At 37.2% G+C, this 144,179-nt stretch overlaps 3 protein-coding genes, 1 non-coding gene and 1 pseudogene across 5 annotated transcripts; 3 read left to right on the top strand and 2 right to left on the bottom strand.

Moving 5' to 3' along the window:
- Window positions 1-25,619: 25,619 nt before the first annotated feature.
- LOC145103556 (feruloyl CoA ortho-hydroxylase F6H1-3-like) lies at window positions 25,620-27,435 on the bottom strand. Of its 2 annotated transcripts, none has more exons than XM_079040897.1 (3): window positions 27,411-27,435; window positions 26,520-27,023; window positions 25,620-26,407 (listed from the first exon to the last, which is right to left on the bottom strand). In XM_079040897.1, the coding sequence occupies exons 2-3, from the start codon at window positions 27,011-27,013 to the stop codon at window positions 25,834-25,836; spliced, it is 1,068 nt and encodes a 355-aa protein (XP_078897023.1). In that variant the 5' UTR covers window positions 27,014-27,023; window positions 27,411-27,435; the 3' UTR covers window positions 25,620-25,833. The 2 variants fall into 2 exon arrangements, with proteins under 2 accessions (XP_078897023.1, XP_078897022.1); XM_079040896.1 differs by lacking the exon at window positions 27,411-27,435 and adding an exon at window positions 27,197-27,344.
- A 55,625-nt stretch (window positions 27,436-83,060) lies between these two features.
- Window positions 83,061-83,134, top strand: TRNAI-UAU (transfer RNA isoleucine (anticodon UAU)). Its single transcript has one exon. It is a non-coding gene; the product is annotated as a tRNA-Ile (tRNA).
- A 1,840-nt stretch (window positions 83,135-84,974) lies between these two features.
- On the bottom strand, window positions 84,975-94,201 carry TSK (tetratricopeptide repeat (TPR)-containing protein). The gene is made up of 19 exons (XM_079040895.1): window positions 93,812-94,201; window positions 92,784-93,581; window positions 92,482-92,658; window positions 92,119-92,210; window positions 91,713-91,811; window positions 91,035-91,474; window positions 90,403-90,449; window positions 90,081-90,326; window positions 89,402-89,537; window positions 89,190-89,309; window positions 88,898-88,998; window positions 88,667-88,790; window positions 87,610-87,722; window positions 87,265-87,376; window positions 86,489-86,593; window positions 86,333-86,399; window positions 86,143-86,263; window positions 85,869-86,042; window positions 84,975-85,773 (listed from the first exon to the last, which is right to left on the bottom strand). The coding sequence occupies exons 1-19, from the start codon at window positions 94,082-94,084 to the stop codon at window positions 85,126-85,128; spliced, it is 3,993 nt and encodes a 1,330-aa protein (XP_078897021.1). The 5' UTR covers window positions 94,085-94,201; the 3' UTR covers window positions 84,975-85,125.
- Window positions 94,202-113,540: 19,339 nt separating this feature from the next.
- Window positions 113,541-114,974, top strand: LOC145072421 (phospholipase A1-II 1-like). Its single transcript, XM_079018842.1, has 2 exons — window positions 113,541-114,141; window positions 114,247-114,974. Exons 1-2 carry the CDS (start codon window positions 113,563-113,565, stop codon window positions 114,865-114,867), a joined length of 1,200 nt encoding a protein of 399 aa, XP_078874968.1. The 5' UTR covers window positions 113,541-113,562; the 3' UTR covers window positions 114,868-114,974.
- A 10,072-nt stretch (window positions 114,975-125,046) lies between these two features.
- LOC145065702 (ACT domain-containing protein ACR10-like) lies at window positions 125,047-127,754 on the top strand (annotated as a pseudogene).
- The last annotated feature ends 16,425 nt before the right edge of the window (window positions 127,755-144,179 follow it).

Here is a 144,179-nt window from a genome sequence, read left to right as displayed (position 1 = left end):
GGGAGCGGAATTTAATTTAATAATTAACTAGTTCTAATTAAACTAAGAAACAACTATGATTTAGGGTTTTTACTGATTTTTCAAGATCATAATAAAGTAATATCACCTAATAAGCAAGCTATCAATGAAAACAAAGTAACTTCAAGAATTAAAAGAATACTTCTACCTAGATCCAATTTGACTTTCTCCTATGGTTTATTTCTATTAGATAGATTATATTGAATAACAATTATCTAGATATTATGATCAAATATCTACGCCTACCAATTTGTTAATGACAAAGCAATGATAATGCACAATTTAATCACCAAATTGATAATAGCACAATTGGACTATGAATTATATGGGTTACTCTCCTTTGACCAATTCAAGCAACCAAGCACAAATTAATATTAATTATGTTCTCTAACACAGTTAAAGTTACTAGCTTTAATTACTTAAACTAAGATGTGATTAATCCTAGATCTAATTATCTAATGATCACAAACAATTAGGAGATAGATTCATGCAATCAATAAGATCAATTAACACATAAAATTTGATTTATAAGCAATATAAACTATAACTAAAACATGCTAGGGTTTATAAATATGAAACACAAGTAAAATCAATAATAATCATCCAATAATTAAAATCAGCACATATAGATCAAGTTCATCTTCTACAAAACAGAAGTAAAATGTATTTAACCTCTCATTGTAGCAGAAAAACACAATAGATCTATGTAAAAAAAGTTAGGCATAAGTTTAATAAGCAAGACAACTAGATCAGTGATGAATATCTTCTAAATCTTCTTAAATCCTTGAGCTCCACTTGAATTTCAACTTTCTTTTGGGTTTCTAAAGGTTATTAATAACAATTAACCTCCAAGAACCGAATACATGCCCCTGATTTCGATCTAATGTCCAGGATTTTATAATTGTGGAAATCTAACCACCACGCTGCGGTTGACCACCACCACGACGTGGTCCTTGTGTTAATCATGTGTCTTCCAAGTCAGCATATGGGTCGCAAATATTCCAATCACCACATCGCGGTTATATCATCACAATGTGGTCTTCAGTCTTCTTCTTTTCTCCTTTTATTTTAGCTCCCGTTTCCTGCTTCCAGCTCCTCGTATGCTCTATTTTTGTCATGACAAGTCTTTGCCGCAACAAAAAGTAATTTAAACATCTTAAGTATCTTTTGTTTCATATTAAGCATAATTGTAGCTAAAAGTATTAGTAATATGCATTAAATGTGTAGTTAATTATGCACACATCACCGCAATAAGCAGCACAAAGTCTAGTCCAGACTGTAATGACCCATCAGTATTCAAACGCCTGTATCAAAAGCATGGATCAACAAGAAAGGTTGAGGGAAGCTTTACTCTCATGTGGTGACGAACAGATGCAATCCTACATCCTTTACGGTAGTAAGTGAATTACATTATTTATAATCAAAGGCAAACAAATTTAATAGAAAATGAATACGAATTAGATACATAAATTTTGAATTATGATTGTGAACCAGATAAGCCGCCAACTAAACTACATCATCAAAAATCCAAAATAAATTTAGTTTAGCTGCCGATTCCCCATTCCCATTTTTGACTCCCTCAATTGCAGGCTCCGCCACCATTTCCAATATCTTTTTTATTCCATATATCCTTGATTCTATGAATCTCTATGCAAGCTTTCCTAATCAATTAACCATTGTCCATCATCCTATCCTTCTTAATAAATGAATGTTTTTTTTGCCACTTGTCATACTTTTATTTAATTTACTAAATGTCATTTTGTAGTTATTTTGAATTAATTTTTTTCCACATTTCATTTTATAAGTTTTTCTATTTTTTTTAAATTTCATATAATATTTTAATGTAATAATTGCAATAGATATAGTAATAAATGTGTATCAATGTCATTAATAAATTAGCTATTTATTTCAAAATTCTCAAAATTAAAGTTCATTAGTTTTTTTTTGTTTATTTATTAAATTTATTTATTTAAATTTAAAAGATAAAAAATATTTTCATTACAATAATTCATTATTTTTCTTATTTTTTTATAATTTCAAAGTTTTCAAATATTTAGACCTTTATATTTAATTTTTTTAAAATTAACCAATATAATATATGAGTCTTGCAACTAGTTTTCAACATGCTTATGATTGTGAACCAAAGATTACACCAAATTTGCATTTGGATAAATATCTGGTAACATTTATTTTGTATTATAGACTTATCTACATAACTTAAAATTATCATTTTCTGATTATTGCTTATGCAGACATAGATTTATATGAACATACATTGGTGGATCTTTGTAGAAAATAACAATGTACTTTAATGTAAAAGTACGGGCAATTTAAATATATTTAAATCTCTTTATTATTGTCACTTGTAGCCCCTCCTCATCAATAAAATTATTAGTTTCTGATTAAAACCTACTGAGAACATAGGTCACGCCCCCAGTTAAGAACGAAAGAACATAATTTTATTTACTTATTGTGTATGTGATTCTATAACTCAACGACAACAAGATTTCTATCTTTTTACGAAAATGTAATATCTAAATTCTAAAAGCATATCCTACCCAAAATATCAAACTATGGGATGGATAAAATTTATCGTCCACCCATTGTCACACCATTCTTGATTCCAAAAGATAACAACATGAACCACACACGTAATTATTAATTCATTTTTAAATTATATAAAATAAAAGATAAATACATAATTGCTTTTTACAATTATTATATTACAAATGCTGTCCAATAATTTCAGCCTTCAATAGATATCTTTGAATATTTTTAAATTATATATAATTAAAAAATATAAATACGATATTACTGGTATCGATTTTGGATATCGAATAATATCCATCTACAGTGGCAGAGCCAGATGACGCGTTAGGGGTACTACAACACCCAGCAAAAAAATTGTTTTATGTATATAAAAAAAATTATTTATAAACATGTTCTATGTTATTATACCCCCAGCTAAAGAAATTATAGCATGTTTTTTAATGCCTCAAATATCATAACTACATAGAATATTTATTGATAATTTATGTACTCCATATAAAAATTTCTAGCTCCGTCATTACCCATCTCGATATCAATATTAGAAAATACTGAAAGTAAATAACTAAGTAACTAACAAAGAAATACCTAATTTTACACAAATTATCTCAAACTACCCTATTTCCATAAAAAAAAAATTTGAACCAGCAGCGTGTATATATATATGGAAAAGTTCAATAGAGAAACATAATTATTGGTTCTCTAATGAACCAATTTTTTTTCAAGTTCTAGAGCTTATTCTTTATCGAAAAAAAACTAAAAATATCGAAATTCATAACATAACATTGTTAATGTTAAATATATTTTTCGAATTTATCGAGTGAATTTAGATTCATATTGTCAATTTTACGAAATTTTTTTTTCCGAATTTGATATCATTGGAAAAATAATAAAAAGTTATGAATTTTTGTATTTTTAGTTTTTTATTGAAAAAAAATAAGTTCTAAAAGTTGAAAAAAAGATTTATTCTTTGGTTCATTGGTTAATTGTGCTTCTTTATTGAACCTCACCATATATATATATATATATATATATATATATATATATATATATATATATATATATATATATATATATATATATATATATATATATATATATATATGTTTCGGTTATTGTGAATATTTTCTTTTCAGTTGGTACGGACATTTTAAAAAATTTAAATAAAATTAAAAAGTACATAAATCATAAATTCCAACAAAGTCCTCACTAAAAAAAGTCCACACATAATCGTGTTTATATATATATATATATATATATATATATATATATATATATATATATATATATATATATATATATATATATATATATATATATATATATATATATATTTCTTTTCAGATTTTGTATTTTATTTTGCATTTTAAAATTATTTTTGGATTGCGTCTCATAGTCTCATCAATATATATATATATATATATATATATATATATATATATATATATATATATATATATATATATATATATATATATATGTATTGGTTCAAATGAGAACTAAAAAAGATTAAGAAACTAAGAACAAATTAATTAAGACAAAATTACAAAAATGATCCCTGTGGTTTGCTAAAAGTCACAAAGTCAGTCCCTGCTAATTTTTTTTTGATGCAAATGGTCCTTGTGGTTTGCAAAATTGGCCATTTTTACTAACAACGTTAATAAAACGCCGTTAGAGACTAAATCTGTAAGGGTATTTTCGTCTTTTCAAATATAAATGGACTGAATTCGTGATATTTGATAAACAACAGGGACCGTTTTTGAAATTTTTTTGAAAAAGACAATTAAATCGTTAGGGGGAGGGCTCGAACTTATGCCCGGGCTCGAACTTATGCCCTCCACCCTTTTGTTAAGCACAATGCCTTAACCACTTGAGATAAAGGTCCATTTGTTTTTTACCTTCTAAAACTCATTTATATAATAATAATTCGATAAAACATAAACAATAAATAAATTACAAAAAAACATTGTTTTTACATAATTTTTTTTAATAAACAAAATGTATTTTAGCTTATTATAAAAAAATACTTTAGAAAAAGTATTAATTTTTACATATTTATTTTACATAAAATGTTTTTTTAATAAAAAAAAAAATTTAAAAATATCTTTTACTTTTGTTTATGATTGAATGAAACCTTGATTATTGGATTAATTGCTATATTGAATTGTTTGTTTATGTTTAATTTATCTTGTCAAGCTTGTTAAAAGATCCTCATGTGTTAATAATAATTATTTGCTGTTAATTGTCAAGTAAATTAAGTTGTATGAACATCTACTTGATTACTTGTATCTTATTACTTTGATGACCATCAAGATTATAAGTCTAGAAATAGCGAATGCGAAACTAGGATTAACTCGGAAATAAGTAAGTTAATGTGTGAGCCTTGTTTGATGATCATCAACAAGAGGTTAATTGAACGGCCAATTTGATTAACTATTATTACAAGTCTTGCTTGATACGAACTGAACACTAGGAAGCAAGTTAGTTTAATCAACTGATCACTGTTTAAATTAACTTGTTTGCTAAATGATTAGTTATAGTGAATGTGAATCTAAACATTTTAGGAATCGGTGAACATAAATAAATGAATATGTTTATGCAATTGTCTATGCTTTTAAGGTGTAATCTGTCTAACCCAAAGTACTTGAAGAGATTTGCTTTCCTGTTAGTTTATCGAGAATTGTTAATTAATTGTTAGTTTGAGATTCAATAACCATTTATTTATTTCTTTCGTGTGTCTTACAACCTATAATCAAATACTTTAAATTAATTCACCACCGTTCCCTGTGATCGACACCCGACTTACCTAAGCTATATTGTAATCTGACTAGGTATAATTCCTATAAGTGCATAGTTAGTCTAAGTTTGTTAGGTTATAAATATTAAAATTAGTGGGTACTTCCAAATTAGTGGGTACTTCCGTGCACATCAAGTTTTTGGCGCCGTTGCCGGGGAACGGCTTGTAATTAATTTAGTTTATTTGATTATTCTTTAATTGTTTTTTTAGTTAGTTTTTTTTAGTTTTATTTTCGTTGATATCATTTCGCTTGTCGGGAAGGTTCTTGTTGTTATTTGCAGGAATTTGGGATCGTACACATTGTTTAACTTTACCTTTTTCATGGGTTTCGAGAATGCAAGCGATTAGGGAATTCTTGACCTGCTTAGCCTACTACTTTGTTGATTTGTCCAACTCAATCCATGAGGCATAGTATAGCAAGGCGTATTGTGGTGGTTAAGTGGAAGACCGATCTCTTGTTGTTCTTGACTAGTTAGGTCACTTCTTGTTCTACTTTTAGTTAAAGGTGCGAAGAAAATAAAGGAAATATTCTAACGGGTCCCGAAAGTGGTTGTTTTCACAAACCAATTCGTGCGTGCAAGGGTTTTAATCAACCATTTTTTTTTTATCTCGACAAGGACAAGTGATCATGATGTCTCATTTTTTTTAAAAATGTCACTCATCGGAAAGTCATGGCTGTTGTTGAAGCGATTAAAAGAAAAAAAAATTAATTAATAATAATTATAAGTCCCCAAATTAATTAGTTGGGAAAAGGAATTTCAAATAAGGAAAAGGAAATATTTCAGCTAAAATTACGCCCAGCGTAATTTTAATTTACGCCAAGCGTAATGAACCATTGATCGCGGATGACTTTTTCTCGGAGTTGGGGTTACGCCCAGCGTAACTTTGCTTTACGCCCAGCATAAATCAACGACAGGTTTTATCATTTAACCCTTTGACTTTTTCGTTGTTCTTTCAAATTCTCTTCCTTCGCACACACGCACTGAGACGGACAAGTTCTCCCAAAAATCTCCGATTGCTCTTCTTTTCTTGTAAAATTCGACACAAAGGTATGTTATTCGGTTACTCTATGTCTTTTATTTGTGTTTAAACTAGTGAAATTAGCTGTATATTGCCTTTGTTCGAAATCTAGGGTTCATATATTTCTTGAATTGGGGACGATTTCATAAATGTATGTTTGATTATGGCTTAAATAGACCAATTTCGATCAATAGACTAAACCCTAGGACCTAATTTGGTCTTAATCCCGTCTAATGACCATCGATTTGAGTTTGAGGATGGACGCCTAGCGTACGCCCTGTAGACTCCTCGATTTTGACTGGCCCTACGAACTCTTCCTGTTTATAATTGTTAAATTTTTGATAATCACGGATAGACAAAGAACGATCAGGAAACAGGTTCGAATTCTTGGACATGTGCTTAAGGGTGGTCCCGTTTTTTTTACTGCCTTGGACCACATATTTGAATGTCTTGTAAGATACTCCTGCGAACAGGTTTTACCTGTGTATTGTATGGCCTTTGAGCAAAAAAAAGACAGATATGTAAATCTGGACGTAAGCCCAGCGTATGCTGGATGTACGCCCAACGTACAGTCATGCCCAAGGACCATTATTTCATTTTAAATATGTTAATGCTGTGATAATTTGTTTGGTTTTGTGTTGGTGTTTATTTGTGCAGATTATGGCCCGAAGAACTCAAAGGACCAACCCACCCGAGGATGTGATTGATCACCGTTTCTTACAATTTCCGCAAACTTTAAACGATGCAACCCGGGCACGATATGTCAACAATTTGAGTTTGTTGCTCACTAAGGAGATCGACATAGCACCATCATTCGACTGGGAATTGGCGACCCAGACTGGACTTGCTACGCTGATCCAGGATTTTTTGCAATACATGCACTCGGACGCGAGTGGAGTGCATTTGTTCGTATGTCAGGGATGGGCAAGACTGTTTAGGATCTAGGAGCCTGTATATCGGGAATTTTTGCTAGAGTTTTATGCTACAGTTTCCTATGACCCTAGGAAGACACCCAATGATAGGACAACCTTTTCCTTCAGACTGGGTGGTGTGAGCCGGGAGTGCAGTGTCATAGAGCTTGCCACTCGAGTTGGTATATACACAGCAGATGAGACGAGGAGTGTCCACTTCCCGGCGTTCCTTGCTGATTGTCTCACAGGCCGGCCAGATGACTATAATGAAAACACTTTTTGGGCCAAGATTACTGGGGGAGTATGCACGCCATCTACTGCACTGGGGAGGATGATTCGGTCTACCACATATAGACTGCTGCACCGTTTGATTTCCATGTCTCTCACGCACCATAAGAACAGTGAGAGAGTGCCTTCGACAGACTTGTATTTTTTATGGGCACTTGTTACTCCAGGGAGGAACCTGAACCTTCCAGTTGCTTTAGCCGCGTATTTGGGTAGGAGGGCCAGGGGACTTCGGGAGGATAGCCCGATTTGCGGGGGCATTTTATCACGCGATTAGCTCGATCATATCAGTTGTTGATGCGTGAGATTACGAGATCGATGGTGTTGCATGATATGAGGCCGATGAGCCTTCAGTTATTAGAGTCGATGCGTGTACTGGCGCGGGGCGAGGATGGTGTCTTGCGGGTACGCCCAGATGACGTGGCGGACGAGGAGGGTGCAGTCGAGCCACAGCCGAGACGAGTCCAGCGACGTAGACCTGCTCCTCGGGGAGCGCAGCAGGGACCTGAGCCGAAGATTGATATGCGTTACCTAGCTCAGCGCATTGACCGTATTGACGAGGGGGTTCAGAACCTTGGTGAGTACGTTGCACATGTGGAGAGGCAAGAGCAGTGGTATGGGGATGCGTTGACAGCATTCTTTGCCCACCAGGGGTTTCAGTACTCGGTTCTTTTTCCACCACCATTCCAGCCACAACATGATGGGACCGGTACTTCTGGGACACGGCAGCATGATGATGAGGATGACGAGTGATTTAGTTATCCTTTTTATTTTATTTTTATTTTTATTTTTGTGTTATTTTTAGTTTATTTTTATGTTGCTTAGTATTAGTATTTTTATTTGGTATGTAATTAAGTTTAATTTAAGATGTTTTACTTTTGTTTTCCATGTTGATGCTCTTTGGTTATTTAGATCTTTGCAGAATTTTCGCCCTTAGAAAGTTGGCAGTAAGTTCAGCAGCTAGGTTCGACTGTTGCTAGAGAGAGCCGTGTGAGAGATCAAAGATTATAGTCAAGACCCACAATTTGTCATAAGTGTGGGGTGCATATTGATTTCGTGAGCGATTGTGTAGAAGAGTGACATTTTATTTTTAACTCTTATGGTATGGATGAGCTGTTTCCACACCCTAGAGTTTTATTTCGACGTGAGGAAGAAGTATCATCCCGGCTGCCACGACATGGTTGACACTTTCCTATGTTGTGGGGGAGTTTTCATCGCGAGAAGAGGCTTTCATTTTTGACGAGACGATGTGGTCGACACTTTCCCACGTCATGGTTACTATACATTGCATTAGTTTGCAATCTTTTGCACCACATTTTAGAAGTCGACGTTCTTGATTCTATTTACCGGCACATTCAGAAGTAGCAGTTCCATTTTCCAATCTTCCATGGAGCAACTTGTAGCAGCCCCATTCGATCTCGCCACAACTACCCAGGGGAGTCTGTTCCTTTTTCTCCCTTTTTATGTTCTTAATTCGTTTTAGCATACAATGAGGGCATTGTATGAAATAAGTGTGGGGTAGGGGGTCGGTAAAAGTAAATTAAAATTAAAACAAAAGGAAATAATAGTTTAAAAATTGCTAGATTAGGAAATTTAAAAATTTTAAAAACTTGAAATAATAGTTTAATTTAGAAAAATCTAGTGATAATTGACAATTTTGCTAATATTGTATGAGATGATCCGATGAGAACTCAAATGTTTAGTTGAGCTATATACGTTCTAGTGCATTTGTGGCCTCCTTATTCTAGTGAAATCATGAGACAAAAACACAACCTCGCTCAGCCTGAGGGATGCAATATGTTTAGCATCGTGTACCAGAAATGTATCCAGGAAAATTATGATCATTAACCAATAAAGGTTGAAGTTGAGCGCCCCTGCTTAAGCATGTAGGGTTTTGAGTGAAAAAAGTGAGTTAAATGTAAAAAAAAAAAAAAAAAAAAAAAAAAAAAAAAAAAAAAGAGAGAGAGAGAGAGAGAGAGAGAGAGAGAGAATTGCAAGAAAAGTTTGAAGAATTTTGGAGCAATCAGAGTGAAGATCAAAAGATCAAAATTCAAAGAAATTCAAAAAGTTGAAGATACCAGAAATCAAATCAAACAAGGTGGTGAATTCAAAGAAATCAAAGATCAAATTATCAAGAAAATGAAGAATTCCAAAGAGCTCCAATGTGGTATCATAAATTGTAATTCTAGATTATGTATGCTTGGGTTGCTCAACCAAAAATACCTTGAGGTTAAGAGGTTTTCTGAGTATGGATTCGGAGGGATGCATAAAATGAACATAGTTCGGGGTGAGTGGGCGAATGTTTATGAGGATTGTGAGTATTTAGAGTATGGGGGTTCTTTAGGAAAATTTTAGACAAAAATGCATGCGTTGCGGTCTTGACATAATGGTTGAGTTTTAAATGGATTGTTTAGTACGATATTGGTAAAGTAAAAGTACTTTTGCTTGGGGGCAAGCAAAGGCTAAGTGTGGGGTATTTTGATATGTGTATTTTTATATATATTTTTATACATTATATCTTAATATTTTAGCCTTTATTATTCTCTTTTAGAACTAAAAAGTACTTATAATGCTTTGAATTATGATTTACAGCTATTCGTTGACGATAGATCACAAAAGAGAAGACTGGAGCGGAATTAGGACTTAGAAGCTAAAAGAAAGAAAAAATGTTGGAAGAGTTAATTACGCCCTGCGTAATTAATAAGTACGCTAAGCGTAATAGCAAAAACGAATTACGATCAGCGTAATATATGGTTACGCCCAGCGTACTTGCTTGCATCCGAATAACCTCATCGTGCATTGATCTTCAGTACGCCCAGCATAATCCGACTTACGCCCAGCGTACGTAAGTCGGTTACAAGGGCTATAAAAAGGGATATTCAGCTAACCAGAAGGGGGATTCGACTTCTAACCTAATTTAGTCGATAATTAACTTCTGTTAAGCCGTTTTGAGGGTCTAGAAGGCGGCCGGAAGGCCGTTAAGCTAACGGGAGCGGAGATCGGAAGGATTAGAGAGCGGATACATGTCGGTAATCATATGGGTTGTTAACGTGACCATGTTTAGCATTCCATTGTGATACTATTATGTGTTTATTTTCTGATTTAGGTGTAAAAACCTTTTACTTTTGTTTATGATTGAATGAAACCTTGATTATTGGATTAATTGCTATATTGAATTGTTTGTTTATGTTTAATTTATCTTGCCAAGCTTGTTAAAAGATCCTCATGTGTTAATGATAATTATTTGTTGTTAATTGTCATGTAAATTAAGTTGTATGAACATCTGATTGATTACTTGTATCTTATTACTTTGATGACCATCAAGATTATAAGTCTAGAAATAGCGAATGCGAAACTAGGATTAACTCGGAAATAAGTAAGTTAATGTGTGAGCCTTGTTTGATGACCATCAACAAGAGGTTAATTGAACGACCAATTTGATTAACTATTATTACAAGTCTTGCTTGATACGAACTGAACACTAGGAAGCATGTTAGTTTAATCAACTAATCACTGTTTAAATTAACTTGTTTGCTAAAGGATTAGTTATAGTGAATGCGAATCTACTCATTTTAGGAATCGGTGAACATAAATAAATGAATATGTTTATGCAATTGTCTATGCTTTTAAGTTGTAATCTATCTAAACCAAAGTACCTGAAGAGATTTGCTTTCCTGTTAGTTTATCGAGAAATGTTAATTAATTGTTAGTTTGAGATTTAATATCCATTTCTTTATTTCTTTCGTGTGTCTTACAACCTATAATCAAATATTTTAAATTAATTCACCACCGTTCCCTGTGATCGACACCCGACTTACCTAAGCTATACTGTAATCTAACTAGATACACTGCCTATAAGTGCATAGTTAGTCTAAGTTTGTTAGGTTATAAATATTAAAATTAGTGGGTACTTCCAAATTAGTGGGTACTTCCGTGCACATCAGTGTACCCTTTAGCAACCAGCCCAGCTTCATAGCGTTCTACCTCACTAGTTGGTTTATATTTTACTTTATAGACCCACTTCGAGCCAATGACTCGTTTACCTGGAGGGAGCTCCTCCAATGTCCAGGTGCCATTATCTTCTAGAGCTTTAACTTCCTTTTCCATAGCTGCTATCCATTTTGGATCTTTGGCTGCCTGCTTGAAGTGTTTCGGTTCAATGTGTGAACTGATAGAAGACAAGAAAGCTTTATGGTTGTCGGAAAATCCCTCATAGGAAATGTAATTCACTAATGAGTGCTCAGTGGATGGGTGTTGGTCAGGGTGAGGAAGATCATGGCGTGGCGAGGGAGGTAAATTAACCTCAAAGCTATCATACCTTTTCGGTAGGGCCCTGGATCGAGAATGTTTGGATGACTGCACTTCACTTTGTTGGCTTTCATTAGGCTCGAGATTCTCGATTTCTGTAGAATGAGTATCTGATTCAAGGTGGTCGATATTTTCAACTTCGGTTGAAGGTGGTACTGGTCGCAGCTGTGTAATTGGAGCACTAGACTGTACGTCATCATATGAGGCAATAGCGAGCTCAAAAGGATCTGTTTCATCTCCTATATTTTCTTCAACTTCAGCGTATTGGTATATATCTTCAAGGAATTTTGTGTCCCTAGAGACAACAATCTTTTTAGACTCCAAGTCATAGACACGGTATCCTTTTTGCCCATGAGGATAGCCTAAGAAAATACCAGGTCTCCCCCTCACTTCAAACTTGTCTCCTCTTGTCTCAGTGTTTCGAGTGTACACTAAGCATCCAAATGTTTTCATGTGGTCGTAGTCTGGCTTATGTTGGTGTAAGATTTCAAAAGGTGTTTTGTGATCGATAACTTTGGATGGCAGTCAATTTATAATGTAAGCTGCTGTGAGCACACATTCCCCCCAAAACTTGATTGGTAGCTTTGCTTCAAACCGTAAGCATCGAGCTACCACAAGGAGGTGTCGGTGTTTTCGTTCAACAACACCTTTCTGCTGGGGTGTTTTGATGCAAGATGTTTCAAGGATAATTCCTCGGGGAGCGTAGAAGTCACGCATGTCATTGGAAACAAATTGCCCACCATTGTCACTTCTGATTTTCTTCACCTTCTTTTCGAATTGTGTTTCTACCATATGACAAAATTCTATAAGACATTTACTTGCTTCATGCTTGTTTTTTAGTAGAAAAACCCAGACCGACCTACTGTGATCATCTACGATAGTAAGAAAATAGCTTGCCCCAGTAAAAGAAGGCTTTCGATATCCACCCCAAATATCACAGTGCACTAACTCAAAACAATTTAAGGTTTTACTATATGAACTTGGAAATGGCAAACGTGTGAATTTTGCCTTAATACATGAATCACAGTTCTTATTGTTCAAACTAAAACTAGAATTTTGCAAAAAATCAACTCTATACAATTTTGATTCTGATGCGTGTCCAAGCCTCTTGTGCCAAATTGCAGTGTTCTGTGCAGTTGACATTACCTTTGTTTTCTTTGCTTCAGAATCCATACGATAGAGACCACCATCACGTTTACCCACACCAATCAAGCCTTTCGTGTCCAGGTCCTGGGCAACACAAAAACCACGAAAGAATGTCACAGAACAGTTTAGATCGTCAGTTAACTTCCCTACCGACAATAGATTGCAATTAAAATTCGGTACATATAAAACTTTTCTCAAGTTTAATCCATTTGGTAGCTTACAGTTCCCTTTCCCTTCAACCGGTACTAGAGCACCATTAGGGATGGTAACCGGTGCCTCATAATCAGAAGTGACAGTGTTTTCAAGTAAATGATTGTCACCGGTCATATGTTCTGATGCCCCTGTATCAACAATCGAAGAATTATCCGTGAGTGACTTACCAGACCTGTGAGCACTTGTATGTTCAAGACCATCCATCTTTCTATCAATCGAGAGGTGTTTGACCACCATTTGGTATTGTTCCTTTGTTAGCCCAACTACTGGACTTGTTTCCACAGCAACCCAAGAGGCCTTTGGGTTTTCTTTCTCCTTCTTTCCCTTACCCGGCCACCAGTCTGGATATCCTATCACCTTGAAACACCCATTTTTATTGTGACTGTTCTTCCCACACACAGTGCAATGCTCTAGGTCTTGATTCCCACATTTAACTTCTTTGGACGGTGGTTTGTTTCGTTGATTATTTGGGTCAAACGAGCTTTCTATTTTGTTTAGGCTTAGGCTTTGAAAGGCCGCAGCTTCTTGTGTCACACTTCTTGTGGCTGAGATCGCTCGTTTTTGTTCATCCTCTGCAACGAGATGGTACGCTTCTCCCAGTGTTGGTGTAGGTTTTGTGGTAAGAATTTGTGTTCTTACCATCGAGAAGGTGTCATCCAACCCTAAGAGAAATTCATACAATCTCTCTTTCTCCTTTGACTCGGTTAACTTTTTACCAACATCACATGTACAGCGACCACATGTACATCGAGGCAAACGACACACCGATTGGATCTCATCCCACACACCGTTCATTTTCATGTAATAGGCTGAAACAGACGTACCTTCTTGGTGTGTGATGGTCAAGGTTCTCTTGAGTTCATATGCACGGGGTGCACTCTCCTTTTCAAATCTTTCTTTGAGGTCTTTCCACATCTCGGCTGAGGTATTGGCGTATTTCACACTGGATCTGATGGTTTTCTCCATGGCTGTGGTGAGCCATCCCTTGATCATGGCATCACACCGCATCCATATCATGTAGTTGTCTGCTTGTTCGTCTGGTTTTTCAATGGTTCCGTTTACGAAGACCATCTTGTTCTTTGCAAACAGAGAATTAGTCATCTCTTGAGACCAATCGTTGTAATTGCTATCGGTGAGAACATCATTTACTTGCATTTGTCGTGGATTATCTGACACATGCAAATAGTAAGGTGAGCTTGAATCGATGTTGGCTGACCCGTCTTTTTCATCGCCTTTCTTGCCGCCGAATGATTCTTCTGTGGTGACACCCATGATGGATTTTTCTTAGGTTGGATTGATTGGCTCTGATACCATAAAGAAACAGATTGATCGAAAGTTATTTCATTCATGTGACCTCAATAGGTTTTAAATACAAAGATTCAGATCCTAGTTTAAAGGAAAGATAAGATCACACAATAGTTTAAAACAAGATAACTAGATAAGTAGATAATGATAGGATTCAAATAACATATTCGAATCCTTTTACTCATGTTTCTAGAATAAACTCCTATTATAGTAGAATACAATTTCTTTCTCCATGTTCTAAACAACTTTGTTATATTTTGAGTAAGTGGGTAATGAAACAAAATATGAACCTATACATAAAAAATTAGATGCGAATTAATTCTTAAAAAATATTTTTGTTAATATTAATGACGCATTTTATTAGTTTCCATAAAATATGAATTATAATTATGGATATCGTTTATTATATATATAATTATGGAAATCATTTAGTATCTATGTTTATTTGATTAAAAAATAATTTAATTTTATTAAATTTTTATCGGTGCATTCTAGCAAACAATAATTGTGAGAAAGATTGAACCTAACTCTCTCTCTCTCTCTCTCTCTCTCTCTCTCTCTCTCTCTCTCTTTAGGAGTGTTTACGGGGCGGTTCGGTTCGGATAGTAATAAAATTGTGAACAGTGACCACGGGGCGGATACCTCATGTGCACTAACCAAAACTGAACCGTATTGATAAAAAAACTTAACCGAACCGAACCGTATGAAAGCGGGTAACCATGGTTCGGTTCACGGGTACCCGGTAAAATATAAAAAATTTAATTCAATTGAAACTACAAACTCCATTTTAATTATCTCTTTCTTAAAATTAGTAAGTCAAAAAGTTTAAAAAAACATAATGAAGTTTAAAAAACGTAATGAAGTTCAAATATCATATATTATAATTTGTATAATAAATACAATAATAAAAATAACAAGAAAATCAAATGAATTTAGAATTACAAAATCGGAGTTGTCGATATGGGTTTTTGTTTGGGTTATTGAACTCGGAGATCAATCAAAACAATACTAATGAAATAATATTTTTTTACTAATATATATATATATATATATATATATATATATATATATATATATATATATATATATATATATATATATAATCAAACGGTTCAATTTGGGTATCCGTGGATACCTAAATATGAAAACCAAAAACCGACCCGTTGATATCCGATTTTTTTTTGTTTCGGTTTTTTTCGGTTATGATTTTTTTCGCTTTCGGTTTTGGATTAGCCGGTTCGGCTCGGTTTTGTTGTTTTTTTGCACACCCCTATCTCTCCTTATATATATATATATATATATATATATATATATATATATATATATATATATATATATATATATATATATATATATATATATATATATATATATAGGATGAGGTTCAATAGAGAACCATAATTAACCAAGGAACCAATCGTGAGCATCGGAAACCATAACGATCAACGGCCAATAAAATAGATGTACATTTTTACATTGGACGCACACACCGGATTATACCAAAAAATCCACCCTTTACAAAAAACCATCACTTTTTTTCGTTTAAAATTTTTTTAGGCCATGTTTTTTATCAAAAAAAAAAAAAAAAAAAAAAAAAAAAAAAAAAAAAAAAAACTAATATACTGTTGTTCACGATTTTTTGTCCTCTTTCCATAGAGATCCATGATGATATATAAAAAACAAACTTTTTTTTTCAAAAAAAACTCCATTTTCTTTAATGAAAAAAGTTAAGGTCTATTTTTTATAGAAAAAAAATAAAAATATATATCTAAATTCATATTTTTTGTACTTTTTAAACATAGATTCATATTCATATTAAAAAAAACGATATTTCAGTTCAGATTCACATTGTGAACTTGTTCAAATTCATATTGTAAAGCTGTTCAGATTCACATTGTGAACCTCCTCAGATTCACATTGTGAACCTCCTCAGATTCACAGTTTGTATAATAATAAATCAGATTCACAGTTTGTATAATAATAAATCAGATTCACAGTTTGTATAATAATAAATCAGATTCACAGTGTGAATCTGAACTGATCGGAGCTTTTTCAGATTGTGAATGCTAAAATTTGAAATATTTACAATTTAGATTCACATTGTGAACCTCCTCAGATTCACAGTGTGTATAATAAATCAGATTCACAGTGTGAATTTGAACTGATCGGAGCTTTTTCACATTGTGAATGCTAAAATTTGAAATATTTACAGTTTAGATTCACAATGTGAATCTACACTGATCGAGGTTTTTTTTTTTTTTTGGAATCTAAACTGTTTGAGATTTTTCATATTGTGAATGTTAAAAATTGAAATATTTACAGTTTAGATTCACAGTGTGAATCTACACTGTTTGAAGTTTTTTTTTTAATCGGTGTTGATGTTTATTCATAGAGTACAAAAAATTAATATTTTTGGTATAATTAGTTTTTTTTTATAAAAAAAAGCTTAAATATTGAAAAAAAATAAGAAAATTAAGTGGGTTTTTTTCGAAAAAAAAAGCTCGTTTTTTATATAGATCATGGATCTCTATGGAAAGAGGACGAAAAATCGTGAACAACGGTATATTCAAATTTTTTTTTCCGATAAAAAACTTGGCCTAAAAAAATTTTAAATGAAAAAAAAAGGAAGTGAGTTTTATTATAATCCGGTATATGTGCGTTCATTATAAAATTTACAACCCTTCATTTTGTCGTTGATCGCTTTAAATTGCGACGCTTTGGATTGGTTCCTTGGTTTCTTGAATAATAATGGTTCTCTATTGAACTTTTCTATATATATATATATATATATATATATATATATATATATATATATATATATATATATATATATATATATATATATATATATATATATATATATATATACATACATCCAAAATCGGGAGGTTTTTGTGAATCTTTAAAGGGATATAGACAGGTTGTAAATAAAATAAAGTAGAATCTCATATAATACTAAATTTGAATTTTTTTTCAAAATTCGTTATCCCATTTCTTAGTAGACACTACAAGGAAAAAGGCCATTACCGGCGAGAAAAGTCGCCGGTAAAAGTCCCAAAAGTCGCCGGTAATACTAATAGCGACGACGCGTCGCTGGTACTGAGTCGCCGCTACTGCTTCGTCGCTATTGATCAGTTTGTCGCCGCTAATGATAAAAGTCGCCGCTATTGACTCTGTCGCCGCTAATAAGCTAGTCGCCGGTAATGACTTCTGTCGCCGGTAAAAGTGTCGCCGGTAATATTTTTTTCAATTTTTAATTTTTTTTTTAATTAATGATTTTGGTTGCCGGTGATAATATCGCCGATAAAAGTGTCGCCGGTAATAACAATATTTGATTAAATATCAAAACCAGTAGTGTCGACGCTAATTACAAAACAAACATCCTATTAAATATCAAACATAATAGTGTAAATGCAAATTACAAACAAACATCCAAATACAATTAAATATCAAAAGTCATAATATCCGAGTAGCAAAACAACAAAATTTTTACAATCTACCGAGTAGCAAAACGTGACAACATATGCAAATAAAACTCATCCTTACATACCATCATCGTCGTTCCCATCGTTTCCTTGATTATTTTGGGATTGAAAAAATGAATAAAGCTCATCCCTACATGCCGGGTCGGCGAGCATTGCACGAAGATTTTCCTACTACATAATTAATAACAATATATATAAACTTATAAGTTAGATCGTCAAACATAAACAAAAACTATCAAAATACATTGCTATTTTTAAACTAAGATAGAAAACCAAAATACATTGCTATTTCTTGCACTTGGGACAAAAACCAAATTACCAAACTTTTTAGCAAATAATCACCACAAAACCAAAACTACCAATTCAACATGCATTTTACGATGCTAAAGTAGATTACTATTTTTAAACAAAAATAGAAAACCAAAGTACAATGTTATTTCTTGCACTTGGGACAAAAACTCAATTACCAAACTTTTTAGCAAATAATCACCACAAAACCAAAACTACCAATTCAACATGCATTTTACGATGCTAAAGTAGATTGCTATTTTTAAACAAAGATAGAAAACCAAAGTACAATACTATTTCTTGCACTTGGGACAAAAACTCAATTACCAAACTTTTTAGCAAATAATCACCATAAAACCAAAACTACCAATTCAACATGCATTTTACAATGCTAAAGTAGATTGCTATTTTACCTGTGATGGTTGTGATGGTTGCGAAGGCTGTGGAATCGTCGGGAGACCAGAAGGTTTGCGGCCAATGCCTCTAATGTGGCCACGTCGCTCTCTTAATACTTTCTCGAACGTAGCTCTTTCTTGAGCGGGTGTTAACTCACTTTCACCTTGAGTTTGTTCTAACAGCTCTTCAACTAACCGATTCTGTAACTCCCAAAAGTGAGTAACAATTAAGTATAAATAAACATTTAAATATATGATAAAATTATAATTAAATACTTACATATTGTTGTTCCGATTCAGCAGTAACAAATACACCATTCTTATCGGTATGAGCTTTGCGAAATGTTTCCACTCTCTGAAGATTCTGTTTAACTTTAAAAATTAGATTATATTTTAAATAAATAATTACATGTATCGTACGGTACCTTCTTATAGCAAGTACTACTATACGAGCTCGAACCCCCACGGTTCACATTTGTTTGCTTTTCACGGATTTTTTTGTTCCTTTCTGAAGCAATTATGTGTTCGTCAGTTTGAAAATACTCAACTGCCTTTGCCAAGTTATCAACAAGCATACCATCCGGAGGATTGGCCAATGCTCTCAGGATATCTTCATACCCTCCGACCATCTTGAAATATTCTTTTGCGTCGGCTTTACGCTCTCGATAATCTTTTAACAAGGCTACTTGAAAACTCTCTGTCAATAAATTAGCTTGTGCATCCTGGTACATTTGATTGAGATCAAACTTTGTCTACAAAAAAAGTTAACCAAGTAAAAAACAATTATAGTTAACCCTATAAAATATATTTAAATAAATATTTACCGCTAAATGTTGTAATATAGTGTCACTTCAGGGGAAACTCTTTTCCAACTCCATTTGTCAAAAGGGACCATCTGCCACATTGTTTTTCCAACTTCTCGGGAAAACATGTCTCCCGGCTCTCCTACGGGATTAAATGTGATATCCCTATCATATTGCATGCCAATTGGTTTCCCCTGGTTCTGTAAGATTGCTTTTTCAAGCTTTATATTTTTAGCTTTTCCTCGAACTTTCTTTCGGGCACATTCCTCAACTACAAATGCAATTAAAAATTATTAGAAACGATATTTAATTTATGATAATTGAACAAAAATAGTAAATAAAAATTCATGATAAGACTTACCGTCCTGCTCGTGCTGGCCAGGACCTCTACCACCTGAGAAAGGTGGGTCCTCAGCTCCGTCTCCCCCATGTCCACGACCCACGACAACAACCATGGTAAACATAAACAAAAGCCACACTCTCATCATTTCCTGAAAAATTATAAGATATACAAATACAATTTTTATTACAGATACACATTACATAGAAATAAACATTTAGATAGGAATAAACATTTCTATTTAAACTAGAAATCCAAATAAAGTTCATATTACAAATACATATTACAAATACACGTTACATAAGAACTATTCAAATCAGAATCTTTCTCATATCCTTTAGTGTCTTCTTCGGTATCATAATCAGAATCGGTGTCATCGTAATCAGTCTCGCAATCAGAAACATCATTGACTCTACCAGTTGGCGGAGGAACTTCAAATGCACTTTCTACATCAACAATGATTCTAGGAATGTTTTGAAAGTACATGCTGAAATCGATAAAAAGTGGAGCATCGGATGAAGAGATATTTTGAAGTACATCGACATCGTCTACATTTTCGTGTAAGACATTGTCAATATTTTGAACAAGGTCATCGTTCGATGGTAGATCCCAAATACTTCGATGATTAACATGCTCGACAACACACTGATGGTTATTTTTTGGCTCTCTGATGTAGAACACTTGTTTGGCTTGTGAAGCATATATGAGTTGATCATCTTTGTATGTTTCGCGTCGTGTGTCGATACTGGTGAAACTATCACTAGAAATAACTCCTGTTCAAGTATCAAACCACTTGCAACGAAATAGTACAGTTGAATAATCATGTGTATACCTCAACTTTATAATCTCTTCTAACTGGCCATAATATTTCTCGCCTTTCTCACCCACCACTAAAACCCCAGAGTTTTGTGTTGTACGTTGTGTGTCACGACTAAGTACCATAAACCTAACACCATTGACTATGCATGCGGTGTAAGAATTGGCATTCATTTGCGGGCCCATTGCAAGAGCCGACAACTCTTTATGGAATTCTAGAGATTTTTCTATTTTCATCTCATGAACCTAACAATTATAAATTAATATGTATTATGTATTCGTTAGATCAATGAAACAAATTTGTTTATTAATTTATATTACCTTTTCACGAAACCAATTACGAAATTCTCTCTTTTCATCATTTTGGGGATGCTCAGATTTGAATTTCCTATGTTGATGACCAAAAGATATAGATTTAAAAAAATAAAATAAAAAATTAAGAATGAAAGTTAGAGATAAGATTAATTACTTGATATACTGTCTGACTTCTTCACAGCTATTCAATACAAACCATTCCATGTTATGCATTTCCGTTAAATTAAGATTTTTGATTTGAGTTGTGCTGGTCGGTCGACATTTAGACTCAAACATCCAAAACTTTGTTTTTTCAATGACAACATCTACATTTCTTTCCGGACGATTCTTTACATCTTGAAGGTACATCGAACAAAATGATAAAGCTTTTTCAGCAACATAACCCTCAGTTATAGAACCTTCTGGCTTCGCCTTGTTTCTGACATAGTTTTTTAGTTTTTTCATATACCTCTCGAAGGGACACATCCATCTCATACAAATCGGGCCTCCAGCAATTGCTTCATCAGGTAAATGCAAAAGTAAATGAACCATAATGTCAAAAAACGTTGGAGGATAAATCAATTCTAACTTGCACAAGATTGCAATAATGTCTACTTTTGCTTTCCTCATATCCTCCACCTTCAATGTTCTGGAACAAAGTTGCTTGAAAAATGTACAAAGGTCTACAATAGGTGTATAAGTATCTTTGTCTAACAACCCTCTTACTCCAATCGGTATCAAACGTTGCATAAGAATGTGGTGGTCATGCGATTTCAACCCAATAATGTTAGTATTGGTATCGTTCACTTTCTTACTGATGTTAGAACCAAACCCATCCGGCAGTTTAACCTCTTTTATAAATTGACAAAAGAGTTGTCGACTAGATTTCGTGAAAGAGTATCTTGCCTGGGGTCTATGAAACTTGTCACCATTTTTTTCAACCATTCATTTCTCCGAATGTTTAGAATTCTCAAGTCCTCTCGTGCATTTGATGTGTCTTTGCTTTTATCGTTCATTAGGAGAGTACCTAACAAACTTTCGTCCACATTTTTCTGGACATGCATGAGATCTATGTTGTGTTTCAACTGTAGGGAAGACCAATACTTGAGTTCAAAGAAAATGCTTCGTTTCGACCAGTTCAACTCGTAATCTTGCCGCTTTGGCTCCCCGCCTCCATTCTCAGGATGTTTACCCGGTTTACGAGTTAGTAGACAACCTAGTTGCTCTTGTATGTCATCATTACTAAAGTGTCTCGGAGCGGGTATTGTCTCTTCCATCCCGTTAAAGTCCAACCTCTTTATTAACGGATCATTAGCATCTAGGAAACGACGAGGACCGATATATACGACTTTGTTTGTTGCACGGTAAGAAGGAGTGTCTTCATTGCAAGTAGCACATGCTCTATACCCTTGCCCACTCCAAACTGATAGACTACTACGAGATGGCAAATCGTTTATTGTCCACAAAAACATAGCTCTCATCGTGAAGAATGTGTTTGTTGCCGCATCTTTAATACGTACGCCTGAGTTCCACAAATGTTTAAGCTCTTCCACCAACGGTCTAAGGAAAACATCCATATCCTTACCTGGAGCTTTCGGGTCTAGAATCAACAAAGTCAACATGAATGATGACTCTTTCATACAAAGCCAGGGTGGCAGATTGTATGTGGTGAGTATGACCGGCCATGTTCTATGTGGATTACACATGTTTCCAAATGGATTGAAATTGTCAGCTGAAAGACCTAGGCGTACGTTACGGGGTTCACTCGAGAAGTCAAGGTATTTTTTTATCAAAATCTTGCCAATGTTCCCCATCAACAGGATGAATCATCACACCATCTTCTGAACGTCTGGTACTATGCCAAATCATATTTTTGGCAGTATGCCTCGAACAATATAAACGTCGTAGTCTAGGGGTCACAGGAAAGTACCGTAACACCTTATGAGGTACTTTCTTACCCTTGGTGTTTTTATCGATCCATCGGCTCTCTTTACAAACGGGGCTAAATTGCAATGAAAGTGTTCTTTCCAAAAGAGACAACAATCGTTTTTGCACACATGTATCGACTCATACCCCAGGCAAATAGACTTTAGTTTCTTTTTGGCTAGATAATGTGAAAGGGGAACCTTGTTGCCTTTGGGAAATGCTAATTGCAAGAGCTCAAGGAGTTGATCAAATGAACTATCAGTCCATTTGTTGTTCACATTGATATGCATTAACTTTGCTAGAAACTCAAGGGAAGAAAAAATGCAACCAGCATACAATTGAGTTTCCATTTCTTCCAACAACTGTGCAAAATCATCATCCACACTGCTACCCCTTGTATTCGAGGTTCCTTCATCGAGGTTAGTATCATTTACTCTCGACTCCCACATCACATTGTCGATTAAATCGGCCATTTCGTTACTTGGCAAGACGACTGGAGGAATAAAAGATTCACCATGATAGATCCAAATTTTGTACGCCTTGCTAAAACCATTTATAAATATATGGCGTTCAACTGCAGTCGGGTACTTGAAGTAACGGTTATCACATTTTTCACACGCACATCTGATTTTATCATTACTATCAAGGTGTGACTTGGACTTCTCGATAAAAGCTTTGAGTCATGCTTGGAACTCGGGATGGTTTCGATATGGATTAGTAGTCCAGCTTTTATCAATAGACATGATGTTGCTGAAACATAATTTTGGGTTTAGAGTTTAGTATACAGAATTAGCATTGTTTTTCTTTTTCAATCCACATTTTTTTTACATCTAAAATAATACAAAAATTAAATAATAAAAAAATATAAAATATAAATAAAAAAAATTTATTTATGCATTTTTTAATTAATTTTAATTAAAATTACTTGTAAGTTTTTAAACAATTTTATAATAGACATTATGTTGTTGTGTTATTCTTTTTTACCGTCAAGATTAAAAAATATATAAGTTTTTAAACAATTTTATAATTTTTTTTTTGTGTTTTTTTCCAATTATAACAATAATTTTTTTTTTCAATTATAACATCCTTTAACCTATTTTTATGGTAACCGATTATTATTGGTTATAGAAATATAACCTTATAAATTCATTTGAAGATTATAAGTTAACTATATAACTTATTGGTTAATTAATTTGGAGTTAGCTTGGGTAAAAACTAGAAACTTTCTAGTTTTTGTATATAAGTTTTTAAACAATTTTATAATTTTTTTTTTTTGTTTTTTTTTTTCCAAATTATAACAATAATTTTTTTTTTCAATTATAGCATCCCACTTATACCAAAACCACATACTTTTACATAATACATAAGAGGATGAAATTAACATACTTTTACATACATATACCACATATACACCAAATACAAATACATACACATACACACAAAATAACATCCTACTTAAACCAAATACACATAATTTCACATATAGATAATAACATCCTATTTATACCAAATACAAAAGTTTCACAATCATTTACCACATTTACATCAAACATACATACATTCATATACACACAATAACATCTTACTTATAACAAATACATATCATTTTTACCAAATACGCATATACCACATATACATCAAATACACATACATTGGCATATATACAACAAATTCACATATATTCAAATTAAAAGTGAAATTAGCAAATGAACTTGCCTTTCTTCAAGAAATGGAGTTAGAAATTGGTCCCAAAAGCTTTAACCACACCTAGAGAAATTTGCTTGGAACAATGTGGGGAGAAATTTGCTTCTAATCCAAAACAACACCACCAAAAACAAATATATGAACAATTTATTACCATTCAATCACTAGATGAAGCTAAAAATCGAAATTAACATACAAATTGAAAAGGAAATTACAAAATCAACTTACCTTTGTTGAAGAAATTGAGTTAGAAATTGGTCCCAAAAGCTTTAACCACACCTAGATTCTTCATAGGACACAATGTGGGAAGAAATTTGCTTGGAACAAGCAAATAGAAGTGAAAATCAGAAGAAGCTGGAAATGGCGAAGGAAAGAAGCGCAGCAAACAGAAAGCAAATGGAGAAATGAGGGTTTCTCGTGCGTTTTTTTTCTTTCTGCGAGAGGCAATAGCAGCGACACCTTTAGCGGCGACAGGTAGAGCTTTACCGGCGACTTTTAGCAATAGCGGCGACAAACTGTAGGGAAGGATACCGCGTGTTTTTTCGTTGACTATTAGCGGCGACTTTTTTAACTCTTTAGCGGCGACAAATATGTCGCCAGTATTAGGTTAGATATGATAAGACACCCCACCCGTTGGATTAGATATCTCATCGAACGGTTCAGATGTAACAGAGGGGGAAAGCGCGGATCCGGGTGCCAACCCTTTACCGGCGACACTATTACCGGCGACAAAGGGCTTTAGCGGCGACAATATCTAGAGTCGCCGCTAAAGCCCTTTGTCGCCGGTAATAATGTCGCCGGTAAAGGGTATATTTCTTGTAGTGAGATGCTTTTATTTCTCATGGTTTCACATGTAGTTTTCAAGAGCTTTATACAACAACAGCCTAATCTCATATAAATGTATACGATGCCATATTGTGGGAAAATTCTTTCATAGAAGGCACCTACCATGCATAAGATGGGAAAGCTGCTTCGGTTGAAGACATGGCAAAAACAAAATATATAATAATAATAATAATAACTTAATAAGTATATATATTAAATAATAGAAAATTTGTAATCATGCCCACCCTCAGTGTTCATGCATAAAGATTCATGCAAACCTTGTTGATTTCCTAAACAAGTACTACTAGGGATACATAAATTAGAATTATATCTCAGCAAAAGTCTTTATGATCTTTATGATACTCCTAAACAAGTCCTATTACGAATACATTAAGTAGAATCAGATGTTACTTCTTAGCAAAATCAATAGTATCCTTCCCGTTTGTTGATTTCCTAAAAAAATGCTTCACATAATCCGAGTATAGAACATGCTTGTATAAAATGTTGTCCACACTGTTGATCACTTCCGGCAATGGGCCAATGACATCACTCGGCCTAGGGTTCACAAAGATCGGCACTGAAATCCGGTTATCATGCCCATTAGCAACCACTTTATGCTCTACACTCTTATATCGACCATTGCTCATGATTTGAAGAGCATCACCAATGTTTATGGTCAACGAATCCTTAACAGGAGTGACATGGACCCACTTATCGCTATCAAGCTTTTTTACATAAAGTCCCCCGATCTGATCTTGAAGAAGCACTGTTAACGTTGAAGCATCTGAATGACCACTTGCACCAATTGAGAGCTCAGGGTTGGGACATACGGGATAGTAGTTTAGGTTTATTCGCTTTGAACCCATAAGAAATCGTTGGTTAGTTTCATCAAGTTCTGGTATGCCCAATCCCTTAATTAGCACTTCTAATACTTTCTTGATAACCGATTCACTAGATTTTAGGTATTCAAGAACTTGATACCTACACAAGAACAATTAAAGATACTTAGTGGAAGGATACTTCAACGGAAAACAACAATGTGTTTCTTGTTTAATAAATTGTAAGATGGATTTGAAAACATGATACGACTTACTTACAAATAGTGGGCCAATATTGCAAGGCTTCTTCATCGGAAACATAGAAACAACTTAGGTGATCTTTCCACTCATAAGCTTTGTCCACGTCGGGATTGAAACTCGTAAGGAATCTTACATTTTTGGAAGGAGTATTTTGGGACAAGTATTTCTTTTTCTCTTTCGTTGACAACTCGAAAAACTTATGTGTTGCATCTTTGATAGCGTCGATTATATCTAGAGGTAAACCATGGTTAACAATTTGAAAGAATCCCCACTTCTCAGCAGCATAGCATATTGATTTCATTACTTCTGGATCTTCATAATTTGACAAGTCGATGACGGGGATCAACTCATTTGGCAACACTTTACTCACATCAAGTCGTCTCTCAACAGGTTGAATGAACAATTCAGGTAAAGTTTTGAGCTTTAGCTCTGATACACCTTTCACTCCATGGCCTTCATCGACCACAAATTGTTTAAGTTCTCCTGTAGCGCTAAGTGATAGCTCCATTTAAGGAAACCTGGTTTAATTCCACAGAGTTAAAAATTGTTAGATATAATTCTCGGAAAAAGACTTCCCGTCATTATACATGTACATCAAATAATTAAACAATAAAAATGTCCAAATATATATATATCGTGTTTCATATGTTGAGTTGATAAGACATAACATGGATCGAAGATTTGAAATTACCTTTTTGGTTTGCAAAAAAAATGCTAGCAATAGCAAATGAGATGAATGGTTAATGTGAAAGTAGGGTTATATTTATAGCATTTATAAACACTAAATTTAAAAACATATAAAAATCAAAGAGAGGTTAAATAGCCTCCTAGCTACTAAATGTTTCTATTTATAGCAATTTAATTTCCCATAAAAATAATTTGAACATAGGAAACCGGTGGCCTACATTCCATCTATGCGTGAGCATGGAAGTGCTTATCCAAATTGTTTGGAAGCGGAACCATGATTCATAAATTGTTGGAATCTGAACCACATACATTGATTCTTAAATCTTGTAACGCTCCCGAAACATGTTCGGATAGTTTCTGTTGTCGGATACTGGAGTTTTTCTGAAGTTTTTTCTTACAAGTATTGTTATTGAAACACTATAAGAGTTTATGAAAATAAAATATTTCTATCATTCAATCACTATGATCATAATGCAAGCTTTCGAAAGCATACTGTGAAAATCAATAATCCAACGAGGTCTCAATTTCGTCCTCTCATTTGTGGATTAATATAATCGTATACATGTGTATACCAAATGTTGTTTGTAAGTGAATCAAAAAGTTTTTTGTCGCTGGAAGGTTCTGTCGACATACAAGAAAGAGAAATTGGACAAGTAAAATAAAAAACTTGCTTTAATTAATAATGGAAACAGTTCTCAAAAAAGTAATTACGGAATTGATTTCTCCATGGCAACATTTTCTTCATCCACTTAATTTTTATGTAAATTGTCTACTTTGCCCGTTGATTTAAATTTTTTGATATCGAATTTCATGAACTACTTTTCTATTAACCACGCGTTTAAACATCTAGACTACTTTATTTAATTTATTTTCATTTTCATTCTTTGCGCCACTATTAATTTATTGTTAAGTTTTTTAATACTGAATTTCTTTTATGAACTAAAAGATGCATTTTTATTTTAAACTGGCGGAAAAACCCGGGTTTCGTCTCGAACCGTTTTTTGTGTTTTTTATGAAAAAATGTAAAAGTTTTAACTGTAAAGACCGAAAGTGCCAAAATGGCTAAAGAATTAAATTGGTTGGAATTAGCAAGTTCTTAGAAAAGGGACGAAAGTTGTCAATTCCTTAAAGTTTTGTGGCCAAACTTTAAATATTAAAAGGTTCCTAAATAATATAAAAAATTTTATTGTAATTACCAAAAGTGTTAAAATATAAAAGTTTTGACTGTAACGACCAAAAGTATCAAAATAGCTAAAGAATTAAAGGGGTTGTAATTAGCAAGTTTTTAGAAAATGGACTTTGTGGTCAAACTTTTTAATATTAAAATGTTCCTAAAAAATAAAAAAATATTGAATGTAATGACCTAAAGTGTCAAAATGACTAAAGTTGAGCGGCAAAGTTGACAAAAAAACATGCAAATTTACTATTAATGTGGTCAATACAAAGAAACAAAAATAAGTCGTCAAAAGTCTAAAAAATGAAAATTTTGATGGTGAAAATCTAAAAAATCAAAAGTATACTATTCTTAAAGCAACTCTTTTTTAATATAATATATAATAGTTAAACTTTTTTTGCTTTTTTATGGTTCTTTATACTATCATCTTTATTTTTATTTTTTAGGAAAGGTTATAAGTATATTTTTTTTTAACACGGCAATATAGCAAAAACTAGAAGAAGAAAACAACATTAAGTAATTACATAAGTTCGATTTTTCACAGAACAAACCCACTTAAAGATATATATTAATTATATAATTTTTTACATGATCAACCATTTAATAAAAAATTAAAACTTTAAACTAATACATTTCAATTTACAAAAGAATACAATTTCAATTTACTATCCAACGGTGTCAAATTAGTTGTTCGAATATTTGATTGGGAATGAGCATTTAAAGGAACCGGTATCAAACTGTTACCGACCCACGAATTCTAAATAGAAAAACTAAAGAAAAGAATATTACTGAGTGTCAAGCCGAACTAACATTAACGATATCGATTCTTAAATCCATGACTTTCAACCGACGGGAAAGCCTCCTAGCGACAAAACAGTGTTGACAACCTTAGTGGTGCACGCACCCCTACCAACATCCTCCCTGAACCAATCGCAGCCCAGGGCATTGAATAGAGGGAATCCCCTCCAATGAGTGTTACTGTCTTGTATCAAGACTAATGCTCATGCCCTCCAAAAGTGGAGTCACCACCCTGGCCTTACGATATAAGGTCAGTAACCATGCTCTCAATGGCAAGTTCTCATTTTGGCCCACACTTTCATCACCTTACTCCAAATGAATACCAACTTGATCACCGAAGCATCCTCCCAGGATCTCCTCCCGAAGTATGGTTGACAAGCTTTCTTCTTGTGTTTCAATTTGGAAAAAGAAAACATCACGACTAAAGCTTTGTGGGGAATGGATAAATAATTTAAGCTTAGGAATTACAGAACATGTTACTTTATGAACCACATTTGTACGCCAATGTTCAGTGAAATCTAAATCTTACTCTTGCATGAAGTTCACAGATCAAGATACTCCGTTCATCCAGTCTCTGACAAAATGTATCTAGATTTGAAATAGTTGTATTGGTGGCTAGGGATGAAAGTGGGTCCAAACCCGGACCGGATGGACCCAGAACCAATTAACAGGATCTTGTAGAACCAAAAACCGGACCAGTATATAGGAACCCGTTCCGGTTCAGTTTCGGGTACGGTACCGGGTAAAGTGGGTCTAGAACCGGAAAACCCAGAAACATCAAAGTGGATAGAATGGAACCGGATAAAGTGGGTTTAGAACCGGAAAACCCAAAAAACCTGGATTTGTTTGGTAATTACTTACTACTTAGTGGGTTGAACTTTAAACATTTTCATATTGACATCCCGACTTCGAGGGACTACAAGTCATTGAATATGAAACCAAAATTGACAAACTTATAGTCCAAAATAATGTACAAACTCTAAACTACACTCTGGAAAAAACCACATGTCAATCCGACTTTAAACGAATGAGATATGTGTTGGAATAAAAACTTCTTATAGATCGTTAGATTCAAGCAGAACAATAAAGATAAAGAATGGATGAACACAAGAATGATTTAACTGATGTCGAATGATTAACTTGAACACCTCAGAAGAGCTCGATTAAGAACTTCTATTGTAGATGTGTTTAGGGTTACAATGCAACAGGGATAATAAATGGCTATCGTATTTTAGGCATACATGCATGCACTTTATATATATAACGTAACCCTAATCTATAATCACGGTTAGACAGGCCCAAACCAAATATACAAAAGAATGGCCCATGACACAACACATAATACCCAAAAATATCCCCCTTTTGCGTCAATGGAGCCAAGAGCTCAGTTCGGTTGAGCTACAGCAGACTTCTTTATAGTCTTGAACACGCTCGTTATGATGGCCAAAAGAGTATGCCTGAATGTGATGTACCACCGAAGCATGTCTGTGAAGTTCTTCTTATCTGAAGCAGAATTCTCCTTACACCGATGAACAAGATTGATAATGTATTCCAAGCAATCGATGGAGAACAGGTGCTTGTCAACAAGAGCAAGTAGAAACTTTTCACCTTTGGCTCTTGTGAACATAACAGTGAAGTGAGCAGAATCAATCTGACCAAGATGCAATTTGTTGACATCTCATGGCTTTGCAGTAGGCTTCACTGTCGGTTTCTTCCTTAAAATAGAAGTTATATCCTGATCCATCTTGGCAACTTCACGGATGTAGGAAGCCAACATCCTCTTCAGATGATTCAGGATCGGCTCATACTCTTTCGCATTAGAGAGCAAGATATTAAACAGCAGGATCCAATCATGAGGATTTAAATTGGGAAGATCTGCCAGGGAAATCAAAGAAACCGAGTTGTCTGAACCTCGGGATATTTTGAATTGAACATTAACGAACTTCCGTACAGGTAAAGGCTTCAGCACCTTAACCGTTGTAATTTTCTGTGCGCTCCAGGTCAGGTATTGAGGCTGACCAAACTGGAGATAAAAATCAATAAGTTCTCGGTCGATTTGAGGATGAGATAAAGGGACTTCAACAGTCGAATCAAAACAATGAAAAATGAATGCCTTTCGTGTTATAGGCATATCAAATTGTGAATCCCTCGTATTATCACAATCAAACGAAGTCCCAGGTTCCAGCCAGTAAGTGCTTGGGAACTCTATAGCTTCTTTGATCAGTATTTCCCTAGTCCAAGGGGGGAACAACATCTTTTTGAAACTAAGAGCATCATCCTCTTCTTTCTTCTTCTTCCTTTGCAACTCGAAGATTTTCATCTATCTCCTGATCCCTTTTCTTTCGCTTCAGGATCTCAGATATAGTTTCTTGATCTTCTTCACTATCATTATCTTCCCCAATGACATGTTTCTTCTTTTCTTTATTACCAGAACCTGAAGCTAAATTATCCTTCGGTTTAGTTTTTACAGTCACCTTCGGTTTAACAAGAGGAGGGATCATCACAGTACCTTCTCCCCCTTGTTGCGGAGTGGCCATCCTCTCCGAAACACCCTTCATTTCTCATAAGAGTTCAATTGCTGGAAGGAGTTTGGAGGTTAGATGATTTCGAATGGTAAGCGTAAGAATCGGGTCATGAGCTTGAATCACATTGTGCAGCTGAGTAAGAACATCCCCAGCACAGCTTCGAAAAACCGCACGCTCAGTTTTTAACAACAAAATCTCTTTTTCTGCTCTGACAATTTTAACCTTCTGCACTTCACTAATAGCGATTTGTTGAGCAAGATCATCTCGTAGTTTCCTTTCCACCTGGAAATCAGCATTTAGTTTGTCTAACCGAGAGTCAACAGACGCCAAAAAGGTCTTTTTATTAGTAAAAACATCAGAACAAAGAGTCTCAAATTTGGCTTGTTCTCCTTGAAGAGACTGGGATAGGGAAGCAACCAATGCATTCACCTTAGCAGCGTTTGTCTCAGCATGACCCTTGAGAGAATCAAGGAAAACCTTGGAATCATGAATAAGGTTTTTGACGTCAGCTGTAGCGTTCTTGCACAAAGAAGTAGAATCATCCAAAGCGGCAGTGCATTTGTCGATGGACTCATGATACTAGTGCAAAGTTGTATCCAGAAAGGCTTTCATTACAACGTCGTTGCACTTCTTAGACAACTCAATTAGTGCATCAAGCTTTTCATTAACACTGTCTATCTGTTGCTTGGTCGCTGGAGCATATTCATCCTCTTCACTTGGGATTATGTATGGACTGTAGTAAGTAGAATCAAACTCAAATTCGGCTCTTCCAAGAACTGGATTAGAATCACTGGAAGGAGGTGGGGAAATTGGTTTGGTTGTGACTTTAGGAGGATCTTCAGTCTTCGCCCTACATTAGATGTGTTGACTTTTACTGAAGAATCGTTGGTAGAGGTGATGATAGGTGTAGTGGTGAAAGTTGCTTGGGAAAAAATAGGAGGTGGTACTAGAGCAGAAGTGATAGGAGTAGAGCTGACAGGCGGTGGTGGAGCAATTGTATAGGAAGGTTGTGATGTAGGTGGAGGTGGAGGTGGAGATGGAGGCGAATCCTGAACAGTAGACTTGGGTGGAAATGGAGGAGTAGGAATAGAATCATTAACAACATCCTCTGGAGTTGGAGACCGAAGAAGTGTATTCCCCCTTGGAGAACCTTCATGTTTCTCTTCCTCTTCCTTATCACCAGACGGCTCATCATTCTTTTCTGAACGGGAAGTTGAAGGAGTTTGTTTTCTTCATGCTATTCTCTTCACTTTCTTTGGAGCAGAAGAGTCACCTGTTTCACCTTTTCTTTTCTTGGACTTGGCCGGTTTAGAGGAGGGACCTTCTGTTATGTCTTTCTTGGGATTGGCTTTCTTCCCTCTTTTAGTTGGCTTCTCAACCTCATCCAGAGCAGCTTGCATCTTTGGAGTCAATATGCATGGCTTTTTGGGAGGAAGCAGTTTGTATTCTAAAATTACTTTACTCTTTTGAGAGACACACCGGTACATAGTTTACGGAATAGAACCGTTGTGAGAGAACCTATTTGGAATAGCTACTATTATCTTCTTAGTGTGAAAGGCTGAGACAGATGAGAGCAAAGCATCCTTCATGACCAGAATCTCAAGAGAGTTTATAGCTCTTCGAGCAACAAGAGTCCAAAAACGACCACACGAGATTTCAGAATGCTTCGTTGAGGAGTTCAAGCTCTGCACCAGTTGGGTCCAGATCAATGAACCATAGTCCAGGTTGAGTCCATTGTAAAGACCATACATAATCATCATAAAACACTTGTTCGAACCATCAGACCCACCAACACGCTCAGTTAACCCCTTGTGACGAAGAGTGAGTAACCCATTCCATTGAGGAGGTAAGCATGATTTCTTAAATTTGGTGAAGGTAGTAAGCACCTCAGTGTAGCCCATCTCATAAAACATCGAAAACAGTTGATTCGTAGTGATGAAATCCGGAGAGATGACTGAAGCATCTACAACAAGCCCTAGCAGTGAGCAAAATCGCCCTTTTGAGATGGAAGCCTTGTGAGTAAAAATCTGAAAGTAGATTCTCTCCTTGGTTTTGACGTAAGTCGCTGTAGAATACACCTGGGACAGCAACGACATTGGAACAGATTCCACTTGTGTAAGAGCGATTACCAGAGGAGAATACTTGAGATATTCCACAACTTGAAGCATGTACGAATCATACAAGAATGAAGTTATCTGAATGATCATGTTCTGATCAGGCTTGATCGTAAGCAATGACGACGATGCAGTTTGATCTTAAAGTGATGAAGATTTCGCCATTGTTGAACTCGTGAAGAAGATGAATGGTTTAATATCGCTGGTGTATTTGAGAGAATTTGAGAATGGTAAGAAGGTACAGTGGTGCGAGAATTCCTTTATATATGGTTGCTAGGAGAGAGAAATAATATGCCATAATGATGAGAAGATCTCTAAAAAGGCGCCTGGAAATGCGGGATTTGACAGCATGGTTTTCCCAGATAGACGTCATACGGCGAAGGTTTAGGAACCATTTCAAATTCACATGCCCATTCTTGAACTTATCCAAAATCCCGTTTCAACTTCTTATCCATTCAATCGACCCGGTCCGTTGTTCATTCACGGTACAGAATACCACTTTCGCTTCCATAAATCTGTTTAATGGTTAGAGCCGAAAGTAAAAACAACTCATAATTGTCACGTACCAGAATTTTGGAAAATCATGAAGATTTGTGTGCATTAGTGTGCCAAAGAATAAGAAATAAAGCAATAAGTGTATGGGATGTGAGTGAAGTCGAATACGACATAGAGTAGAGGATCCCAGGCACGAATCTCTTCCTTCAAACTCAAGAGAGACGTAAAATGCTTGTGTGGTTTCCCGTGAGAATACGATCAAATGTTTGTTAAGAAACATTGAAAGGCTTCTTTTTAAACATAGGCTCCAGTGGGTGGCTAATCTTTAACCGAACTTCGATACTTATCATAAGACCGAACGTTGGATGAAGTACTTGTGAGACCGATGTGGTATGTTGAACAAGTAGGTTGGATATTTTTGAAGTAACAGGATTTATAATAGAAATGCCTTGGTGTTAGACAGTTTCATAAAGATCGCGCAAGAAAATAAAAGAGACTTCATTAGGTAACAAGTGAGTACTTGAATATAAATATTCACCGTCAATTCAGCATTGGTGTTGGATTTTGGGTCTCACTTAGCACGTGGTGTACGCATCTAAGATCATTAACTCAGAGTTTGTGTAACCATATACCTCAGTGGTAATCTCTGAGAGTCTCAAGGGTTACGTTGATGAACCGAAAGTAGATGGAGAATATAGATCAGGTGATTAAAGAATGGAAAGTACCCCTGCTTTAAAAGAATGACAGCAGAAAACTCTTGACTCACTTGAGAAGAGTAGGGTAGCTCATGACTTGAGTGAATGCAGCGGCCTGATTGGGAAGAAACGATAGGTACTGATCGAATCATTAAAGCCTTACTCAAAGTTTTAGAGGCTTTGGCCTACATGCAGCAGCATGCTTCTAGGGACACCTAGCTAGTTCATATTGAAATTGACATACCTGCCTCATCTCGAGTTCATATAGCAACTATGTACTAGATACCTATTAAAAAAGAATAGACAAACAAACCACACACAAGAAAAACAGTAAATGAAACAATAAAAAAGATAACAAGAGATAACTAAAACATAAAAGCTTTTTGGAATTTCAAATTTTCTGTAAAAAAATAATAAAAAATTAAAAAATAAATAAAAAAAATATTTTTGGATTTTTGCAATTTCTGAAAAATAATAAAAACAAAAATAAGCAAAAATAATTTTAAACATGTTAGAAATAAAGAAAAACGAAAAAAATAAAGCAAGTAAAGAATCGAAAAGAAAGTATACAAAAAGGTACAGCCGAACTTAAACCTTAAATAATTGAAGCTAAATAAACCGAGAGATCAGTTCATTTTAGTCCCCCAAAATTGAGGAGCCGAAATAAGCAGAGCGCTCGGTTCATTTCGGGTCCCTAAAATTCCGAAGCCGAAATAGACCGAGTGATCGGTTCATTTCGGTTCCCAAAAATTAAGGAGCCGAAATAAGCAGAGCGTTCGGTTCATTTTGATTTCCTAAAATTCCGGAACCGAAATAGACCGAGCGTTCACTCTATTTCTCTTGCCTAATTTTTCAGAGAGAGATTTGAGGATTCGGTACCGACTCTGCTTCCATAATTCCCAAACCTTGCAAAATTTTATTGAAGCTTGCTTCTGGTAAGGCTTTAGTGAAGATGTCAGCAAGTTGGTATGAGGACCTAACAAAATGGACTTCCACGTTTCCATCTTCAACATGGTCCTTAATGAAATGGTACCTTAGTGCAATATGCTTTATCTTTGAGTGCTGCACTGGATTGTGACAAATTCTTATCGCGCTTTCAGAGTCACAATAAAGAGGAATCTTCTTTATACTCAGTCCATAGTCTCTAAGTTGACTTTGTACCCAGATTACTTGTGAGGTACATGAGGCAGCAGCTATGTACTCAGTTTCGGCTGTTGAAAGAGACACATAGGTTTGCTTCTTGGACTGCCAGCTGACAAGTTTACCATCAAGGAACTGGCATCCTCCAGTTGTGCTCTTTCTATCTAGACTACATCCACCAAGATCAGCATCAGAAAAGGCTTGAACAAAGAACTCGGACTTTGCTGGATACCAGAGGCCGAGCGACGAGGTTCGCTTCAAATAGCGAAAATTATTCTTCACTGACACCATGTGAGGTTCTCTAGGATTAGCTTGAAACCTGGCATAATAACAGACGAAAAACATAATGTCTGGTCTACTAGTTGTTAGATACATGAGAGATCCTATCATTTGATGATAGAGAGTCACGTCAACAACAGGCTTTTCCAGAGATGGTGTTAACTTGGTGCCAAAATGCCATGGGAACCTTCACCTTCGAGTCTCCCGTCATCCCAAACTTTGCCAATAGATTCTTCGTGTAGGCCTCCTGGTTAATAAAAATGTCTATTGGTCCCTGTCTTATATTAACCCCAAGAAAAAAGTTAATTGGACCCATTGTGCTCATTTCAAATTTAGTCTCCATCAGCTTCCTGAATTCAGCTGTTAAGCTAGGATTCGTAGAGCCAAAGATGATATCATCGACATAAATCTGAACTATTATTAGATGTTCGCCATCGTTCTTCTGAAAGAAGGTTGGGTCAACCGAACCTTGCTTGAATTTAGACATTTTTAGAAAGCGAGTTAATGTTTCATACCAGGCCCTTGGTGCTTGCTTCAGTCCATACATAGCTTTATCCAACACATAGTAATGATCAGGGTATTTCTCATTCACCAACCCGGGTGGTTGCTCAACATACACCGTTTCTTCTAGTTCTCCATTTAGGAAGGCACATTTCACATCCATTTGGAAAACTTCGAAGTTTTTATGAGCAACATATGCTAGAAAGATTCGAACCGATTCCAATCTGGCTACAGGAGCGAAGGTCTCCTCATAGTCTATTTCTTCTTCTTGACAATATCTCTTTACCACCAGCCGAGCCTTATTGCGAATGACATTGCCCTCTTTATCCATCTTGTTCTTGAAGATCCATTTCAAACTGACCACATAAGCATCTTTTGGTGTAGGAATTAGTCTCCAAACTCGATTATGTTCAAACTCATGGAGTTCGTCTTGCATTGTCTGTACCCAATCGGCATGATCAAGTGCAGTATTGACCGTCTTTGGTTCGACTTTAGAGACAAACGAATTAAATATGCAGAATTCAACGTGAGAGAATAATGTAGTTTTCTTCGCTTTCAATTGAGAGCGTGTGAGAACCTACTCAGATGATTCACCAACTGGCTATGTTTTGGGATGATCCTTAGTCCATTTTGTCAGAGGAGGGTAGTTCGGGTCATAAACAGGATCCAACTCTGCATTAATCTCTTCTTCAAATTCCGATTGATCGTCTTCGTCATTTGTATTTGCATTCTCCCCCTTAAATGGCGAAGCGTATCCCATGTCAAGTTCAGGAGTCTCTCCCTCGGTTGGAGTGGGATAATCTCTTGCAGTTGGAGTTGGGTTCTCTCCCTCGACTGTACCATCATGAGTTGGAGTTGGATGCTCCCCCTCGATTGGCAGTTCGGCTGTGTTGGTGACAGTTGGGCCCTCCCCCTCAAATATTGAGCTGTTGTTTGGAGGATCTGCTCAGGGTTGACTTTCAGCTGGTTTAGGAGGATCTTTTTCCAAATCTTTTGCAGCTTCATCGATGATCTTCTTCAGATGGTCGATTTTGTTTTCTACTGCTTTCGCCTGTGAGATTATGGCCTTTTCTGGTTCGTCGAACAGCCTTATATACTCTTCAAACAAGTTGGAAATTGGAACTGAGACTTGACCTGATTCTGGAAATATTTCCCCCATGATACTCTCGTTTGTTTGAACTTTCTTCATGTAGTTGTCATCAAACGTTACGTAGTAGGTTTCTTCAATCTGTTTGGATTGTTTATTCAAAACCCTATAAGCCTTTGAAGTTAGTGAATAGCCAAGAAAGGTTCCTTCGTCAGCCTTGACATCGAATTTGTTTCGGTTCTCTTTGCAGTTAAAAATAAAGCATCTGGAACCGCACACATGGAAAAACTTAACATTGGGCTTCCTGTTGTTCAGAATTTCATATGGAGTCATGGTGAATCGCTTGTTAAGTAAGGATCGGTTCTGAGTATAGCATGCAGTAGCAACAGCATCAGCCCAGAAGTATAATGGGAGTGAAGGGAAGCTCAGCATGGTTCGGGCTGCCTCACACGAGGAACGGTTTCGTCTTTCAACAATTCCATTCTGTTGTGGTGTATAGGGAGTTGAGAAGTTGTTAGAAAGTCCTTTTTCGGCCAGAAAGTCTTCGAACTCTTTATTCTTGAATTCAATCCCATTATCGCTTCGAATGTTCCTCACCACCTTTCGCAGTTGAAGTTCAACTTGCTTGATGAAAGTTTTCAACTTGGGAGTCGCCTCTGACTTCTGTTTAAGAAAGAATACCCAGGTGAAGCGTGAAAAATCATCTACTATAACAAGAATGAAATTATTGCCACCGATGCTTTCAATAGCTGAAGGTCCACATAAGTCAATATGAAGAAGTTTGAGAGCTTCAACGATCTTGGTATTGATACGTGTAGAATAGCTCTTTCGGCTTTGTTTACCCATCTCGCATGCTGCACACAGGGGTTCCTTATCAAACTTGAGAACTAGAAGACCTCGAATATGATCACCAAGCACCAACTTATTAATATCTTTAAAGTTTAGGTGCGATAGGCGTCGATGCCATCACCACCATTCATCAGAATTCGCCTTGGACAGCAGACAAATAGGTGCGATAGGCGTCGATGCCATCACCATACTTCACACATCCACCATTCTTAAGGGACCAAAACTCCATTAGCTCTTCCTTCCTCCTTGTCATGTGACGTGAGAAGCCACTGTCTATGTACCATTCATCATCGAACTGCTCGTCACTTATAACCTGCAAATTTAAGCAGATTTAGGAACCCAAAGTCTCTTGGACCCTGGTGAGTTATTCACAAAAAAAGGAAGAACAACAAAAATATCAACAAGATAAGTTCTTTTTATTAGTGTGGTTTCGTCTTTTCTTTTGATGGTGTACACTTTTATTTTATTTTTATCTTGTTTAAATTGAAATGTACCAGATGGTGTTTTGTCAGTTGGAATATTCTTTTGATCCCTAGGGTTAGCTACCTTGTTCTCATTATTGATATCTGCATCGGACTCAAGCTTTCCTTTCCCTTTAACATCCTTTGTTGAGTAAGGGTTTTGTTAGGAAGAACCGAAACTTGACCTTCGGTTCTCAGCCTTGGTGTTGGGACTGAAGCATGATGTTCGGTTCTGAACTCTATTGTTGAAACCGAGATTGGATGTTCGGTTCTATCCTTTGGAGTCGGAACAGAAACTGGATGTTCGGTTTTGAGCTTTGGAATAGTAAGAGTTGGGACTGAAATTTTTCTTTCTTTTGATCTCTCGTTTGTCATTTTCTTTAACATTTGCTTCTTTCTTCTAGGGAACATGGTTAGGGTTTTGTGATTGCCAAACCCTTTTTCACTCATTCAGATTCTTCATGTATCTCTGATTTCTTTGGCATTTCTATTCAGCCAACTGCTTTTGAGATTTATGAATGTTGAAGCTTGATTTTGGCTTCTCCTTTTGAGCTTTGGTTGTATTGGAAGATACATCGGGTGTGTTCTTCGGCTCTTCTGGTATCTCATTTGTCCCACTTGAGCTTTTTTTGTCAAAGCTTAAGGGTTTGTTGATGGGTTCGGCAACATATCTACCTTTTCCCCTCCATGAGGCTCGCTCTGATAAGCCTATGGTCTCGTATGCATTATCGATAGGGGTGAACCAGAAATAATCATCACACCCTTCAGCATTGTCTTTGTCAACCAGGATTTTCAGTTCTGCAGTTTGTTTTTCAGTGACCCCTGTAACAGCATAAACCTGATTTGGCACGGTTTGAACTTTCTGGTAAACCATTGCCTTCTCTTTGAGTTTCTTTGACTTGTCCTTTGACAAGCGAGCATATTCAACCGAGTTCTCAGATATAAGGGGTTTCTCGGTTTCGCTCTTCAAAAACTCGGAGCAATCAACTACATCTTCCACTGAAATTTCACTCATCTCACTCTCCTCATCAAATTCAGACATACTTTCTACATTAGTTTTATGTTCAGTCATTAATTTGGCGTTTGAGGAGTCAAATGATTGTATGGTCTCTGTATTAATTTTCAGCATATCATTTTCATCTAAGAGCTTTTTAAGCATGCATTTGTGTTCCTTAGAGTCAATGAAATTCTCAATTTTGTCTAGACCGATTTTTATAAGTGATGGATGTCTCTTCTAAGGACATTATGGATTCACATTCAGCAATGACCTCATCCTCCTTAAACTCAAGGAAGGGTAATATCATCTTATGAATCTTTTTCCCTATTTCACAATCTAAATTCAATTGAGTAATATTAGTATATAAATGTTTAGCAACCAAGCAAAAAAAATTTCTTTGTTTTAAAAACTTTAATTTGTCTCGCTGTAAATAAATTTTCTCATCCCTAGCCCTAGTTAACTCCGTCTCCTTCAGCTCAATCCACATGTGTCTCTCCTCACTCTTTGATGACTCCCTGTTGAGTTGGTTAGTTAGGTTAGAGTTCGTTAAGCGAGTTTATATGAGACTACTACTTAGATTAGTAAATTTAAATTTAAGTTCATTTAAATCTTCTTCATAATTTGTGACGGGAACTTTAAGAGATTCAATGATGGATTGTACCTTTTTGATCAACAGATCACGGTCGTTGATCCTTTCACTCACGGGCTTTGCTGCAAAACACTTGTCCTCCTTCAAGTTCAGCTCCTTACACTCGTCTTCTTTTGGTACTCCTGCAGTCAACATCAAGCACTTCCCAGCCAAACTGTTAACTCCCTCTCTTGCCACATATGCTCTGCCATGCGTGGGCTTCCTCACTTCTTCATCCTCAGAGTCAATTGACCACACTTCAATGCCACCAAACTCATCATCGACCACATTCTCCTGCATAATCAAGGCATTCATTGAACTGTTAGCTGCCTTCATTTTCTTTAGCTCTTCCATCTTTCGCGTATGATAAGCCTCATCATCTTCACTATCCCTTTTCTTAGCCATCTTTCGTAACATGCAATCTTTGGCAAAGTGGTTCTTGCCGTGACAATAACTGCAATTGTATCCAGAATCTCATACTAACTTGCTTTCTTTCTTATCATCATCCTTTGAGAGGCGTTCTTCGATTCTTCTTTCAACTTCTCGGAGTTGTAACTCTCTTTCCAGTTTCGGTTCTTATTGGCAGGGAATTTCCTTCTTGCAAACTTCTTAGGGTTGGAGACCATCATTGCATACTCTTCACCTGTAAGGTCACACTCAGATATATATGAGCCCTCTTCTTCTTCCGCCACATTCTTCCCTTTTGAGACAAGGGATAAAGAGCCCATACCAGACACAACCTTCGCTTCTTTTGTTACTGTGCTTTCATGGGATTTTAAGATGCCCATCAGTTTTGCCAACGAGTAAGATTTGAATTGTTCATGAGCCTTTACAATTGAGACGACTGCCATCCACTCAGGTCTCAGGCCATTCATAAACGTGACTTTCTGTTCAATCTCCTTCCTTTCAATATTGTGCTTCATCATCTTGCTGAGCAGATGATTGTAGCGATCAAACGTTTGAAGAAGAGTCTCCTCAGGTTTTTTAGAAAAAGCATCGAACTCAAAGAGTAAAAAGGTTTGTATTGAATGCTCTAGATCTTCGTTGGTTGAATACAATTCTTTCAGTCTGTCCCATATCTCTTTCGCAGTCGTGCATGAACTAACCAGACAGAAGGTATTGGCTTGTAGGGTAAATCTGATCATCCTCAAGGCTTTGAGATTGCACAACAACTTTTCTTTTTCATCTTGTGGAATCTTCTCTACGTCCATCAAAAGTTGATTGTACTCCTTTTGAGTCTTCACTGTCCTGTTTGTTCCAGAATGAATGACCAGACCGATTGTGATAGCCTCCCAGATGAGATAACCATTATATTCAGATCCAACCACGTAATCTTCAACGTGATGCGCCCACACTTCATAGTCTTGAGTGTAAAGAATGGGAACTCTTGTGGTTGATCCAATGCTATTTGAGATGTTGATGGGATTGCTTTGAGAGTCTTCGTGTGACATGATGAGCTTGTTCTCTGGATCTGCTAGAATCAGACTTGTAAACTTGAGATTAGGGTTTTATCAAACACTAGAGTTACCATCGACAGGAAGAGAAGATGGCCTATATATATTTGATAAAAGCGGAAACCCTAATGAGTTCTTCACACAGAAGGAATGCGTATGAGTAACACAGTCTCCTGCTCTGATACCAATTGTTGGAATAAAAACTTCTTATAGATCGTTAGATTCAAGAAGAACAATAAAGATATAGAATTGATGAACACAAGAATGATTTAACTGATGTCGAATGATTAACTTGAACACCTCAGAAGAGCTCGATTAAGAACTTCTACTGTAGAGGTGTTTAGGGTTACAATGCAATAGGGATAATAAATGACTATCGTATTTTAGGCTTACATGCATGCACTATATATATATATATATATATATATATATATATATATAATGTAACCCTAATCTATAATCACGGTTGGACAGGCCCAAATCAGATATACAAAAGAATGGCCCATGACGCAACACATAATACCCAAAAATATGCATGTGTTAAAAATTTCACCGAATTGAAAGTACAAAAATAAATAGTTGAAAAGTTGAAAATTTTCAGCTTTCATATCCCGAGTTTGGGGGGCTATAATTCATTGAATATTAGACCAAAAATGATAAAATTATATTCTAAAATCATGTACAAACTCTAAACTACAAGTTGGAAAAAACCGCATGTCAATCCGACTTTAAAGGAATTAGATATGCATGTGTTAAAAACTTTCACAGAATATAAAAAAGCTGAAAAACTAAAAACTTCCAACTTTGATATCTTGACATTGGTGGACTAAAAATCAATGAATATAAAACTAAAAATGACAAAACTTATAGTCTAAAATCATGTAAAAACTCTAAAACACACGTTGGAAAAAAAATCGTATGTTAGTTCGACTTGAAACGAATAAGATATGCATGTTTTAAATGTTTCGCAAAAACCGGTTCCGGCCCCTAAAAGTGGTTCCGGTTCCTAACACTGGTTCCGGTTCTTAGACCAGGTTTGCCCGGACCCGATGCACCCAAACCCGGATTGCTCGGAACCCGGATAAAGCCAATTTTTAAACCCAGAACCGGAACCGGCTCTATAGATTCTGGTTATAACAGTTCCTGTTCCGGTCCGGTTTTCCGGTTTTAAATCTCATCCCTATTGGTGGCCAAACATGAATGCTAAAATTGCTAATTATGTAGGAAAATGCATGGTCGGTTCTAAAGTCAAGGCAAAATATCAAAAGCCCTTGGGTCTATTACAACAACTAGACCTGACAATTTAAGACACGAATACGCGTATTTGTGAGTGACACGACACGACTTCGAATAAATCTTGAAAATTGAGAAAAAAAAACTTAGTTCTCATCATGTATTTGTATCGTGTCAAATTCGTGGCTGACACGTTTTCATGACACGAATACATGATTTACCATGTCTAATAACAACTAGGGATACCCGGGTGGAAGTGCAACAAATCTCAATGGATTTCATCATGAAAAAATGCCTAATGGTTACGACACTATTTGGTTATCACTCAATAGTTTAACTAAGTCTGCCTACTTTCTGTCAATCAAAGAAAGAGACAAAATGAAAAAGATGACCAGAACCTATCTCAAGGAAATCTTTAAATTGCATGGGTTCCGATTTCTATCATCTCTGATAGATATAGTAGTTCATCTCACGATTTTGGCAACCATTTCAAAAATCCCTGGGAACCCGCCTGGATATGAGGATAGCTCACCTTCCTCAAACAGATTGTCAGAGTGAACGAACTATTCAAACCTTAGAAGATATGATCCGAGCCTACGTGATAGACTTTAAATCTGTTTCGGATACCCATTTACCATTAATTGAGTTTTCCTACAACAACAGTTATTACACCAGCATCAAATTGCAGCATTTTAGGCTCTTTATGGATGAAAATATCATTCCCCAATATGTTTGACAGAGGTTAGAGATATACAACTGGCTAGAAAACAGACAGGTGATAAATCACTGTGTATTAGGCCATAAATAATTCACGAGACCGTCGAAAATATTGTGCAAATCAAGGTCCGAATAATGGCTATACATGATCATCAAAAGAGTTATTTTGACATGAGACGTAAGCATCCGTAGTTCTAGGTTGGAGACAAAGTAATGTTGAAAGAAGTTAATCTTACTATGTGTACTGGCTAATCTTAACGGTCCATTATTATAAACTAATTCCAACAGATATTCACATCACCTGGTGATTAGGGGTGTTCGTTTTGATGGATCGGTTTAATTGAATCTAATCAAATGAACCCAAATTGATTCCAGTTTTCAAAACGTGGATCCCAATAGCCCAAATTAAATTCAAATCTAATTTGATCCAACCAGATTACAATTCGGTTAAATCGTTTTTTTTATAATCCGGTTTTAAAAAAATCGTGAACATTTTAAATCCACATATAATTAGAATATTAGTCAAGTTTATAGAAGAAACAAAAACATTATTTTATTGAGGCATAAAATATATAAACAACTAATATTATATTTTAATATTTTATAGATAAAAAAATTTGAGATAAAATGTGTATTAAGGTTTTTAAATGGTTGAAATTTTTTGTATCTATTCGAAAATAATAATAATAAATTAATAAACAATTAGAGATTTATATTAAAATTAAAATTAATAATAATTTGTTATTCCGTTTTATGGACTATTTAGTTCTTATTTTATATACCCAAACAATCCAAGATCCAAAATAATAATTCTGTTTTGTTTAAATCAATTCAAAAATTCAAATATTTGAACCAAATAGTTAAATCCAAATTGTCCAATTTGACAATTCAGTTTAATCCCATAATGAACCGACCTACTAGGGATGTATTCATTATCTATCTTGAAAAATAAGATCTGTATTTATCATATTATTTGTGATCAAATGATATGTGAAATCCGATCCAACTAGATACATGGTAATGCATTTCTCATTTATGTATCCAAAACTATGATTCCACAATTAAAAGTATTAATATTTTTAATGTTTAATTTTGAGAGTCTTTTTTTTAAATTCATCTATTGCATCTTTATTTCCTAAATTATTTTTCATTCAATTTGATGTGAATATATATATATATATATATATATATATATATATATATATATATATATATATATATATATATATATATGAATAGTTATTAGAACTTGCTTCATTTTTCTCATTTCATTTGAATAGTTGTGATTCCATATTTTTTAATGTTTTATTTGTTTTGTTGTTTTTGTTTCTAAATTTGTAAAACTTTTTAGTAATGGTTTTTCTTTAAAAACTTTGTTCTTCTATTCTTACCAATTATTCTCCAATAGTTGTTAAAACTTCATTTGATAAATAATATTTTGAAAACATTTTTTCAGTACTTTGATGATTTGGAACTTTTATAAGAGGAGTCGCTATAAAATTACTAACAGTAATAATTCTTTGTTTAAGTGGATAACTTGAAATAGTATCGTTATCAGAGAAAATATGTATGTATGTTTGTATATATATATATATATATATATATATATATATATATATATATATATATATATATATATAGAGAGAGAGAGAGAGAGAGAGAGAGAGATAGGTTCAAATGTTTTTGACAAATATTGTGTGCCTAAATGCTCGAATCAGAATTTAGGAAAAAATAAATCATTAATTAAATAAAAAAGGGTAACTTAGTCATTTTACCTTTATAAACCAAAAATAAATGTTGTATATTTGGAAAATCATTAAATGAATATCACAGATCCTTTTTAAATCGTTGTTCATCTCACTAACCCTAATCCCTGCTCTTTTCTTTTTTCGATCGGCATGCATATGAGAGACCCAATTTCTTCTTCCTCCCTCTTCATTAGATCGCAAGGAAGTGGAGCCATAATCCCTCTGAAGCCAGTAAATTTATTAAATTCTTGGAGCAAGCACAGCCTGTAGTGTGGGTGAATGTGTGTGTGTGTGTGTGTTTTAGATCAGAAGCAATCCTGGGAAAGCATGGAGAGTTGGTGTTGGATGGAATTTTCGATTGCTTCCATGAAATCGTGATGGTGCTTGCTTTCGGTAGGATGACGAACTCTGCTTACCGGGTCGATACCACGTCCCGTCTCGCTCAATGACATATCAATGATTTTGGATCTTCTTACCAAAAATCTGATCCTTTCAAGATCGACAACTGGAACTGGTAAGTTTCATTATTTACCCAAATAATACTGCCTTCTTTATTTGTTTGTTCTTTTGTTATGAATAAGCGGTCTTTAATTAGCAAACAAAACAGAGTACTGAAAATTAAAGAATGCATTCTTTCTAAGAAGTATCAACTAATTCCGTTTATTGTTGGCTTCAGATGGAGTGATAGAAGGTTTGAGCTCTCCTGTGCTTGAATTTGAAAAAGACATTGAGTAACCAATTATTTATTTAGTGCCTACCAACTGTTTGTTAAAAATACTAAGAGACAAGATTTTGGTTTTCATGTTTTTCACAGGTTTCAAGATTGGCCAAGGGATAAGCTGTCATTATTGAGAATTTAAAGAAAGTTTCATGCTGCATACCAACTGCTCGATAAAATGCTTAAATCAGGTTTCTAGATTTTCTATCCAATCTTTTTTATATAAGTTCAACTATTTTTTTGGCAAATATAAATGGTTTCTTCATTAAGGTTTTTGTTGTAAGTAAGGTGTTTAACAAAACTCTTGAATCAACTTTATTTCAATTGTATTATAAATTGTTTTGCAGGACCATGGAAGTATCAAATCCGTTAATTTTTTTTTATTCATTTGATTGTTAATAAATTGAGAGGATAAAAATTTGTTAACTTTTTTTTATTCATGTCTTCCAATTTTGGTTTTGGTTAGTTATTTATATGTTGATAATAAATTCTGTTAGAATCTTGTTGTTTTATTTTGATAAAATTTTAATATTTTATATGTTGATAATGTATTCTAACAGAATTTTACTGTTGCATTCTAACAGAATTTTACTATTGCATTCTAACAGAATTTGTGATTAAAATGGCTTGAAGAACTAATGGGAAAAGTTTAAAGAATGAATTAAAGAACGATCACAGTCAATGTTTAAGAATGTTGTTATTTTTTAAGAATTACACTTGTTATTCTTTCAGAATATTGTTATTATTCAAAGAATCACAATTAATTGTTTGGTATATTATTAGTTCAAGAATCTATTTTGTGTATTCTTTTCAGAATGTATTTAGTAGTTTATGATTGACATTATGTTATTCTGACAGAATATGTTAGAATGTAGTTATTTTTCAGAATATGTTAGAATGTAGTTATTATTCAATAATATTCCAATAGAATAAAATTCTGAAAGATCATCATTCTAACTAAAAAAATATTCTGACAGAATAAATCGATTATTTTTACAAATTCTGTTAGAATTAAAATTGAATTAATTAAAAAAAATCATATTATTAAAATTAGCAGAATTAATTATCCATAAATATCCGAAAATTTCCTTTTATAATTGTAGTTAATTGTCCAAACTACCATTTTGCTAAAATTTGTGTGATTATATGGTACATGATATCCCGTTGTAATATCATACACTCTCAAATCATGTTCATTGATAAATTCCATCCGTTGGTCCAGATTTGTGCATTCTGGCACACAATAGTTAGTAAAAACAAAATAACCTAACCATATATATATATATATATATATATATATATATATATATATATATATATATATATTATCGAAAACATGAGTCATTGATCATTTCTGAATGAATAATTAATATTATGTTGAAGAGCATATAATAAATTCAACCATTGAAAAAAATAAAGAATATATTTTGTTTGATAAAGCATAATCTTCCAAAAGTCCTACATGCAAAAGTTTTAGATAATATGAAAAGTTTTCTTTATGTCAAGCTACTTTTTAGCATTATATTTTTTGTAGAATTCAATGTCTTTAAATAATTTAACATCTTATAAATACTAAGTAAAAAATTATATTTTTAAATAAACCAAAACCATCAATCATACATTTAAAACCATCAAAGTGTGACAATGTAGAAAGTAGTTATCAAAGTACAATCAAAATCTAAAATTGTAGAATACTGGTGGATGTTGTGCGATCATGTTGGGCCCTTCTCCTTCGAACAAGAAGTACCTGAAAAACATTTTAAACGTAAACGGTAAGCATAAAGCTTAGTGAGTTCCCCAAAATAACACATATCGTACATAAATATTGGCACAGGGCTATAGCGGGTCTATTTCATCCCCAAGTCCCTTTCGATTCAATCGATTTCTTTCAACCAAACGCCTCTACTTCTCCTCCGGGTCTATTTCACCCTAGAGTCCCTTCCGACTCAATTAGTGTTTTTCAACCAAATGGATCTATTTCACTCCTAAGTCTATTTCACTCTACACAGGACTCATCCTCACTTCTCGAAAACCCAAACTCTTTGACTTTCTCATTGAAACAAAGTTTCCATCTGTGAGACGCTTGTTTCAATCCATATATGGATTTCTCAAGCTTACACACTCTATTAGGATACTTTGCTTCGACAAAACCCTATGGCTAACACATGTAAACATCTTCAGCCAACATCCCATTAAAGAAATAGGTTTTGACATCCATCTGCCATATTTCATAATTGCGAAACGCAGCTATGGCAAGCATAACCCTTATAGACTTAATCTTTGCTACTAGTGAGAAGGCCTCATCATAGTCAACTCCGGTGGTTTGAGTAAAGCCTTTTGCAACCAATCGCGCTTTATTCGTGTGTACTTTCCCATCCATGTCTTCTTGAAGATCCATTTGCACCCAACCATTTTACGACCTGACACATTGTCAACCAAGTTCCAAACTTGATTGCCATACATGGACTGAATATCGTTGTCCATTGCCTCTTTCCACTTTGCAGACTCTGGGCCTGCCATGGCTTCCTTGTAGTTGTTAGGTTCATCCAAATTCATTACTGTACTATCACTAATAAACGTATCACCCTCCGTAGTAATATCAAAACCATAAAACACGGGTGGAACACTAACTCTACCGGAACGTCTAAGAGGTAAGGACTCCTCAATCGGTTCAACAAGAGTTTCCTCCTCGGGTTAAGCGCTAGCATTAGAGGTTCCTTCATCACTTGATTCTTGAAGCTCTTCAAGATCAATTTGCCTCCCATTGTCCTCTTAGCATATGAGTTCCCACTCTCAGAAAACCTATCTCCTCGCAACGAAGACAACATTGTCACTCGGTCTATAGAAGAGATATCCAAAGGACTTTTGTGGATAGCCGATGAAAATACACCGCTTACTACGAGGCTTGAGCTTGCCGTGAGTCTCTCGTCTTACAAAAGCCTCGCAACCCCAAACCTTGATATGTGCTAACGAGGGAGCTTTCCGTGTCCACATCTCATGAGGTGTTTTGGCAACCTTCTTAGTTGGGACTAGATTAAGGATATGGGCAGAAGTCTCTAAGGCATACCCCCAAAATGAGATAGGTAACGAAGCTCGACTCATCATGGAATGAACTATGTCCAGCAAGGTTCGATTGCGCATATCAACCACACTATTCAACTGCGGTGTCCTAGGCGACATCAATTACGAAACAATTCTTCATTCCTTAAGGTAGTCGAGGAACTCGATATTAAGATACTCACCACCTCGATCGGTTTGAAGAATCTTTATCTTCCTGCCCAACTGATTCTCCACTTCTTAGTTAAACTCTTTGAACTTTTCAAAGGTTTTTGACTCATGCTTGATTAAGTAGATATACCCATATCAACTATAATCATCGGTAAAAGTCACATAGAAGCGGTTTGCATCCCTTGTGGTGGATTTAAAGGGCCCACACACATTGGTTTGTATGAGATCCAATAAAATCTCACCCCTTTCACAAGTACCATGTAACACTCGGTTCCTGGTACATATTTTAATTAAAATTAATCTCATGTTTTCATCTGGGATTCGGCGAGTTAAAGGCCCAACTCGTTGAGTAGACTCGACTTTGGATCGGCAGGATAAGTGACCTACTCGACGATTCGGAAGACCAACTCGACAAATAGGATTGTCTAGAGGAAACCCTAATATTTGGCGTTTTCACCCTATTTAAACAACTTATAACGCCCCAACCCAGCCTCCATTGTTCCTCCCAACCCAGAGAAATCCCTAACTCGAATCTTAAGCCTCGTTTGAGTATTCTTGAGCTTGTTGGTGGCTTTTGTGAGCATTTGAAGTTGGAAGAGAAGAAGGAAGCTTGGGAGTTCAAGTGGATGCTAGTGGATCCAGAGGTTTTGCTTCATTCTCAGTTCATTCAAGGTAAAAATATTGAACCTTGACTATCTATCTCTTAGATCTTGTTTCGGGGGTATTTTCTACTCCTTTTATGAGTTTGTGAAGTTATAATTGGATTTTTTGAGTGTGCTTGGAGTTACACTTCATATTTGGAACCCTTGAGGGTTCCCATGACATAAAGGTGCCAACTTTATGGCCATGGGAGACCCATGCATCATATATACCCCTTTTTATGGCTTTTTTACCCAAAAACCCCATGCATGGACGTCAAGATTGGAACTTTACATATAAAATGAACCTTAGGAGGTTAGATATGTGGTTTTGATGCATTAAGACCCATTATAACCAATTGTATAGTTTTGGACAAAGATGGACTCGGTGAGTCGTTCATGGGACTCGGCGAGTCGGGATGTATTTTCCATCAAATCCTTTTTGTTGATGGACCAAATGCTAAGATTGAATGTCCCTTGGTTGTTTGGGCGCATTAGGGACCTGGAAGTCATAGAACGCGGCGAGTGTATGATCCAACTCGGCGAGTTCAAGGCATGTTTAAATCTCGATTATGCCCTTCAAGTTTGTAACTGGGATACCGAGGATCACAAACAAGGTGTGAATACATGCAAACTTACTTGGTACATTTGATGTCATTTACCACCTAATTGATGTGCCAGTTAACCACACACGCTCCACCGATCTATGAAAAAGATCAAGCTACCCTTTGCCACCCTTGCTAGTCCAAGTTAATGTGTCGTTTAACCATACACTCTCCATTAACGACTTGGCAAGGTGCAAAGTGCAATTTCATGGATTAGCAGCAATTTCACATTTTCTTAGGAAGTAACTATGATTGGGAATTTAATAAAACATTTAGTTACTTTATAATTATCATTATACTTTTACTGAGATATAGTGTCCTATCCTACCCGTTCGGCTAACGACTCTCCACCAATCAACAAAGCGGTAGGTAAGAGTGGACACCCATTAAACTACCATTTTATAGGCAGTAACCTTATACCCCCCCCCCCCCTTATAAACCGGCTTCGTGAATGAGGCCTACTGACGGTATGACTGACTTGTCTTATATATATATATATATATATATATATATATATATATATATATATATATATATATATATATATATATATATATATTATTAAACTTATAATATTATAATAGTATAAGGGTTGAATTTTAAACTTTTAAAATTCTAGGGTTTGGAATTAAAGTATTGAAAAGGTGACTTTACAAATTCCAAAACTTGAGGGCAAGTTTTGAAACTATTCAAAACCTTTCATTTCCATAACTTATGAGCTTAATGACTTTTTAAAGAAAAGACTTTTGGTTTTCCATAACTTGAGGAAAAGTTATGGAGTCCATTAAAAAGCATTTAGATCAACAATTAAACTAACAAGAAGTGCCAAATAATATCTATGATCTAGATAAGCTCATAAGCAAAGATAATTCACATCAACAATTTTCAAGAAATTAGCTAATCATATAAACTAATACAAATCATGAAACTTTGACAATTATCTTTTAATTGGAATAGCATGATCATTGCCTTATGAAAAAACATATTTCATGGTTCAAAAAACAGTTTGGGGTAATGATCCTAATCGAATTTCTGGCCAAAACTCAAAATTTTGCACACTGGAGCACCAACTCGCCGAGTACATGAACAGGACTCGTCGAGTTGTTCTTTTTCTGAGTGGACTTGGCGAGTCACCCAGTGCACTCGGCGAGTTCACTGGTCAGAAGGCAGAAACTCATTTTTTTATCAACTTTGAAACCAATAAAGATCAAGTATAATAGAAAACAATCCTAGGCTCTGATACCACTGATGGGTTTTGAGTACTCTAACAACCTTAAGGTTCACATACAACCCTAAATGCTTTGGATCTATGTTTTCTCTAATTATACATGCAATTTGATTTTCCAAAGCATTTTCCTAACTAGCATACAAAACTATGGGAACTTTCATAAAAAAATTAGTTGAATGACATACCTTTTCTTGTAGCTTGTTAACTTGGACCTTTAAGCCTATCACCCTAAATGTGATGCCTCAAATGCTTCACAAAACACCACCAACAATGGAGAACTTTTGAGAGAGAATACTAGCACTCAAAAATCGGTTATGGCTCTTACAAGAACACTCTAGTGCCGATTTCATGAGCTAAAGGGTTCCTTTTATAGTGTGGCATGGATTAGGGTTACATCCATGTAAACCCTATTGTGCATGACTTTTCATCTTAATTTGGATCCATGGGTTAAACCTCCATGGACTACCATATTGGCTTAGCCCATCCTAAATAACCATAAGCCCACACTATAAGAATAATTGATTTACCAAATCAATCCCTTTACATTTAATTAGTCTCTTTTGATCACTAAATTAATTCCAAATTAATTATTGATCAATACTAATTAAATAATATGATTTCATATTAATATATTAGAACTTAATAAGATATTAATAAATCATATATAACCACTTCTCAAAAGTCCATCCTTACAAATTGTTCCGGTGAAATGCAACCCAAGTGGACCATGCTACTTTCGGGTTAAGTACATACCAAATATAGTTATAGACTTAAACACCTTATCCAACATATTATGGCGGCGGAATTTTTAGATTCTACTCGACGAATCGGAGGACCCCGACTCGACGAGTAGGACCTGAGTGAGAAAACCCTAATTTTCTAGGTTTGTGTCCTATTTAAAGGACCTTAAGCACTCATTTCTGCCACCCTTGTCACCTAATAGCTCTGTGAGAAATCCTAAACCAGTTCCACTCGTTGTGAAAGAGAGAGAGAGAGAGAGAGAGAGAGAGAGAGAGACTAAATTGAGTGTTCTTGTGCCTTTTTCGAAGGGGATTTGGAGAGCAACGCAGATTTTATCGAGAAGGGACTGTGGGATCCAGTGTTCTTCATTGAATAGCTTCTGTTGGAGGTAAAAAGCTACCATCTTGATGATTTCATTTGTTAGATCTTATTTTAGGGAATTTTTAGGTTTTTCTTCCATCCATATTTTGTTATTGAGTCACTTGAGCATGTCATGAGATTGAAACCTCAGATCTAGACTATGAGACCAAAGATCCAAGCTTTATTAAGCTAGAGACAAGGTTTTATGCATCTAACCCTTTATGGAGTTTGTTTTGGCATTTTGAGCCCTAGATGTCATGCATGAATGTAAAGCTTGCAGCTTTACGTGATAATTGAGCCTTAGAATGCTAGATCCAGAGTATGAGACATCATTTCTACCTGAGAGCGTCTGAATGAGAAAATGGTCAGAAGGGACTCGACGAGTCGGTGAGCTGAATCGACGAATCGAATAGGGTTTTCCCCCAACGAGTCTGGAGATGAATAACTCGACGAGTTGATGAGACAAATCGATGAGTTAAGTTGGATTTCCACGAAATTTCTGAGGAAACGAGGGAACTCGACGAGCCACATACATGCACTCGACGAGTTGGGTCAACATGGACTGTTAACTAAAGTGTTGACTTTTGTTGACTTTTAGGGTTTTGTCGAGAGATGGGTTGGAGACCATGGAGGGGTAAAATGGTCTTTTACCCTTCCCAAGGGTTAGAGAAAGATGTTAGCTTAACTTACTTCAGTTGAGGTGATAAGTGTTAATTAGAGATGATTATGACGTGTAGGCGAGGATTAGACCGTTCGAGGGCTACGAGGATTACTTGCTTACTTACAAGGTGAGTATTCTCACTATACTTACCATGAGTGGTAATTGTGTGTGACTAGAGGGTCTTGTATGCTTATATTGAGTATTGTGATATCATGCATTATGTCTTTGTGATTTATGATGTGTATTATGCTAAGCTTTATTGAGTTAGGAGCGGAGGGTCGAACCCGAGTTGTGGGACCGGAGGGTCTCCACTGAGACACATTGACCGGAGGGTCTTCATTGAGATATAGCCATGAGAGGCTAATCAGATGTGTGTGGTATTTTGGGGAACTCACTAAGCTTTGTGCTTACCAAGTTATGTGATATGTGTTTTTGGTACTTCTCAGGATCACTGGAAGGCGCTGGCTTGATGGTACACACGAGATGGAGTTTATGTTTTGGGGATCCTGGATTTTATTAAACAAATTTATGACTTTGTGTTTTTGACAATTTGATATTGTGGTCTTGAGTTGTGATATTAAGAATTATGTGGTTTTGAAAATGAAAATTTTGTTTGAAAATTTATGGTGTTACAAGTTGGTATCAGAGCCTTGGTTTGAGGGATTCGAATGTACCTTCGGGTATGTCTGAACTCAAACTGAGGATTTGAGAAAATTTCAAAGAGAAATGATTTTTCTAAAATGATTAAGCGTTTTTAAGAGAAAAAAGAGATGGAGCAGTGTGTACAATCATCCAGAACCCGAACGGTGATTTCCCAAAATACCCGTAATTGTTTATATTATGAGATATTTATAAGATATTAGGGACATATGCTATAGGATACGCTAGGTATTTCATATTCTAGAGCTAGAGTTGCCTGATTTTTGATGCCTTAGCCTAGGAGATGTTGCTATCTGTTATTTTCCCTGAGTATATGCTGAGTAGGAGTGTCTATCAGGAATCTCTTAGAAAGAGTTTGAGAGAAGGGATAATCTAGGAGAGATACCTAGATGAGCATATGAGGAGCCTACTAAGATAGTAGTCTGATATTGGTAAGAGATAGAGTACTTGTGAATTAGGATCTTGGGAGGAGGACTTGGGGTGACTAAGGGTTGGTGTGGAAGGTAGTATTGGGCCCCGTACTACTGAAAGCACTGAATCTGTATGCGACCCAAGTAAGAATCCTTAGGGTACTAAGAAGCATGTAGGGAAGGGAAATCGAGTGTGAGTATGCTCAAACGAGTCTCTGATAATTTTTTGTGTTGTGTTTCAAAGACATCATGGTGGGTACACGCCACACCCCCAGAGCAGTAGTGTCAGTGACGAGGAGATCAACAAGATCATTCAAGAGGAGGTGGCCGTAGCTATCCGTGAGGACATACTAGAGATGTTTGGGTCTATTAAGACCATGATGATTGAGACATTCGATGAGCGATACGATGCTGTTATGGAGGCTGCTACTGCTGCAGCCACCGCAGCCGTAGCTGTTGCTAGGCCACAGGGAGGTGACTCGTTGTTGTTCTGGGAGTTCAGCAACACGAAGTCACCAGAGTTTTATGGGACGCAGGATCCGATTGCTGCTATGAGATGGATCTCCGACATTAAGGGATGTTTCTATGCATGTTCGTGCCCTGGTCACTTGAGAGTTCGGTTTGCATTGAACCAGCTTCGCTTGGGAGCAAAGGACTGGTGAAAGTTCATGACTACTAGTTTTACTCCTGCAGACCATGCTACAGTGACATGGGAGTGGTTTACACAGTTGTTCCAAGATGAGTATTTTCCCCTGGTAGAAAGGGAACGGTTGGTCTAGGAGTTTCTGTCTCTCAAGCAGAAGACAGAAACTGTAACCGAGATCACGAGGATGTTCCATGAGAGGCGCTGTTTTGCCCTGAGCACGTGTCTACTGAGCAGGCACGTCTGAGCTGATATCTAAGCATATTGAGGAGGGATATACGAGAGTTCATGGAAAAATCGTCATACTAGACATTTGTTGAGCTTCAAACCAATGCTAGTAGGAGGCCGATTGAGCTAGAGTTGCAGACCAAATAGGAGGAGGAGTCTTGGGGTAGAGACGGGAGACCATTACAGTCGTAGCTGGCGACAAATCAGGCAAAGCCCACTGATACGAGAGTTGGGGGGCAGAAGGTTCGCACTTGTGTCAAGTGCGGCAAGAGTCATGAGGGGTCATTCCGGGCAGGGATTTGCTACAAGTGTCGCAAATAGGGACACATGGCGAAGGACTGTCCTAATGGATTTGCACTTTGCTTTCACTGCAACCAGACCGGCCATCGAAAGGCCGAGTGCCCTCAGCTCACTCAGGGATCAACCCAGACTTCTACTCATGTTGCCTTGCGCGCTACTGATGGTCGGCCGATGAAGGCCGAGGCTCCGAGGGCTCGTGGGAGAGCTTTCCAGTTGATAGCGGAGGAGGTCCGCGCAGCACCTGATGTCATGGTTGGTATGTATTTCCTTATTTATGTTATTTTGAGATTTGCTTATGCTTATATTGTGTTGTGTGTAGGTACTTTTGTTGTGAGTTATGTGCATGCGTTGGTATTATTTAACTCGAGTGCGAGTCGATCTCTTGTGTCCTTATCCTTCAGTTGTCACATTAGTGTCAGACGCGAGGCGTTGAGTCGACCAATGAGGGTTTCTATAGTCGACGAACATGCGGTTTTTTCCACTGAGGTATTCTGAGGATGTGTATTGGAGATTTTTGGTGTTGAGTTCCCGATAGATCTGGTACCGGTAGCGATGGATGATGTCTGTCTCATAGCAGGTATGGACTGGTTGAGCCGGTTTGTAGCTTTGGTTGACTGTGAGCATCATATGGTGACCATACGAAACCCTAATGGGGGAGTGCTTACTGTGTACGACGAGGGGACCAGATTTGGATCAGATTTTTGTTCTGCCACCAGGGCGAAACAGAGTTTACAGCAGGGATGTATGGGATATTTAGAATATGTGACGGATATGAGAGTTGTCACTAAGAGGCCGAATTCTATCTCCGATGTTCCGATTGTGCGTGAGTTCCCGGATGTTTTCCCCAAGGATTTATCAGGTGTGCCTCCCGAGAGGCAGGTGGAGTTCCAGATCGATTTGGTTACGGGTGCGGTGCATATTTCCAAGGCACCTTCTCGCATTGCGCCGCCCGAGATGCAGGAGTTATCCTCGTAGATCCAGGAGCTGCTGGGAAAGGGTTTTATTAGACCGAGTAGCTTACCGTGGGGAGCGTCGATCCTTTTCTTCAAGAAGAAGGATGGTTCACACCGTATGTGTATCGACTACTGGGAGTTGAACAAGCTGAGGATCAAGAACCGTTATCCGCTACCAAGGATCGACGATTTATTTGATCTGTTGCAGAGAGGCGTCTTGGTTTTCCAAGATCGATTTGAGATATGGGTATCATCATATGAGAGTTTGCGAGGAGGATATCCAGAAGATGGCCTTTAGGACTTGTTATGAGGACTACGAGTTTGTGGTGATGCCTTCCAGACTCACCAACGCACCGACATCGTCATAGATCTCATGAACCGGGTGTGCAGGCCCATGCTAGATCGTTCGTTGATCGTGTTCATCGATGACATTTTAGTATAATCGAGATCCAGAGAGAAGCATGAGGAGCATCTTCGGGAGATTATTGGATTATTGAGGACAAAGAGGCTTTACGCCAAATTCTCCAAGTGCGATTTCTGGTTACAAGAGGTCCAATTCCTATGGCACCTCGTTAATCAGAATGGAATTTTGGTCGAACCGGCCAAGATTGAGGCAATTATGCGATAGGAGGTGCCAAGGTCCCCATCCAAAATCAGGAGTTTTCTTGGCCTGGCAGGCTACTACCGAATATTTATCAGAGATTTCTCCAAGATCGTCGTTCCTTTTACCAGATTGACTAGGAATGGCATCACTTTTTTGGGGGGACCTGAGCAGCAGGCATCATTCGAGACTCTTCGCCAGAGATTGTGCGAAGCTGCAATGCTAGCCTTTCTGGAGGGAGTGGAGGACTTTGTAGTCTACTATGATGCATCTATATCGGGGATGGGTGTCGTATTGATGCAGGGGGGACACATGATAGCATATGCATCGAGGAAGCTAAAGCCTCACGAGACGAGGTATCCTACCCATGATTTGGAGTTGGGGGCGGTTGTGTTCGCCCTCAAGATTTGGCACCATTATCTTTATGGTGTTCGGTGTACCATATACACGGACCATAAGAGCCTGAAGTACCTCATGGATCAGCCCAACCTAAATATGAGACAGAGGAGGTGGTTGAATGTAGCGAAAAATTATGACTGTGAGATCTTGTATCACCCAGGAAAGGCTAATGTGGTAGCCGATGCCTTGAGTCATAGAGTAGCGAGTGCTCCGATCCGAGACGTGTGTATGAGGATGACGGTGATGACTCCAGTCTTAGATACCATCTGAGACGCCCAGGTGGAGGTCGTGAGACCGGAGAACCGCAAGAGGGGGCGGGTGATCGTATAGGTTTCTAAGTTTGAGACGGATAGTCGGGGGCTTATGACCTTCTGTAGGCGAATATAGGTGTCATATACATGTAGAGCTCAGCGTATATTGATAGAGGAGGAACATAGATTGAGATTCTCGATCCATCCGGGGGCCACAAAGATGTATTCGGATCTGAAGAGGGATTATTGGTGGCCCTGCATGAAGAGAGATGTGGCATGGGTAGTTAAGAGATGCTTGACATGTCATCAGGTTAAGGCAGAGCATCAGCATCCACATGGCCTATTGCATCCTCTAGAGATTCCCCAGTGGAAGTGGGAACAAATTTCCATGGATATTATCACCAAAATTGTAACGCCCCAGTCCTGGTACGTTGCTTCCGTGGCATTTATTTAGAAGTTTTTGAGAGGGACTCGGCGAGTCTCTGGCCCGACTCGTCGAGTGGGGACGAGATTTCGAGCACGTGTTAGTCGGCGACTCGGCGAGTCCATATTCGGGACTCGGCGAGTCTGCCTGCCAGGTAGAAACCCTAAATCCCCGGGTTTGCACCCTATTTAAACCACCTTATGAGCCCCCAAACTCGTCCCCTTCACCCTCATATCATCATTTACCAATCCCTAATCGTTTCCTTGGTTATTTGTGCATTTCTTGTGTGAATCTTGAAGTTTTGAAGAGAAGAAGGAGGCTAGATCCAAAGGAGAAGAAGAAGATCCAAGGTCTTGCTCCCATTTCAGAGTTCATTGAGGTATTAGCCGAATTCCTTCTGTTTCTATGATTGATTTCTCTTTTGCAAGCATATTTAGCCTCTTTTAGCCATTTCTTAGCTTGTTCTTGGTAGAGAGATCACATTAGATTGATTAGCCTTCGGATCTAGCCATGTTTCAGTTCCAAAATCGTAGATCTATCACCTTTATGGAGCCATTTTGCATGATAACCCTAGATCTACTCTTCTAAGTGCCTTTTTAGCCTTTATCTCCTTTTTCATGTGGATGTACACGTAAAGTTGGAAACTTTACGTGGTAAATCAGCCTTAGGAACTCAGATCTATAATTTGTATGCATTGGTGTTGAGCAGAATCGAGTTTTTAGGATCTGCATGCATGTGACTCGGTGAGTCGTTCTTCGGACTCGGCGAGTCCGGTCGCGAGTCCCCGATCTTTACCCCTCTGAGTGATTCCGAGTGGAGGTCAGTGAGCAGTAGGATGGACTCAGTGAGTCGGAGGGTGGACTCAGTAATGGTGGGAGTCGACGAGTCCAAGGCAATCTTCTTAGATCGAAGAACAACTCGTCGAGTTGTTCATATGACTCGGCGAGTCGGATGTAGATTGTCTGAGTTCTTGAATCGAGAGGGTACTCGTCGAGTCGATGCCATACTCGACGAGTAGCCACGAGTAGGGTTGAGAAGTGAGACTAGAGACTCGGCGAGTTGGCGGCCCAACTCGGCGAGTCAGGTCAACTGTGGGTTGACTTTGACCGAGAGAGTTGACTTTGACCAAGGGTAAAAGAGTCATTTTACCCCAGTGCAGTGATTAGCATTTGATTGAGTGTGTTTATGGAATTGTAGCCGGGGAGATACCGGAGTAGCAACAGTTAGCTTCCAGAGCCATACACTCAGCAGCCAGATCACGAGGTGAGTTTCCTTCCAGTAGGAATGGGTCTAAGGCCACAATGTCGGCCCGTTCAGTTAGCAGTAGTTTCTGGACTTCAGTCCAATGCAGTAGTTAGTATGTTTGACGCCTCCGTGGCTCAGACAGGATTCATGTGTTTATGCTAGATGATATGTTATGCTATGCCGTGTTCAGTTAGTCCGGACTTCGGTCCGATGTAGGGGACGGGGGTCCCAGTCAGTTTCAGGCTTCGGTCCGATGTAGGGGACGGGGGTCCCAGTCAGTTTCGGACTTCGGTCCGATGCAGGGGACGGGGGTCCCAGTCAGTTTCGGACTTCGGTCCGATGTAGGGGACGGGGGGTCCCAGTCAGTGGGCAAGGCCCAGTATGTGCTTTTTACGTATTGTATGGTATGTGGTAGTTTGGGGGAGCTCACTAAGCTTCGTGCTTACAGTTTTAGTTTTGGTTTCAGGTACTTCCACAAGCAAAGGGAAGAGCTCGGGATGATGGCATCGCACACACCACAGCTTCAGTTTGTCCTGAGAGTTGATTCAGTTTTCTTGATATGTTTGGATACAGTTGTGTTACAGTTTTTCTCACAGTATTTTATTATGATTTTTGAAACACGCAACGTATGGTTTTATTATGTGATACTCAGTTTCATGATTTTGTTATGATAAAAATTGAAATTTTTGGGTCGTATTTTTGGGTCGTTTCAAAAATACTGAGGACGACGCGAGGTGTCGATGGGATATGGGTGATTGTGGACCGGTTGATGAAGAATGCTCACTTTCTGGCTATCGGTGAGAGCTCTTCTGCAGAGAAATTGGTCGAGATCTATGTAAGAGAGGTGGTGGCGCGGCATGGGGTACCGACATCGATAGTGTCAGATCAAGATGTGCGCTTTACTTCCAGGTTCTGGAAGAAGTTTTATGAGGAGTTGGGTATCCGATTGCACTTCAGTACCACATACCATCAATAGACAGACGGGCAGAGCAAGCGGACGATTTAGACACTCGAGGACATGCTACGTGCTTGTGTTATGGACTTCGATGGAAGTTGGGACATTTATTTTCCCTTGGCTGAGTTTTCATACAACAACATCCATCATTCCAGTATTAGTATGCCTCCCTTTGAGCTCTTATATAGGAGGAGGTGGGGCATAGAGTGATGGGGGCACTAAGATAGTGCTCAAGTCAATAGAGCAGATCCAACATGTCAGACAGAGGTTTCTAACTACCCAGAGCCGTCAGAAGAGTTACGCAAACCGACGACGATCCGAGCTAGAGTTCCAGGTTGGATATTTTTTCCTCCTGAAGGTATCCCCATGGAAAGGGGTGATCCGATTCAGGAAACAGGGAACGTTGGGTCCTAGATATATCAGTCCTTTCAGAGTGACTGCTCGAGTGGGGAAGGTAGTATATCGGTTAGAGTTGCCTGCAGAGTTGATCCAGATTCATAACACCTTCCATGTGTCCCAGTTGAGGAAGTGTGTAGCCGATGAGACGGCAGTGGTCCCTTTAGATGACATTCAGGTTGATGATTTCCAGAGCAATATTGAGAGGTCGATAGCAATCTTGGATCGGAATGTGAAGGTCCTGAGGAATAAAGAGGTGCCCTTATTTTCGGTTTAGTGGCAGCATCGGAAGGGATCCGAGTAGATTTGGGAGCCGAAATATGAGATACGAGAGCAGTACCCCGAGTTGTTTCCGGAGGATGACTTCGAGGGTGAAGTCTGATTCTAATGGGGGAGACTTGTAACATCCTGACTCCCAGGTATGACATTTAAATTATTTTATTCATTTTAAGAGGGCAACTCGACGAGTTGGAAGCACCAACTCACCGGGTAGAGAATATTATGGCCGCAGGATTTTTAGAGTCTACTCAACGAGTCAGAGGACCCCGACTCAATGAGTAGGAGCTGAGTGAGGAAACCCAAATTTGTCGGGTTGTGTCCTATTTAAAGGACCTTAAGCCCTCATTTCCGCCACCCTTGTCACCTTAGAGCTCTGTGAGAAACCCTAGACCAGTTCCACTCGTTATGTGTGTGTGTGAGAGAGAGAGAGAGAGAGAGAGAGAGACTAAATTGAGTGTTCTTATGCATTTTTGGAAGCTGATTTGGAGAGCAACACAGATTGGATCGAAGAGGGACTGTGGGATCTAGTGTTCTTCATTGATTAGCTTCTGTTGGAGGTAAAAAGATACCATCTTGACCATTTCTTTTGTTAGATCTTATTTTAGGGAGTTTTTAGGGTTTTCTTCAATCCATCATTTGTTATTGAGTCACTTGAGCATGTCATGAGATTGAAACCTCAGATCTGGATTGTAGGAGGTCTTATGAGCCCAAAGATCCAAGATTTATTAAGCTAGAGACAAGCTTTTATGCATCTAACCCTTTGTGGATCTTCTTTTGGCATTTTGAGCCCTAGATGCCATGCATGAATGTAAAGCTTGCAGCTTTACGTGATAAGAGAGCCTTAGAAGGCTAGATCCAGAGTATGAGACATCATTTCTACCTGAAAATGTCTGAATGAGGAAATGGTCTGAAGGGACTCGACGAGTCGGTGAGCTGATTCGATGAGTCGGATAGGGTTTTCCCCCGACGAGTTTGGACATGTGTAACTCGTCGAGTTGATGAGACAACTCGACGATTTAAGTTGGATTTTCACGAAATTTCTGACGAAATGAGGGAACTTGATGAGTCACATAGATGCACTCGACGAGTTGGGTCAACATGGACTGTTGACTCAAGTGTTGACTTCTGTTGACTTTTAGGGTTTGGTCGAGACATGGATTGGAGACCATGGAGGGGTAAAATTGTCTTTTACCCTTCCCACGGGTTAGAGAAAGATGTTAGTTTAACTTACTTAAGTTGAGGTGGTAAGTGTTAATTAGAGATGATTATGACGTGTAGGCGAGGATTAGACCATTTGAGGGCTACAAGGATTACTTGCTTACTTACAAGGTGAGTCTTCTCACTATACTTACCATGAGTGGTAACTTTGTGTGACCAGAGGGTCTTGTATGCTTATATTGAGTATTGTGATATCCTACATTATGTCTTTGTGATTTATGATGTGTATTATGCTAAGCTTTATTGACTTAGGATCAAAGGGTCCAACCCGAGTTGTGGGACCGAAGGGTCTCCACTAAGACACATTGACCGAAGGGTCTTCATTGAGATATAGCCATGAGAGGCTAATAAGATGTGTGTGGTATTTTGGGGAACTCACTAAGCTATGTGTTTACCGTATTATGTGATATGTGTTTCAGGTACTTCTCATGATCACGTGAAGGCGCTGGCTTGATTGTACACACGAGATGGAGTTTATGTTTTGGGGATCCTGGATTTTATCAAACAATTTTATGAATTTGTGTTTTTGAAATTTTGATATTGTGGTCTTGAATTGTGATATTGAGAATTATGTGGTTTGAAAATTAACATTTTGTTTGAAAATTTACGGTGTTATAATTCAACTCTATTCAGCGATTCGAATGGCTTTGTTTTCATATTTCCGCTTATTGATTAAGAAGGCGCTTCGTTTTTTAGGAAAATACGCACTTTATTGACGAATCCTTGAAACTAAAAAGAGAAGCGGGTAGATGTATAGTTGGCTTCGTTACCTGATTAACGAAGTGAAGAAGAAGAAAACACAAACTTTTAAATTGGTCCCTCAACTTTTAACGAAGTTGCAGAAAAGGTCCAACTTCGACATTGCAGTAAAAATTTGTGAAGATGGCAGAATTTCTATTTTAGTCCCTACAGTTTTGAAACGTTGGTAGAAAATACACAACTTCGACATTGGGCTAATAAAGCTGAGAAATTCAAGAATTTACAAGTTCAGTCCCTACAATTTGTACGAATTTACACTTTATGCCCAGTTTCGCAAATGGGGTAGAGTTTCGCATCTTAAGTTGTTTTTGGCGCAACGGGGTCCCTGCAGAATTCAGAAAGTGTCAGCTCAATGATTTCTTTGATCTATTTTGGGCTTGCTTTGATTCCTCTCTTGGTTACCATATATCCGAGGAACTTGTGCAACTTCATCCCGAAGTGGCATTTGAGTGGATTTAACTTCATATTGTATTCGTCTAGGATGTCAAATGCTTCTTTATGATCACTGAGATGATCTTCATCTTTCATTGACTTCGACACCATGTCATCGATGTAGACTTCCATGGTATCCCCCAACTTGTCTTTAAACATCAGATTCACCAATCTTTGATATGTTGCACCTGCATTTTTATGACCAAAAGGCGTTGCCGTCGCATCTATCATAGAGTCAGTATGTGGTAGTGGGAAAGGATCCTTAAGACAAGCCTTGTTAAGATCCGTGTAGTCTACACATACTCGCCATTTTCCGTTTTTATTTTATACGACAACCACGTTAGCTAGCCACCTTGGGAACTTCACTTCCTTGATCATTCCTATCTTGAGGAGCTTCTTTACTTCTTCTTGGATGATCTGATTCCTTTCAGGTGCAAACTTCCTTCTCTTTTGATGTATTGGTCTGAAAGAAGGATCAATATTAAGTTTGTGAGTGATAATATTCTTGTTTATATATGTCATATCTTCGTGTTTCCATGTAAATGTCTTACTTCTGGTTCTTAGGAAATTCAATAGATCATGTTCGATATGCTTAGGCATTGAGGATCCTATGAGGATTTTAGCTTTAGGATCATCGATGCCCAGGGGCACTTCCTTCACATCTTGTTCCTTCGTTTCCATGACATGTTGTGCCCCCTGCCTTAATTTCTATGCTTGTTGAGGTTTGGTCGTAGATTCCATAGAGGTCTTATAACATTCTTTCGATTCTTGTTGATCTCCCATGATCTTCACTATTGCCCATGGAGTAGACAATTTTACACACTGATGTTATGTTGATGGAACCACTTTCTTCTCATGGATCCATGGTCTACCTAGTATCACATTATAAGAATATATGGTGTCAATAACACAAAATTTTTGTATAGAGTTTACCCCTTGTATGTATATTGGTAGCTTTATTTCTCCAATCGTGTGTTTCGTTTCCCCGCTAAATCCTATAAGGACTGAGGATCTATTGACTATCTTTGATTCTGGGATGTTTATCCTTTTTAGTGCATCTAGGAGTACAATATTGACCGAGGATCCTCCGTCAACAAGGAATATTCTGAATAAATGATTGGCTATGTATAGTGTTATCACGAGTCTGTCATGGTGAGGATCCTGAATTCCTTCCCTGTCCGTCTTGTCAAATGTGATTTCTTTTTCATTGCTACTCATGGTATTTTTTTTCGTGGTCCATCTTCCTTTTCTATTTTAGAGACCTTGGCGTGTCTTTTAGCCACAAATGTTAGATCCGCCTGAGATAACATTAATTATCTTAGCATCAGAGGGTTGGGATCCTCCTGTGACCATCCTGGCTGTTCTCCTTGGATTTTTCTCTTTTTCTCCTTAGGATCTCTTTGAGTCTCCCTTACTAAGGAGGTAGTTGATTTATTTTCTTAGGGCTATTGATGGGATTAAAACAACTTTTAATCTAAGAAGATCGATTAGATCTTGAACAAGTATATGAATTTAAAACAGTAAAAAACGCAATAATAAGAACAAACAGCTTGAATCAAACGTGTCGAATGATTAAATAAAATCCTTAGAAGAGCTCGATTAAGAACATCAACTGTAAAGGATTAGAGGATTACAAGAACGATTACAGAAAAAGATATTAGTGCTCTTGAATAATCGCTATTGCGATAATCTCTAGAATCTTAACCTAATATGCATGCAAGCATTTAACTTATATACAATACATAAAAGGCTCTCGGTTGGACAGGCCCAAACCGGAGAATACAAGGCTAATCAACGAGCCCAAACGACGCAACATCAAAACTCTTTTCAGCCCAACAATCTCCCCCTTTGCGTCAATTTGGAGCGAGACCTTCACTTCCTACTTGGGCCGGCGGCTGAAGCTGGTACCTTCTTCTTCACGGTACTAAACAGACACTTGGTTATGGAAAGGATGGTCTGTCTAAACCGGATGTACCAATTTATCATATCATTGAAGTACTTGATATCATCAGCCGAATTGTCTTTACACTGCTTGATGATGAATAAGATGTGCTCCAAGCAAGTTGTAGTGTAAAGATGTTTGTCAGCTAAAGCGAAGAGACATTTCTGTCCTTCGGCTCTAGTGAACATCACAGAGTTTCGCCTCGAATCTATCTTGCCCATTTGCATTTGATTCAGATCACTGGCCGATCCCACAGGTTTGACTTTCGGTTTCTTCTTAAAAACTGTGGCAACCTCCTGATCCATTAGGGCCACCTCCATGATATAGCATGCCAGCATCCTTTTGACATGGTCTAAGATGGGACCATATTCAGATTCATTTGTCAGCAGGATGTTGTACAAGACTATCCAATCATGAGGGTTCAGATTGGGCAGATCCGCCAGAGAGATCATGTGAGCAGTTCTTGCAGATCCTCGGATAAGCTTGAACTTGACGTTTGTGAATCTCCCCACGGCATAAGGCTTCATCACCCGAACGTTGACGATCTTCTGGGCACTCCATGTAAGGCACTGAGGGCGGGCGGCCTCCAGGTAGAAGTCAATGAGCTCCCTGTCAAGCTCATCGTTCGGATGCGGGACTTCAGAAATATTAGAGAAGGCGTGGAAGATGAACGCCTTTCGAGTTAGCGGCATATCAAACTGCGAATCAATAGTGTTGTTGCAGTCGAAAGATATCACCGGCTCGAGCCACAGTATGCTTGGAGTCTCTATGGCCTCTTTTATCAAACGATCCCTGGTCCAGGCAGGGAAGAGCAACTTTCGGCTCTCAAGGAGATCGTGGGCTTCTTTTTGCTTTCGTTCGGCTTCTTCAGCCTCACGCGCCACACGACTGGCATCGTCTTCAGCATTGCGACTGTTCTTTCTTTTTAACATGTCCGCAATGGTCTCCTTGTCTTCATCTTCATCTTCATCCTCTGCTATGTGTTTACCCTTGTTCTTCACACCCGAACCCGAGGCATGACCAGTTGGGGTTGGTTCGGTTGTGTGAGTAGCTTTGGAGGACGGAGGTGGTTTCGATCCTTTCTTCTCTTCTCCCCCTTGTTTCGGAATGGACACGAAACTGGGTAGGCCTTCAATTTTGCTCAAAAGGTCCATGGCCGGAGATAGCTTTTCAGCAAGGGTACGCCTCACTGAGTGATTAAGGATGGGATCGTGTGCCTCAAGGATGTTTGAAAGAGCTGCGTGGACATCCGAAACACACGTTTTTATGACCTCCCTCTCGGATCGAAGAGCTTCCAATTGTTGTTCGGAGTTGGAAAGCTGCGTGCTCTTGACCTTTAGGGCGGTAGTCTTGCTCGCCAAGGCGTCCATCAGTGAGTTTTCTGCTGCAAGATCGTCTTGTAGCTTTGCCAAACGGGCATCGATGGAGGCACGAAGTGCCGAGTTGTCGTCGCTAAGATTTTGTCTGAGTGTAGCGAACGAAGACAGCTCCGTCTTTACAAACTCGGCCAATTGATGAACAACTGGTTCCAGAGTTGTTTTTGTGGCGTCGGCGCTTTCCTGCAAAGACTGCAGCAGGACAGAAGCGTCATTGAATAGTTTATCGACTTTTTCGGTCGCCGCCTCACAGGCTCGGGTGGAGGCGTCTATAGCAGCAGTAGCTGAGGCCACGGAATCCTGTTGAGCCCTGGAGAAGGCGTCAACGATCTTCTGAAGGGCAGCTTCAGACATAGATGACTGCTGTTGGAAGAGGAGGCGAGAAGCTGATCAACCTTCTCGTTAAGCTCGCGAAGATGCTTCTTTGTCACTGGAGCATCATCCTCCTCATCACTCTGAACTTGAAACGGACTATAGTAGACCGAATCGAAGTTCATGTGATCACCGCCATCGGAGGCGTCTTCCGGAGATTGAGGTGGTGGTGAAGTTGGGGGTGTTATGGGTTTAGTTGGTTCAGGTTGAGTGGGTGGGGGGTTAGTTTCGGGTGGTGGTGGTGTATGAGTTTCGGTTTGTGGGGGTTGGGTTACTGGAGGGGTTTCGGTAACAGGTGGTGTTTCGGTTGATGTGGTGAATATGGGTGGAGGGATAGGAATGGAGTTTGGGGGAATAGTGGGGTTTATGGTGGGAATGGAAATAGGTATTGTGGGTGGAGGAGAAGGAACTGGGGATTGATGAAGTTCCATGTCCGGGGTTGGGGACCGAGGGGGTGTGTAGCCTCGTTGAGGAGATTCGTCTCCTTGGGATCCCTCAGAGTCCGAACTCCCACCTTCGGATTCGCTTGATGAGGAGGGAAGGACGAGCTTTCGCTTCTGTTGGGTCTTCCTCCTTTTCGGTTGAGGGGATGAAGCAACCTTCGGTTGTTTGCACTTCTTGGGCGAAGGTCCTTTTGGGGCTTTGGATGGTTTCTTCCCTTTTTCTGCCTTTTTACCCCTGGCCACCGGTTTATCGGCATCATTAATCGAACGCAGCATGTCCGATGTCAGTTCCCTCGGACCAGATGGCCCAGACTCTTTGATCGTTCGGATCAGTTGGCTGTCAGATGGCACATTCCCATACATCGACTCCGGGATAGAGCCAATGAAAGAGAACTTTGATGCAGCGGATACGATGATCTTCTTGGTATGAAAAGTACCAATAGAAGACATCGATGCACCATCTTCTGTTGGAACGTCGAACTTGTCCATGGCCCATCTAGTGATCAAGATCCAGAACCTGGCGAATGACACCTCAGAGTGTCGAGAAGAAGAAGAGAGGCTCTGAAGCAGCTGTTGCCAGAGGACAAACCCATAATCCAGGTTGATCCCATTGTACACTCCGTACATTACAGAAAGGAACAGACGACTTGCCCCGTCCGATCCGGAGCTCCTCTCTGACAATCCCTTGAAGAGAACTGTAAATAACCCATTCCACAGGGGCGGTAGACAGGACTTCTTGAACCTGGCGACGGAGGTGAGAACCTCTGTGTAGCCCATGTTATAAAACATGTTGTAGAACATCCCCACCGGAATCGTATCCGGGTGAACTCGTGAAGAGTCAGCAGCAAACCCTAACAGCGTGCAGAAACGGGGACGAGAAATTGAAGTCTTGTGGTCACCAACTTCAAAGAATACCCGGTCGACGGCCCTGTCGTAGTAAGTCGTTGCATAGACCTGAGAGAGGGTGACCATCGGCACCGTTTCAATTCTGGACAGTGCAGGAGCCAGCTGGGAATACTTGAGGCATTCGATGACCGGCGACATGTAGGGATCATACGCCAGTGGGTTTAGATCAATGACTAAGCTTTGATGGGGTCGGATGGGAAGAATCTGAGAAGTTGCATGAACAGATGAAGATTCAGCCATTGTTGCAGGTTTGGAGAACGGGAGAGTATTTGGGAGTATTTTTGCTTTGGGAAATATGGGGGCAGTAAAGAGGTAAAAGGTGGTGTTGATGGCAATTTATAGTTGGTGAAGAGAGAGAAAAATCATTTCAAATCTCTTATGGAAATATGGAAGGGTTTTTGAGTGACTGATTGGAGACAGTTGGGACGTGCGATGATCACGTAGGAGAGAGAGTGTCAGATTCCTAGGATTACGCCGCCCAATGAGCGCCGGTTCAGAGAAAGAAATCGTTTCCATTTCCACACGCGCCTGTAATTCCAGAGATATGACGCTTCGACATTGCACACGCGTCCTCAAGTGTCAGAAAAAGCGCGGCCGTTTCAAATTCACGCGCCCTCCTTTTTACCGTCGTTTGAATTTCTATCCATTTAACTCCCGCCGAGTCAGCAACTTTTTGTCTTTTCCCCTTTTTAATCAGTTGTATTCAATTTAGGACCCACGTGGCTGATTTTTGGCCTCAACTTCATTAGTAACGCTTCGGTAATAATCCAGCCTGTAAAGTAATTAGTAACGGAATTTTTTGAAAATCTAGGATTTTCGTGCAAAGAGTGTAAAAGAAAAAGAAATAAAGCAACTCTTTTTAGGATAATCTGTGATGTCCATAAGGACACGAAACTGATGATCCCGGGCACGAATCTCTTCCTTCAAGGTTAAGAAGAACCTCAAAGTGTTAATGTGGAATCCCGTTGAATTACGATCAAACATTTATTAAGAAATGTTGAAAGGCTTCTTTTAATTAGGCTAAGTAATGGTGGGTTCGCTTTGATTCAACAATGCAATTCTTGATATAAGAACGAATGTGAACAAAGTACTTGTGAGACCGGTGTAGTCTGTTGAACAAGTAGGTTGGAGTTGATTTTGAAGTGGCTTGGATTAATATGAAATCTCAGATAAAAAAAATTTAAAACTAGATCCCTTGGGAAGAAATGTTATGGTGTGTAACAATTTCATTGGAATCATGCAAAGAAAAAAAAAAATTGAGACTCCATGAAGGTACATTCGTCAATTCATTGGTGAAAACTTGATCAAATTAATTTGTCACCGTCAATTCTTTGGTGTTGAATTTTGGGTTTCACTTAGCTCGTAGTGGCACGAAACTAAGATCATGAATGCAGATGTTGTGTAACCATAAACCTCAGTGGTAGTGTCTGAGAGTCTCAAGGGTTACAGTGAGGAAACGAATGTAATGGAGAAGTGTTATAGGGATGGTGTAAGGAAACATAGTACCTCTGGTGCGAAAATAAGGGCCAAGCAGGAGACTCTTAACTCATGTGAGAAAAGAGTGAGGTAGCTCACGATTAGAATAAATATGTTAGCCTTATTGGGAAGACAAGGTTTGTGTATACCAGGTCATGAAGGCTATTATTCAAAATCTTTTGAGGCTTGGGACACATACAGCAGCATGCTTCTAGGGACACTTAAGTAAGAGATCAAATATATTCCCATAAACGAATAAGCACACGAAAGAAGAAAAAAAAAATTGGATTTGTGATATATAATAAAAATAAAAGAGTGAAAAGAAAAAAATACGATAAAAAAAAACTTTGGTAAAAAGGAAAAACCGAACCCGAACGTTCGGTTGGAATTGGTTGTAGAAAATTTTGGAAAACCGAACCCGAACGTTCGGTTGGTTTCGGTTGCACAAAATTTTGAAAAACCGAACCCGAACCTTCGGTTGGTTTCGATTCCACAAAATGTTGAAAAACCGAACCCGAACCTTCGGTTGGTTTCGGTTCCACAAAATTTTGAAAAACCGAACCCGAACCTTCGGATGGTTTCGGTTCCACAAAATTTTGAAAAACCGAACCCAAACCTTCGGATGGTTTCGGTTCCACAAAATTTTGAAAAACCGAACCCGAACCTTCGGTTGGTTTCGGTTCCACAAAATGTTGAAAAACCGAACCCGAACCTTCGGTTGGTTTCGGTTCCACAAAATTTTGAAAAACCGAACCCGAACCTTCGGATGGTTTCGGTTCCACAAAATTTTGAAAAACCGAACCCGAACCTTCGGATGGTTTCGGTTACACAAAATTTTGAAAAACCGAACCCGAACCTTCGGATGGTTTCGGTTTTGGCAAATTTTGAGACACAAAGGATTTTAGATATAGAAGATATAAATACTTTTAACACAAAGGAAAACAAGATTGTACAGGAAATATACGACATAGAAAAACTACCTTTGAAGTAATGAGCGAGTCAGATGGTTGAACCGAACCCGAACGTTCAGTTGGTTTCGCTTCTTACAGTTGAGTTTGAGAGGTAGTGTGAGGTACTGACTCTGATTCCATCATACCTAGCCCTTGCAATATTTTATTGAATGATGCTTCAGGAAGAGCTTTGGTAAAGACATCAGCCAGTTGATCAGTGGTTCTTACGAAGTGAACTTCGACATTTCCATCTTCCACATGATCTTTGATGAAGTGATACCTCAGTGCTATGTGTTTGGTTTTAGAGTGTTGCACTGGGTTATGACAGATCCTAATTGCACTTTCAGAGTCACAATATAGTGGGATCTTCTTCATATTGAGTCCATAGTCTCGGAGTTGACTCTGGATCCAAATCACTTGTGATGTGCAGGATGTCGCGGCAATGTATTCCGCTTCGGCAGTAGACAGCGACACACATGTTTGTTTCTTGGATTGCCAGCTGACCAATTTCCCATCAAGAAATTGACAGCCACCGGTTGTGCTTTTACGGTCGAGTCCACATCCTCCAAGGTCAGCATCAGAATAGGCTTGAACGAAGAAGCCTGAGTTGGATGGATACCACAGACCTAAGGAGGTGGTTCGCTTGAGATAGCGTAGGATGTTCTTTACTGCCAGCATGTGAGGTTCACGTGGGTTAGCCTGAAATCGGGCACAATAACATACAGAAAACATGATATCAGGCCTGCTAGCAGTTAGATACATCAGTGAGCCTATCATTTGACGATAGAGCGTGATGTCGACAGCCGGTTTGTCTAGATAAGGGGTAAGCTTGGTGCCGAATGCCATTGGGACTTTGACTTTTGAGTCTCCCATCATGCCAAACTTCGCTAGGAGAGTCTTTGTGTAAGCTTCCTGATTAATAAAGATGCCTTCGGGTCCCTGTCTTATGTTTAAACCAAGAAAAAAGTTAATAGGACCCATTGAGCTCATTTCAAACTTAGTTTCCATCAACTTTCTGAATTCAGCCGTTAAGTTGGGATTCGTGGAGCCAAAGATGATGTCATCAACGTAAATTTGAACTATCATAAGGTGGTTACCTTCCTTTTTGCGAAAGAAGGTTGGGTCAACCGAACCTTGTTTAAATTTGGACATCTTTAAGAATTTAGAAAGCGTTTCATACCAGGCTCTCGGAGCTTGTTTGAGACCGTACACAGCTTTATCCAGAATATAGCAATGATTTGGATGCTCTTCGTTCACGAACCCAGGAGGTTGCTCCACATACACAGTTTCTTCGAGTTCTCCATTGAGAAATGCACACTTGACGTCCATTTGGAAAACCTCAAAGTTTTTGTGAGCAGCATAGGCCAGAAATATTCTAACAGATTCTAGTCTAGCTACTGGAGCGAACGTTTCTTCGTAATCTATTCCTTCCTCCTGACAGTATCCCTTGACTACCAGACGAGCCTTGTTCCTAATGACATTACCTTCCTTGTCCATTTTGTTTCTAAAAACCCATTTAAGACCAACAACCGAAGCATCTGGAGGAGTTGGAATGAGGCGCCAGACTTTGTTCCTTTCAAACTCGTTCAGTTCGTCTTGCATTGCTTGAACCCAATCAGAGTGATCGAGGGCAGTGTTCACTGTCTTCGGTTCAACTTTTGATACGAATGAGTTAAACATACAAAACTCTACCTTTGAGAATAAAGATATCTGTTTTGCCTTCAGTTGAGATCGGGTCAAGACCTTATCAGATACATCACCAACTACTTGAGAGATAGGATGATCTCTGGTCCATTTGGTAAGAGGAGGGTAATTCGGGTCAAAGGTTGGATCTAGTTCATCATTGATCATCTCTTCGGGCTCAGATTGGCTATCGTCATCAAGCGTCATATCATCATGCTCCCCCTCAAATAATGAGTCTTGAGAAACATGAGGCTCAGGATTTTGTTGTGGTGCTGGATTTTCAGACGTTGAAGCACCTTCGTATGGAGGGGGATCTTCGGTTGGAGAGGCACCTTCGGTTGGTGAAGGACCTTCGGTTGAAGTAGTAGAGCTTGGCTCCCCCTGGACTTGTGAGTTTGGCTCCCCCTCGACATGAGAACTTGGCTCCCCCTCGACAGAAGCAGTGTTGGTTGGAGATTCATCAGTGAGCGATTCTCCTTCATGCATTCTTTTCGCAGCATCTTCGACAATTTGTTTCATATGATCAATTTTGTTGTCAGCTGCACCTGCTTCTGAGAGAGAAGCTTTTTCCGGTTCATCAAAGAGTTCCAGAAATTTCTCGTACAAATTGGCGATTGAGACTGTGACTTGGCCAGTTTGAGGAAATATTTCCCCGGCAGTGTCATCTATGGCCTGTAGCTTCTTGACGTAGTTATCGTCGAAGGTCACATAGTATGTTTCTTCAATCCTTCTTGATCGTTTGTTTAGGACCCTGTACGCCTTGGATGTGAGTGAGTAACCCAGAAAGATTCCCTCGTCAGCTTTGACATCAAACTTGTTGCGGTGTTCTTTAGAGTTAAAGATGAAACACCTTGAGCCAAACACATGGAAAAATTTCACGTTGGGTTTTCTGGTATTTATTATCTCATATGGTGTGAGCTTGAATCGTTTGTTGAGATAGGACCTGTTCTGTGTATAACAAGCAGCAGAAATAGCATCAGCCCAAAAATAAAGAGGTAATGAAGCGAAACTTAACATAGTTCGTGCAGCTTCACACAAGGATCGGTTTCGTCTTTCGACTATTCCGTTCTGTTGTGGTGTGTAAGGAGCTGAGAAATTATGACTAATTCCCTTTTCTGCAAGATACTCTTCAAACTCCTTGTTCTTGAATTCGAGACCATTGTCGCTCCTGATGTTTCGAACGACCTTCTTGAGTTGAACTTCAATCTGCTTGATAAACACTTTCAGCTTTTGAGTCGCTTCAGATTTGAGTTTAAGAAAGAACACCCATGTAAATCGAGAGAAATCATCAACGATGACAAGAATATACTTGCTACCACCGATGCTTTCGATAGATGAAGGACCACACAAATCGATATGAAGTAATTCGAGTGGATCAACAACTTTTGTGTTAATTACGGATGGGTGACTTTGACGACTCTGCTTTCCCATTTCGCATGCAGCACATAGATGCTCTCTGTCAAACTTGAGCAATGGAAGGCCCCTAACATGACCTCCAGTGACAAGTCGGTTGATGTCTTTGAAATTGAGATGAGAGAGTCTTCGGTGCCATAACCAGCTTTCGTCGGATTGAGCTTTTGATAGCAGACATATGGCTAGGTTTCCTTTGATGGGTTTCATGTTCAGAGGAAACATTTCACCCTTTCGCTCTGACTTCAAAATGACTTTCTTTGTCTTTTTCTCTATGATTTCAGAACCTTCATCATCGAATGAAACTTTGAGACCTGTACCTCCAACAAGCTGAGATACACTGATGAGATTGTGTTGAAGTCCTTCCACATACGCCACTTTCCTTATTGTAAAGTCACCATTCGTTATCATCCCGTATCCCTTTATGGTGCCGAAGGAGTTATTTCCAAACTTAACGTTGCCACCATTAGCAAGAGATCTGTATTCCATGAGCTCATCTTTCCTCCCTGTCATGTGACGCGAGCAGCCACTGTCGATGTACCATTCTTCGTCGAACGGCTCGTCACTCATAACCTGCAAAAATTAAGCAGATTTAGGAACCCAAAGTTTCTTGGGTCCATGTGAGCTTTTCATGGGAACAGGAATAGTAAGAGAGATGTCAACTAGATATGTTCGTTTTATTAGAGTTGTTTCATCTTTCTTTTTAATGGTAAAGACTTTTATTTTATTGACATTAGGGATGTTCGTTTTGGACTCAGGTTTGGATTCATCGACCTTCTGCTTTCCCTTCTGTTCAGCAGATGGATGAGGTTTTTGAGAACCAACGGAATTAGCGTTAGAGCAAGATGGAGATGAATGGTTGGAAGTAGAAGAACGAGAAGAATTAGGAAGAGAGGATTTGGATTTGGATGGAGATTTCTTCCTTGCTGATGACTCTAGGTGACCCTTTTGCTTTTGATCGTTGGTGGGGTTAACCTTCGAGTCTTGTTCTTTTTTGATTTCGGAGCCGAACCTCTGTGCTCGGTTGGAGTTGTTCTTGGAACCGAACCTTTGGTTTCGGTCGAAGTCCTTTTCAGAACCGAACCTTGGCTTTCGGTTGGTGTTTTCTTGTGAACCGAACCTTGACTTTCGGTTGGTATTTTCTTGCGAACCGAACCTTGGCTTTCGGTTGGTATTTTCTTGCGAACCGAACCTTGGCTTTCGGTTGGTATTTTCTTGCGAACCGAACCTTGGCTTTCGGTTGGAGGAACTTTCAGGCTTTCGTACAGGATTGTTTTCATACTTCAGATTCTTGTCCTTGTGTGTATAGTATGCGTTCTGGGAGTGCCAGAATTGTTTCCTTTCAGAAAGATTTTTCCTGTATCTTTGGTTCCTCTCTATCTTCTTATCCCTCATCTGCTTAGGTTGATGATGAACGTTCGCTCTTGTTTTTGCTGTCACTTTGACTGGTTCCTTTTGAACTTTAGGAGTTTTTCTTTGAGCAGAGGGAACAGATGGAATATCTGAAGAAGATTCAGTTTGCCCTGAGGAAGTGGAAGGAGTATCTGATGAAGTTTCGCTTCGAGCTGTAGGTGTTGAAGGAATGTCTTCTTTTGCTAAACGATCATCCTCTTGAGGAATTTCTTTTGTACCACTGGTGCTTGGTTCACTGAAATTATCGGGCTTGTTTAAGGGTTCAGGTATATATCTCCCTTTTCTCATCCAAGAGGTTCTTTCAGATAGGCCGACGGTTTCGTTTCCATTATTAATAGGAGCTTCCCAGAAATACTCATCACAGCCATCAGCATTGTCTTCGTTAACAATAGCTGTGAGTTCAGCTGTTTGATGTTCGGTTACTCCAGTCACCTTGTATACTTGATTTGGAGTGGTCCTGACCTTTTGATACACAACAGCCTTTTCTACTAATTTCGGGGACTTTTGTTGGGACAATCTAGCGAATTCCACAGAGTTTTCAGAAATAAGATTTTTGTGGTTTTCAGTTTCGCTTTTAACAAATTCTGAGCAGTCAACCGTATCCTCCACAGAAATTTCACTCATGTTTTCGTCCTCGTTAAGCTCAAATGCATTTTCAACATCGATTTTGTTTTCTGAGCTTACGTTTGCGTTTAGAGAGTCAAAATTTTGCATGGTTTCGGTTCTCAGTTTAAGTCGGTCATTTTCGTCCAAAAGGTTTTTGAGCATGTCCTTGTGGTCTTTGGACTTAATGAAGGACTCAATTTTGTCCAGTCCATACATATAGGTCGGATTGACATCATCAGACGATATCACACTCTCACAATAGTAGGCTTCGGCATCGATTTCATCCTCCTTAAATTCTAGAAAGGGCAAAATCATGCGATGGATCTTTTGGCCTATCTCACAATCCAAGTGAAGTTGAGTAATATTGGAATATAATCGTTTAGCTATTAAACAAAAAACATTTCGTTGTTTTAACAATTTCAAATTGTCTCTCTGCAAATAAATGTTTTCGTCTTTAACTTTAATTAATTCCGACTCTTTTAACTCAATCCACATTCGCCGCTCCTCACTCTTCGACGCCGCCCTGCTTAATTGATCAGTCAGGTTAGAATTGGTGACTTGAGTTTGAGTTAGGCTACTATCTAAATGAGAAATTCTTGTATTAATATTTTTTTAGTTCTTTCTCATAAGAGGATGGTGGTACTTTAGATGAAATAAAAGCAGATTGTACCTTCTTTATCAGTTCATCGAGTTCATTGAACTGCTGGCTGAGTGGTTTGGCCGTAAAGCACATATCCTCCTGCACCTTCGGTCCATTGCTTCCTCCATCGGTGTTGTATCCCCTCATTTGAGACACTTCAGTCACCATGAAGCATTTTCCACCACTGCTTTCCTTCTTAGCCACATATGCCTTTCCATGAGTAGGCTTCCTCACTTCTTCGTCTTCTGAGTCAGTAGACCAAAATTCAGTGCTACCGAACTCATCGTCATTGACCGAACCCTGCACAATAAGAGCATTAATAGAAGGGTTAGCGGTAGACTTCTTCTTTCTCAACTCATCCAATCTCTTTTGCAGCACAGCTTCCTCATCATTTCCATTGTCCTTTTTAGCCATCTTCTTAAGAACACAGTCCTTAGCGTAGTGGTTCTTGCCACCACAATAGAAACAGCTTACTCCGGAATCGCCATCTGCTTTCGGTTCCTTTTTGGGCTCCTCAGCTTTCGGTTCATTGTTCGCTTTTTCCGAGCTGTAACTCCCCTGCCAGTTTCGGTTTTTGTTGTTGGGGAATCTCTTCTTTATGAACCTCTTAGGATTGGATACCATCATGGCATAATCCTCAGTTGAGAGGTCATATTCTTCCAAGTTGAGCTCTTCATCCTCCACCATAGCTTTACTTTTAGATAGGAGGGCCAACGAACCAAGACTGGAGACAACATTCTTCTCTTGAACCACAATCTTCTCTTGGGACTTTAGAATACCCACCAGTTTCGCCAAAGAATATGATTTAAACTGTTCATGGGCTTTGACTGTGGAAACAACTGCTCTCCATTCAGATCGTAGTCCGTTCAAGAAAGTAACCTTTTGTTCGATGAGCTTCCTTTCAATGTCGTGTTTGATCATCTTGCTGAGAAGATGATTGAAGCGATCAAACGTCTGGGTCACAATTTCTTCGGCCCCTTGCCTGAATTCACCAAATTCAGATAGAAGCAAGGTTTGGATGGAATGTTCAAGATCTTCGTCTGTGGAATACAGTTCGCGAAGTCTATCCCACACTTCCTTCGCCGTAGTGCATGAGCTGACCAGCCTGAATGTGTCGGACTGAAGGGCGAATCTGATCAACCTAAGTGCCTTAATATTGCACTGGAGTTTGTCTTTTTCATCTTGCGCGATATTCGTCACGTCCTTGAGCAGATCATTGTACTCTTTTTGCGTCTTAATGATTCTGGACGTCGTAGAATGAGAAAACGGTCCACTGATGATGGCTTCCCATATGAGATAACCATTGTCCTCCGATCCAATCACATAATCTTCGAAATGATGCGCCCATACTTCATAGTCATGGGTGTACAAGATTGGAATCTTTGTCGTCGACCCGATGCTGTTGGAAATATTAATAGGGTTTGATTGCGTTGCGTCCATAATGATCGTAAAAACCTGTTCAAAGATCAGACTTGTAATAAAGCAGATTAGGGCAAAATAATAAATACTAAGATACGTCAATTAAGATGACGGCTCAATAAATATCAATGATTGCGGAAAAACCCTAATGGAAATCTTTTTCACAGAAAAGATGTGTATCGATTACACAGCCTCCCGCTCTGATACCAATTGATGGGATTAAAACAACTTTTAATCTAAGAAGATCGATTAGATCTTGAACAAGTATATGAATTTAAAACAGTAAAAAACGCAATAATAAGAACAAACAGCTTGAATCAAACGTGTCGAATGATTAAATAAAATCCTTAGAAGAGCTCGATTAAGAACATCAACTGTAAAGGATTAGAGGATTACAAGAACGATTACAGAAAAAGATATTAGTGCTCTTGAATAATCGCTATTTCGATAATCTCTAGAATCTTAACCTAATATGCATGCAAGCATTTAACTTATATACAATACATAAAAGGCTCTCGGTTGGACAGGCCCAAACCGGAGAATACAAGGCTAATCAACGAGCCCAAACGACGCAACATCAAAACTCTTTTCAGCCCAACAGCTATGCAGTCCTCTATCATGTGGCCAAAGTCTTCGTGGTAAGCACACCATTTGGACTTGTATTTCCAAGTTGTGGAGTTGTTGTCCCTCTTTGTCCATCTTGCTTTGTCTCCAAGATCCTGCATAGCATGAATTATACCTGAAACATCCACATAAAAACAATAGTCAATGATCTTAGGAAGCTCCTCTTCTTCTCCTTCATGTTCAAGGGCATTAACCATGTGACGATCCGGTTTGGAATAAGGCTTCGATTTGTAGGATCCTTGGGTCAAGGATTCGGCCTTCCTATTAGGGTTCTCATATTGACTTGAGGGATTGTCCTCTTCAAGCCTTATGAACCTCAACGCTCGGCACCTGACTTCGTCCAATCTTTTGCATGGGGTCATCACAAGGTCTTTGTAGAAGGGTGAGTCCTTCCTTAGTCCCATCTTGAAGGCCTCTACAGCAGTAGCCATGCCGATGTTGGGGATGCTCAGAGCTTCCCTGCCAAACCTGTTAACGAAATCCCTAAGGTTCTGTTGCAAGAAAACTGGTTATTGAAAATATTGACTAAGTTTGCAAAAGAAGTAATAGAGTATGGGGGAATGTTTAGCAGTCATTTGAGAGTTGATCCTGTAAAGGTTAAGCCAAAGCCTTTACATAGGCAAGCTTCCTTCAAGTGCCCTGGGACGGGAATGATCTCCATCCTTTCTCGGTATTGCATTATATGCTCCTCAGGATCCGTAGTTCCATCATATAGCTTCATGCTAGGAGTTTGGAAGCACTTAGGAATTTCGATATCGGCTATTACGGGAGTGAATCTTGAGATCTTGTGACTTGTTGGAGATGCTTCTGGTATGGGTTGGACCACCCCGGGTACGCTTGAGATCATTTGTCTTAACTATTGAAGTTCCTTGACGATGTTTGGGTTTATTCATGCATCAATGTTAGTATAGTTAGTATCAATAGTATTATTGTTTAAGAAGTTACTAGAATCAAGGTTTCTAGGAGTGTTGAAAGGCTTATTGAGATCATTGATCATAGATACTCGGTTATCCATAGTTGTCCCCCATGGTGACACCACAGTGGTAGGAATCGTGTTCTTTTGACGATTTTCTGAGGATCTTGCATTATCGAAGCCTAGGATCCTTGTTTGCACAACTTGGGCGTTGTTTCCTGGGATTTCTGAAATCCCACCTTCATCCTCTCCACTTCTTTGAGTAGTGCTCTATTCTCCTCCTGTTGTTGGGTCACCTGCTGCGTCATTTTCCTCATCATAGCGAAAAGCTCTGCAGTAGTGACTAAGGCAGTCGGATCCTGGAGCCCTGAGGATCCCAAACTTCCTGGATTAGTGATCGAGGGGGTGCTTTTCTTGGAAGTGTCAGGCGTTTTCCTCTGAGTAGGGGGGCCACTCGGAGGAAGTGGTAGGTTATTGGTTGGAATGGAAGAGGCAGAGGACGAAGAGAGGATCGGTTATGTAGACATGATTTTTATAAGAATTTTGAACACCACGGCCCCTCGGTGGGCGCCAAATTGTTTTGGTCAAAATTACACAAGTACTAATCAACCAAATTGAATGAGAGCTTGTGATGTTCAGATTGTGTAATAGCAAATAATAAAAGAAAGTGACACAATGGTTTACAAGGAAAGCCATTGATCCTTACTAGGATCTCCAACACAAAACCTTGGGAGATGATAATGATCACATGCCTTGATGATTTTATTAATGTAAAAAGATGTTTACAGAGAATATTTGAGTATGAACAAGTGATTAATCTCGCAGAGTAAGGTTCTGGTAAGAAACAGTGTGTTGTTTGCAGAATGCAAGTGTCAATTTATAGTCTAAACTCGCCACCAGATGTCCGATATTTCCAGGATCCTCTATGACCAGCTTCACAAACGTTATTTGACCAAATATTTTGGGTCTTTAGCATAGTTTGAATGATTCTTCGTTGAGAATTGGTCTTCGATTGACTACTTATGCACATGTGTTAGTTATGGACAAAAAAATGATCGTTATAAATATTAATAAAAATAATGATAATGATAATCGGGATTCTAAGGCAGCTGAGGATCCTGAATATTTCGAGGATCTTGGCCCTAAAAATTAGGAAGTAAGTGACTCCTATTATATAATGAATCATTTTGAGAGCATTAGTTTTAGAGGGAGAAACTAGCAAACCCATTTGTACTCTTTCTAATTCAACTAATAAGAGCTTAAAAGATTTATTTACTCCAAGTGTTCATGATTTGTATGATGATTAACTAGATGATTTCTTATTCGGCACATGTCATTATAATCAACACCACTACATTTAGGATTTAATCAGAAGCTAAGAGAAGCGGTGATTTTTGGAAGACGCGATGACACCAATCGTAATGTAATTGGCCTACCGAGTCGGGGAAACGGTGGTTCTGCTTATAGCATCACATGGAAAGGACATTGAAAAAAAAAATCCACCAATGAGATAAAAATATTTTTCCTAAGAGAACTTGAAATTTATTTTATTATATAATTGGATATAGAATTGAAATCGCAAGATCTTCTTTGTATAAAAATTAATTAAACTCTCTTTCGGCTTGAGTTTACGTATTGTTTTCAAATAATCAATTTGTTTTTAGTCTTTAAATAGTTACAAACTATTTGCCAACCATAAGCTCCATCGGTTCCATCTTTTCTTGCCACTTATTAAAAATCGAGTTTAGTTAATATTTATTATGAACACATCAACGACTCCACTTTGCAATTAATGATCTCATTATATGCTATTTGAAGTTGATGATTATTTGGTGGAAAGTGGACATATATATATAAAGCTTGTTTATTGCAAATCGATTCGACCATTTGTCTTTTTTTTCAATATATTGAAACAAAATGATCATGTTTTTCCCTTCTTGTAGGTTTGGGGAGTTGAGTTTTTATTCTGGAACAAACTGTTTTAAAAGCTGTATCAAGCAAAGTGACAAAATAAAAGAAAACGTGCATGGAAAATCAATACACGTTTATATCATTTGCATTTGATACTTTTGGTTTTTTGCGCCAGAAGTTGTGGAGCTATTCAATAGAGTCCAACGGGTCATAGTAATGTTATAACCCCTAGATTTATAGATGTTATTTTTAAAAAAATTAGTTTTGACAGGGTTATGGCATAGCTTGTTACTCGTTTACCCGCTACGTCTATGTAAATCTTTTTTCTGGAGCTTAAAAAAACAACCAATATATATCTTCTATTTTCCTTAAAAACTAGTTTGAAAAATAAATAAATAAATATAAAAAAAAACCATATATATAATAACACGTTAGTACATAGACGGTAAAGTTAATATTTATAAATTGTATGTGGAGAGCGGGTGGCATGGCTTTTTACGTAATGACTCATTTCTCTTCTTTTTTAAATAATTAGTTGTATCAAAACATCGCAAATTGGTCCCGTAGCTCAGTTGGTTAGAGCGTTGGTCTTATGAGCCGAAGGTCGCGGGTTCGAGCCCCGCCGGGACCAGTGTTGGTTTTCAAATTTTCTCTATAATTACTTTTCCTTTTTAAAAAAAACACATGAGTTCTTGTTGCAATCAGCCTCTACATTATGCTATATCTAATCTATCTTAAGTTTTGATTTATGGCCTTTTTGTTTGATTTGTTGATTTCTTTTAACAAGCGAGACATAACGTCTTTAAAAAATCTATCTTTATTAGGCTTTTGATCACGGAAAAACCAAAGTAATTATTATAATACATATAAGTATATAACTTAAGGTCGGTAAATAATAACCACATCAAAGCGGACTTTTTGATTCTTATCGAGACTTGCAACATCCGCACAATGAATTGTATATGAGGTGGAAGTAGAAACAAGATTCATCATATTCCATCAAATCGCTACTTTATACCAAATCAAGAAACAGTTCGTTAAAAGTAATAATCAATGGATTATGTACTTGTATTGTACATCATTATTTTTTATTCCAAATTGAGTGTAGTATGAATTCGATCCAAGAGCACATGCTAACTCATGATGTTTAATTTTAGTTCCAATATGTAGAATTATTTTCGATCTTCAAAGATTTGAGATTTGATGTATTTTCTCGCTATAGAAACATAATAAAAACCTTGCATATTAAGATCTCAATAACACATATCTAGTTGATTATTATACAACCTCACCTCTCGAACAACTTATTTTAGATCTCCCCATTGTGAAATTCCAACCCCTACACTTGAAGATCAACACCTGCTCTCTAATAAAACAACTCTTATTGAGTTTCAATGAGTAAATTCTATAAAAACTAGTTTTAAACATAGAATGTTATCGTATAAATAGCTTTTTAGGGAATAGTTGTCCATCGGATGCCCTAGAATGTTCTCATATAAATAGCTTCTTAAGGAATAGTTTTTTTTTTCTATTGTCTAAATTGTTCTTCCTCGAGTTATCATAATACAACAATGTTCTTATTCATATTGTTATTTTTTTTGTTCATATTTATTGTTTTTTTTATATATTTTGTCATTTAAATTCTACACTAAACTAGCTTACTGTTTGAGTTTGATCATCAACACCACAATTGGTACTAGAGCAAAGTGGTTGTTTTTTCACAACACTAGCATTATCATTGGAAGAAAACCCATTTTCTTACATTTCTAAGTAGAAAAGTGAAACACCCCTATACTCACTTAAAAAAAAAAAAAATAAGTTCAAATAGCATTATCTTTTCAAAACATTAAACTTTTTAGAAATTATTGTTGCCAAATTTGTTCCAAAAATTCAAATCATAGTTTCAAGTTCAAGAGTTTTAAGTACGAGGGTATTTAACAAAAATATAATAATTAAACTTAAGAATGAACCACTACATATTTGTGGTCTTTTAAATATCTAGTTTTTTTTCTAAAAACACAACGCCCTATTCTAGACTTGTTTGTTATTTTATTTATAAAAAAAAAAAAAAAAAAAAAAAAAAAAAAAAAAAAAAAAATTGTTATCATCTTTAAGTCCAAATAAATTATTCTTATTTTAGTCGATCTCTTCTAAAAATTAACATCATATTTTAATTAACAAATTAAGTATTATTATTTCAAAAGTCTATTGAGATTTAATATTTAAAAGATAAGACGAAAATGTTTGTTTCAAATAAATATATTTCAAGATATTGATCAATCCTCTCTATTCTGAAAAATTATAAATATTACATATATAATGATAATGATGTACAACAATGTGGTAAATGATGTTTTATCTTTTCTTTATGAATTTATATTATAAAACGGATTTTAGATTAAACACACGATCACAATTCATTTTAAAACATAAAATATATCAATTTAATACCAAAAAAAACTACCAACCTATACAGCAAGGTTTTACTTTTTCTCTTTATACTTATTTCCTTTAAAAAAGAACTTGAAACGCATAAGCTTAGAAAAATGTAAAACATTGTTATATAAACAAACATCTAACCTAATTTCACACATTTAATTATATATAAAAACATCTAAATAATCAAAACCTTTTGCAACATGTTTCATTGTTGCAACATTGATACGGATCAACCGAGAAATGAAGTATACTTCCCTCAACATGCATTTTAGTCAAACCACCCCTCGAATCCGTTGACCAACCACCATACAACGTATCTCCCACTTCCTCCAACCCATTCCCACTTAGATCAAGCACCCGAACCCCTTTCGCCATTGAAACCGCATACCAAAGCGCTTGAACAAACATTGACTTTGACTTTGACTTTGACTTCAACAGATCATTTTCACACAAACTCACGCAACTCCCATCATGACTCGACGGCATTGACCGTGAGGAACTCGTGTTGACTTTGACTTTGACTTTCGGTTCGTCTGATTCGTCTTCGCTATCTGCGACTTCGAGATCGGTGAAATCGGCGTTGACCGAGAAGAGCTCGTGTTGACTTTTGTTGACTTTTTCATGGTCCGGTTTGACCGTGGAATCGGGATCTTGTAACTCGTGTGGAGTGGCGTTTTCGGATAAGTTGAGTTCCTCTATGGAGGATGTGTTGTGGGATAAAGCTTGAAGAATAGTGAGTATGCCAACAAGGCCGAGTTGACATTTGGTTAAATTAAGTACTTTTAAGCAACAATTCGGGTTCTTGAGTACTGATGCTAAAGCAGTTGCACCCTATATTCATTATTTATGTAAAGAATTGTTTAAACGAAATTGATATGTTTTTTTTTTCAATTATAAGATTATAAAGTTGTTTAGTGAAATCTAACCTCTTGCATGAGAGGATTATGTGCGATATTTAACTCAAGAACACCATTGATCCAAGAAGGATTAGTTTGGAGTTTGATGACGTAATCTGATGTCAGCAAACAACATGATAAATCAAGCTTTATTAATTCCCGATTCTCGTTATTCCATGAATCCATCAATTCTATAGCTCTCTCCTTCATCAATTAAATATATAATATGTTAATAAGAAAGAAATGAAAGTAGGAAGATATTTTTTAAATAAATAAATTTAAAAAAAAAAAAAAGATGTCTTACAGATCCAATACTTGTATCTCCAATCATCAAATCAGACAAGCCTGATGTTTTAACAAGCTTACAAAGGCTATCAACTGCGTTCTTGTTTAGCTTTATGCCATTTAAATTTAGCTGAGAGAAACTGCAAAAATAAATAAATAAATAAATAAATTTATCTGAAAAAGGAAAAAAGAAAAGAAAGAGGGCCCACCTATTAAGAGTGGAAAGTTTGTCCAACAGATTTACTATGGCATTTCCAGATATGGAGGTGTTATAGCCTGTTATTCAATGGTAGAAAGTTGGATATATGAATATATGAACATAAACATGAAATAAATTATTATTAATAAATATAAAATTCAAGTACCTATGAATAATTCTGAGAGAATCAAACTGGAATCAAGGGAATCAGTAACTTTTTGAATTGTTCTTGATGTGATAGAACATCGCTGTATATTTAAGCTGTAAAGAGCTGAAAAGTAAAAGATTATGTTACATAATTGATGGAAATAACAGCATGCTTTAATTGATTTGTTTATTATGATTGGATACATTTTTCAAAATATAATTTCCTAATAATAATAATAATAAAATAAGTAGTATGCTATAATTGGATAGATTTTTGGGTTAATCTCGTAAAAAGCCTTATATTTTGTGTTTTTTCCAAAATAAACCTCAAATTTATTTTTTGTTCAAAAAAGACCTTGTACTTTTTGACTTTTTCCAATCTGGCTCTTTGTCATTTTTTCCAAAAAAAAAAAAAGGTTAATCTCATAAAAGACCTTATATTTTGTGTTTTTTCCTCAAATTTATTTTTTGTCTGAAAAAGTCCTTGTATTTTTTCACTGCCTTTTTAGTCATTTTCTTCCAAAAAAATTTGTAAAATGTGAGGATTTTTCCTAAAAAAACTAAACAACTTGAGGGATTATTTGGAAGCAGTTAGAAAGTTGAGGGTTTTTTCGGGAAAAAAAGGACAAAGTTGAGGGGGTTTTTTCTAAAAAAAATACAAGGTCTTTTTCAGGAAAAGAATAAAGTTGAATAAAAGCTCGAATACCATGAAAAAAGAAATTCGATTTTCATTTAATGATATTTATCATGCTGTGAAAATGATAATTTTAATAAATATTAAAATAAGTATCTCACCTTTGCAATTTTGTAAGATTGTAGAAAGGTAAGAAGCACATCCATCAGTTAATCGATTCCCAGATATATTAAGCACTTCCAAGCGTGACAATAGCACAGGGCATTCACAAATCTGTAAGTTTTTAAAATAAATCAGCTTTTACTATTAGAGGGGCATTTTTGTCTCATTTACCAAAATTTGGATCACATTTGATCTCTAATGGGTTAAATGGGTAGGATCTAAAAACATAGCCAAATGTATTAATATGCTTATATCCTCCTAAAAGTTAGATTATTATTTTTGTCATCATATTTAATACACTAATTATTCATAAATAAAATTAAAATTAAAAGGGATGAATAAACCTGGAATAGGGCAGTTGGACCAAAGCGATTGCAGTGTAAATCCAAAACCAAACCACCATACTTTTGACTTGATGACATAAATACTTGTTTTAGTTTCTCCATACTTTCATTTCCTGAAAATATATATATATAAAAAAAAAATTGTATAATAAAGAAATTTGTAGTACTATGAAGTGATAAATACAAAAGAAATAGCAATATATTTTCATTTATTTGTGTATTCCAGCATTCTACTTTCATTTCTTTCTATTAAAGCATTGTACTTATAGTCTTTTTCTTATCAAGGTATTGTAGTTTAAAATTTCATTGTAATTTTGTTTTTTTTTTAATTAGGACATTATCATTTAGGGTTAATGTCATAAGAGAACTTATATTTTGTGTTTTTTTTTCCGGATTAAACCTCAGCTTTATTTTATTTTCATGAAGAAGACCTTGCACTTTTTAAGTTTTTCCGATCTGACCCTTTTAGTCATTTTTCTCCAAAAAAAAGTTGTAAAATGTGAGGGTTTTTCAGGAAAAAAAAGTTGAGGAATTATTTGGAAGGGTTAATCTTAAAAAGACTTAATATTTTTTTTCCAGATTAAACCTCAAATTTAATTTTGCCTGAAAAAGACCTTGTGTTTTTTCATTTTGTCCGAAAAAGCTCTCAACTTTGTATTTTTTTTCCCGAAAAAAAAAAAAAAAAAAAAAAAAAACCCTCAACCTTCTAAACGCTTCCAAATAAACCCTCCACTTTTTTAGTTTTTCTTGAAAAAACCCTCACATTTTACAATTTTTTTGGAAAAAAAAAATGACTAAAAGGGCCAGATCAGTAAAAATGTAAAAAAAAAAAATGTAAGGTCTTTTTCAGGAAAAAAAATAAAGTTGAGGTTTAATCCCTAAAAAACACAAAATACAAGGTCTTTTTTGAGATTAACCCTATTTGGAAACATTTAGAAGGTTGAAGGTTTTTTTCGGAAAAAATACAAGGTCTTTTTCATGAAAAATTATTTTTCAGGCATAATTTATAAATTTTTTTAAAATAAAATTTAAAAAAAAAAAAAAAAAGTATTATTACCTAACAAATTGTGGGAAAGATTTAGCAGTGCAATTGTCTTATGTGAATTTAAGGCATTTAACAATGGAGCTGCTGATATATCTTGCAATTCACAATCAGAGACAACAATCTCATCCTCTGATACCTGAAATTCAACATCTTTGTTACAAATTATAAAACTTATTTTATTTTTCTATAAAATTGCCAACATTTTTTTTAAGGTAATATAAAATGATCAACTTTTAGTTTTACCTCTAAATTATACAGCTTCTTAAGTAATTTCAGATTAGGAGGTTCAGATAGATCACTACAACAGTCAACATAAAGTTTGACCAAGCGCTTAGGTACCCAACCTACAAAAAAGGGCAAATTTGTAAATAGTTAGGACTTAATGGGAAAGTCTCATTAAGTGTTGTGTATAAGGATAAAATGATGTAAAGAAAGAAAGTATTGAGAACATGAAGGCGTAATTGGGGAAATGGAAGAGGAAATTAGATGAGGGCAAATTCGTAAATAGTTAGGGGTTTAAATCAAGAAAAAATACGATCAATAGAGGCTTCAATCCAGCATTTTCCAGACATGTAATCCTTTGGAATATTCAATGAATCCAAAGATTCTAAAACTTCTCCCCCACATTTGAGATGTTTAATCATTGGCAAAAGTCCTACAATGATATAATATATTAATATTGACATTTTTTTTTATAAAGAATGAAAAAAGGAATTTAAATTTTAAAGAACAAATGAGAATATGTACCTTTAGACCTATTCTCCTTTATGAGTTTTAAAAAGTATAAACATGCGACTTCAACCTTCATATTTTCAATGCTTAGCTTACATGAGCTTGATTCTATGTGTACAAAATCATCCTCAACTTTGAATATCATATGTTTCTACAAACAAAAAAAAAATCAAGCATTATAATTCCATCCCTTTGACACCTATTGAGTAAATGACCATTTTACCCTTACATTCCAACAAACAGTTTTCACACTAAGACAGATTTTTTGTTTAACCCATTTAGCTCATTAAGTCAAAAAGAAGATATTCTATTTCTATTATATTTAGAGGGTGTTTGGGATTTCATTTTGAAGTTAAAAAGGACTTTATTGACTTATGAAGGTGGGAAAAGGAGTTTTTAAATAGTTGCAAAAGTCAATAAGTTAAAAAGTGTTTGGCTTAATTTTGTCTTTTTATATCTACTTTGTAAACCTAATAAGTCATAAGTTGTTTCAAGAAGTAAGAAATTGTGGCTTTTGAAATCTTCTTTTCAAAGACTAAACAAAAAGTTGTTTTTTCTATACCCAAACACTTGTTTTAACTTATCGACTTTTCAAGAAGTCAATAAGTTAAAAAGTCAATTTGAGTATTTAGTATTTAATACTAGAGATAATGAAATATGAAGATGAGTATGAGAAAACATCATATACACTCACACAATTATGATCATCACAAGCATCAAAAAATGGGCCAGAAGGACCATTTTTTTGGCAGATATTTTCAGAAACTCCAGAATCACATCTGACACCATTAACACCAAAATGGGAATCATTGAAAGATTCATTTCCCTTTGAGGATCTGAAAGTTTGTGTAGCTACTTTTGAACTTTTTCCTTTATGGGAAGAAGTGCTTTCTTCAAGATTTACACTGATTGCACACTTTGAAGCAACTGGTGACATATCCTGACAAAAATCAACCAAAAACACTTGTCAACAAAAAACACCACAAGAAATAGCAATTGATCAAAGAATTCTTTACCTGATATTCATGAACATGATGACTACTTAGATCCTGTCCACTTTTGACTGAAATTGATCAAACAAAGTTAGTTTTTTTGCACTAAATGTCTAGTGATATAAACATTTATAGGAAACATTCTTTCGTTGATTTGTTAATCAATTATCATACCATCTTACTTTCATTTCTTCCTGTTATAGCAGTGTAATAAAGATACATTTTTATAAAATAATATGTCCTGATAAAAAAAATTCAAGTACAATACTATAATCGGGTAGATTTTTTATAAGCACAATGCTGTAGTAAGAATATAAGATGAAAAGCAGGGTGTCTTACTCTTAATATACAAACAAGGGTTAAATGCAAGGAATAGCAATATACGTTTGTTGATTTGTTTCTTCCTATTACAATTTACAACATTGTCCTTCAAAATATCTAATTATAACAAAATACATATAAACTATAGATTTTCCAAAGTATAAATAAAAGTGCAACTGAAAGTACAATTAGATTATTTAAAGTAAATGTCTTGATAAAAAAGAAAAAAATGAAACAACAAGAAAAGTAGGATGCTATGATATACAAATAGCTAAAAGGATATTGCTATTTCTTGCATTTAGATTTTAGCCCAAGATAAATCAAAAGTAACTCACATTCATTAGAAGTGGCAACATGTTCTTCTGGATACTCATGTATTCTTCTTTGGGGACACCCCACTTCCTTATTTTCATCTTCATCATCAGAAAGAACTAATCGACCCCGTTTTCGATTCAATGTTTGACTACATGTTGACTTTCTTGGTGAGGCTTCTAGTGATTTGGTAGAAGCAGAATGTTTTGTTACTTTGGAACCTTTTGATTTAGATTTACGAAGAAAAGAGACCAAAGGGACCTCATCATCTGATAAATCCTCAACTCCATATGATTTTGATGTGTTTAATTTTGGTGAATAGTTCATATCAGAATCAGACTTCATTAATGATATATCATCATCTCCTTCTGTATCAGTCTCAGAGCAACAGTCTTTTGGAATGTTTAATGGCTCAAGATCATTGTTTGAGTTCTTTAATTCGTCTATTTGTAACTGCAGCCTCCTACAATGGAGCAAATAGCTCAGATTTTTTTATCTTTTTTAATTTTTCAGTTTTGAAAAGACAGAAATAATGAAATTTAATACATGGAGTTGTTCAAGTCGAAATCCATGAAAGAATGAAGAAGATAGTTGTTGAGTTTTGCAATAATTAATCAAGAAAGGAAATTATATGTTATTAAAATGACCTAATTAAAATAAGGTTTGTATGTTTTAAAACAAAAAATTTTAACTATAATTACCTGGCCTCTTCAGCATTATCAAATCTGATCATGTAACTATAATGCATGTTCTCAAGTGCAGACAGCTGGACAGAAATTAGGTTAGCTTGAAGAGCAATGCTGCAAGAAAAAAGAATAGTTTTTTATATCATCTTTTTGTATTGTGAACTTATTCAAAATGTGGTAACTATAAAAAGGTTTTTTTTTTTTTTGATGAAAAAAAGTAAAATGGTTTAACCACTAGAAAATTAGTTAAGTGGCTAAATCAATAGAATGTTGAAAGTACAAGTGTTTTTCTGCAATTTGCCCTTGTTTTAATGAAATGTTTAACATATGTTGAATATGGAATTATTTTATTTAAAATTATCAAGAGTCACGTAGTTTATCAACATTAATATCAGTGAAAAATAAGAATGAAAACACTTGCCTGTATCCTTCACTGAATGCATCCAAAGCATTTGCCCATTTTCCAACTGAGTCCAAAACATCACCAAGATTGATCTTTGCTAATGCTTGTCCCTAATAACATCAAAATACAAAACAATTCACTGCTATAGTTGACCTAATAATAAACAAAATGAAAGTATAATTCAATAACTGAAGACTTTTTTCAAAGTTCAATGTGTTCATAAGAACAAAAATCAAAAGTAAAATGTCATAGAAACTATCGAGAGTAGAATCCTATAAATAATACATAAATAAACTCTTTGATACTTTTTATATCTTTTGTGCACAACAAGTGTTTATGTCTTGATAAATCAGATTCATAGAATAAGTTGAGCATATATACCTCCATGTTGCCAATTGACTTGTATGTTTCCCAACTTTTAGAGTACCATTTTTGGGCTTTATTGAAGTTCCTCAGCTTTTGATAAGACTCTCCAATAACTAGATAGGAATCACCTAACTTTTCTTTGTCACAAAGTTCATTTGCTACTTTTTTCTTCTTTTTGGCAAACTCACAATGCTATCACAAAAACCCAAAATCAAGAACATAATACAGAATACTCAACAAATGAAGCATTAGTGGAGTGACTTAAAACTTGAATCTTGTTGTCAAAGAATTAAGCAAAGATTTTAGTGATTTCATACCTTCTTCCATGCAAAAATTATGCTTGATTTCTCAATAAGGCAATCAAGAGATGCATTTTGTTGTAACAGGCACTTCCTTTCACCTGATGTACCTCTAGCTAACACCATGTTTCTTGTCAACTTCTTGAGATTCTGTTCTTCAGTCTTTAAATCCTCCATTACCTTCGTTGCTTCTTTTACTATTTCTATATTCTGGTCAACTTGATTAGCCAAAGCATGTTCATCATCCATAGATTTTGCTAACTTCATTGCCTTTTGATAACAAAGAGTTGCTTCTTCATATTTCTGTACCCTGTAATGTAATTCACCAAGGTTTATATATCCCTTTGCTTCCCCTTGACAATGACCAATATTCTTACAAATCACAATATCCTTCTCAATGTGCTTTCTAGCTTTGTCCCATTTCCTCAATTCCATGTAAACATTACCAAGGTTGTGATGGAGCCTTGTGCGTCCATCATCATTCTCAACCACCTCTTCTTCATCACAAATCTGTAATCCCTTTGTGAGAATCTTTTCTGCTTCTTCCAAGTTATCAAGATCCATTTCAACCATTCCTATGTTATTGTGGGCATCAATGTATTCTTTTAGAAAGGTATACTTGTTGGATTGTGGATTCTCCTTGAGAGTTTGAGCAAGTTTCATGGCAGAAATGAAATACTTTTTGGCATTTCGGAGAGAGGTATGATCATTATCAGATTTTAAGAACATTTCATAGTATGTTCGACCAAGTTGGGTGGTTGCTCGTTGTTGCTCAATCACGTCATTCGAATCCTTTGCAAGCTCCAAATGTTTTTTCTGTCAACAGAACACCCATGGGATACAAAGTCATGAAAATGAGGAAGTGTTAATTTACAACTAGGGTTAATCGTAGTTTTGGTCCCACGCGATTGTGATCTATTCAATAATCCAGCTAAACATGAAATTCAGACCCAAAACAACTAATTGATTCCACAAACTTGCAAATGGAAACTAGAATACTAAAAACATGAGTAAATTGAAATGAAGTTGTAGATTATGTGAAGCACCTGGTAAATTAGGGCATCTTTGAAATGCTGAAGACGAAGATAGACTTCACCAAGTGCTTGACATGTGGGGAGCAACTGTTTCTCCGGCAGATACTTGATTGAAACCTCGTAATCGAGTCGAAACCAACGCAAAGCCTCGACGTACTCTCCTCTGTTCTTGAAAATATCTCCGATTACATTTGCCCATCTTGCCTCTTCCTGCCGATTCCCTTCTTCGGATGCGTTCCTGTATGCTCGCTTCGCTGTGCTCAACTGAGCGTCTTCTTTCTTCATGATCGCAAAGAAGCTAACAGAGAATTTGATTGATTATCATTTTCACGCTAGCGTTCTTGGTGCTTTTCGTATATCATTTGGGTTTTCCCGCCAAAACAATATTGCCCAAATTTGGTAAACAATTTTAGGAAGAATCTCGTGAAATTGAAATGAACTAGGCCCGTTTGATAGATCTACCGTTGACCGGAAAAATTGTTTGATTTGCATAAAACAACTGGTTTTTTCTAGTAAGACATGTCTTTTCCAAAAAAGCCCCAAAATCATATTTTTCTGGCTGAATGCGCCGGAAAGACAATCACACACCAAATCACGCATCTTTCTTTCTTTATTGGATTATTAATTTTTTTAAATAACTTTTTTTAAATTTATTTTTTATTGAATTATTATTATTTTTCATCATTCAGCACACTCAATCAGATGTACAATCAAACAGCATGGTTTCTTTCCCAGTTAGAAAACTTTTCCAAACAGCACTTTCCCAGATATAAACTATCAAACAGGACCTAATAATAGGAGAAAATAACATTTTTGGTCCATAAGTTCAATTAGTTCTCGGATTTCGTCTTAAAAAACTTTGCCTTTCAGTTTAGTCATTATTTTGTTGTTGGATGATTTTGGTCCATGAACATCATGATAAGATGTAAAGTGAATCTTACCATTTTTTTACCATAAAATCCTTCAAATTTATAATTTTTTTGTTCAATTTTACTCTAAGTTTTTTTAATGTCTCATATTTTTCATAATTAATAAATATTTCTGATCTACAGAATATTTAAGAGAAAGTTGAGCATACTCTCTTATACAAATGCAAACTTCCAAATAGATTCAGATAGTCTTCAATCACAATTGGGTGTATCATCATTATGAGTGAAAGAGAAATTGCATCGATGAGAGTTCTAAGCAGATTTTAATCGGCCGCCTAGGCTGATTTTTACAATACTGTGAATCATCTTGAATACCTTCCACCCTTAAGTCCTGATACTTTGTAGTTTTCGGCTACTTTAGCGAGACCCTGGAGCGTTTGAGATATAGAGCTTTCAAATTGAGATTTTGCCCGCACAATTTCCCGATTTTCTCTAGAAACTCTGTAAGTTAAGTTACACTTATTTTATTCAAATGAAACTTTATTATAGTCATAGTCGTTATTATGAATCATATTATTCGGGAGTATGGATTCTGTGTAGGTGTTAATGAATCATACTATAGTTAGGGACCTTGTCCAACTGAGAGCAGTCATCTAGCAGAGTATTGATAACAACCACGGACTCTTCTAAGCAGTCCAGTGGAACACTAATAGACTCGCAATTTGTAGGTGTTAATGAATCATATTATCCATGAGTATGGATTGTGTGTTCATTTGGGTACTTTATCCCCCTCATGGTTGTCTTACAGATATGCGTTGATAAGGAATCCCCGAAGCAATGTCGTATACTCGTTGTTACAAAGATCCTTTAGGATATGACCATTGAAATTATCATTTTAGGATCAAAGAGTGAGAATAACGGGAATGAGTAATTTTGATTAAATCTATTTGGCATGTTAAAATATACTTAAAACAATATAATAATAATATTGTAGCTTGAAAACCTTATGTGCTCACTAGACTCCCAAGGCATAACTCACTCTGTTTCTTTGTATCACATGTAACGATACGAGGCACAACCGACAAAGAGATTCAAGGAGTTTAGACCATTAGTACAATAAGTTAATGTAATGTTTGTAATGATTACATTTATGTTTATATTTTGTATCAGATATGACATCTCAAGTGTCAATAATCAACGAAAAACATTTTCTTTGAAAATACTTTTGTTAGGACAAATTCTGCATTTATAAACAAACATTGTTTTTAAAATAAGCATAAATAAAAAAGTCTTTTTATGACCGATAAATAACGGGGATGTCATAAAATGCTTATCATTAAGTACTTGATTGTGTTAAGTGCTTAAAGGCTTAAGGAGTTACAAATACAAAAGGAAACTAGCATTGTGTCTTACTCTTGTTGGTGGATACTTGTAAAGAATATCAAACTCTTTATTCTTGCCATCTACTTTAACTCCCTGAATCCAAGTCGGATCAAAGGCCCCCAAAGGTTGTTTTCTAAACATCATATGGTTGTTTATAATCTTTCTAGTTCATGTAAATAAACCATTGGTGGTTTTGTTAAAATGGTCTTAAAATAAAAGTTATTTAAAATTGTTATTGTTACCGATTAAAATTGTTTTGTTATTTAGCCTCCCAAAACCCATCATTGGTATCATATCATCTTTTACATGTTAGAAATATTTTTTATCACGTTTGATAACATTTGATTTTGGAAAATATGTTTGGTATTTCTTTTGGCAAATAAATCATCAAATATATTTTCTTTGGCAACTCGTAATTTTATAATTAGTAGTTTTTATACAGTCATTTTTTTATGCATTCGGTTGTATAAAGTTGTCTTAGAAAAACAAAATGTTGGTTTGTATATTTGATATGATGTTTTTGTGTATAAAAAAACCGTTATTATGTTATGTTTAGTTGCTATTTGTTTATTCTTAAGATATAATAGATAAATAGATTTTTTTTTTCATTTGTTTATTTTGTATGTAAAAAATTAATTAGACTGGTTTTATTTTGTTTCCAAATGTACCAAGTTGAAAATTGTCCATATTTGGAAAAGTATGTTATGTCTTAACCATTTGAGCCTATAATCACAACCTTGAGCTTCTACTTTTGATTTTGGGCTTAATTATTATCTTAATGGTTTAAGTGTCATGTCATCACTAACACATGGAGCCTTGAAGTTCTTTTTGCATGCAAGAGTTGTTTTAGCAAGTGAAAGTTTGAAGACATTTTGAAGTCTCTTATGTCTTTTAGGAAAAACTTAATATTATTGTGTTGGCTCACAAAAATTATTACTAGTATATGGTTTGGTTTATACACTCATGAGCTTATAAGGCTCAAAGTTGCTAGCTTTATCAAGCCTTGGCCCTTTCTCCATGCCCTAGACCTCTTATAAAGCTTAGATTTGGTGTTTTTAGCTTCATGACACCATGCATGGACGTAAAGTTAGAAACTTTACATGATATATCGACCTTACGGGACTAGATCTTTGGTTTGGAAGCATTGAGTCCAACAGAAAGTGACTTAATGGATATAGTATAAGGGGAACTCGACGAGTTGGATCGTGCCCTAACCTTTTCTATTACTGAGCAAACTCGGTGAGTCTAGGCAAGTTGAATTTTGGAAATCCCACTATTCAACTTGAGGGGGAGTGTTAAAAGGAAGTGATTTACGGGATCAACAAGATTAAATGATAATCACATCATATCCCATAAATCAAGGAGGCAATATACAATTTCTATTGTTCAAATGACAACTACACAATTAGATGTTTTCCTTCTTTAGATTATTGTAATTATGTATAAATATTGGTGGTCCTCTGCTTGTAAGATAGATGAAATAAAGCCATAATTCCTTTTATCAAATTCAATACATTATGATCGAAATTAAAATGATCTAAAAATGTATGATGCATAATATCGTTATGATTCAAAACACTATAATTCAAAATTTTATGATCCAAAATAATATGATTAAAAAAAATATGAATGGAAAATATTATGACTTTAATATTCTTCTTATTTAAAATTTTATAATTGTTAAACATTAAAATTCAAACCGATATTTAGTTTAAAATATAAAAAAAATAAAAAAAGCAAAAAATAAAAACAAAAAAACCCTACTATACTCACGTATGTAGTAAAGATATTAAAAAACAAACTAAAACAAAAAAAATATGAAAAAAAGAAAAAAAGTTTAAAAAAAATATAAAAAATTAAAATCTTTAAAACCGAGCCTATATCTATTTAAAAAATGTGATTTTTTTTAAACGAAAAATAAAAATAATAAAAAAAACAAAAAAAACCAAAATAAATGAAAAAGAAAAGGTAAACCCATTTAAATGACGTTCCATAAACGTTCGTTGCACATAATTATTTACTCGAGTATACGTTACGTTCTATGCAAGTGCGCCGCGTGCGAACGCATCACGACCAAGTAAATGGATTTGACGAAATGATTGGTGGAGAATAGTTATCGCAGTTCCTACCAATTTTTGGGTTCTTACTGGATCCAGACTATATATATATATATATATATATATATATATATATATATATATATATATATATATATATGTTCTATGAAAAATGAATAATTAGGAAATTAAGTTAAGAACCAATGAGAAAGCGACACATGTTATCTTATTTATTAATAGGTAAATCACATTGATAGTCTCTATGATTTGGGTAATTTGTAAGTTTCTTCTCTAACTTATTCTTTTTAATTCCATACCGTCCTTATGAAGAATACAGCTGTATATTAATTAACTAACCACCAATCGTCACTAATTTAAATAATTTCAAATTTTCACCTTTAATATCCACGTTTTCATAAGTACTTCATATGAAATGATTATCAAAACCCAAATCTTGTTAGAATTCTAAAAATCAATTTTCTTGACTTTTTACCGTTATATACCTATGGCTAAAATCAATAATAAGGTTAATAGGTAAATGTGTATTTACACTCATTAAAAAAAGTTGAGGAATACATACGTTATGGTTATCAATGCAGTTACAATTTATGGTTTTTAACTTTTTTTTGGAACCGAAAAATATATTAATTATAAGAAAGAAAGAAAAAACAACGAGATCCCGACTAGCAAGGAGTTAGCAGGGATAGTAGAGTTTTCAGTTTACATAATTATCGTTATCATCTCCTATTGCATTACATTGGAATTCAATTTAGTTAAGAGTGCATGAGCACCAAATAGCCCATTCATAAATCTTTGCCGAGCTCTTGTATTTCAGCCACATGTATACCATCGATTGGATGTTATCAACAAATCTTGAGGGAGTAGTGATCAATTTTTTGAATAGCCTCACATTCCTAGCCTTTCAAATCTCCCAGAGTGTACCATATCATATGTTGATCAAGACCATCCTGTTCTTCATGCGACTACCTTGCTGTGATAGATATTCAATCAGACCACCCACTGTGTTAAATTGAAAGTGAGGCATGTTACACCATTTCCAAATCCATTCCCAAATTGTCTTTGCGAAAGTGCATATGAGTAGAGTGTGGTTTGGACTTTCATCCGCCACCATATATTGTCCATATTGTATTGATTCTAATATTATACCCCTTTTGGATAGTTCTATAGCTGATGGTATCCTTCTAAAACTTGCCCACGAGATGAAGAAGTGAACTTTGATAGGGACTTCCTTTATGGGTTTTAACTGCTTTAAGAAATGTACATATGTATACCCCCACTTCATCCATTAGAGTATTGAATAAGAATTAATTCATTGATGTTTTCACGATAGTAGAAATTTCTTATATTAAATTTTATTAATAGTATTTATTACAATAAAATGAATGAATCCAAATTCATACCTTAATGAAGATGACAATTACTCTCCTTATAAATCCATGATTAAATGAATGTGACATTACAATTGCGTTGTGAGTATTAAACAACATATTCTCGGATTTTGGATGAGAGAAGTTCGTTATTGCATTCTAACACAATAATTGAGAACTTATTTAATGACTACGGTTAATCTCAGGTTTGGGACTAAACACAAAATTACTACAAATCATGAGGACCATTCATGTAATTTGATGTGTTGGCATTCTTTGATTGGTTCTAATATTTTTTATCCTCATTATTAATTTTTCATATAACCTTTCCATATATATATATATATATATATATATATATATATATATATATATATATATATATATATATAAGATCACTTGTTCAAGGTTCATTTTATAGCTTATTTTATATCGAAAAAGATAAATAAAAATATGTAAATTCATCATTTTTCAACCTCTTTTCATATTAGTATTCATTTTTTTTTATAACATATGCATCACATGTACATTATTTGGAAAATGTTTTTTTAGAGCTTATTTTCTACTAAAAAAATACTAAAAATATGCAAATTTATCATTTTTTAACTTCTACCCATACTTATATTTGTTTTTTTTTTTGCATATAATGTAAAATGTGCACCATATAGGGGTGTTCAAAAATATTCGTATCCGATTATCCAATCAAAAAATTCGAAACAAAAATTATCCGAATTTTTGGATATCTGAAATTCAGATATCTGATATTTCAGATTACGGATAGTGATTTTCAAAATTTCCGGATATCCGATATCCGAAATATATTATTTTTAATTTAATTTTTTAAATATATATTTTTTTAAAATTAAACATGAATAGATGGGGAAATTTGGTTACTAGAATATGGTTTATTTACTTTAAATGAGCCTCTTTTTATTTTATTTTTAAGTTCACTAATTACCTTTACAATCCTCATCATCTTTTTTTGTTGTTTATTTTTGCATATTAAGTTTCACTCTTTCATTAAAGTTAATTTTAGTGTGGTTAATAAAATAGGACTATAGGGAAACAAGGACAAATTTAAGAAATTAAACTTACTAGGAAATACGTTCTATTTTGTAATTGATTAAAGATATTATTATAATACTTTCTTCAATTTTTAACTATATTAACAAACATATATAAGTTAATTAAAATAACAGAATGATATAGTGACTCTTTTTAAGGCACTCCATATATTTATCATAAATAGTAAGTTAGTAAACTCAAAGTCTTTTGTTAATTACTCATACGAAGAGGAAAAAATAGTCTCGTTTATGTTTGGTTTATGGTGCGCATACTGAGCAAACGAATATAAAGGTATTTGTTTTATAGCTATAACACAATTGAATTGTGTTTCTATTTGTGAGCAAACGAATATAAAGGTATTTGTTTTATAGCTATAACACAATTGAATTGTGTTTCTATTTGAATCCATTAGTATTGATAATATGTTTTTTTTTTTAAGTAGCAACATTTACTTTCGGACATCCGATTTGATATCCAAGTCCGTATCCGAACATTCGGATATCGGGATTTCGGATATCCAAAACTCCGGATACGGATTCGGATATCAATATTCACTATCCAAAATTTTCAGATTTATAGCTATAACACAATTGAATTGTGTTTCTATTTGAATCCATTAGTATTGATAATATGTTTTTTTAAGTAGCAATATTTTCTTTCGAATATCCGATTTGATATCCGAGTCCGTATCCGAACATTCGGATATCTAAGACTCCGGATACGAATTCGGATATCAATAATCACAATCAAAAATTTTTGGATATCCGAATTTTCGGATATCCGGTTTTTAACACTCCTAGCACCATATGCACATAATTAGAAAACCGTTTGTTTTGAATTTCTATTTTCAAAAAACCACATTTTATAGTATTGTCCTAACTTATGAAGATGTTTTTCATTTGTACATTAATGTACATATATGCCGATGTGCATATATGCATATTTTCATTTTCTGTATATGTGCATATGATGCACATTTTACGTATTTTTTTTTCGAATACCAATATTGAAAGAGGTTAATAAATGATGAATTTATATATTTTTAATTATTTTTTTGATATAAGATAAACTCTAAACCAATGTTGAAAAATCATGCACATTTAAGTTTGTGCATATATGCACATTTTTTAAACTTTTTCTAAATATGTTTTTTCTAAAAACATTTTAATTGACTAGGATGTTGATATAAAAGTCGAATCGTTAATTTTTTTTAAAAAAAAAATGCATTTTTCTACAAAAAAAAGTGCATATATGCACATTTTTCATAGAAATTATTATTATTATTATTATTATTATTATTATTATTAAAAGAGGCTGAAAAATGATGAATTTACATATTGTTATTTATTTATTTTTTGATAAAATATAAGTTCTAAACGCATTATGGTGCACATTTTTCATAGAAAATAATTTTATTATTATTATTTTTCGAATATCAATATGGAAAGATGTTGAACAATGATGAATTTATATATATATATTATTATTTTTTTGATATAAGATAAACTCTAAAATACATTTTTTTTACAAAAGATGTGAATGTGGTGCACATTTTTCATACATTTTTTTTCGAATATCAATATTGAAAGAGATTGAAAAATGATGAATTTATATATTTTTATTTATTTTCTTGGATATAAAAGAAGCTCAAAATGCATTTTTTTACATAAAATATGCATATGGTGCACATTTTTCATAGAAATTTTTTTTATATTTTTTTCGAATATCAATATCAAAGAAATGTTGAAAAATAATGAATTTATATATTTTTATTTATTTTTTATATAATATAAGCTTTAAATTGAAAGTTGAAAAATGATCTATCTTAAAAAAGTTAGTGATCTTAAAACTTTATTTTCTCTCTCTCTCTCTCTCTCTCTCTCTCTCTCTCTCTATATATATATATATATATATATATATATATATATATATATATATATATATTTGGCTAAGGAATAGTAAAGTTTACTATCTTTGTGTTTTTGCCACACAAGTTTGTAAATCTTACACTTTTGGTCAACTATCAGCCATATCTTTTTTTTCCAGTTAAAATTTTTCCTTTTGTCTATTTGACCAATTAAAAGATAAAACATAACCCAATATCGATCCATTTATACAACTTAGGAGTTAATTTTTTTTTAACTAATTAGAACATTATATAATTACAAAGTTATAGTATCATCATAATCATCTAACTTTATGTGGTATCATTAAGGGGTATAAATGTAACAACCAAAAATACAACCAATTTTAAATTTTTGCAAAAACATCTCAATTCCAATAATTCTTTACAAAAAAGTTTTCAATACAAAATATTTATCATATTCCCAGAATCATAACACCACAAAATTATGAGGAGCGGTACGATCACGCCGTTGCCTTGCCACGATCACCTGAAGAACCTGAAAAACATGAAACCACAACTGTAAGCCCGAAAGCTTAGTGAGATACCCCCAAAATACCAACCACAAATACCATACACGCATAACATGCCATAACATATCCGATCATAGAACAGCCAAGCTCTCCGGGTCTACTGTGTGACTGGTCCGCCGCACCGGCCAACAGTCCACCTGGTCCACCCTATGAGTCCATCCACATACATCGAGTCTGTAGTGTGATTGGTCCGCCCGTTCCCGGGCCTTCAATCCACATGGTCCACTCTCTAAGTCTACAGTATGACCGGTCCGCCCGCACCAGGCCTTCAGTCTGTCTGGTGCACTCTCCGAGCCTTCGGTACGTCTGGTCCGCCCCTATCAGGACCTACAGCCTATCCGGACCGCTCGCTAGGCCTACGGGACAACCAGTCCGCCCTGGGTATCTTGGCCTACTACACACAGCAGGACCCGCCTCAACCCAACTCCAGTTCAAACATCCATGTGCACATATACATACAATCATCTAACAATTCACAGTCAATAAGCAGATCAACAGATCACATAACATACCACCATCCTAACCAGGATACCGACCTAGCAGGTCACTAACATAGCATCTCCCTTTCTCTCAGGATACCGATCTCAATCAGGTCTCTAGCATATACCATCCTAACTCACATGATGCAAACATGTCAAAGCAGTAACATAATAACAACCACCCGGATCTCAATCCGATAAAGGGCCGGCCTTGGTGCCTTAGACCCCGTTGATATAGTGAGGATAACTCACCTCAAAGCTGCCGACTAAACAGATAATCCAAGCTACTCCGACCTCTGATACGATCTCCACCACTGGTCAACCACTAATGCGCTGAACTCAAAACAACAAACAATAATTACCAAAATGCCCCTGGACACCATTGGTCAACCCTTGGACAAAGACAAGGTCAAAGTCAACTCCTGACTGACCCTACTCGCCGAGTCAACCCTATGACTCGCCGAGTTCCCATACTCAGACTTCACTCCATCCGCGACCTAACTCGCCGAGTCACCCCGAGACTCGCCGAGTCCAACAACTCAGAGTCCACTCGCACACAACTCACCGAGTCATCCCTTGACTCACCGATTCTCGACTCAACCAGAGAATATCGGAACTCTTCGACAAGACTCGCCGAGTCCAAGAACAGACTCGCCGAGTCCAAGGCTATCATCAACCTACTCGCCGAGTTGTTCATACAACTTGCCGAGTTACAGGCTATCTTCATCCGACTCGCCGAGTTGTTCTTCCAACTCGTCGAGTCCCAGCTCATCTTCAAGCAACTCGCCGAGTTCACCCATGTGACTCACCGAGTACCACCGATCTGAATCCTTTCAGAAGCATTCCAGGCCATGCAAATGATCCAAAACATAGATCTAGCCTTATACAACTCATCCATCACGTAAAGTGGCAAACTTTACGTGAATCCCAAGAGATCTAGGCCTTAATCACTTATAACTAGGGTTTGGGACTTGCAAGCTTCACTAAACACACCAACACAGGGACTATCATGCTCTCTGATTCTCCTCCCTTCCAAATCTGAGGTAGCAACCTCAGATCTAACCTCTAGACTTCCATTTACATCCTTAGACAAGATCCCACAAAACCCAAATTGAAGAAACGACATACAATCAGACCAAGAACGAGATATTACCTCCAATGGACGCCCCCAACTGCAATGAAGTTGATTCCAAGCAAAGCCCCTTGCCCCAAGCCTTCAATTCCCACAAAATTCCTTCAACAAACTTCTCCAATGCTCCAATCTACTCAACAATGGAGCTCCTCTGCGATTTAGGGTTTTTGGAACTCAAGAGGGAAATAGAGAGGCTGGGGAAGGAACATAATGTTCCTTATATAGGGCTCAACCCCGAGAATTAGGGTTTTCTCCACCCAGCGCCTACTCGCCGAGTCCATCTCATCGACTCGCCGAGTCGGCTACTTAACACGCGACCAAATTCGCGACTGTACTCGCCGAGTCCATCCATGGACTCGCCGAGTCACTCTTCCTCAAATAACACTTTTAGCCCTTCAACTCTACTCTTGCTATTTCGGGATGTTACAATTCTCCCCCACTTATATTAGGCTTCGCCCTCGAAGCCTATAGCAGCTCAACTCCAAGGATACTCCCGCTACGCGCCACCTGGCCTCAACCGGACCAGGTCCCTTGAGGCATACCTAAACGAAACTCGAATACACTTTCCTTCCCTCACGGTGTCCTGACCACCATCTCAAATAGGGCACCGAATTCACCCTCTAATAACTTCACTTAACCCCTGAGAATTACCCATAATGCAACACTGCTCCAAATCACAACCATCACTCGACTCATAAAGACTAGAAAACCATGAACCATCGGATCCCCGATCCGAATCCCACTCTATCCATTCCGTAATGATGGAAAACCCATTCTCTATCACAGAGTACTCCCACGAGTCCTCCTCTTACAAACACATACACATGCTGAACTAGCTCCAGCATCCTCAGGTTTGGAAAACCCGACACACTGATGACACCCTCAAACATCCCCCAGGATGAACCACTAATACATACCCAATGCCCTGATCAGAATCACACTGAGAGTCCAGGACTCTCTCCCTGCATCCTTTCCAAGCCCCTGGGCTCTACACCTGCGGAATTCCTTCCGCAACCTCAGCATACATCCCAAACCGGATGAGCTCCTACTTCACTGCCGCGAGCACGATGCTCAAAATCATACTCGAAATACTCTAATCATAACTCTGCTCTACAGCTTTCACTTTCGCGAACTTGCACACCCCATCGGAGTTACACACCTTTCTCTCTTCCTTTTCCAAGGAATCCACTTGGCCACATTGCCACTCCAACACGTGCCACGGTGCTCGCCCAATGCGACACCACCCTTTTTGCGTAACCGCGATTCACATACTCTGGCTCTCATTGCAGGGGCTCTCAAGCCCATGCATTCTCTCAACTCATCAAAATCACTACCCGGGGCCAGACCTTCCAATGCAATCACACTGCAACATACACAATCAGCAATCTCAAACTGATCCAACAATACCCGCAGAGTCTTCAGCATGACTGGACCGCCTCAGCAGGCCTTCAGTCCATCTGGACCACTCTCTCAGAACCTTCAGCTAATCTGGACCGCTCTCAGAGCCTTCAGTTTGGCTGGACCATTCTCCGAGCCTTCGGTCTGACTGGTACGCCTTCCGGCCTTCAGTCTATCCGGACCGCTCACTATCAACCAACATTCCATGCTATCCCCCTCGGGATTCCTCCCATGCATACCGTTCTAGCCCTCTAGGGGTTCCGAACTCTAACTCCATCGACATACTCGATCCCGGCCTGCTTCCAGGCCTCCATAACCAATGCCCTAGGTCTGTATCCCGCCCCGCATGCCCGACACTCGTTCCTATCAGCCTATACTCTAGGCTGACAGAACACTGCTGAATCCCAACAGCTAAGCACCCTCAAATACTCATCGATCTCCCGGAGAATTCTCCAATTCTCCCCCACTATAGCACTGACTAACAACCGCCAGCCGCCATCAACGACCTTCCAAAACAACCCTGCACCAAGAGACCACTTACACACGGGCCGCTTCCACAAGCATAAACAAACCCTTAGCAAAACACATCTCCTCACTAATCAATCCGCTCAAGAAGAATCCGGTCTCCAATTATCCCTTCCACGAACGAAGATGCTACCTGACGTATAACCCAATGCCGCATCTCCACTAACAACCCTTACGAACGATAACCAACGAAAGCACCAAAACACTAACCATAATCATATCAAACCCTCAGGGAGCAACGGATACCAAGACGAAAACCCGAAACACAAATCCATAACCCAAACCACAACCCGCAAAACGATGAATATCACAACGAAAACCAAACAATTACCGGCTCATGAACATTACATCACAATAATCACAAGATAACAAGACATCAAGAAAGAAACATACCCGCAGTTGTCTCTGGCACTGCCCTGACCTCCTCTGCAACAAGCTGAAAAACACGACCCTGAGCCCTTGGGGGCTCCGCTCCACCCTGACCTCCACTTGTGATCCTCAAAGTGGCCGGTGCTGGAGCCTGCACCGATCCAGCAGCAAACTGTGGACAGTTGGCCCTCAAATGTCCAACCTGATGACAATGATAGCAGATCCTCAAATCCCGAACTGGCGCTGACTGCCGACAATCCCTCGCATAGTGCCCTTCCCTTCCGCACTTGCGGCATGCACCACCGGTCCTACAAACCCCGGTGTGACCCTTCCCACACTTCCCACAAGTGTGGCTGCTCAAATCCCCCACTCTAACATCAACGGTCTTGGACCGCTTCGGCGCCGGCTGCGACTGCACCGGAGCCTGCCTCAACTCACGTATCTACAACTCAATCTCTAACTCACGCCGCCTAGCGGCCTCCTACAACTCCAACAAGGTCTCGCACCTCTGCGCAGACACAAACTGTCTGATGTCCCTCTTGAGCATGCTCAGATATCGGGACATCTGGGCCTGCTCCGAAGCGAACTCTGGGCAAAACATCGCCCTCTCAGTGAACATCCTGGTGATCTTAGTCACCGACTCCGAATCCTGCTTCAGCTCAAGGAACTCCTGAGCCAATCTCTCCCTCTCAACCTGTGGAACATAACGAGTACTAAACATTTCTCTGAACTGATCCCATGAAACCGCATCCCTCTACGCCTCCGAAAATGACCCCGTGGTCAATCTTCACCAATCCTTCGCCCCGAGCCTCAACAGGTTCAGAGCACACCTCACCCTATGATCAGCAGGGCATGAACACGTGAAGAAACATCCCTCCACGTCTGACAACCACCTCATAGCAACAATCGGGTTTTGAACTCCGTCGAATGTGGGAGGCTTCGTCCTATCGAAGTCCCGATACTGAAAACCCCGACTAGCTCCTCCCCCTGCCGCCGCTACAGCTGCTGTAGCCGCCGCGGCAGCCGTCTCGGAGAGAGCCGCATAACGCTCATCAAAATACTCAACCGTGGCGGTCTTAATCGACCCAAACAGCTCTGGCAACTCAGCCCGGAACAACTCCGCAATCTCCTGACGCAGGATCTCACGAATCCTCGCGTCCAACTCGCTCGTGCTCATCTGACCGACAACCTCGGGCGACACCGATTCGCCCAGAACCCTCTCTCCAGCTCCCGATCCTGACCCGGATCCACTCTCATCATGCCTCGGAATCTCCATACTGAAAAGAAACACCACACAAAATCTCAGACTCTTCCCACACCCTGGGATCCAACTCTCTCTCAACCCACCCTAGAGATCATGGTTTCCCTGATACGCGTATGGGTCCTGTGCTTTCAGTAGTACGGGCCCATACTACCTTCCACACCTACCCATATTTGTATGAAGTACCACCACAATACCCTAGAGAACAAGCATAACAATAACCAACCCTCACCACTAGAGAAACACTAAGAATCTCCCATAAGGGACCCTAGGCTACAGGCATCACAAATCAGGCAACATATCATGAAATCCTGAAGATCCCTAGCCTAACACTAGCATGCTGTTCTATCAAAGCTCAAAAACAAATAACATGCATGGTATTTTGGGGTTACTTACTGGCTCCGGCTGATCGTACCTCCGCGTCCTCCTTTACTCATTTTTGAAAACCATTTTTAAATACTCTTTCGAAAACTCTCCTCGATTTGAGACTGGAGTCACACGAGTGTTTCTCCATTTCACTCAAACCAAGACTCTGATACCAACTTGTAACAACCAAAAATACAACCAATTTTAAATTTTTGCAAAAACATCTCAATTCCAATAATTCTTTACAAAAAGGTTTTCAATACAAAATCTTTATCATATTCCCAGAATCATAACACCACAAAATTATGAGGAGCGGTACGATCACGCCTTCGCCTTGCCACGATCACCTGAAGAACCTGAAAAACATGAAACCACAACTGTAAGCCTGAAAGCTTAGTGAGATACCCCCAAAATACCAACCACAAATACCATACACGCATAACATGCCATAACATATCTGATCATAGAACAGCCAAGCTCTCCGGGTCTACTGTGTGACTGGTCCGCCGCACCGGCCAACAGTCCACCTGGTCCACCCTATGAGTCCATCCACATACATCGAGTCTGTAGTGTGATTGGTCCGCCCGTTCCCGGGCCTTCAATCCACATGGTCCACTCTCTAAGTCTACAGTATGACCGGTCCGCCCGCACCGGGCCTTCAGTCTGTCTGGTGCACTCTCCGAGCCTTCGGCACGTCTGGTCCGCCCCTATCGGGACCTACAGCCTATCCGGACCACTCGCTGGGCCTACGGGACAACCGGTCCGCCCTGGGTATCTTGGCCTACTGCACACAGCAGGACCCGCCTCAACCCAACTCCAGTTCAAACATCCATGTGCACATATACATACAATCATCTAACAATTCACAGTCAATAAGCAGATCAACAGATCACATAACATACCACCATCCTAACCAGGATACCAACCTAGCAGGTCACTAACATAGCATCTCCCTATCTCTCAGGATACCGATCTCAATCAGGTCTCTAGCATATACCATCCTAACTCACAGGATGCAAACATGTCAAAGCAGTAACATAATAACAACCACCCGGATCTCAATCCGATAAAGGGCCGGCCTTGGTGCCTTAGACCCCGTTGATATAGTGAGGATAACTCACCTCAAAGCTGCCGACTAAACAGATAATCCAAGCTACTTCGACCTCTGATACGATCTCCACCACTGGTCAACCACCAATGCGCTGAACTCAAAACAACAAACAATAATTACCAAAATGCCCCTGGACACCATTGGTCAACCCTTGGACAAAGACAAGGTCAAAGTCAACTCCTGACTGACCCTACTCGCCGAGTCAACCCTATGACTCGCCGAGTTCCCATACTCAGACTTCACTCCATCCGCGACCTAACTCGTCGAGTCACCCCGAGTCCAACAACTCAGAGTCCACTCGCACACAACTCACCGAGTCATCCCTTGACTCACCGATTCTCGACTCAACCAGAGAATATCGGAACTCTTCGACAAGACTCGCCGAGTCCAAGAACAGACTCGCCGAGTCCAAGGCTATCATCAACCTACTCGCCGAGTTGTTCATACAACTCACCGAGTTACAGGCTATCTTCATCCGACTCGCCGAGTTGTTCTTCCAACTCGTCGAGTCCCAGCTCATCTTCAAGCAACTCACCGAGTTCACCCATGTGACTCGCCGAGTACCACCGATCTGAATCCTTTCAGAAGCATTCCAGGCCATGCAAATGATCCAAAACATAGATCTAGCCTTATACAACTCATCCATCACGTAAAGTGGCAAACTTTACGTGAATCCCAAGAGATCTAGGCCTTAATCACTTATAACTAGGGTTTGGGACTTGCAAGCTTCACTAAACACACCAACACAGGGACTATCATGCTCTCTGATTCTCCTCCCTTCCAGATCTGAGGTAGCAACCTCAAATCTAACCTCTAGACTTCCATTTACATCCTTAGACAAGATCCCACAAACCCCAAATTGAAGAAACGACATACAATCAGACCAAGAACGAGATATTACCTCCAATGGACGCCCCCAACTGCAATGAAGTTGATTCCAAGCAAAGCCCCTTGCCCCAAGCCTTCAATTCCAACAAAATTCCTTCAACAAACTTCTCCAATGCTCCAATCTACTCAATAATGGAGCTCCTCTGCGATTTAGGGTTTCTGGAACTCAAGAGAGAAATAGAGAGGCTGGGGAAGGAACATAATGTTCCTTATATAGGGCTCAACCCCGAGAATTAGGGTTTTCTCCACCCAGCGCCTACTCGCCGAGTCCATCTCATCGACTCGCCGAGTCGGCTACTTAACACGCGACCAAATTCGCGACTGTACTCGCCGAGTCCATCCATGGACTCGCCGAGTCACTCTTCCTCAAATAACACTTTTAGCCCTTCAACTCTACTCTTGCTATTTCGGGATGTTACAAGAAAACTTTTATTCAATCATGTTTGAAGTCAAATTATTGCTTTTATTTTAAGAATTAGCACCTTAACTTGCATAATTTTTCAATATTTTCAGGTTACCAAATGCTCCTGATATGAAGATCTATTCAATTTCTAGAGTTAGAGTCCCAACTGGAAGAGCAGTTGCAGTTCTTTGTATTATGATGGCTTTGTTAGACATTCATTATTGCTGTCAAAATGCAAAAATATAAACAGTAATGTAATTTTCTAGGCATTTCATCAAAACCATTTATACTTAAAAATGTAGATTATTAACAAATTTTCGCATGGAAGTTGTTGCATTATTGTCATTTTAAAAATGCTATGACATTTATAAATTTCAATAAAACCTCCATAGATTTCTTTATTTGTAGAGGGGTTTTTTACTAGTTGATAAAAAAGAATATAATTTTCAAAAAAAGACTCAAGTTATATCTTGTAGCCCAAATTACTTTTAAACTTAAATTAGGGCATTTTCTTAAGATGTTATCTCTACATCACTATCTTTTCTTGGTAAAAATTCTAGTATGTCTTTTTATTTTATTTTATTTTACATATGATATAACTAAAATTCTGTTTATTATAAAAGATAGATGCATGGCTTTGCTACCAAATCAAACTAGTAACCGATGTACATGTATTTATTTAAAGTATGCAAACATAATATTCAATACATAATTTATTTATTTTCTAAAAATCGACATATATATAAAAAAAAATTGATAGGTACGCAAGCAATTGCATAAACCTTGAACTAGATCCATCCACGTTTGAACGTCTATAGGAATCGTCTGATAAATACAAAAAATATGATTTTTTGAATGTTTACTTATAAGGTTAACCTTAAGGTTATCCATTTGCCAATGACACGGAATTATAAAAGTATATGATATGAAATTGAGACGAAATAATAAAATTCTTATCCTTTTCCTGTTTGTGACATGTGTAAAAAATGCGACGTGTGTCAAACAAAAATACGATCCGATTGTCCGAGAATCCTACAATTAATTAATTAACACAAATTAGCAGCCTTGGTCTTTGAAATAAAATTAATCAACCATAGTACGTAGCACCGTTGACTTCCAATCGATGTGCATCATTGATTACCTGGTCCAATTACATTTGTAATTTTATATTGCTCATGATTTATGTGTTAACGTAATCATGGGATGAAGCCGGTCAAAAATTCTCCAAGTTCATGTATGTTTAAAAGCAGCCTTCCTTGATTTACACATATTCAAACTTGCTTACCATATTAATTAGTTGTTCGACGGTTTGGTGCCTAGAAATAGTGTTTATATACTTCTCGAATGTAATAAAACTAAACAAAAACTAGAAAAGAATTTTCATTCTATAATATTAACGGTAGCACGTTAATATTGGGTAGTGGGCGGTTACGTGATCTCTCATTTTCATTAATTTGGAAGAAAAAAAAAATATTGAAATAGAATAGACATAAAGATGGGTAGGTTACTCCAAAATATACGGGTAAAAACTATGAAATATAGCATGGACTAAGATCAATCAGTTTCAACGTCTTGTTCTAGGGGTGATCATAAATGATAGAGGAAGGAATTGGTAACCACATGGCCATTCGCATGAATTTGAATAGTTGTTTCACTAATAAACCGGGTATCATATATTGTATACAATATCAAAAATATATTGGCCAAAGTAAAAAACAAGAAAATAATAGAGAAATTCGGTATATATGGTGCTCAATAAACCTCCATAATATCTAACAAGTCAAGTCTTATGTCGGTCATATATATATATATATATATATATATATATATATATATATATATATATATATATATATATATATATATATATATATAATACCAACACATAGATGATAGAAAGAGGGCTGAAAATATGACTTAACATATATAGTCACGTATAAGTGTTACCGGGATTTACAAGTTGAGTTTTATTGGTTATGGACTTATGGGATGCATACCGAAAGCTAGAACAAACAACGTTGATACATATTATGGAGAAAAATGGATATTCAATGAAGTTAAAACAACCAAATTGTCCTTATATGGATGAAGCTGTTCATGTTAGGTCTACCAAAATTCTATAATTCGACAATGATAGCGATTATCTAAAATAGCACGAGAGACTAAAATAAATCATGAAAATGGCACGACTTTAATGTTGAAGGGACCTAAAATAAAACCGAAAAACTTGGTCAAAATAAAAAATGTTGTATTCGGAGCACGAAGTTCATGAATTGCGGGTTGATGGTGTGGTTCGGATCCATCACCCCTTTCTCATGCCCGTTCATGGAGACGATAATTCCTTCCTCTTTAAACGTTATTTCTGTTTAAAGCTAACCAGGAACCATTTTCTAGTAAGCTTCTCTTGCTCTTCCTCACCACAAACTACTTGACCTTAGACTCGTCATAATATCTTACATCTTACGCCTCCACCATGCTTAATTATTATATGATATGAAATATGTTCATTTTTATTTCACAACATGACGAATATAAATATTACATGATTGCATCACCAATTATCACTTATATATACACGATTGAGATACCACAACTTTCACAAAAAGCACAACTTCCAGAAAGAGAGACAAAAAATGGGCAGCATATCTAAGAGATGGACGACACTAAGTGGAGAAGACAATTGGTCAGGCCTATTAGATCCACTTGACATCGATCTACGGCGATACATTATCCACTATGGCGAGATGGCTCAAGCAGCAAGAGACGCTTTCAATACAGAGAAGACATCAAAGAACGCCGGAAACAGCCTATACAATCGTAGTAATCTCCTCTCAAAAGTTGGAATCGAGCAAGGAAACCCTTTCAAGTATGAAGTGACAAAATATTTCTACGGCACATCCTCAGCCCCCCTTCCGTCTTTCCTTGTAAAGTCATTGTCAAGAGAGGCCTGGAGCAAGGAATCGAACTGGATAGGTTATGTAGCAGTGGCTACAGATGAAGGGAAGGTGGCGTTAGGGAGGAGAGATGTTGTTATTTCATGGAGAGGCACAGTTCAAAACATGGAATGGATTAATGATCTAAAATTTCCTTCGGTTTCAGCTCCGGAAATATTTAGAGAACATCATCATGTAAAGGTTCAACATGGGTGGCATTCAATCTACACCACTGGTGATCCTGCATCTCGTTTCAACAAAGCAAGTGCTAGAGACCAAGTGAGTTTCCTTTATAAAAAAATTGTTCTACAAAAAAAGCTATAACTAGTTTTAATAATAAAAAAACACATATTTTGATCACTTTATTTGTAATATAATGTATAGGTTCTTGAAGAGGTGAGGCGATTAGTTGATTTATACAAGGACGAGGACATAAGTTTGACAGTAGTCGGGCATAGCATGGGTGGAGCACTTGCGACGCTTAATGCAGTTGATATCGTCTCGAATGGATTCAACAAGACGACAATGGGCATGTCTGTCAAGACGTTTCCTGTGACAGCTTTTGTTTTTGGTAGCCCTCGTGTGGGAAACTCGGACTTTCAAAAGTTTTTCTCTTTACATAAGGACATCCATATCCTACGTGTTCATAATGCACACGATGTGGTTCCACACTACCCATTGAAGTTGGGTTACTTGCACATTGGTGAAGAGTTGGTGATTGATACAAGTAAGTCCGCATACTTGAAGAGTCCTGGAGACATACATAGGTGGCATGACATGGAGAGTTACTTACATGGAGTTGCGGGTGCACAAGGTAGAGAGGGAGGTTTCAAGCTAGAGGTTAGACGAGATATTGCTCTAGTAAACAAGTATTCGGATAGTTTGTTGGACGAATATCATGTGCCTCCTATGTGGTGGGTTAAGAAGAACAAGGGTATGGTTCGACAAGCAGATGGATCGTGGCTGTTGATGGATCACGAAGATGATGATGTTTGTATCTCTTAATAACAAAATAAAAGTCGCGACATTTTTCATGTGTGATAATTGTTGTATCTATACCGCCTTTGTTTGGTGAATGAATAAATAAATGGAATCATGAACATCATATTAAAGAGGAATGGGATAATTTTTGAGAACTATAAACCCTAAAAACAAAACCCACCACCAAGACAAGTAAGCGAGTTATTTGGTATTTTGGTTCTCAAATACTTTGAATGGATAAAAGTGTAGGATGAAGGAAATTAGAATATTAAGGAATGATATGTATTTGATTTTCATATGAGAAATTAAATATCAAAAGGAGTTGAAAATGAATTATAATATGAACAAAATACCATTTAATTGATTTTGTAAATTATTATTATTATTATTATTATTATTATTATTATTATTAACAAATAAAATTTTCATTTATTAAACTATTACCCATTCAAACTTATGTCTTTTTTTAATATATAGAAAAAATTGCAAAATTAATTCCTGTGATTTGTCGAAAATTGTTATTTTGGTACAAAAGGACATAGACTAACACAATCGGTCTAAAAATTTGTTTATGTTGCGAGTTTAATCCAACTTATTTTGATTTTTTTAACTGACGAGTTTGCAATTTGCATTTTCTTTTTCTATTTTTTATATTGCAATAATTAAGAAAAAAAAGTAAAAAAGTAAAATCGATCTCTGTTATCACACTCCACCACTCTCTCGTTCAAAAAAAGGAAACACTGCCACCATCTGATTCCGATTATTTTAGAGGGTGTTTGACTTTCCTTTTAAAACAATTTTTAGACTTTTAACTTTCCAAAAAATTTAAAAAAGTCCAAAAGATGTTTGGCAAAATAGAAAAGTCATTTTAAATCAACTTTTAGCCATGACCAAAAAGGAGTCTTTTTAAAAGTCATAAAATCTCAGCTTTTTGTGACTTTTGGCTTTTATCCCCTAAGAGTCTTAAAAGTCCACCCAAACACATTTTAAATACCTCAATTTAGAAAAAGTTGTTTTAGAAAAAAATCCTTTTTACAAAAGTACTTTTAACTTAAAAAATGAATCCCAAACACACCCTGTGTTTTCCAGCAACGGAAATGTTTTCTGTCACACCAGTAAATTCCATAGCAAACCCTAGCCAAACCTTTCTCACCTACGATGAACATATATGGTAGGGCAGCGACTTCGACAAGTCCGTTTTCTCTTAAATCCATTGCCATCAGTGGTCTCAATTCGTTCGCCAATCATCTGAAGTACCGGGTTCCGGCCCGGTCGCGGAGCCAAAGGACTCCCACATAGTTGCCTCACACGACTTCCGAACGAAATCCTTCTCTGGAACTAGTTGCCACTAGTTATCATGTCACTGTGGCTCTAATAACCTTCTGAACCAAACGATCGAGTCTATGCGTCGAATCCTGACGTCACCCAATCCAAGACTAAATGTGATTGCTACCTGACCAATGGTAGCCTTATATCTCAAACGACCTTAAACAGTCCATTGCTTCCTTGATCTCATAACTGTAGTGGCACTCCTACCGTCTTATCATTGACTCAACTAGATCTAACCCATTTAGGTAATTCCGTAATCCAATCTGTAGATTTCCAAATCCTCACTGGTACACCGAAACTGGTGGGTACTACTATTCCTTCCACATTCTAACAACACGTTCATGCCATCTACCAACCTAGTGAATGCTACGACTACACCCGCAGTCTTACAACACTCTATCACTATCTGCCAACCCCATGAATGCTACGGCTACACCCGCAGTCTTACAACATTCTATCACTATCTGACTGCTAGTGAATGCTTCGGCTACCCCCGCAGTCTTACAACACTTTCCATGCTAACTCCTGCTAGTGAATGCCACGGCTGCCCCGTAGTCTTACAACACTTTCTATACTATCTGACTGCTAGTGAATGCTATGACTTCCCCCATAGTCTTACAACAGTTTCCATACTATCTGACTGCTAGTGAATGCTACGGATACCCCATAGTCTTACAACACTTTCCATACCGGGTCGAGCACGCACTCGACCTAACACTCAACTGAACTTGAGTCCTAACTGAAGCTCGAATCTGATTCCGAAAACCTGCTATCTGATGCCAAGGAAAAGCATGAACCAAATGTTGGAACGTGTTCCAAACTCCCATCTCACAATCCTCAATCTGGACGGCTACTCGACCGCCTTTCTCCCTATCGGGGATGCGAAACTCATCCTAGTTTCACACCTATTTCTGCTCTTGGATATCTGATCCATTCTCCCCCACTTAGGTTCGACTAATTCTTCATGGCACGTGAGAATTGAAGGATTCCCAATTCTTGTTGCTTTCTAATAACCCAGTGATGATAATATGTGCTTACCAATGCTAGCGATTAGTTACGAGCCAAACCTTAAGATTGCCCATCCTCTGAAATCTGGAAGAGTACTGTTGAAATTAGCTCCAGTCTGACACCTTAGTCCACCTCCCATGCTAACAACTGGAGGCCTTAATCTTCACCCTGGATGACGAATCCTTGTTCTTACTTCCACTCTCGCAGGATCACTGAACTCTAACGAACAAAACCCATGCAAAAATACAATTCTCCTGAACATCCAATGACCAAACACTCATGCATCTAACACCCGCAACTGACATTACCCTCTTCATGCTACCAGTCTTGTCCTAGAAACGATAGTACCTTGAAGTCCAAGGTTCTTCCATAGACAACTGTCGACCATACCCGAACAAGGATAGAACCACTGAACTCTGTCTTCACCGGAGAACTATCGCTATAATCTTGACTTAATATCCTCAAAATAGTACACCTGAACGGGTCCTGGAAAAGACACATGACGATAGCGGTATACGCGGAACCCACCCTGCAAGATACATCCATCTATAGGCTCATAAAGGACTTTTCGGTATGCAGATGGCATATATGATCCTTGATAACCTAGACAATAGTAGAAACCGACCCGGGATCTGACTTATCCAAACTCACTCACAATTCCACAGCGATACGTATTCCCAACATCCACCTAATAGTACTAGAAGATGACATACCCGTAACACCTGGAGGAATCCTGATCACCTTCTGCTGACATGACCAACCCCGCTACCCTGTAGCAACCTTCTTCGCGGGACCCTCTACTATACACACCTGGCATGACCCGCTCCTCCCAGGGTGCTCCAAATTGATCTCGCATCTACAAACTCTTGGAAGTCATATCTTAGTATGGCAACAGGGTGGGTTTGGGACGAATTTTGGTAATCCCGTCCCCATCCCCGAATATGAAAATCGATCCCATCACCGACCCGATTCCCAACGGGTACCCGTTTACCAAGCACTATCAGGTCTGCGGGTATCCCAACAGGGTAACAAGGATCCCCATTTAACATTCAAATTAAGAATAATTTTGATGCAATGAGAATACAAAACCATTAGACTTAGTGATGCAAGCATAAATTCATATCCAAAATAGTTTTGATAATTTACAAAACCATTAAGAGCAGACGTATTTTTTCTGATACATAAGTGGTTACTAGTGGCAAAAAAAAAACAATAAAGACACTAGCATTCATAAATCATAATATCACTATTACTCTAAGTACTATAAATAAAAAAATGTCTAAACGCTAACACTACAAATACAAATAAACAGGAAACTATCTCAAGAAATTATCTTTATATATATATATATATATATATATATATATATATATATATATATATATATATATATATATATATATATAATCATATGAACGATTTTAGGTAACGGGTTTTGGTTTCGTTTTCGGTTTCTGGTAATCGGGACGGGTATTTTCTTTACCATCCTCATAACCAAACCCGCGAAAATTTTCTAAAAACATACCAAACCTGATCCCGACCCTGATTAACCGACCCGAAACCCGACCATAATATGTCGGTTTTCGGTTTTTACCATCGGGTTTGGTTTCTTTTGCCATCCTTAGTCATATCCTTCAGGGTCTGACACCCTGTCACGTTTCCTGGCTCACTTGCCAATGGTTGAGCTGTAACAGCTGGAACATCCTTTGTCCCCAAACTAGGTCACAAACTTCTCCGCGAAGCTTCTTAGATTCTCCAAGACTCTCACCGATTCGAGTATGGATCCTGTACTTTCAATAGTACGGGCCCAATACTACCTTCCACACCTATCTATACTTTCCTCAGCAATCCTCTCGAATCCTCCAAGTCACTTCCTCAAACTGATGCACCCAAGTCTCACTAAACTTCAGTACTAACGCACTGAAGCATATCCTAGGCTTTCCTAGGTTCCCGAACCCACCCAATCCTCAGCTGCTGAAAGATTCCTAATAATGTCAACTAACTACCTTATGAACATAGCCATATGCAATAGAGATCAGATAATCCTTCAAGTAAAAGACTCATCCCTAGAATGGTTAGACTCAAACGAGAGCTGCGCAATATGGTCAAATTTATTACTATGAGATTATCCAGCTTGTGCCACATGTGACTTAGCATATTCACTTAATAGCTAGCTCACATTACTAAGAGTCCCACAAAGCACAAAGCAAAAAAAAATTAAGACAATGGAAAATGTAACCAACATATTCCAATCAAATCATTCTATCCTCTTATCAGGAATCTATACTGGCATGAGATTCTAAGACTCATACAATCAAACAGAACCTAAACAGGCTATCCTATCACTGACTGTTCAGTACTATCATGCAGCTCAACAAGCACATACAACAGGCATATAAGGCATCCTTCCTAGATCCTTAGCCCTACTCTAGCACACAGTTCACATAAACATATCATATCATAACATAACATGTATGGATATCTTTGGGAAAACTTACTTGAGCTCGGCTAATTGCACGCATCACACACCTTGTTCTTTTCAAAGTTCTTTTCTCTTTTCAAATTATTTTCAAAGTTTTTTTATAAAATGATTTTACTTTTGAAATTTTTTCATACCAAGTCCTTAGTTTGAGTTCAGACACACCCAAGAATGTGCCTGAATCTCTCAAACCAAGGCTCTGATACCAACTTGTAACATCCCAAAATTACGGGCCAAAAATTTCGTTTTTAATTAAGTTATTATAAAACCAACAATATAAAAACATTCATAATAACATCATATGTCAAGACCCAAGTGTCAGTAATCAAAACATGTTATCATAAAATAATATCAGAATGTAGTCCCAATGATCTCATGTGCGGAAAATCATAGTGTGATGCGCTGCGATCGCCGACTCCTTTCCTTTGAAAACAATGTACCTGAAACCAAAACTGAAAAACAAAAGCACGAATCTTAGTGAGTTCCCCCATCATTCACATACCATACAATCACATACTGTCAGGCATGTAGGGGTGCTCGATCTACCCCATGCCAGGCATATCTGGGTGCCCGACCGACCCTGCTGAGCATACCAGGGTGCTCAACCTACCCCTGCTAGGCATACTGGGTGCCTAACCTACCTTTGTCAGACATACCGGCGTGTCCGACATCTCAACCGGTTACGAGGACTATTTCACCCCTGCTACTACCACATAGAAACATAACATAATCATACTGTCAGACATACCGGGGTGTCCGACCTACCCCTTGGCCCTATCGACCAGATATGGGGACTATTCCCCCTACTACCACTATCACATAACATCATATCATGAACATACTGCTAGACATGCATGGGTACTTACTACCCCTTCGGTATCTTTCAACCGGTATTTGGGGACTATTTCACCCATGCTACTACCAACACATATATCAGAGCATCCTAGCACATAGAGCGTATCAGATAGTTGCAAACCAGAAAATTATCACAAAGACAATCATCTCATACATAATCACCTATTGGTGGGCCGAAATTGGTGCCTTAGACCCACCTCTACCGGAAGGTAACTCACCTCACATTGCTGAAGTCCCGTAGATAGAACTCTAGCTGCTGGATGACAGGTTCCCGAACTGTCAATATCAAAACAGCACCCAATTAATAATTGGTTTCCAACACAAAAATCACAAGTCCATGCTTGGAGTAAAAGACGCTTTACCCCTATCTTAGCTTGATTCAACTTAAGGCTTAATCCAAAAACCGAAAAGTTAAACTATGAATCAAAGCCCAACATATGGCCCATTTTTCCAAATTGGGCCCAAACCTTTACATAGTCCACTCCAAACATTTGGCATTTCTAATGGCCCAATATCGCATAATCATAAAGGCCCAATTATGGCCCATCTGTGGCTCAATTTTCCAAATTGGGCCCAAACCTTCATATGGGCCTTACCCTAAAGCCCATTCATATATCCTTAGTTCATAAAGTTGTTCTTGAATGGCCCATTAGGGTTTCTACATAAAATGACGATTAGGGTTAAGTATTTCTCACTTAACCCATGAAGGACTTAATCCATTAAGTCCATCACTCTACTAGATAAATAATATGGTGTGATTGGGTGTAATTCACAATTCCATTCCAATGGTCTAAAATGCAGGTCCTGATAAGTCTAACTAATATATCCAAAATTAGGGTTTTCTAAACCCTAATTAGGGTTTCTAACCCAATCATAGCCCAATAGGCCCAAAACTAAATCTTTAGATTAATTAGGGTTTCATTAGGCCCATTAGGGTTTCGCTAGTCGAACACCACCCACTGTCACACCCCAAAACCAAGAACGGCGGAAACGTTCTGGGGCGGAGGACGTCATGTACAGTATCACAACAATGAAAAGTAGTAAACAAGCAACAACATCATCCATTGCATTAATAATATAATTATTATACAAGTGTGTTCTGTCAAATTTTGATAAACACTAAAGCATAAATCAAAATGAAAGATGAGTCTTGAACGAGCTCCATCTTCCCTAATCCTTGCATCAGTATCTGTCTATGATGACCTGAGGATACAAGTTATTTTGAAAGAGAGTATCGGCTTTAAAGCTGGTGAGATCATAAGTATTTTAGTGTCTTAATTTGTATGTATATGAATTGTAAGTATTGAAAATGTATATGAACTGTAAGTATGGAAAATGTATATGAACGGTAAGTGTAAAAATGTTTGTAAAACAACTGTAAACGTTTGAAAAACCCTAGAAATCCCTATGATTCCTACTATCATATAAAGGGCGTCTTCTGCCAAGACCTAACTGTTCTCAATGTAGTCTTCTACCAAGACTTAACTGTTCTAAATGTTCGTTTCATGTAAAAGTGTGTAATTTTCCCAAGTGTAACTATCATTAACAAAATATAGTTTTTTACATTTAATGTTTAAGTGAAATGCTCACTAAATATATGAAAAGGGGAAATTAATGTAGTATTGTAGTGTTGTATTATAGGAACTACTGCTGTACTAACTACCTTAAACCGGATTTATATTAAGGTATCATGTGATTAATTGTACCATACTATCGACTGGTAACAACGACAAAGGTATGGTCGTAAAAAGAAATGACGTTTGGCACCTGCAGACCTGCAGGTCCGGCTGTAGCTAGCAGCAAGGTGTAGGATAGTCAATCCAGTATAGATCTATATGCAAACTCACGCTCTCCCTCCAAGAGAATTCTGGCTACAACTCGGGCCATGACATTTAAGGCATGCTCCGATACAGTGGATCACAATTTTGTCAATGTATATATGTATATGTAATGTATTGTTACTCGTTCTAGTATCGTAGTATATGTTCTCTTTCTAGTATAGTTGTATACGTTCTTCCTTTAGTATAGTTGTATACGTTCTTCCTTTAGTATAGTTGTATATGTTCTTCCTCTAGTACAGTTGTATATGTTCTTCTCCTAGTATAGTTGTATATGTTCTCATAGTAATGTAATGTATATGGTCTCATAGTAATAAGTATTAACTCGTGAATGAACTGACTCATTGTATGATATCGCGTTCTAGTAATAGTTCTAGTATCTTCCTAAACTACCCATATGGTAGCTTACTAGTAATATAACTGGTACGTATGAACATGGATGTATACCCTTGCTACCCAAGGGCATTGGAGGAACTGGAAAGACCTTTTATGACTATATATGTACACAGGATATATAACTAATATTTAAACGACCTTCGGACGGGTACCCGTTATCCCACCAGACCACATCCAAATCGAGGAAAAGGAAACAGGGTGGATAGCATTCCTAAGTCTTTTAAACATTTCTTATATAACTATACATATAGAGGCATGCAATTTATAAAATAAAATCATAAATATAAGTTTTGTAAAACCTTTGAACATAATTATTATCTAAGAAAAGATCGACTTGATGTCAATCTATAGAACAATTTGAAAGCATGGGTTTGATAAAACAGTTTAGTATAAAGAAACATTTGTTTGAAACTCAATTGTAAATAAGTTTGAAATAAAAAATACAGAGTAAAATGTACAGTGTAATAAGGAGTTTTAAACACATAAAGTGTTTATGAAAAACATTTGAAGGAAACTGCTTGGTAAAACGGCTAATGAGTAGCAAATCATTTGAATGCTGCTTATTAATCACATGCGATTGATATAATAAGTAGCATGATTCTACTTGTATCCCCCCATAAAACATTTAAAAATAGTTAAAACATTGATTAAGGGGTATGAACTCACCTGTTGTGGGTGATACGGATGAACTGAAGAGGTAGGACTGCTAGGTGTCAAGTGAAGACTTTAGACACACACAATGGTCCTAATTACATATGAAGACATATGTATATAACAATTAGTGATTATAACACTAATTAAACATGTAAAAACATTCTAATGCGAGGAAAACACTTTTGGTCACGTGCTAGGAGGCTAATGGGTTGCAACAAAGGAGTGCAAGACCTCTTATGGGAGTTTATGGTCAAAAGACCATATGTGTTGGAGTTTACGGCCCAGGGGAGTAAACTCCTGGACGTAAACTCTCTATAGGGTCCCTAAATGAAGCTTAAAGTTATTACAAATCAAGTGGTGAAGTGCTTCTAGGCTTAAACAAGTGTTTGGGCTTCTTTTTAACTCCTTTGAGGAGTTTACGGCCCATGGACCAAATCCCATGGAGATTACGCCCGTAATCTCCCTTGGGAGGGTGTTTGTGGTGTTTTCTAGTCCCTAATTTATCCAAGAATGAATCAAGGAAATTGTTTAAGGCTTTAGGAGAGTTTATAGCACCATTTGGCACCATTGTTTGGAGTTCACGGCCCTAGAACTTCTTGGGCCGTGAACACCTTACTCTTGGTGTTCTAAGGGTGTTTGCTAGTCCTAAACTCATCTAGGTACATGTCTAAATTAGTCTCTTGGCTTAAGGAAGGTTTTTAGGGTGTTTTGGCACCTAAAAATGGAGTTCACGGCCCAAGAACTTCCTTGGCCGTGAACTCACTTCTAGCCTTGACTCTTAATTGTTTTGTGGTCTAAAACATGTAATGGAGGCTTCTAGTTTGAGTTCCAAGTCTTTCAGGGACATTGGACACTCTTTTTGACCTTAAAAAGGAGTTTACTCTCCAAGTGTTGTTGGGCGGTAAACTCCCGAATCTTGGGGTTTTAATCCGATTTTGATGTTATAAAACACAATCTAGGCTATATAATACAACTAGATAGAAGTACTCATGATTTGGGATAAAAACCCGAAGATCCGTGAGAGAGAATTCGGCTTTTCTCTAGTTGGAAATGTAACTAATGAATGAATATGGTTCAGATTTCTATATATAGTCCTAAGATTTTTGGCAGAAAAATATTTTATTCCCGGAATGAACTCTAATATCATAGAGTATTGGAATAACAGTGTTGCACAAAACCTTAGTGCGTCCAGTCTCCTGATATCTCCTTAAGTGTAAATCCTGAAAAACTGTCAAACTTATACCCAAAGTCTGGAATTTCACTATAACTGTTCTAACTTCTATTGGCTTGATATGGTTTGTTCAGAATGGAAATTTCGGGTTGTCACACCCACTACCACCTCGGGTAGTGGTGGTCAACGGCGGCTCACGGCGGCGGCCACCACCTCACGTTGGTGGTTAGAGTTCTAGTCCAATCGAGTCCAAGCATCCTAAAAGAAATCCAAACACATGCAAAGCACACCACCACCCAACACGACGGTTGGTGGCGGTAGGAGGCGGCAGCGACCACCTCAAGGTGGTGGTTAAGAGTTTTCTTTTCATTATTCTTGCCACCGGTTACTATTTAGAATGCTTTAACCAAAATAAACACACAGACAACTAGATAAACACACACACAAAAACCCTAGTAGTGGTTGGCGGTGGCATGTGGTGGCAGCCACCACCTCATGGTGGTGGTGGTGACTTCCTTGGTTTTCTAGCCAGACAAAACATACACACACACTCACACTCCAAATTAAAGACTGCACTCCAGCCACCCACTTGGTTGCGCACGACGGCGACAACAACACAAAACGGCAGTAGCAGCGGCGGTTGCGATGATATTCACCACCTCGCGGTGGTGGCAGCGTTTCCTCTTGATCCTCTGCCCAACAACCCATCAACCCACAAGAAATCACGCTAGGAATACGTCCAAACACAGCCGCCCGCGTGGTGGCGCATGACAATCGGAGTACAACCCCCCCATGGACGGCAGCGGTAGACATTCGTTGATCAACCAAGATGGTGGCTGTTGAGTTCGGCGGTGATAGTGATGGAACTATCTGGCAGTGGTGGAGGAGAAGGAGGGTGGTATTGGACGTTCGAAGCTTTGCCGACGGTCTTCAATAGCTCCTTCGCGATGGCCCTCGCTGTTGCCGACAGCAGAAGCTCGGTGGTGGCTATGACTTAGACAGCAGGAGGGGTAGCGGTGCCTGCCGGAGATAGGGGATGTGAGGATGGCGGCTTGAAGAAGGTAGATATAAGGGTGGTGCGGCTGATACCTTCCCTTAGGGTTAGGGTTTGTACCGGGGGTGACAGGTTATATACCCCGATCCCCTTAAACTTAATTCCATAATGACAAGTGGAATCCCTCCCTTCCCTTTTCTTTCAATCATAACCCAAAATTTACCATTTAAACCCTGCCTCCTCGAAAACTTTACAAATTAAGTCCAACTTTTTACCAAGTAGCCCCTCTCTCTATAATTATTTCAAATGCAATCCAGAATTTACTCTTTAGCCCCTGATTCCATAAATCTTTTCACAATAAGTCCCATACTTACCAAACACACCCTGTCTTCTAAAATCTTTACAAATAAATATTGGAACTTACCATTCTAGCCCCAAACTTCTAAATTATGCCAGTTAACTCCTTGAAACCAACACCTTCCTATATAATTACTGATTTTAGGGCTACTATTTATTCGTTAATTTGTTTATTTATTTATTAAATAAACGGGGTGTTACAACTTATCTATTGTAACGCTCTCGAAGAATCATTTGCCAGGTAAATTCTATTAAAACTTCTCTTTTATTAAACTTTGAATGGCTTCTTGATATTTTCTAGAATTTTTAGGGCTTATACAGGCTTCTCATGGAAATTTACATATAAAAAAAGAAAGGAGGATAAACATGATCATCTAAAAGTTGTTCTTAAAGATGATATTATAAGCTTTGAGATAAAAATGGTGGGACCTGATTTCATAGTAAGCTCTAATGGCCCACCATCTTTTAGTCATCCCGAAACCACAAAAAGGAATGTTTAATCTAGAAATATTAGATGAAAATAAACATGAAAGTGTTTCTGTTTAAGTTTTAGTTTCAATTTTAGTCCCGATTGACAACTCCTTAAGTCATGTTCATACCCTTGTCCAAATTGTTTGCCATGATCCCAAAGGAGTCATCTATGATATAATGAGAACTTTGAAAGATTACAACATCCGGTTATTTACCCTTTAAGGTTTTAATCTTTAATAAACAAAAACAAGTTTCATTAAACTCTATATGTTTTTTCTTATAAGTTATCATATGGGAGGTTTATGAAGAAAGATAGAAAATTTTTAGAACTTTTGTTTATAGTACAAGCAGATGGAAAGAAGATTGTAGACCCGAGTAAAGAAAATGCATTGTGTTCTACAAATTTGTATGGAATCAGTTGATCTAGTCAACCGTAGGCCCGACATAGAGTTGGTTGTTGCAAATCCGGTGGAGTTATATGGGAAGGGGCGGTGGTTGGTATTTTACAATATACCCGTTGCACTCAAGATGCTGAATATAGACATCTTTTTGGTAATTTCTACTCATTTTTTACAAACTCATATTGGCATCAAGCGTTTCACTTTTGTCTTATAAGTTTATGAATGCATTCTTGTAGGCTGAAATTAGTAGGCATTTGATTGGAGGAAGAGAATGGGAAGTTTATAGAGTTTTATCGAATGAAGGCGGTAAATTATTGATGGGTTGCTTTTTTTTTTTCCAAATTTAATAATCTTTATAAAATTATAATCACTTTATATGAATTGAAAAATAGGAGCATAATATTTCTCCTTAATTTGCATATGACATATCATCTGATTCCTTCAGGATTAGTAGAAAAAGCAAGACATCTTCTTTTTAAATATCCTAAGTTATGCAAGAAGCTGTTTCTTTTTTACATAACAAGGACAACATTCAAACTAGATAGAACTCAAACTAGACATATACCTTCCAATTTACAGGTTCTGTATGATGAATCTGATATGGAGTGAGATCCAATGAACTTTCATGAGATTTTTCTCTATAGTTAAGCTTAGGAGGGAATTACAATATCTATAGTAACAACAATTGTAATGTTAACATTTTTTATCCTTTTCATGAACTAAAATCAAAATTGCAATTGATAGATTCTTGAACCACCAAGTGAGTAACAAGTTTCTCTACTTCTGGAAATTTTCAGGTGAGGTATTACATATTTTATATTTTATATAATCTCTTAGCTTTACTCAAATTTATAACTTATGTTTGTAGTTGATGTCTTACTGGAGAAAAAGAATTTTATCATGCGATAGTCAGCAACATTTAGGATTTGGCAAAAGCTTTTTAAAGATGAAAAGATAAAATTTTGGTACTACGTACAACAATATAAAATATCTTAAAATTTTATCCTTGATGACACTTTTTTCCTTATAGTTCAAATGTGATGAGTTACTAAGGTTTGGACAAGGTGTCATCATTGGGTTAAAATTCACATACAGAGCTTCAAGGGTAATAAGTCAAAATGTTTGATTTCTCAGATGCAAATTTGTATAGTTGCATATAGTGATTTGATGATGTTGTTGGCACGAAGCAAAAAAGGACATCGGTTAGTGGGAGGCAAAAGTAGTTGCCTAACCTTGAATTTGATTCATTTTATTTCCACCTCTTATTCACTTTATCATTATTTTACCCTATTTAATTGACGATAGTAGGCAATAAACAATCTACAAGACACTTATATGTTTATTTATATGTGAAGGTTATGTGTTATAAGGCGTTGAAAGAAGTAACAAAATATAGGAGGCAAAAGTTTTTCCCTAATTCAAGTTTCCATGTCAATAGTTCTTTTAAGGGGATTTTATTAGGAGGAATAGTTTGGAATACATTGTATTTGTTTTAGGTAAATAGGTCTTAACATATGTCTTTATTGGAGGTGGTGTTTTGTTAGGGGAACTGACAGATATGAAGAAAAAGTTAATGTGTTACTTTTATTTAGCATTAGAATGATTATTTTTATTTAACATACTATATATTGTGAAACGAATTGTCTTTTCTTGTGTATTATGATATGTTATTTTTTATTATGAGACATTAATTTTTATTTAATTTGAAATTTAGTAAATCTATAAAAAAAAATTTGTTTAAAAAACATATGAAATTATGACATAAAAAAATGTGTGTTGTCTTCCTTTATGACATGGCTTTCCTTGACACATGATGCGTATCGAAAATGTGCGTCGTAAGTTTACGATACGCAAAAGAGTGTCGTCTTCTTGTAGTATAGGGCCTTCCTAGACACACATTTACATGTCATTTGTGGTTTTTACGACACACAATCATTAAGAAGTATTTTTGTAGTAGTGACGAAACCATAGATATAAAGAAAGTCGAGAACGGAAAACATATGAAGAAGTTATGAATTTTGTAAGGTCTTTCAAAGTGCAATCTTTATAAATATAAAGTGAAGATAGATTGTGAGTTAACTATGGAGATCTAATGGAAAGTTGTAGTACATAGACTTACAAAATTGTGGATATAAAGAACTTCGAAAAGGAAGCTTGTATGCAAGAGATAGGATTTATAGAAGAAACAGTAACTTACCCAACGATTTAATGAGCTCTCAAACCCACACCTGCCCTGATGATGTGGCAGCACCAAAGGCTGCCATGTGGGAACATCATAACCCATTCCTCTTACCAACGGGCGATGACATGGCTCAACCAGAATGGACATATTGGCAGGGCATGACACACTTTTCAAAGACCATATATATGGTTCATTTCTCACTTCTTTTTTCAAAACTTTCTATCTCAACTTTTCCCGCACCCTTGGGTTCTAATTTTCTGAGTTTGCAAGTATTCCTAGCGAAGTTTTGCAGAATGGGAAAGCCCGATTAAGAGAAGTATTCAACGTCAAAGTTCTGCTCGCACAGTTTCTGAATTTTCACTAGAAAAATTATTAGTTGAGTTTCACTTACTATATTTGCTAAGTGTAACTTATATTAACGTTCATTGTCGTTGTTATGAACCTATGAATAAGATTTATCAGCAATTCAGTTGTTATACTGCTTGATCTACTTACGAGAGTGATCTCTTGGTAAGATCTTAGTGAGGTGTTTTTCACACCCCAAAACCGGAACGGCGGAGACATTCTGGGGCGGAGGACGTCATGTACAGTATCATAACAATGTATAATAGTAAAACAAGCAACAACATCCATTGCATTAATATAATAGTTACATCCATGTGTGTTCCTTTGTACAGTTTAAATGACACCAAAAATGTACAGTAAAAAATAAAGACGAGCCTTGGAATCTACTCCGTCCTTCAAAGTTACCTGGGTGTACCTGTCTTACTGGTGACCTGAGAATACAAGTTATTTTGAAAGAGTTTATCAGCTTTAAAGCTGGTGAGTTCGTAAGTATTTTAGTGTCATTGTTTGCATGAAAATGTTTGTAAGTGTCTGAGTGTGTAAGTTTGTAAAAAATGTTTGTAGTAATTGTTTGTAACTCTCAGAAAATCCTATATTTTCTATTAAAAGTAAAAAATGTTCTTTCATTACTGTTTATGTGAGAAGATCACAAAGTAGAGGTAATGGGAAAACAGCGAAGTACTGTAGTATCATGATATAGTAACTATTGTTGTACTTATTACCTTAAACCAATTGCTAATTAGGGTATAATGTGATATAATTCTAACCGTACTAAATGGCTAAGGGAAATCACGACGCTGTAATACGTCGAACAGTAATGACATTTGTCACCCAAAGATCTGCAGATCCCACTATAGCTAGCAGTAAGGTGTAGGATTGTCAATCCAATATAGATCTATACACAAATTCACGTTCTCCCTCCCGGAGATTCTAGATACATATCGAGCCATGGCAGGTGATGCCATGCCACGAAACAGTGGTTCACATTTATGTTATAGTATGTATGTATTGTATGTATTTGTGTAGTGCATGTCGTCCCTGATTCTCATCATAATATGTTCTTTAGTATACTATTTAGTGTGTATGAATAGTATACAATAGTGTATGTTCTCTCTTTCTAGTGTGTACTATGTTCCATTGTATAGTGTAGTGTATGTATTGTATACAGTATGTACCGACACCTGTATGAATTGACTCTTTGTAGGTTTCATAGCATTAGAAATAGTAAGTAGTATACTTCTAAACTATACCTATTATAGTTTACTAGTAATGTTGTATTAATGACTTTGTATACACATCATTGCTACCCAAAGTGTTGGAACTGAAGTAAAAGCTTTATATCTATACATATATACATGATATATAACTAAGGATCAAACGAAAGTCAGACAAACAACAGGGTACTCTAAGTCTACAACCAAACAAGGAACATGAAATAAAGTGAGTTATCAGACCTAAATCCTTCAAACCATACTTATATAACTATATATGCATTAGACATGGTTTAGCAATATATAAGTTTAAAGAATTGAAAGTAAATATTTGGTAACTAAAACTAAGTTTTATAAATCGTTTAAAATGTAAAAGTGTTTGATAATCAATTTGAAGTAGTGTTGTTGACAAAGCAGTTAAAAGTATAGTAAATCCATTTTCTTGCAAGTTATAAATCACATGTGATTAATATTATAACTACTTTGATTCAACTTGTATTCCCCCAATAAAAGCATTTAAAAACATTTAAAAGGTTGATTAAGGTGTATGAACTCACCAGTAGTGAGTGGTTTGGATGGAAGTGTTGGAAAAGGTGCTAGGTGTCAAGTGAAGACTTGAACACACACAATGATCCTATTTAACATATCAAGACACACACACACACACACACACACATATATATATATATATATATATATGTATCTAATTAGTGATTATACCCCAAAATTAAGCAAGTATCAACACCCTAAAACATGGAAACACCTTGGTCTAAGTGTTAGAGGGTCATAGGGTTGCATCAAAGGAGTGTAAGGCCTTGCTTTAGAGTTTACGGACCAAGGACCATACCCCATTGAGTTTACGGCCTAGGGTTTACGGAACTAGTGTGTTTACGGCCCAAGGAGATTTCCTTGTCCGTAAACCCATGTGTTCATGAGCATTCATGGTGTTTTTCAATGGTTTTACAAGTAAATCTAAGCATATAACTAGATAGGAGGAGTGTACTTAGTTATAGGAAGCTTGTAAGAGTGTTTAAGGTCCAAGAACACTAGTGTGTGTTCTTGGTGTTCTTGGTGCTTTGAAGAACACTTGAAGATCTATGAAAAAGAGAAGATTTCACGGATGAAATCATGTATAACTACTAGATGAAATGTTACAACAATAAATCAAGAGAAGAAACACTTACATTTTTGGAAGATTTGGAAGAAGATCTTATGATAGTTGAGAGAGAATGTGGGTGTTCTTGAGCTTGTAAGTAAAAAGTGAGGGAAATGGGGAGTATACTCATGCCTTAAGCATGAGTTCACGGCCAAGAGGAGTTTACGGCCGAAACTCCAAAAGTCTGGCTGTAAACACCTTGTTATGGTGTTAAATGTTTACTTGTTAGTCCATAATCCTAGAAAACACTTCCTTTGATTCGTTCTCTTGAAGAATTATTATTAAGAACACCCAAACGGACTTTAAACCGGCTAAAAATTGGTAGAAATGAGTTTGACTTTTATTTAAAGTGCTTGACTGTAGGGTTTGTACAAATGAAAATTTCGGGTTGCACATCATACCCCTGTTAGATAGAATTTTGTCCCGAAATTAGAGTTTAAGCAATAAAGTAGTTATAAATAATTAAGCGAAAAGATTAGGATATTTCAATTTCGTTTGATCCTCGCGCTCCCAAGTGAATTCCGTTCCTCGCTTGGCGTTCTAGCGAACCTTCACTATCGGGATGCGGCTTTGCTTCGTTTGCTTGACCTCACGGTCCATGATCTCTACAGGTTCTTCCATGAAGTTGAGGCTCTCGTTGATCTCGATCTCGTCGAGTGGGATAACAAGAGTCTCTTCAGATAGGCACTTTTTCAAGTTTGAGACGTGGAAAGTAGAATGTACGTTACTGAGTTCACGAGGTAGGTTGAGTTTGTAAGCTACAGGGCCGATTCTACCAAGAATCTCAAAAGGCCCTATGTATCTTGGATTTAGCTTTCCACTCTTTCCGAAGCGTATCAAGCCCTTCCAGGGCGAGACTTTCAAAAGAACGCGGTCTCCCACCTGGAATTCCAAAGGTTTCCTTCGTTTGTTTGTGTAGCTTTTCTGTCGATCTCGGTCTCTTGAGGCTTTCAATCGTTCATGAATCTGAACGATCTTCTCTGTCGTTTCCCGAATGATCTCCGGACCTGTGAGTGTGCTGTTAGGAACTTGTCCTTTAGCTAACTGCGTGTCACCCACCTTAGCCCAACACAGAGGGGATCTACACTTCCGGCAATAGAGGGCTTCAAATGGAGAAACCTTTATGCTCGTGTGATAACTATTGTTATAGGAGAACTCGACAAAGGGCAAATGGGTATCCCATGCTTTCCCATAGTCGATCACACAGGCTCGCAACATATCCTCTAGTGTTTGGATAGTTCTCTCACTTTGTCTGTCGGTCCGTGGGTGGTAGGCTGTACTCATGTCCAACCTCGTCCCTAGGGAACTTTGTAGCAACTGCCAGAACCTCGAAGTGAATCTACAATCTCTATCGGAGATAATGGATACATGGACACCATGCAGTCGTACGATTTCCCGAATGTAAGTTCTTGTAAGCTTCTTCATCTTGTCAGTCTCCTTGATTGGTAAGAAATGTGCGGATTTGGTCAATCTATCGACGATGACCCAAATGGTATCAAGTCCACCCGTTCTCTTGGGCAACTTGGTTATGAAGTCCATAGTAATCCGCTCCCATTTCCACTCCGGTGTCTCTGGTTGTTGAAGTAAACCTAATGCTTTCTGGTATTCGACCTTAACCTTTGCGCAAGTAAGGCATTTACTCATGAAGGTAGCAATCTCTGCTTTCATGTTAGGCCACCAGTATAGCTTTTTAAGATCCAAATACATGTTATCTAAAACCGGGTGGACGGAATATCTAGTGTTGTGCACCTCGGTCATGACCAAGTTTCTAAAGCCACCATGTTTCGGTGTCCAGATTCGGTCCATGAGGTATAAGGCTCCGCCACCCTTGACTTCCAAATTCTTCTCCATCCCTCGCAGGGATTCACCTACCACATTTTCCGGTTTCAAGGCCTCGAGTTGAGCCTCCTTAATTTTTGTGGACATATGCGAATGGACAATCATAGTCAGTGATTTCACTCTTCGACCATAATATTCTTTCGACGTAGGGTGTCTGCTACTACATTGGTTTACCCAGATGATAACGAATTTCGCATTCATAGTCATTGAGTAGCTCGACCCACCTTCGTTGCCTCATATTGAGTTCCTTCTGTTTTAATATGTGTTGCAGGCTTTTATGGTCTGTAAAGATCGTGCTTTTTGTACCATACAGGTAGTCCTCCAGATCTTTAGAGCAAACACAACTGCTCCTAGCTCAAGATCGTGTGTGGTGTAGTTTACATCATCTGTCTTCAGCTGCCTTGAGGCATAGGCGATGACCTTATCTCGTTGCATCAAAACACACCCGAGCCCTTGATTTGACTCATCACAGTAGACTACAAAGTCTTCTATTCCTTCTGGGAGGGATAGTATCGATGCAGTGCATAAGGCTCGTTTTAGCATTTGGAATGCCTTCTCTTCTTTCTCTTCCCAGTCAAAGGCCACGCCTTTTTGGGTCAATGCTATAAGGGGTTTCGCTATTTGGGAGAAGTTTTGTATGAATCTGCGGTAGTAGCCAGCGAGGCTGAAAGACCCTAACTTTCGTATTTATGAAAGACCCAAACTTTCATACTCGACAATATAGTTACTCCAAAACATGCTACTTGCATATTCATAAAAACAATATTTTACATTGATAAAGAGATTACAAACTATTGAATACAAACCGACTATTTTAAAGTGTTATATATTACATAACTTCCCAAGTTTCTATAGTTTTCTACATATGGGAGTGCAAAATACAATAGTTTCAAACTATTCATAAGCTTCTATCGATGCAATAGTTTCAAACTATTCAAAAATCTTCTACCAGTATATAACTATACTGGATGTTTATCTCCTGTAATTTGTTAAACATCGAGAGGGTAAGCGGTGACGCTTAGTGAGTTCAATAATAGATACAATATAACGTTATGCCATATATATACTTTAATAGGGCAGAAGCAAAGAGGAACAAGGAACAACAAGGGCATATGTGAATCATGTGACAAACATTCCATATCAATCATTGATTTGATTTAAAGATATAAAATCAATGAGACATAACAATTTCCATGCTTGATATACATCAATAAAGCTTTGGCCCAAATGGCACAGAAGATATACAACTTCGGATTAACATTTCGGTAGATTTCAGGCTTATAGCCCTGTCTAACCTTCTGCCACTACCATAGAATATAATTCATTCTCCTACGGAGACATGTTCCACATGGCCAGAGGCTACATACCAGTACCAACGTGAATCTAAGTCCTTTCACTGATCACATGGTCAATGGTATTTCTTTGATATTAAAAATAGCAAATAAAAATAACCCGGGAAAATAACCCGGAATAATAACACTGAAAAGCGCGTAGCACATATAACACATAACACATAACATATAATTATTTCTATATATTAAACTCACCGTGAAATAACCGGGGGCTAAAATATTAATTTGGGCAGTACTTCGGCTCTAAATATGACTTTCGTCGTTGAAAACCGGGCTCTGCGAAGGTAGAGCTTCGAAACCGAAAAGATAAATTTTTCGGGCTTCTCGGGAGTCTCGGGGCGTGTTTCGGGCTTTGGAATCAGTACCGGGGTTCGGGGGAAGTCGTAATAGTAAAAATATAAGTTTAGGGGTGAAAAGGTGTGAAATTTCTAAAGTTAGCCGAGAGGGTTCGCACCCCTTATATAGGGCCGAGCTTCGGATCCGAAGCGAAGGGAATAAGGCATGCGTCTGCGAGGTTCGGACCAGGTGGCAGCTTCGCGAGGCTTCGGGTGCGAGGAGTCATCAGCTTTAGGTGCGTCATCGGCTGGGTCTTCGGCTCGGATCAGCAGGCTCGCTGACGACAGCCTCAGATTGGACCTAACTTCGGTCCAATGGGCGGAGGGCACGAGGGTGATCCGGGGGTGTCTCCTGCGAAGGTGTCCCTCGCTTAGTGGACTTCGGACTTGGTCCAATCAAAAGGTGACACAGCAACCTCGGTCCTATCAGAAGGTGACACGTGGAGGCTGCATGCGAGGGCTGACGTGGCATTACTATTCATGCGAATTTTCTCGAAAAATGTGCCAAATCTTGTAAAATCCATAACTTTCACATACGAGTTCCATTTTTGACGTTCTTTATATGCACGCGAAGCTAAAATTATGCTCTACAACTTTTGTTTAGACTTCGTCGGCTAATTTTGAATTTAATTTTAATATTATTATTTTTAACAGACCGGGACAGAAAAATCCGTTAAAAATTCATAACTTCTTCATCCGACGTCCGTTTTCGTTAGACTTTTAACCGTTGCACTACTAATGACGAGACCTTCAATTCTCGTTTAGGTTGTGTCGGCTAAAAATCACTCGATCTAAAATTCGAGTTTTTAGCTGTCTACTGCTAAGCTGAAACTTTGAAAAATCATAACTTCCTCATACGAAGTCAGATTCAAACGTTGTTTATATGAAAGTTGATTATTTTCACGAGTTCTACAACTTTCATTTACATCACTAAGGCTAAAAATTAGTGTATCGAAAACTAAATTTTTACGCGACAAAGTATTTTCCGGATTTATCACGAATCTTCGTTTGGTCATACCTTCTTCGTTATAACTCGGATTTCGATGAGGTTTTCACCTAAATGTATCTAACGAGATTATCTACAACTTTCAATAATAAAATTTTACTTATTCCAAATTTTATATTTTCACTATTTGACTTTTAATTGGAATCTCATAAGACTTCCAATATTTTATGAGTGATTCTAAACATAGTTTTACTTCATTTCTAGTAAAAACTATCTGTTAGAACTCAACATTCAAATTCATATAATATTTCATAATATTATTTACTTAAAACACGATTTCAAAACGTGTATGTTACAGAGGCCTAGAAATTGACAAATTTCGGTAGGCGTCTTCGGTGTTGACCAACTCTCAATGGCCTTAATTTTTGAAGGGTCCATGTGGATTCCTTCTTCACTAACCACGTGTCCTAAGAATTTGACCCTTCGGATCCAAAATTCGCATTTAGAGAACTTCGCGTAGAGCTTCTCTATTTGCAGGGTTCCTAGGACTTGCCGCAGATGATCACCATGTTCCTTCATACTTCGAGAGTAGATAAGTATGTCATCAATGAATAAGATGACGAACGGATCCAAGTAAGGATGACATACCCGATTCATTAAGTCCATAAACACTGAGGGCGCATTTGTGAATCCGAATGGCATCACTACGAACTCGTAGTGTCCGTAACGAGTTCGGAAGGCTATCTTAGGAACATCCTCCTCTAACACTCGCAACTGATGATACCCGGACCTCAGGTCAATCTTTGAAAAGTAAGATGCCCCTTCCAGTTGGTCAAAAAAATCGTCTATGCGAGACAAAGGGTAATGATTTTTAACCGTTAGCTTGTTGAGCTCCCTGTAGTCGATGCACATACGAAACGATCCGTCTTTCTTCTTGATGAACAAGACCGGTGCTCCCCAGGGTGAGTAGCTTGGTCTAAATAAGTCCTTGCTGAGCAGTTCGTTAAGTTGGCCGGATAGTTCCTGCATCTCAGCTGCTACTAGACAATAGGGAAATTTGGCTACTGGGCTAGCTCCTGGGACTAAGTCGATTCTAAACTTGACTTGTCACTGCGGAGGTAATCCTGGTAGTTCTTCTTGAAAAATTTCGGGAAAGTCGCACTCTACGGGGATGTTTTTCAGGTCTTTGGTTTCTTGGCTCGTATCAACGACGTGTGCAAGGAATGTACGATATTCCTTACGTAGGTACTTTTGAGCTTGAATACTTGAGATTATGCTAAGGCTAGTGCTTGGTTTGTCGCCGTAGATAATAAGAGTTTCTTTAGACAGAAGATTAAGGCGAACAACCTTTTCGTAACACATGATGTTGGCACGGTGTAGACTCAACCAATCCATGTCGATAATGACGTCGGAACTTTTAATTGAGACCGACATGAGGTCGATTGGAAATGAATAGCTATCTAGAGTTAGAGTACATCCTATGTACATACTACTAGTGCTCTCAGTCTTCCCTATAGCCAGTACTACAGTGAATGGTTCTTTAAGTGTGTGTGGTTGTTGTTTAAGTAAGCGTGCAAATTTCAGGTTCACAAAACTTCTCTCCGCCCCACTATCAAATAGTATGCATGCATAAGAGTTTTCAAGGATAAACGTACCAGTCACCACCATAGGGTCAGCAACTGCTTCCTTGTGGCCAATAGCCAAAACTCTTCCCGCTCCACCAACATTTCCTACTTTGGGGCAGTCCCTTTTGTAGCGGCCCACTTCGCCACATCCATAACAAGACCGGGTCACACCAGATCCTAGAACCTGGTTGATTGGCTTTGCCGGGGCTCTACAGAAGCGGACAGTGTGTCCCTTTTTGTTGCAGTTGGAACACTGCAATTCCCGACAGGGTCCATTGTGGTGGAAGCTGCATTTGTTGCACTTTGGGAAGTTCCCGTCGTACTGCTTTATCGGAGCAACAGCGACCGGTGCTATCGCGACATGAACGGCCACAACCTGCTGCTTTTTGGCAGCTTTTTGTTTCTTCTTGTCATCCCAGAACTTCCGCTTGTTGTCTGCGGGTTTGGAAGGTTCGGAGATGGCTAGTGTTGTTGTTGCAGACAGGGTACGGACCCCATGGTCAATGAGACGTACCAATCGCTTGGCACTATAGAAGGCAGTGGGGTTTGAAGCTAAAACATTCCCCTGAATTGGAGGCAATAGCCCCCAGATTTACCTCTCTATATTCCTTCCCTTCGTGGGAACCATGTTGGGACAGAGGGCCACCAGCTCGCTGAATCTGGCGGTATAAGAGACTATGTCGTAGCCCTTCATGGTTAGGCCCCATAGCTCTTGCTCTAACTTCTGGATTTCTCCCCGTGGGCAGTCTTCCTTGATCATGACGTCTTTTAGAGTTTCCCAACCCATGTCGTTTTCCACTACAAGAGTTAGTGACTTGACATGGCTATTCCACCATGTCAGGGCTTTTTCTTCGAAGGTGCAAGCAACAAAGTTGACCTTGCTCGCTATAGGGCAGGAGCAAATCTCAAAGATCGACTCCGTCTTTTCGAACCTTTGCGAGAGGGCAATGACTCCGCCAGTCCCTTTGAAGGGCTTTGGCTTGCAGTTAGTGAAGTCCTTGTAGGAGCACTCCCTCGAGCGCCCAAGGAGTTCACCTTGAGTAGAGTTAACGGGGGTTCCACCTCCGCTGGCCCCAGTAGAGTGATATTGAGGCATGGTTGTTGCCACAGCCGCAGATACTACAACATTCAGAGCTGCTGCGTCGAATTGTGTAGGAGGTGGTGGTGTTGGAGTTAGAATAATTGGAGGATTACGCCTTACCGACTTTCGAGGAGGCATCCTTCAACTATAAGTTTAAAAAGATGAACCTGATAGTTAGAATCAATTGTAAGCATAGTGAGAGTGATCCATGGGCTAAATCGCCATAGTCCAACAGTTGAATGAGTGTATGTTTTGAAATAAAAGTACAGTAGATGAGTAGAGAAACACAAGAGTACAGAATTTTCCAACAGATTAGATAACTATCAATATTACTGGTATTATTGATTTAACAAGTTAGGGAAAAATGACTTAATAGTAGGTCTTACATCATACCATAAGGAAAAAAGGTTGACAGTTTTTAGAATTCTAGTTAAAGTACATGGAAAGTAGGAATATTTTACAGTCAAGTGCTTCATAGAGCATAATTAGGAAAGGCTATTCCTTAAATCAAAAGAAGAGATGTACTAAACATCTTCTACCAGCGATGGGAATTCCTTGGGCGAACCCTCAGATCTGCCAGTTGACGAACCACTTCTTGGAGGTGTCGCTCATGAGCCCTCTGACGAACTCGAAGTTCTATGAATTTAGATCGGGAGACAGCTAGCTGTTGCTGTAGAGTCTCATTGGTTCTCCTGGTCCTTTCCATATACTCTTCGAGATGACAAATGCAGACCGTGTTGACACCAGAGTTGGCATCAATTTCTATGATTCGGTCGATGGCTGCTCGACCTTGCTCGACATTCCGAGCAATCCTACGGACCATGACGGTCAGGACTCAGTCAGCTGAGCCACCTCGCTTATGCTGTAAAAGCTTCGGTCCCTGTTGTAGGGTAAAGGCTGACCATGTTCATCGCTCCAGCGATTCAAGTTTGTTGCCCACAAGGGTGTGGGACCTTGAAACGCGGGTCGGGGGTTGAGATTTGGAGCTTTACCCTCTTGGGGTAGGTTGTTGACTTCTGGCTTAGAGTCGAAACCATCAGAAAATCCTTCTGCGAGGTGATCATCTAAAGGGATTGGATGATCATTTTCCAGCTCATAGTCAAGCCATCCAGCATTGCCTTGATTTGGGATGTACGGGTCGCCAGGAGGAAGGAATCCAACCATGATATCTACGCGAGAAAAGCGGTATAAGAATCTTATATATATAGACGTACTACTTAAAATAATTATAATATGATCTTTATTAGTTACTTCAATACATTCATAGTGCATATCAGTTATATGTATTCGAAACAACATAGACCTTCAAATAAGTGACCCTAAATCTAAACCCACAACCAAACAAGGAACAAAGAGTAAAGCAAAGATCACAGATTGTAAGTCTATGATATCCTAGATACATACAACCTTAGCGTATCCACTTAGACACTATTGACCTAATAATAAAGACCTTTTTAGTTCTCAGACAAGTAATTATAGTAACACAAAATACTCCTATAATATTTTAGGTTTATGTTCTGTTCAAATGTTATCATTGTAGTAGTGTTGGTAAGTTTTTAGACCTGTTGCCTTATCACAACCATTCTTGGGCATATGCTAATCACTTCTCGGACCAGCATAGTTGATTAGGCTATGCCATTCCCAAAACTGACCATACATCCCCAGGCCTACTTGTGATATTCAACAATCGTAATACTTTTGTTCTGTCCTAGTGACACTGATTTTAGTATGAATGCAGGTGTGTATACTTAGTTAAATATTTTATTATTTAAAAGTATAGACTCTTGGTCAGAGTATTTTACTCCCATTGTGTTTATAGTTAGTATATCTTTTATGGGTTGATATACTCAATTCACTATAAACGATGCTCTGATACCAATCTGTCACGCGCGAAAACCGGAACGACGGAAACGTTCTGGGGCGGAGGACGTCATGTACAGTATCATAAAAATGCATAATAGTAAAACAAGCAACAACATCTACTGCATTAATATAATAGTTACATACATGTGTGTTCCTTTGTACAGTTTAAATGACACCAAAAATGTACTGTCAAAACTAAAGACGAGCCTTGGAATCCACTCCGTCCTTCAAAAGTTGCCTGGGTGTACCTGTCTTACTGGTGACATGAGAATACAAGTTATTTTAAAAGAGTTTATCAGCTTTAAAGCTGGTGAGTTCGTAAGTATTTTAGTGTCATTGTTTGCATGAAAATATTTGTAAGTGTCTGAGTGTGTAAGTTTGTAAAAAATGTTTATAGTAATTGTTTGTAACTCTCAGAAAATCCTATATTTTCTATTAAAGGTAGCCTTCTACCAAGGCATCAAGTGCTGCATGTTTTTTCATTGCCAAATTGAGTATTTCTCCCAAATGTGACTATCATGTAATAAAACATAGTTCTTTCATTACTATTTATGTGAGAAGATCACAAACTAGAGGTAATGGGAAAACAGCGAAGTACTGTAGTATCATGATATAGTAACTATTGTTGTACTTATTACCTTAAACCAATTGCTAATTAGGGTATAATGTGATATAATTCTAACCGTACTAAATGGCTAGGGGAAATCACGACGATGTAATACGTCGAACAGTAATGACATTTGTCACCCAAAGATCTGCAGATCCCACTATAGCTAGCAGTAAGGTGTAGGATTGTCAATCCAATATAGATCTATACACAAATTCACGTTCTCCCTCTCGGAGATTCTGGATACATATCGAGCCATGGCAGGTGATGCCATGCCACGAAACAGTGGTTCACATTTATGTTATAGTATGTATGTATTGTATGTATTAGTGTAGTGCATGTCCTCCCTGATTCTCATCATAGTATGTTCTTTAGTATAGTATTTAGTGTGTATGAGTAGTATACAATAGTGTATGTTCTCTCTTTCTAGTGTGTAGTATGCTCCATTGTATAGTGTAGTGTATGTATTGTTTACAACATGTACCGACTCCTGTATGAATTGACTCTTTGTAGGTTTCATAGCATTAGAAATAGTAAGTAGTATACTTCTAAACTATACCTATTATAGTTTACTAGTAATGTTGTATGAATGACTTTATATATACATCTTTGCTCCCCAAAGTGTTGGAACTGAAGTAAAAGCTTTATATGTATACATATATACATGATATAACTAGGGATCAAACGACACTCAGACTAACAACAGGGTACTTTAAGTCTACAACCAAACAAGGAACATGAAATAAAGTGAGTTATCAGACCTAAGTCCTTCAAACCTTCTTATATAACTATATATGCATTAGACATGATTTGGCAATATATAAGTTTAAAGAATTGAAAGTAAATATTTGGTAACTAAAACTAAGTTTTATAAATCGTTTAACATGTAAAAGTGTTTGATAATCAATTTGAAGTAGTTTTGTTGACAAAGCTGTTAAAAGTATAGTAAATCCATTTTCTTGCAAGTTATAAATCACATGTGATTGATATTATAACTAGTTTGATTGAGCTTGTATTCCCCCCCCCCCATAAAATCATTTAAAAACATTTAAATTGTTGATTAAGGGGTATGAACTCACCTGTAGTGAGTGGTTTGGATGGAAGTGTTGGACAAGGAGCTAGGTGTCAAGTGAAGACTTGAACACACACAATGATCCTATTTAACATATCAAGACATATATATGTATCTAATTAGTTATTATAACCCCAATTAAGCAAGTATAAACACCCTAAAACATGGAAAACACCTTGGTCTAAGTGTTAGAGGGTCATAGGGTTGCATCAAAGGAGTGTAAGGCCTTGCTTTAGAGTTTACGTCCCAAGGACCAAACCCCATGGAGTTTACAACCTAGGGTTTATGGACCTACTGGGTTTACGGCCGTAAACCCATGGTAACTCCTACCATTTCGTAGTTTAAGGTCTAAAGCTCAAGTATGAAGGGTCCTAGTCCAAAATCCAAGCCTTATGAGGTAACGGTAGCACATATGCAACACCTAATGCTATTTACGGCCCAAGGAGATTGCCTTCGCCGTAAACCCATGTGTTCTTGAGCATTCATGGTGTTTTTCAATGGTTTAACAAGTAATCTAAGCATATAAGTAGATAGGAGGAGTGTACTTATAGGAAGCTTGTAAGAGTGTTTAAGGTCCAAGAACACTAGTGTGTGTTCTTGGTGTTCTTGGTGTTTTGAAGAACACTTGAAGATCTATAAAAAAAGAGAAGATTTCATGGATGAAATCATGTATAACTACTAGATGAAGTGTTACAACAACAAATCAAGAGAAGAAACACTTAGATTTTTGGAAGATTTGGAAGAAGATCTTATGATAGTTGAGAGAGAATGTGGGTGTTCTTTAGCTTGGAAGTGAAAAGTGAGGGAAATGGGGAGTAAACTCATGCCTTAAGCATAAGTTCACGGCCAAGAGGAGTTTACAATCCAAACTCCCAAAGTTTGGCCGTAAAAACCTTGTTATGGTGTTAAATGTTTACTTGCTACTCCATAATCCTAGAAAATACTTCATTTTATTCGTTCTCTTGAAGAATTATTAGTAAGAACACCCAAACGGACTTTAAACTGGCTAAAAATTAGTAGAAATGAGTTTTACTTTTATTTGAAGTGCTTGACTGTAGGGTTTGTACAAATGCAAATTTCGAGTTGTCACAGTGTTTCAAGTGGATTTTTAAAACAATCTATTTATATTCCAAACAAATCCTACCTCCAATATGATCTTATATGATCATTCCTTATTTGATAGAACTTGGTATTTATTGCGATTAATGAAGAATCCATAATAGTGAATATAACTTTATAAATACAAACAAATTATAAGACTTAGTAATATTTCTATATAGACCGGTTAAAAGGAAACGTGAAAGTGTTAGGCGAGGAGGTAACCTAACTGAGAATTTGCCACCTCCAACAGGTGAGTACGTGGCTACTTTCATGATCATAATTTTAATACAAGTAATTATTAAAAGTATTATATGTTAGTGAGTAGTTATTTTCATGAACGTGATGCAATTAAAAAGGGTTTGTTATATAAAGGATTAACTGTATATCTTGTATAGTGAGTGCATAGTTACTTTGAACAACACAATCTTAACAAAAGTATATGTTACTTAAAAGATTCAATGTATACTAAATGCTTATTATTTGTTTTAGGTGCTAAATGTTATGATAATATTGCATGAAAGGGAAAATTTGTATTCAAAGTTAATTACATGTATATCTTGTCTACTATAAACTAGGACTTATATAGAATGCCTAGTTTAATGTAAATTGAATAAGTGAGTAGTTATACCTTGTATTGTAATAGTATTGCATGAACATGAAATCTATAT

This window comes from Lactuca serriola, chromosome 1 (assembly GCF_051521515.1).
Source record: "Lactuca serriola cultivar US96UC23 chromosome 1, Lser_US96UC23_V15, whole genome shotgun sequence".
In the NCBI taxonomy this organism is placed as follows: Eukaryota; Viridiplantae; Streptophyta; class Magnoliopsida; order Asterales; family Asteraceae; genus Lactuca; species Lactuca serriola.
Note: the sequence above shows the minus strand (reverse complement) of the source record. Positions and strands in the feature narration are given on the sequence as shown.

What these genes read in the sequence shown, in the direction of transcription:
- LOC145103556 (XM_079040897.1), bottom strand. Translation starts at nt 27,013, where the DNA reads ATGGAGCTATCACTTAGCGCTACAGGAGAACTTAAACAATTTGTGGTC. An exon ending in TATTGGCCCACTATTTGTAA is followed by an intron (nt 26,408 to 26,519) that starts GTAAGTCGTATC and finishes GTTCTTGTGTAG; the next exon opens with GTATCAAGTTCTTGAATACC.
- LOC145072421 (XM_079018842.1), top strand. Translation starts at nt 113,563, where the DNA reads ATGGGCAGCATATCTAAGAGATGGACGACACTAAGTGGAGAAGACAAT. An exon ending in AAGCAAGTGCTAGAGACCAA is followed by an intron (nt 114,142 to 114,246) that starts GTGAGTTTCCTT and finishes TATAATGTATAG; the next exon opens with GTTCTTGAAGAGGTGAGGCG.
- TSK (XM_079040895.1), bottom strand. Translation starts at nt 94,084, where the DNA reads ATGAAGAAAGAAGACGCTCAGTTGAGCACAGCGAAGCGAGCATACAGG. An exon ending in TGTTGCCACTTCTAATGAAT is followed by an intron (nt 90,450 to 91,034) that starts GTGAGTTACTTT and finishes GATCAATTTCAG; the next exon opens with TCAAAAGTGGACAGGATCTA. An exon ending in AATCTTACAAAATTGCAAAG is followed by an intron (nt 86,594 to 87,264) that starts GTGAGATACTTA and finishes TTTACTTTTCAG; the next exon opens with CTCTTTACAGCTTAAATATA.